At 43.5% G+C, this 134,674-nt stretch overlaps 14 protein-coding genes and 1 long non-coding RNA gene across 22 annotated transcripts in view; 9 read left to right on the plus strand and 6 right to left on the minus strand.

Annotated features, from left to right (window-relative positions):
- atp1b1b (ATPase Na+/K+ transporting subunit beta 1b) overlaps positions 1 to 1,029 on the minus strand; it is an 8,534-nt gene extending 7,505 nt beyond the window's left edge. The window contains exon 1 of the mRNA XM_069675314.1: positions 824 to 1,029. Coding sequence (XP_069531415.1) covers positions 824 to 914 — 91 coding nt within the window. The 5' untranslated portion in view covers positions 915 to 1,029. The remainder of the gene's footprint in view (positions 1 to 823) is intronic.
- A 20,675-nt stretch (positions 1,030 to 21,704) lies between these two features.
- On the plus strand, positions 21,705 to 24,198 carry LOC138603734 (DDRGK domain-containing protein 1-like). The gene is made up of 8 exons (XM_069675631.1): positions 21,705 to 22,043; positions 22,497 to 22,646; positions 22,771 to 22,850; positions 22,995 to 23,096; positions 23,186 to 23,308; positions 23,386 to 23,424; positions 23,509 to 23,614; positions 23,701 to 24,198. Exons 1-8 carry the CDS (start codon positions 21,956 to 21,958, stop codon positions 23,859 to 23,861), a joined length of 849 nt encoding a protein of 282 aa, XP_069531732.1. The 5' UTR covers positions 21,705 to 21,955; the 3' UTR covers positions 23,862 to 24,198.
- LOC138603774 (probable cysteine--tRNA ligase, mitochondrial) lies at positions 24,093 to 27,123 on the minus strand. Its single transcript, XM_069675684.1, has 13 exons — positions 26,903 to 27,123; positions 26,762 to 26,812; positions 26,572 to 26,689; positions 26,359 to 26,430; positions 26,029 to 26,134; positions 25,872 to 25,952; positions 25,652 to 25,781; positions 25,427 to 25,560; positions 25,269 to 25,336; positions 24,970 to 25,212; positions 24,765 to 24,863; positions 24,457 to 24,672; positions 24,093 to 24,374 (listed from the first exon to the last, which is right to left on the minus strand). The coding sequence occupies exons 1-13, from the start codon at positions 27,121 to 27,123 to the stop codon at positions 24,288 to 24,290; spliced, it is 1,626 nt and encodes a 541-aa protein (XP_069531785.1). The 3' UTR covers positions 24,093 to 24,287.
- A 993-nt stretch (positions 27,124 to 28,116) lies between these two features.
- On the plus strand, positions 28,117 to 31,451 carry LOC138603475 (DDRGK domain-containing protein 1-like). 4 transcript variants are annotated; one of them, XM_069675271.1, is made up of 11 exons: positions 28,117 to 28,180; positions 28,277 to 28,364; positions 28,456 to 28,520; positions 29,022 to 29,297; positions 29,720 to 29,869; positions 29,994 to 30,097; positions 30,242 to 30,343; positions 30,433 to 30,555; positions 30,633 to 30,671; positions 30,756 to 30,861; positions 30,940 to 31,451. In XM_069675271.1, the coding sequence occupies exons 4-11, from the start codon at positions 29,210 to 29,212 to the stop codon at positions 31,098 to 31,100; spliced, it is 873 nt and encodes a 290-aa protein (XP_069531372.1). In that variant the 5' UTR covers positions 28,117 to 28,180; positions 28,277 to 28,364; positions 28,456 to 28,520; positions 29,022 to 29,209; the 3' UTR covers positions 31,101 to 31,451. The 4 variants fall into 4 exon arrangements, with proteins under 4 accessions (XP_069531372.1, XP_069531373.1, XP_069531374.1 ...); XM_069675272.1 differs by having other exon boundaries at positions 28,456 to 28,515; XM_069675273.1 differs by lacking the exons at positions 28,117 to 28,180; positions 28,277 to 28,364; positions 28,456 to 28,520 and adding an exon at positions 28,528 to 28,546.
- Positions 31,452 to 31,557: 106 nt separating this feature from the next.
- On the minus strand, positions 31,558 to 33,724 carry LOC138603776 (probable cysteine--tRNA ligase, mitochondrial). Its single transcript, XM_069675685.1, has 11 exons — positions 33,589 to 33,724; positions 33,432 to 33,512; positions 33,212 to 33,341; positions 32,987 to 33,120; positions 32,829 to 32,896; positions 32,666 to 32,732; positions 32,438 to 32,576; positions 32,244 to 32,367; positions 32,039 to 32,137; positions 31,737 to 31,952; positions 31,558 to 31,654 (listed from the first exon to the last, which is right to left on the minus strand). Exons 1-11 carry the CDS (start codon positions 33,722 to 33,724, stop codon positions 31,568 to 31,570), a joined length of 1,281 nt encoding a protein of 426 aa, XP_069531786.1. The 3' UTR covers positions 31,558 to 31,567.
- Positions 33,725 to 35,665: 1,941 nt separating this feature from the next.
- On the plus strand, positions 35,666 to 38,999 carry LOC138603717 (DDRGK domain-containing protein 1-like). 4 transcript variants are annotated; one of them, XM_069675612.1, is made up of 11 exons: positions 35,666 to 35,729; positions 35,826 to 35,913; positions 36,005 to 36,095; positions 36,571 to 36,846; positions 37,266 to 37,415; positions 37,540 to 37,643; positions 37,791 to 37,892; positions 37,978 to 38,100; positions 38,178 to 38,216; positions 38,301 to 38,406; positions 38,485 to 38,999. In XM_069675612.1, exons 4-11 carry the CDS (start codon positions 36,759 to 36,761, stop codon positions 38,643 to 38,645), a joined length of 873 nt encoding a protein of 290 aa, XP_069531713.1. In that variant the 5' UTR covers positions 35,666 to 35,729; positions 35,826 to 35,913; positions 36,005 to 36,095; positions 36,571 to 36,758; the 3' UTR covers positions 38,646 to 38,999. The 4 variants fall into 4 exon arrangements, with proteins under 4 accessions (XP_069531713.1, XP_069531715.1, XP_069531714.1 ...); XM_069675614.1 differs by having other exon boundaries at positions 36,005 to 36,069; XM_069675613.1 differs by having other exon boundaries at positions 36,005 to 36,064.
- LOC138603777 (probable cysteine--tRNA ligase, mitochondrial) lies at positions 38,916 to 41,949 on the minus strand. The gene is made up of 13 exons (XM_069675686.1): positions 41,729 to 41,949; positions 41,586 to 41,636; positions 41,389 to 41,506; positions 41,176 to 41,247; positions 40,846 to 40,951; positions 40,689 to 40,769; positions 40,469 to 40,598; positions 40,244 to 40,377; positions 40,086 to 40,153; positions 39,787 to 40,029; positions 39,582 to 39,680; positions 39,280 to 39,495; positions 38,916 to 39,197 (listed from the first exon to the last, which is right to left on the minus strand). Exons 1-13 carry the CDS (start codon positions 41,947 to 41,949, stop codon positions 39,111 to 39,113), a joined length of 1,626 nt encoding a protein of 541 aa, XP_069531787.1. The 3' UTR covers positions 38,916 to 39,110.
- A 989-nt stretch (positions 41,950 to 42,938) lies between these two features.
- On the plus strand, positions 42,939 to 43,345 carry LOC138603666 (uncharacterized). The gene is made up of 3 exons (XR_011309247.1): positions 42,939 to 43,002; positions 43,099 to 43,186; positions 43,279 to 43,345. It is a non-coding gene; the product is annotated as an uncharacterized lncRNA (long non-coding RNA).
- A 6-nt stretch (positions 43,346 to 43,351) lies between these two features.
- Positions 43,352 to 46,277, plus strand: LOC138603665 (DDRGK domain-containing protein 1-like). Of its 2 annotated transcripts, none has more exons than XM_069675542.1 (9): positions 43,352 to 43,369; positions 43,845 to 44,120; positions 44,543 to 44,692; positions 44,817 to 44,920; positions 45,068 to 45,169; positions 45,255 to 45,377; positions 45,455 to 45,493; positions 45,578 to 45,683; positions 45,762 to 46,277. In XM_069675542.1, the coding sequence occupies exons 2-9, from the start codon at positions 44,033 to 44,035 to the stop codon at positions 45,920 to 45,922; spliced, it is 873 nt and encodes a 290-aa protein (XP_069531643.1). In that variant the 5' UTR covers positions 43,352 to 43,369; positions 43,845 to 44,032; the 3' UTR covers positions 45,923 to 46,277. The 2 variants fall into 2 exon arrangements, with proteins under 2 accessions (XP_069531643.1, XP_069531642.1); XM_069675541.1 differs by lacking the exon at positions 43,352 to 43,369 and adding an exon at positions 43,400 to 43,733.
- LOC138603664 (probable cysteine--tRNA ligase, mitochondrial) lies at positions 46,177 to 49,688 on the minus strand. The gene is made up of 15 exons (XM_069675540.1): positions 49,294 to 49,688; positions 49,153 to 49,203; positions 48,963 to 49,080; positions 48,750 to 48,821; positions 48,420 to 48,525; positions 48,263 to 48,343; positions 48,043 to 48,172; positions 47,818 to 47,951; positions 47,660 to 47,727; positions 47,497 to 47,563; positions 47,269 to 47,407; positions 47,067 to 47,190; positions 46,862 to 46,960; positions 46,554 to 46,769; positions 46,177 to 46,471 (listed from the first exon to the last, which is right to left on the minus strand). Exons 1-15 carry the CDS (start codon positions 49,512 to 49,514, stop codon positions 46,388 to 46,390), a joined length of 1,710 nt encoding a protein of 569 aa, XP_069531641.1. The 5' UTR covers positions 49,515 to 49,688; the 3' UTR covers positions 46,177 to 46,387.
- A 503-nt stretch (positions 49,689 to 50,191) lies between these two features.
- Positions 50,192 to 56,549, plus strand: atg3 (autophagy related 3). The gene is made up of 12 exons (XM_069675204.1): positions 50,192 to 50,371; positions 50,623 to 50,664; positions 50,769 to 50,818; positions 51,591 to 51,661; positions 51,886 to 51,993; positions 52,104 to 52,156; positions 52,253 to 52,340; positions 52,432 to 52,466; positions 52,543 to 52,695; positions 52,883 to 53,010; positions 53,307 to 53,375; positions 54,518 to 56,549. Exons 1-12 carry the CDS (start codon positions 50,300 to 50,302, stop codon positions 54,597 to 54,599), a joined length of 951 nt encoding a protein of 316 aa, XP_069531305.1. The 5' UTR covers positions 50,192 to 50,299; the 3' UTR covers positions 54,600 to 56,549.
- A 518-nt stretch (positions 56,550 to 57,067) lies between these two features.
- Positions 57,068 to 63,608, plus strand: slc19a2 (solute carrier family 19 member 2). The gene is made up of 6 exons (XM_069675244.1): positions 57,068 to 57,190; positions 58,484 to 59,050; positions 59,129 to 59,375; positions 59,581 to 59,773; positions 60,365 to 60,506; positions 60,592 to 63,608. Exons 1-6 carry the CDS (start codon positions 57,068 to 57,070, stop codon positions 60,754 to 60,756), a joined length of 1,437 nt encoding a protein of 478 aa, XP_069531345.1. The 3' UTR covers positions 60,757 to 63,608.
- A 2,535-nt stretch (positions 63,609 to 66,143) lies between these two features.
- Positions 66,144 to 68,723, minus strand: arl6ip6 (ADP-ribosylation factor-like 6 interacting protein 6). The gene is made up of 4 exons (XM_069675633.1): positions 68,317 to 68,723; positions 67,838 to 67,891; positions 67,553 to 67,685; positions 66,144 to 66,498 (listed from the first exon to the last, which is right to left on the minus strand). The coding sequence occupies exons 1-4, from the start codon at positions 68,555 to 68,557 to the stop codon at positions 66,405 to 66,407; spliced, it is 522 nt and encodes a 173-aa protein (XP_069531734.1). The 5' UTR covers positions 68,558 to 68,723; the 3' UTR covers positions 66,144 to 66,404.
- Positions 68,724 to 69,380: 657 nt separating this feature from the next.
- On the plus strand, positions 69,381 to 87,218 carry arhgap1 (Rho GTPase activating protein 1). The gene is made up of 13 exons (XM_069675290.1): positions 69,381 to 69,467; positions 75,053 to 75,265; positions 76,203 to 76,301; positions 76,407 to 76,494; positions 76,718 to 76,849; positions 77,318 to 77,404; positions 78,743 to 78,841; positions 79,130 to 79,237; positions 79,352 to 79,428; positions 79,530 to 79,607; positions 80,194 to 80,322; positions 80,434 to 80,537; positions 80,631 to 87,218. The coding sequence occupies exons 2-13, from the start codon at positions 75,142 to 75,144 to the stop codon at positions 80,796 to 80,798; spliced, it is 1,293 nt and encodes a 430-aa protein (XP_069531391.1). The 5' UTR covers positions 69,381 to 69,467; positions 75,053 to 75,141; the 3' UTR covers positions 80,799 to 87,218.
- Positions 87,219 to 101,425: 14,207 nt separating this feature from the next.
- On the plus strand, positions 101,426 to 119,768 carry anos1a (anosmin 1a). The gene is made up of 15 exons (XM_069675687.1): positions 101,426 to 101,462; positions 103,056 to 103,405; positions 105,939 to 105,986; positions 113,077 to 113,142; positions 113,259 to 113,481; positions 114,273 to 114,457; positions 114,564 to 114,693; positions 114,773 to 114,978; positions 115,289 to 115,415; positions 116,795 to 116,902; positions 116,989 to 117,077; positions 117,166 to 117,337; positions 117,590 to 117,816; positions 119,477 to 119,618; positions 119,708 to 119,768. The coding sequence occupies exons 1-15, from the start codon at positions 101,426 to 101,428 to the stop codon at positions 119,758 to 119,760; spliced, it is 2,163 nt and encodes a 720-aa protein (XP_069531788.1). The 3' UTR covers positions 119,761 to 119,768.
- The last annotated feature ends 14,906 nt before the right edge of the window (positions 119,769 to 134,674 follow it).

A 134,674-nucleotide genomic window follows, 5' to 3' on the forward strand; every position in this document is an offset into this window, starting at 1 on the left:
CGCATGGCAAACTTCCCAATGCATCAGCATTTTCAGATGACCTCAGAAGGACAAATATGAGCCCACAGCTCCACACACACACACCTCAGCTGGGACTCCTGCAGCAGACATCATGTCAGTGAAACATTATTTTTACCCAGGTGTCAGAGTCTAGACTGAACTGAAGAGGAGCTGTGAGTGAGTGTGTGTGTGTGTGACATTGAGAGGAGGAGGCACAAGGACATGCGCAGTGCACGCAGCTGCCGGGGAAACAGGAGAAGAAAGGTCGAGCAAGTTAATCAGTTGTATTGTTCGTTAGATTACAGTGACATCTGATCACAGGAACCCGACACGGATCGATAGTCCTCGCGCTCCGTTTCCGAGCAGGCCCTATCACCTTGACTCACCTTGGACCATGATGCATTTTTAACCCTTTGACTGCCCATTTGCAACACTGCCAAAATATAAGTTGACGTCCTAACAACAAACAGACAGTCCAATCATTGGCAGGCTTCACACCGCATGCACCGCAGCTCCAGCGCGCTCTGAATGTACAATAAGAACCACAGAACGCACACACATGCTGACCTCTTTCAACCGGCATGCAACATTTAAAGACCATTCTAATTTGCGGAGCTGTGCGTTTAAAGTGTTACATAAAAAGTGGACACATAAATCAAGTGGAACTTTGAGCGTTTTTTCTGGCGCTATAATGTTGCCATTTGTCCCTGAATGCAGCAAATCAAACAGGTGGTAAGAAACACGAGGCGACCGGCGCGCGCTCCCTACAACCAAGAGCGCGCGCCTACCATTCCTCCACAAACCCCCGGGCGACCATACTCACACCAACTGCCTCCGGTACGGCCAAGGAACTCTCCTTTCTCCGAGTTCCACACAAACTGCTTCCATCCTCCATCGTCTTTATTTGAAGGCATGTTTATTTATTATTTATTTCCCGGTACAGGTGTTCCTTTTAATTCAGCGGACTCCCTCTCTCCGTGTGGTAACCAAGTCCCGGACCCGTCGCAGAGAGACCCAGGTCCGTGCGCTGGAAGGGCTCCCCAATATAAACCGTTGCTCCTTCTTCGGCTCCGCCCGAAACTCTCAGCAAGTTACCTAGCAGGAGGGCGGAGCAGTGCCGGCCAATCAGGTAGGGGAGATGCTGTGCGTATCTCTGACGTCCAGAAGACGGACAGAAAACCTATAGAGGCAGACATTAAGCTCCATACATACTTTGGCTGAGCTTTGCAGATATGTCTGTGCAGGTAGAAAGTTATTAATTATGTTCAGGAATCCAAACTTCTGTCAGAATCATCCATCACCACAAAAGTACATTACAATGTGTCATACAGATTTTTCATTGTACACACACCTTCATACATTGGGGACACTGGGGAAAATTGCAACATGATGTATTCCTCTCAGTTATCACTATATGGTGGCCATTTCCCCCTGAAGTCACGCTAAATTTGGTCAGAACAAACGCTTTTATTAAAATGAAAATGTTTTATCATAAACACAAATGGAATGTGAAAAGTTGTTATCATTTCACCACTTGTCAACTGATTAGAAACTTAAAAGAGAAGAGAGTGAAAATCCAGTGGGACATTGGGCTATATTCCAAGTTAAAATTCAATATTTGATAACTCCACTGGTTTAACAGAAAGTTACCACAGCTAACGTTAGCATTCAACCAACTCCTATTCACCTAGCAAACAATTTTGTTGTCATATTTTTTATTAACTATCTTAATATTAACTTTTTTATTAACTTTTAACAACCTACTAGGTACCAACAGCTAGTCCCTACAGCTAATGTTAGCATTTAACCAATCCCTAGTTACTGTAGCTCACATTACCGTGAGCTAGCTAACATTTCTGTAAAGTTGGGATTTCTGCCTGTTGTGTCATATAAGACTGTCAAACTTTAATGCTAGCTAGGAAATAGTTGAAAGCTAGCATTAGCCGTTGTCTTACACTAGCTATAGGGTTAAGTGAGTTGGTTTATTTTTTGAATATTGCCTAGCTAGATTTCTATTAGCCTTTCACCTTCTGTTATATCTACACTGTCAAACTTTAACGGTGGCTAGGATGTGGTTGGATGCTAACATTAGCTGTTGTGTAACGCTTGCTACTGTATAAGTAAGTTTGCTGTTTTGGTTTTGGGTGCAAAGTAGAATCCCATCCCGACCCTTTAACCCTTCCACCCCCCAAAAGCAACCCCATTCCCACAATCCATCATTCATTTGTCATGAATAGTGAGTGCAGCTAAGTATAATGACACCAGCCTGAGATATTCCAGGACATGCATCCATCTCATGGGTTTGTAAAGTGTCACAGACTGCTGAGGGACAATTAGCCAGACAGCATGTTACTGTGAAGCTGGAGGCTATTCACGTCCCCTTAGACAGGAAAAAGAGAGTTTAAAATGTATAAAAACATACTATACATACGGTTTAAGAAGCTATACATACGCTAAATGTAGCATGTATCTTTTTGTTGTTGGTGGTGATTAAAGGTAGCTATTTTAAGCTGTTAGCCTCTTTACTATTGCACTCAGAAGTGTTAAAAGACAATTGGGCACGGTGTTGACCACACAAAGTGATAACCTAATTTTCTGTAACAATATTTAAATTTTGTAGACTTCATGCCAGAATGTAGATGATGAACCTTTGAAGCATGAAGATAAAGTTAGCTTTAGTGTGGAACTTACTTGTTTCAGAGTAAGGTATAGTTTGGAATATGCACTCGAACGTAATGTCCTCTTGCCTCGATGCCACTGTTGCTGTGATTCATGACTTTAATTACTGAGAAAAAACAAAGTAACATTCAGGTAAACAGCCTTCTACGGTGATCGATCACATCTTTTTTGGATTGCTAGAGTAGAAGAGAGCGCCAGTAAATCATATACAAGCTCCTTTTCAGCTCTATCCATGTGCAGCTAAAGACTTGTAATTCAGCATGACACTTCAGTTTAAGTCACTGCCTGCTAACAGTATCAACAAGGCCCAGATTACAGTGCACCAACCTGCAATTTCTGAATAAAGTCTGCGGCACTAAAACACTCATTATGGCACAAACAACCATCATATCATCCCAGCTTCACTGGCAAAATAGAGCTGAAGCCGGTGTGGAGTCGGTGCCCTGTTTAACATGGTGGGTGTCCTGTGTTGTTGTGTGCAGTGGACCCCTCCTCACAGCGACCCCCCTCACACCGCAGGGGATAATAAGCTCTAGTTACACAGCTTTGCCAAGTATACACATAGTTGAAACTCGTATATATATCCTTCCCTCTACATCCTTTAATTCCTCGCTCAAGCGCCAAGGGCATTTCTGCTGCTGGTGCATTCAGGGTCCAGAATTTAAAATATTCTATTACCTATTAACTTGTATTTTTAAACCTGAGTCCCATTTTTCACATATTTTAATGACTAATAGTTGCAAAAAGTTTTGGAATTTCTCAAGGAGATTGTACAGGCTGTAATGGCTGCAACATTTCCCTTGATTGATTAAAGTGCGTCCACTAAAAGTTCTTGTTGTTTCTACTGACAGGCTCAGATTGTTATTCTAAGTGTCTGACAACATTACAGGAAGGATCCCTACAGAGGTAGACATTTTTGTTAATGACAAGGTTCCTTTTTCTAACCAGAAATAGCTGTTACGTCGCTCTCCTAAAAACCACCAGACTCCATTGACAAAAACAGTAATTTTACCTTGCAGAACAAAGTAGTAGCTGAAATAATGTTGCCTCGATTAGTTACTTGCTTTTGTTATCGTGTGACTTTCAAAAGGTAAGTTTGTATCCAACACAATATTTGTACCACAAACAAACAAACAGAACAAGGCAGCGGTTGACCAGCGACTCCTGTTTTCTGTGAGGTAAAATCCCAGTTTTTGTAAATGGAGTTTGGTGGATTTGAAGAGAGCGATGTAACAGCTGTTTCTGGTTTCAAATAAGCATCTTACTATGTAGGGATCCTTTCTGTAATGTTGTCAGACTCTTAATATAACAATCTGAGCCTGTCAGTGAGAAAAATAAGATTTTAATAAATATACTTTGATTGGGCACATTTGACCCCACGTATTACATTGCTGCGATTACAGACGTTTTAAACCTACTAATCATTCCAACATGTAACCGTATGACCTAGGTTAAAAAAACACATTAATCCCCCTTTAAATACGTCATCTGGATTAAGTTTGAAAACACAGAGAGAGACTAGAACCAACCGGCCCCTCACTCACGCCGTACACACCTACACACACGATACAGACGTGTGTGCATCCTACAACTTTCACATTCTTGTACCGGCTATGTGAGCTGTGTGTAATGTGTGTGTTCATGCATGCATGTGTGAAATCGCTCAGCAATGTGCTGCCATGAGGGTTTCTTGAGCTGTGTACGCGTGTTTGAATGTAAACACGAGTGTAGGCGCGGTTGGGTACACACATGGGGGTTTTGACCTTTAAATATCACCTCAAGGACGAGAGGGGTCAAATCACTGGTGTTGTCCGGCTCTTTGTAGAGTAACTCAAAATGAAGTCCATTCTTTTGACATGTTTTGACGCCACTTTAACCCCTGAACCCAAACTGTGACCACACATAAATCCATTTGTCAGTAAAGAAACCATGCAAAACCCTCCTTGGACTCAAAAGGCTCTTCAGTTATACTCAATGGATCTGCTTCAAAGTATATATGACATGTGGTTACATGGGCAACACAAGTTGCTCCAGTATCGACAGTTTCTTTGCCTCAATGAAACCAACCAAAGCACACGAACTGGAAGGGGATACGGTCAGTAGTAAGAACCATCCTGCTCAGAGTACAACATCTGTCGCTGAGGAGGAGAACACAGAGAGGGAGCTGTAGCAGGTCAGCAGGGCCACTGCAGATGAGGAAACACCTGCCCAGACTTTAAATAGACTCTCAAGCATCCCAGTGGAACTCCCTCAATGTGGCTGAACTTCCAGAACACCTCGCGTTAAAGTCACACTGAGTCAGCACTTTCCAAAATAACTTTAAACACCTTAAAGGCCTGAGTTTGATTCAAAGGGAATTCTCGTTGGATCATCTAGGGCATTGTTAAGACTGCAAACTCATATCGGTTCTTTGGAACATCCAGATTGTTTGGAGAAAGTTTGGACAGCAAAAAAACTAAAGGAAATCAGATTGGATGCAAGGTACATTTGGAGGTCGATTGAGGTGTAATTCCAATGAGATTTCTACGCGTATGTCTCAAGAGGCTTCTGCTTCTTAAGCTGGATTTCTTCCAGCCACTTGAAACAAGACAGAAAAGAATGACATCAAATCCAGAAAGATGTCACATCAAGTGGTTGCAGTGCATTGCATACCAGCCTCCAATTGTTCTGCGGGCGAGTTGATGCATAACCAGCTCTTGTGCTTTGGCCAAGTTGTTATCACAGCAACCTGTGCAGATAGGTGTGGACTTAGAAATGTGTATCTTATAAACAAATCTAATTCATCTGCAGTCTGAAGAGAGCCCAATACAATTGTGGGGGCTGCGTCTAACGTCTTTCCAAAACCACGTTCCAAAACAGACCGTCCAGTCCATCGAGTATGCCAACATTATCTAGGAATTAATCAGGTGTTTGGAGGTGAGAAAGTAGGCCTTCTTTATACAAAAACTGCCTTAACTTTTCACATGAACCATCTAGTGCAACAACGAGAAGAGATGGTCCCAGATGTGCACCATTTTAAACTGTTCCTCTCTACAAAGGCAGGCCTTTCCTTTGAGAGTGACCATTCAGATGCTGAAGGAAGAATCTCCAACAAGGCCGCAAATGCAAGTAATGTTGGCATTGTACTGAACCATGGTGGCGAAGAGGAAGCTAACCTTATAGGATCTACCTTCCAACCCTTGCCCCCCGGTCATGACCCTTGGGTATGCCTGAAAATATGGGTTGTAAGGACGTTCCTCTAGCTAAGCCTTAGAGGATAAAGAGTTAAGACATCCAGAACTGCTGTTCCTTTGCATTATAAAGGAACCAGTTAAAGTGGTTTCGGCATCTGATAGTGAGGCCCCCTGGGCGCCTCCCTTTGGAGGTTTTCCCGGCATTTCCAACTGTTAGGAAGCCCAGAATAGCTGCAGGGGGTAAAGAGGATATCTCCTCTGGCCAAGGAATACCTCAGGTTCCTTCTGGAGAAGTTGGAAAATGTTTCTGGGAGAGGATGGTCTGGAATAACTTGCTTTGCTTGCCGACACACTGGCCTGGCTGGCCCTGGATAAGCAGACGAAAATGGATGGTTGGATTGGAGTGCAAAAGTTTGGTCTAATAACTTATAAGGTGCAGTTTTCAAGAAACAAGAAACTGCAAATAAGTTGAGAATTTTGTCTTAATCTGCTCAGAGATTTTGAGTCCATTCTGTGACAGTTTCTAGCAGTCATAGTCGTAGTTTTGAATCCCACCTACCTGCAGCTCTAACAATTGCTGAGAACCCTGCTGCTACCGTATACTTGTCCTAATCCCAGATTGGTCATAATTTGCACGACTACAATGCTCATTTCCTGTGTTTATACGATTGAGCTAATGTGCAGGTAACCATCGGGCTGGGATCACAGAGGCAGGCTTTTGTGGACCAGCCAGTGAGATAAGCCTGCCATTTTTCTAATGATACAGCCTGCTGTCTGACAGCGACCACGCCTAGACAAGTGCTGCCTTTTGTCAGCGTATTTACACAATAAACATGTGTACTGTGTAAAGGTGTGTGGGGGAGGGTGGACTCAAGGTGAAAGTGAGTTTGCCTTTTGTGGCCTGCACAGGTGGCATGCTCCTGTTTAAACATACAAGTTTCTATATCTGATAGATCCAGCTGACATTGTCACCTACTCTGCCCTTTATTTGTATTCTTAATGGAGGTGGGTGGGACGAAACTGGGGTGCAAATGTTCCTGCAAAACATCAAACCTATGGAGAACAAACCAGTCTGACCTTAATGGCAAACTCTTCTGGGAAGTAACCAGACAATGGCTGTAAGAATTGACTTGATTAGATAGATATCTTTGTTTCTCCAACTAGCATATTTCCCGAAACATCAGGGTGATCCTTTTAAAGATACAGAGTCAGTTAGCTCTACTTACGCTGCAGTCCAGTGTACATTGGACAGTCCCATTTCCCGAGTTGGGAAGTTCTTCTTCCATCTTAGGTGTGTTTGTGAGCTTAAAGTTGTGATGTGGACACTACAAGCAATAGACGCTGATACTGTTTCCAGTATCTTTGTCCAAGACTTGTTGCAGCCAATGTTGCCAGATCTTGCAGCAGAACAAAGTCAACCAGGTCTATGGAAACATGCCCAAAAAGGAGCAACTAAAAGGTTTTTATCAGGCATTTCCAATTAATTAGACAGTTGAAATTAAGATAAACAGAAGGGGTCAAGCCCAAATAAGCAGCTACATTTAAGAAACTAACAATATTTGATAGCATCTTTACAGAAAGAAAGCCTTATTCAGGTCCCTTTATGTGGAAAGCATGTACTGGTTACAACCTTGTACCGTATTAAAAATTATATTTGAGCAAAAAATATCTCTCAAAGTCTCTCAAAGTAAGGAAAACATTAACCATCCTCCAATAAGACTTCAACTCAGCCTGTCACGTACAACATTTATTCCCAGACTTTCCAAGTTGTTCCAACTTGACGCTGCGCCCACCTGAAGTTTCCCAGTTGAGGAAAAGCATGCTACCATGCACGCTAACATGCTCACCATGACAGTACTAACCTGCTGATCTAAAGGAGATGCATTTGAGTTTGTATACCAACTTTGCTTAGAGTGTAAGCATTCTAGCATTTCTTATTAACACTGCCAGTTGGGGCCCAAATGGGTTGCACCTTGTTGGATCAGGATACCCAACTGGGGCCAATTTAGTCCTCAGTTTCAGGAGTATGAAGGCCCCACATGGGTTAGCCTTGATGGGTTAATGAAAGGCCATCGATGGGCTCCATACAGCGCTCATATGGGTAGAGAGTACCCTCATTGGACCCTCCATTATCCATGTTTGCTATCGTAATGGTATGACCATTTCTAGGCCCCAACACCAGCCCACTTAAAAGCCCCCTCCTGACCCCACGGCCAGTTGAAGCCCACCTGCAGAAATGTTACCATAAACCAAGTTATTGGACGAAATAAAATCAGATGGCTTCACCAAATTAGCTTTAAGTAGCAGTGGTAGAAAATGGGTAAAGATGGTGCTCGTGTGATCTCAAGCAAAGCATCTAGAGTAAACAAAATCATTGGCTTGGTTTGACTTCCAAATCCATAACAAAACACAGAACGCTTGTGGCTGCTTGAGTCGACAGTAGGTAAGGACTTCTGCAGCGCTGATAAGCAGACCAAACCCATCGTGCTTTACGTTGGCCTTTGGCACATGCACAACATGAATGACACAGTCCTAATTAAGAGTAGCGGATTATAACAATGTGGCTTCTTCTCAACTCTAAGCCACGTTTTCCCACATTATATTTTCTACACTGGCTTGAGTCCTTTGTCGTCACGGTTACATTTATTGAACATACAGTGCATTCTTTTCTGCATTTACTCCCCAAATATTCAGCCTGATGTGTTCTCCACCTCTCACCTCCACTGGAATGTAAAATAAGTAGGCTTAAACACGATTCGTGCTCCTCACAGGAGGTTGTAAAAATCAACCCGTGGCTGTGTCTGCAGGGTCACAGAGGTTAATTACTTATTAATTCACGAGCTACAGCTTAGAGATTATAACAGTCTATGTCTTCGAGTGTATTTCTTACAAATTAAGTTATAAAAACTAACAGCTAGAGAGTTATAATTCAGAGCACTGACAGGATCACGTTTCAGGCCCACGGACGAAGCCTCTGACCTTGACCACAGCGTGCACTCTGAAGGTGTACTATGCTGCTGTTTGTAGGTGAAACAGTGACAGGAATGCCATAGTAGGTTTTTTGTTGCAGGACATTGCTGCGTGGCATTTCAGCAGGAGTGCAGAGCAGAGCGACGGAGGGAGATTAACCGGCCGTGGTTTGTTTTCAGCCAACATGAACTAAAAAAAGAATGTTTGTGACAGTAAGACTTACTCCCATCTCTGTTCCTTGGTGTGCTTTAATCTCCTGCTTTAGTGGATACATTCTTATAATATCACAGTTTAGGGCAAAATAAAAATGGGCACTAGCTACTTGGGCTGGGGCACAGGATGTACGAGTAGTCGATGCAGCACTGTATCACGTTTCTCCACTGCGTCTCTAAAGGGACATCCATTTAATTTTCCTGCATGCATTTCCTTCCAGAGAGCAGTTTATCATGTTTTTCTCCTCTGTAAGTGCAGCCTAGAGGGCCCTTTATTTAGTTTTCCTTTTGTTTTCTCCACTTAAATTGCACCCTGGAGGCTCTTTCATTAGCTGTCTGTACTGGAAGTGCATCCGACAGGGCCTTTCGTCGTGTTTTCACCTTAAAGGAACCATGTAGGGCACTATATTACCATCTTTCCACTTGAAGGGCACCATAGAGGGTACTTTAGCATGTTTCCTCCTTTGGATGGACACCCTACAAGGCCCTTCATTCCAGTTTCTCCAGCTCGGAAGGTATCTTGTTTTCTCCACTGGAAAGTTACCATGCAGGATCCTACATTTTGATTTTCCCCATTGGAAAAGCATCCTGCAGGGGACTTTCTCCTGTGAGGGCTCGAAGGACGTTCATTCTGTTGTCTCCACTTGAAGGACACCCAAGAGGGCATCCAGATTTCCTGACTTTAAGAAGACCCTGGTGGACACTTTCCCAAGTTTTCTCTGCAGCAAGTGCACCATGCAGAATCCTTTCATTCTGTTTTCTTGACTTGAAGGGCACTATCATGTTTCTCCTCATGTACTTGCACCCTTTATGTACATTTTATCTGCAAAAAAGACCTTTCAGTTCATTTTCTCCAACGGAAGGGAACCCTTCAGGGCACTGAATCGTGGTTTTGCCTCTGTGAGGGGAGCCTCAACTAGAGGGCCGTTAATTTTATTGTCTTCACTTTAGGGGCGTCCTACAGGGGCCTTTCATAAATTTTCCGCATTCTCGGACACTGAAGCTACTGGTAGGACACCCTCAAGGGCACTCCTCTAGAAGGGCACCTTTGAGGGCATTTTATCGTATTTTCTCTGCTGGAAGGGCGTCCTACATGGCCCTACATTCTTTTTTTTCTCCACTGAAAGGCACCCTGTTGGGAACGTATCACGTTTTCTCCACTGGAAGTACAATATGCAATATTCTTCACTGGAAGAGCACTTTATCATGGTTTTGCCACTGTGAGGGCACCATAGAGGACCGGTCATTGTCCTTTCTCCACTGGTAGGGCACCTAAGAGGGCATTTTAATCAGATTTCTCCACTGGTAGGACACCTTTGAGGGCAATTTATTAAATTTTCTCTGCTGAAAGAGCATCCTACATGGCTCCTTATTCGGTCTTCTCCATTGGAAGGACACCCTTTAGGGTCGTTCATTACATTTTATCCATGGTAAGGGCACTCGGTAAGGGACAGAAGCAGGCACTTTATTGGGTTTTTTTCCACTGGAAGGGCAACCTGCAATGACCTTCATTTATACTGCTAGAAGGGCAACATGGAGGGCGCTATTTCTTGTCCAAAATAGGGTCCATCCAAGAGGGCAGTTTTTCTGTTTTTGCACTTATTATGTCACATACTTGAACAGACCCATTCCCAAATAGTCCCCATCAAATCATCTGTTGCACCCTTTGACCTCTAACAGGAAGTAATTGTGGTTTCTGTGTGTGTGTTTGGAGGGGCTTTGTGGCCTGTGTGTGCGTTCATGGACAACATGAGGGGGTGGGTTGTAAAGGTAAAAGAAAACCTACATTTGTTTCTGTGTGAGTTCAGACTGAGGGCGCACATGAGGAGTGAAACAGTAGTAATGTTTCCACTGCTGGTTTGAGATAAACGCAGGAACATGTCTTTAACTTTGTCTTATATATAATGTCTGAAGTCCTTTTGTCAGTCACACTCCAAGGCCGCGCCATACTGCCCCCGGGGGTCAATAATTGACAGAGATCATTATGGAAAGTTTAAATGTCCTCTCTCTCTCAAAGGCTCAGGTTAATGTGTAAGAGGTGTGAAAAGAATCTGTGGTGGAAGTTAACTTGTTAAACCCGACTTCCTGCCGCTGGAGCCTCACAAGTCGAACTCAAATGGAACAAGCAGGTGAACAAAGAAAGACAACAGATGATTTCAGGGAGATAATTAGTGATAAATGAGGTTAAAGTCCAGATTTGTAGCTTCCTGTACGTTTTACAGCCCAGATGACTGATGGCTAAAGTGTTTATGAGCTTTGAGTCAATTTGGAAAAGACCATTGACTCACTACTGATCGGACATGAACATAACAGGAGAAGGTAGACAACAGAAGCCTCAACCACAGTCATTTGGTGCAGTTTTGACCCATTAACAAAGCTTTATAAAAGGTCAGGGGTCACCATAATGGCCGCCTCAAAGGGGAACTGCTGTTTTTTGAAACTTGGGTGCAATTTTTAAACTCATTTTATGACCAAAAGGTACAAAGAATTGTGGAATTGCTCCTGTAGATCACTTCAGCCATCAGCCGTGAAACAGGCTGTAATGTCTGCAACGTAATCCTTCACTACGTCCTTTAAAAGTTCCACTGACAGGCTCAGATTGTTATTCTAAGTGTGTGACAACATTACAGAAAGGATCCCTACAGAGATAGACCTTTTTGTTACAGAGGAAGATGATTTTTTTAACCACAAACAAGACGTTACATCGCTCTCTGCAAACACACCAGACTCCATTGATAAAAACAGTGATTTTACCTTCAAGAACACAGCAGCTGCTGGTGTATGATTGCCTGGATTAGTTTGGGTTTTTTTGCATTGTTGTGTGTTAAACAAATATTTTGTTGTATCTGAATAAGTATTTTAAACACAATTAAAGTCACACAAACCACCTTACAGGCAGCTGTAGACCAGCAACACTTGTGTTGTGCAAATTAAAATTACTGCTTTTGTAAATGGAGTCTGGTGGATTTGAAGCAAGCGATGTGACGGCTGTTTCTGGTGTTTGAGAACATTACAGAAAGGATCCCTACAGAGATAGACCTTTTTGTTACAGAGGAAGATGATTTTTTTAACCACAAACAGACGTTACATCGCTCTCTGCAAACACACCAGACTCCATTCACAAAAACAGCAATTATACCTCACAGAACACAGGAGCTGCTGCTCTACCGTTGCATGTACTGGTTAGTTTTTCTGTTTTGTTGTGTGACTTTTGTATTTGAAATTGTTACTTCAGACCCAACACAACATATGTCTAACACACTATAAACTTACTGATCGAGCAGCATCTCCCAGGTTCTGCAAGGTTAAATGACTGGTTTTGTCAATGGAGTCTGGTGTGTTTGAGGAGAGTGAAAGAACAGCCGTTTCTGGTTAAAGAAATAAGCTTTTTGTTACTGAGGAAGATGATTTTTTAAAAAACAAAAACAGATGTTATATCGCGCTCTTCAAAGCCACCAGACTCCATTGACAAAAACAGCAAATTAAGCTTGAAAAATACAGTAGTTGCTGTTTTACACTGACTGCTAACATGTGTTATATGCATATTCAAAGCCAATGTATCTTAGCACTAGTTCCAAACGGCATCTTGCTGCTCCACATACTCACTATTTCCTTCCAGAAAATGCAGTTATGCTTCCTTTTTGAGTGGCTCTGAACCTACAGTGGCCAGCGGTTTGGGGAAATTACAGCACATTTATTAGAGCAGATTTATGTCCTCAGTTGGGGCTAACGTGGTTGAGGCCTCAGCCAGGGCAGGGAAGAGAGGGGAGAGCTAACAGGTTTGTTACTTTTTGTCTTTCCATTGAGTTTGTAACGCAGAATAACTGCAGACTAATCCTTTAAGCTAACTCTAAACTAAACATGACTGTACTTAAGACGCCAAACACGAGCTATTTCAAAGTGTGCAAACTCTGAGTTACTGATTTTCCTGCATTTGTGTCGCTCTATTTCTCTGTCAGGTGAATGTTTTCCTCTGCAGGGCTCGGTTACCCAGTCCCCTGAAGGCAGGACATGATGTCACGACGGAGCGAAGGTGGGAACTAGATAGGCCTGCTTACATTTCATCATCTCCTACACTGGGATCAATATGCATATTTGGATTTAAATAGAGAGGATATGATTCAAATTGAAGAGTATGTGTGTAAATGAGTCCGCCCTGTAGGTAGCATTTAAAATAAGTCTTATAAAACATATTGTAAGTGAAGTTTTGGACATTTTCTGCATCAACCTGTTGCTGTGTAAGTAACACCCTCCCTATTAAACTTTCATTGTTTTTCCCCCTTGTTCTGATCCGTCACCTCGCTCCAAACCTGTTCCACGCTGATCCCTCGTCCTGATTGTCCACTCTGCTGATGCCGTGGTGAAATATATGCTCTTGCGACACTTTGCACTAGTTACAAATTAATCCACATCTCACTCATATTTAGCTGCTGCTCAGCCCAGGACAAAGTTTAGCGCTCATTCCTTCCAATAATTCATGTGATGGTTAATATTTGAGCCACATAGATAACCTGATCTGCAGAATTAGACTACGGCTCTTTGAACCGGGAGCAATTTACTGCTACATGGACTCACTAAAGATGTTATGAAATCTCAGCTCAGATATGTTCCATATGAATCTCTTCCTTTAAGAGAACATTCAGCTTTTTTTTTTGTCCTCTTGTTTGCACTCTTAACCAGAGTCAGATGGTGGTTTTGGCAGCAGTGAGAGTGTGAGCTATTTGTTGGCCAACATCTTACAAATCTTGTCCTTGTTGTGTCGCTGCCAGATTTGAGCTCTGTCCACACTCCTTATCCTTCCAATTCTTTCTCTCTGAGCTCTAAAAGTTCTTGTTTTTTTCCACTGACAGGCTCAGACTGTAAGACTCGTAGTGTCTGACAACATTACAGAAAGGATCCCTACAGAGATAGACCTTTTTGTTTATGAGTAAAATCCTTTTTTAAGGCAAGAAACAGACGTTACATTGTTCTCTTCAAACACACCAGACTCCATTTATAAATACACTCATTTTACCTTGCAGAACACTGGAGTTTCTGGTCTGCCTCAGCCTCGATCGGTTAGTATGTTAATGTGGTTGTGTGACATTTGTGTTAGGAACGGTTGGTTCAGATCCAACACAATATTTCTCTAACAGACGATAACACAAACTAACTAATCGATCAAGGCAGAGGTAGACCAGCAATCCCTGTGTTCTGCTAGGTAAAATGAGTGTTTTTTTAAATGGAGTCTGGTGGCTTTGAAGAGAGCTAAGTAACGTTTGTTTCTTGCTTTGAAGACCTTTTTATTACAGAGGAAGATTATTTTTTTAATCCTCGATCTCTTCAAAGACACCAGACTCCATTCAAAAAAGCTGTAATTTTAACTTGCAAAACATGCTGGTCTCCCAATGCCTATTTTGTTTGTGTTACTGTGTCTAAGACACATTTTGTGTTGGATCCCTATTAACAATGTAAAACACTGAAGTCACCAATCAAGGCAGCAGTAGACTACTACTGTGTTCTGCCAGGTTAAATTACTGCTTTTGTAAATGGAGTCTGGTGGCCTGAAAGAGAGCGATGTAATGTCTGTTTCTGGTTTAATAAGAGCAACAGAGTAAGATATAATTCTTGTAGGGTAATTCAGTTTGTTAACAAGAGGTTAATACAGAATATAGAAACACACTCTAACTAACAGCTTGAGGAAGGTTCAGAGTTAAACCAGCAACTCTGGTGTTCTGAGAGGTAAAATTACCATTTTTGTCAATGGAGTTTGGTGGTTTCAAAGAGAGCGATGTAACATCTGTTTCTGGTTTTAAAAACATAATCTTCCTCTGTAACAAAAAGCTTGTATTTTTAACCAGAAACAGACGTTACATCGCTCTTTTCAAATACACCAGACTCCATTCACAAAAACAGCAATTTAACCTTGAAAAAAACAGGAGTCGCTGGATTACGCTGCGTCGATTGCTCATATTATTTGTGTTGTTGTTGTGTGTCACTTAAATCTATATTGTCCTCTTGTCAGCTAAGACATGTACAGAGACTAACCACACTGATGACTAACAGGTTTAGGGTTAAACCAGCAACTCCTGTGTTCTGAGAGGTAAAATTTGCGTTTTTGTCAATGGAGTTTGGTTGAGAGTGATGTAACGTCTGTTTCAGGTTATAAAATCATCTTCCTCTGTAACAAAAAGGTCTCTCTCTGTAGGGATCCTTTCCGCTAATTTGATGCAACAGTTTGGACCTTGACCACTTCAATGTGATGACTCAAAGAAGTCCTAACCTTGCCTTCATGACATTGACTTAAGTGTTTCTCTTCCGTCTCTCACAGGTAACTCACAGTGATCCCCGTCCTCCTCATATTAACGTCTGCTGAAAGGTACAGTCGAGTATTTGTACGAACATTCGAGACAAAGGAAACACTGTGAGTCTCGCTGAAGCCATGATGTCCTTGAAGCACAAGGTGAAAGTAACTCAACACACCCTCGGCGTCTCAGTCGATCTGACCCGCACTCATTAAATTCACACAACCATTGACAGACTGTGTGTCGGAGTGATAAAGAGAATTATGCAGTAAATCATAGAGCAGTTAATCTGAATCCTCCAGCACTCATTTACATACCAGCCTGGACTCAGTACTGTTTATTACAATTAGAAACATGTTGAAATGTTTTTATTATAAGGCAGCACAAAGGAAGTCATCATGGCATCAACTTATATATCTTTTAGGACCTTTAAAGTTTGATTCCTGCTGAAAAAAACGGCTTTGTAGGTGCAGGAACCAGGAAGTAGATCTTCCAAAGCACAGGGACGTCCAGGCTCAGGCTCAGGTGTGCTAATGAGCTAGAGGACTCCACTTTGAGTACCAATAGGCTGATACTTGACACCTTTCTTGGCAGTCTTTCACACCTGGTCACTTTACCCGAGAATGGGCAGGTCCAAGAAGAAGAAGTAATAGTCACATCATCCACCTAAGCTTCCTGTCGTATCTCTGTATCTGTTTAACCAACAGCAGAGTCTGAGATGCATCACAGTTGTAGTGGACGTCATCAGCTTCTGTTGTGACGACAACAAACCCGTCTTTACGGATCAGCGGTCAGCTCGCACAGTGTCAACAGAGTCTGTCTTCAGAGGACGACAATCCGCCTCTGGCCTGCCCTTTACCTGTCTGTCCTTCACCTGTCTGCCCTTCACCTGCCTGCTGTGTAAAATGGCAGCATGTGGTTGGGTCAGTCATCAGGTATACGTGTAATTAAAGGTCTGGTGATGCATGATTTAAATACAGCATACACTCTGCATTTGGTTTGGTAGTTTCTGTGTTTATTTCCTGCTGATATTGAACAAAAAAAATGAATTCTCTTAAAAAACTAGGACGTATAAAGTATCTAAAACAGGGGTGGCCAACCCTTCCTGCATGTTTTAGGTTTCTCCGAACTCTTACACACCTGATTTGAATGATCTGATCGTTATCAACCAACTGAAGCGTCTCAGAGGATTGATTACGAGCAAAACATTCGAGTCAGGTGTGTTAGAGTGCGGAGAAACCTCAAACATGCAGGAAGGCAGCTCTCCAGGAGCAGGGTTGGAGACCCCTGATCTAAAAGAACTCAAATATCCTTAAAAACTCTCTGAAAATACCAAAATGTCTTTGAAGGTCCTTAAAATGACTAGAATATCTTTAAAAAACTCCCTAAACTGACTTAAATATCTTTTAAAGTCCTTAAAAAAGGACTTAAATATCCGTAAAGTTCTTGAAAGGACTAAAATAACGATACTAGTCTCTAAACGGACTCAAATATCTGTAAAATATCTCTGAAAGGACTTCAATATCTGCAATTCCCTAAAAGGACTAAAATATTTAAAGTCTCTAAAATGACTAAAATATTCTTAGGGACTCTAAAAATACCAAAATATCAGTTTAAGTCCCCAAACTCACTAATATATCTGCAAAATAGCTATAAAAAAACCTCACTAAACTCGCAAAAATATCCCTAAAAGTCTTTAAAAGGACTAAAATATTTGTAAAATATTCCTTTAGGAACTAAAATATCAGTCTAATACCCCTTCCCACCAAAATTAGCACGCTGACGCAGGTTCCTCAGACCCGGGAAAACCTGCATATAGATGCCGATTGTCTCTTTTCCTATTGCCAGTGAAGTATCCTCCTGTCTCTTTTCTGCTGTGTCACCGTCTGACGTCACAAACGCACCGGAGACAGGGTTAGTAACCAGTGAAGATGTTACGGTGGTTAGGTCTTTATTGTATCTATGACTCATTCAGTCTGTGTATCAATATCGGCACCGACAAATTTGGAATTATTTGTTCGAACGCTGCTCGGACGGAGACGGGCTGAATTTGTAGCTGAGTTGACAAGGAGTCGCAGAAGTTACCGACGGAGCATAGCATCGCGCCGGAAAGGGGACGGAGATTAGCATGTCGGGTTTTGTGTTCCCAACAATGCCAATCGGAGCCGAGGCGATAATTACCCAGGTCTGAATGCCGATTATAACCTTTCCCATTAAGCAAAAAAGACAGGTGTTAGCGGGTTTTTTGACCAGTGGGAAAGAGGCTTGAGTCTAAATAATGACTCAAATATTTGTAAAAAGTCTGTTAAAGGACGATAATATCTGTAAACATCCTTTGACTACAATATTTCTTAAAAAAAGTCTCTTCTTTGACTCTTCTTTTCTGTGTTAAAGTAGGTGTGTGACAGAAAACCTGCAGCCCTGCAACACCATGTTTTCTGTAGATTACGAGGCGTTCAGGAAACACTCGTATTGTCTGCCTCTCTGCGGTCTGGTCCGCATGACGCCCGAGGACCACTCGGCCTCAGAGAAGATAGAGCTGGAGGCTCACTGAAGCACGACGGAGAAATATTACGAGTTCGGTTTAAAGGCTTCACCACAAACATCCAGTCACAGCAGATGACTCGGAGCATGCTGGGAACGCTTTCTGCCCTCTCTCTGCACACAGAGTTAGCTTAATGTGAGGAGGTTTGTATTGTATTAAAGCATGAATACATCAGCCTCTGGTCGGCCATGTTTAATGGTCTGTACTGACGCTGCAGGGAACACATGCCTTCTCTATTATTAGTCGTGCAGTGATGCAACCTTCTCTCTCTGGATACAGATTCTGATGCTCAGGCTGTGTCCAACACTCTGACGTTCGCTGTGTCTCAATTCAGCGGCTGCATCCTTCGAAGGATGACTCACTCGTAGCCTGCGTAGACGCTAAAGCCGAGCTGAAATGAGACGCTCTGGTCTCAAACGATTTCCTGTTTGCGTCACGAGCTGTTCCCGTGCTTACCCTTGCATCACACAACGCAGCTAGGAACAGGTAGCTAGCTGGCTAACTAGCTAACATAGCTAACGTGTGCTAGCTGGTTTGAATTGGCGCGCAATCTCGGGATACGTTGGGCTGCACCCGGCGGATCCTTTGCTGTGATGCAATCTGCCTTCAGATCCCGCCTTCGAAGGCGGCAGCCCGTGCATTGAGACACAGCTATTGTTTAAAATCTGCATACGTCACTGTATTGAAAAGATGTTGGTCATGGTATTCTCTGGCGTGTTAAGTTAAATAGCATCCCATGGCAGCGCTAAAGCCGTGCTTGATTTCATTCTGTTTGCTCCACAGGGACTTAAAATGAGTTTCTTATACGAATATGTTTCACATCTGTTCATACTTACAGCCGTTATATCTTCCTCCTAAAGCAGGAGCTCGAAATGCAATATGCATGACAAAGAATTTCTACACAGGAGATTTAACCCTGCCGTCTGAGTGAGTCAGCATTTCTGCTCTCCAGTTGAAGTTAATGGGCTTTCTGATTCTTTGGTTTCACTGAGACGCCTGAAATAAAGTGTGTGGCAGACACAAGCCTGAGGGACTTTAAGGTTTTAATCTACAGCATGAAATATATCAGAAAATACCCCACGACACACAGAGAGATTCAGAGCACCTTTTTCACTAGAAACGTCCTTCATGGGGACACATCTTACTTCACACTGTGAGGACGTTTCTGCAGGACACTCCTCACAGCAGGCAGGACGCATACTTTACACAAGAGTCTGCAGATCGACTCGAGGAGTAAGAATGTGCGATACAAAGATTCTCTGACTCTGCAGGTGAGTTTGGACTTTGCTCCGTCCCGCCTGCAGAGGAGTCACCTTGTCCCTGCAGAACATTGCAGCTCTTCCTGTCTTCCTCTTCCTGTCTCCCTGCTCAGCCCCCTCCTCCTCCTCCTCCTCTTACTACTACTACTTCCTCTTCTGCATCTGCACGACTCCATCCTCGCTGCTACACCTGCACAGCCTGAGCTCATCCTGTCTCCGCTCCGTTCACGTGGGACTGAAGCTACACTGACCTCTGGAGGTTTGACATCAGTCATGTTCTCAAATGTACGATGCAGCTTTTCTCTGCAAGAGGAGCTGCATTAAACTCCGCCCCCTTGTAGATCACCTGAGCTGTGAACCAGGAAATGAGGACTGCGGCAAGTGGAGTGTCCTCTGAGTGCTCACCTTCAACTTTAGACTGTGCATACATTCTTTGCATGCTTTAAGAATGCATGTGAAAGGAAGAGTGTAGTGAAAATCTGTTTTTAGGCTTTTGGTAACAGAGACATATTTACACCTCACAGGAAGAAGCTGCAGAGCAGATGTCTGTGAAAAGAGTTCAATTAATCCTCATTAAACTGACACTTTTCAGGACGTGCTGCGCTGTCATTGGAGTGCAGATCCTGCAGCCACACACACACACACACACACACTCTGGTCTTTCACCAGCATGAGCAGTGTTATGAGTAGCAACAAAACATTTCCATGCACAACATGGAACATGCACACATGCACACCAGCAGGGGGGTAAAAGGCAGTGAACCAGACTATGTGATTGCAGCGGCGGCTCCAAGAAGGAGGCTGTGTCCTCCAGATGTCACCGATGACGGAAAAGTACCGTCACACCCGGCGGAGCCTCACATCCTTCAGAGAGAGAGAGAGGGGATTAAATGATTAGCTCGTCCTCACTTTCACTTGTTCTTACGTTCTTGCTGCTGTTCTCTGACTGAGAGAACTGCTGACTGCGACATTCCTGCAGCTCCTGCTGCTGCTGCACGAGAGCAGAATGAGTTCACGGCACTTTTTTTTTTTTTTTTATGATTCCACATTTAGACCTGATGTGTCACGATGAAATCATTTCACTCTGGCACCACATCAAGCTTCTTTTTTAAGCGTTATTCTCTTCAAACGCTGCAGGACTTTTCATCACCTCTCACTCGAGCTTCAATTTATTCATTTATGTGTGTAAATAAAGTTCTGTCATTGACCTTGGTTAGACCCGAGTTTTTGTTTGGGATCACTTTGTACTTTTTCTTACCTTTTCGGTTTGTCGGATGTTGGAAGCATAAACACGAAGGACAAAAAGCACTAGATGTGTTTATTTCCATGCTGTGCAAAAACATTTCAAACGCATGATTGCACCTGCTTGTGACAGAAATATTTCCTCTAAATGTATCACAAAAGAAAAACTTAAAGCTCCTGTGAGTAGCTTTCACGTCGTATGTGTTATAGCGCCCCCTGTGGACAAAGCATCTCCTGTTCAGTCGTGTTCTCTGATGAAAAACAGACGTATCACTCACTGTGAATCTTAATGTTTCTGCAGCGTGAGCTCGTCTGACACCGACAACATTAGAAATAAATATATAGAAATAATCAAACGTATTACTGATGGTCTGTTTGTGTTTAAAGAGGCGTCAGGATTAATTTCAGTCTGTTTCATAACCAGATAAAAACTCCTCACAGCAGCTTTATGTCAGATTCTAAATGCAGAACGTGTAAGATGCTAAAACTGGAGCTACTTTAACATTTTACATAACCACATTTGACATTATTAGATAATGTAGCTCAGACCATCTGGAGACAGGGAGGAGAGGCAGATTCACTGAGGCCCTGCAGGTTAATATAAACATATAAAAGTACTTTTAGATTTAGAGTAGTAATCACTGAGAGAGAGATGGTGGTACTTCCAGGTGTGATTTACTACAGAGAGCACAGGGCTGTAAAAGTGACCTTCCTTCTGGCTTGATGGATGCTGTGTGTGAGAGGGAGAGAGTCACATACACGTGCACACTAGTGTGTCAGCAGTTAAGCTTCTGCCTGCAGAGGAGGCGTGTCCGCCACCTAGTGAGCGTACAACTGCACTGCATGCTACCTGCAAGCAAGACAAACTGCTTTGCTTGCTGAATCTAATCTTAGATCTGCAAAATAGGGCGGTATTTTTGGTCATTGTAGCATTTTTTATTATAAAAAAACCCACTGCGGATGTAATATGGAGTTATGGGGTGCCGTTAAAACAATAAATATGTAAAAGAATAACAAATATATATATGGAAATATAAAGAAATATTAAATGTATTTCCCAATTTGATATTTTGACCTTTACCTTTAAACTAACTTAACTATTCTTTTTCTTATATTTCCACATATTTTATATTAGCCATTTATATTAGCTATTCTGTGAGGGCAGAATAGGAAATATAAGTAAACAGATCGAGAAAAGATTTTACCTGTTCATATTCTCGGCCAGCAGGTGGCGGTAGTGCTTCTTTAAACTGGATGCCAACCGTTTAAATGCAGAAATAAAACAGTCTCTGGGGTGAAAAGAAAAAGAGGATGATGACTGAAAATTGTGTGAAGGATTTATTGAGAATTTTACCCCCAATTATCATCATTAAGATTGTTTAATGTCCTGATTCTGTACCCTTCAGAACAGTGGTCGGCGATACGAACACCACGGACGGCCAATAAAAACAAAGAAGAAGAAGACTACATGCATGCAACCAGTAGTAGTAGTAGTAGAAGAAGAAAAAGACCGTCCTCCACACTGCTGTAATGAGTTGACACTGACGTGTACAACAGTTATATTTAGTGAAAGTATATTCTCAGGACAGCCATGGACGTCGCGCTGTATCTGATCGCAGCTGCGATCCTCATTGTCCTCATTGTGTTTGCGGTGAAGTTGCGGGGGAAAACACAGGAAGGTACGTAAGTTAGTCTAGAAACTGGTGAGCTAATGCTAGGCTAACTGTCAGCACAGTGTTTCTCAAGCTTTTCTCTGCTGTTCAGGTTGTTCTATTAAAGTTGGCACAGTATCATATTTGTAAAACATTTAAGCAGCGTCCTAAGTATGCATGCATTTTAAATGTAATTACTACTGTAATGTTGAATTCGGATAATGTTAGCTTACAGCTGTCACTCCGTCATAACTACGGAAGACGTAGTGGGTCTTGTGAACCTATATTATTATGACCTAATCGTAGGTCTAATTATTATAATATCTAATTATAATATCTTTGATGAAACTCATTATTGCATACGTTTAAATTTAGTCAAAAACATAAAGTGTTTAAATAATATATATTATTGTATCAGTGAGCCCTAATGTTAAGGCATTCACAGTAGTGAAATGTGTTATGTTCGCTGTCTGTGCTCAGCTGATGAGGAGCAACAGAGGGATGTAGCCCGGGCGGCGGGGCCTCCTCCGCGGGCAGCGGAGGAGAGAGGAGCCGGGATGCCTCGCAGGAGGAGGAACCTCGCTGCAGTGATGGCTAACAGACGACCACAGAGAGTAGCTGTAGAACCAGGTAAACACCGTCTGTCATAACACACTTAGAATTCATACTAGAGTATAATAAGAAGTTCACAGTTGCAGGTCTTGTGATCTACTTTATAATGTGTGATGTTAAAGTGAGCTGCTGTTGGTTTCAGAGGAGGAGACGCTGAAAAAAGTTGGAGCCAAGAAGCAGAAGAAGCAGGAGGAGAAACAGGCGAGGAAAGCTCAGCGAGAGGTGAGAGGTCGACCTGAGCGCTGAGTCTACGCTGACATCGAGAGTCTTTAAATGTCTTGTAAAGCCCAAAGATTTTCTGGTAAATGTGATATGAAGAGAGAAAATAAGGAATTCACATATGAGGGTCTTTGTCTGTATTTTCAGGCAGAGATGGAGGAGAGGGAGGAGAGGAAGAGGATGCAGGAGCTCCGAGAGCAGGAGAGGCACCAGGAGGACGAGAGAGAACGACTGCTGGAACAGAAACAGGTCTCACACACACACACACACCTCCCATCGTGTGTATCCTCCTCGTGTTTCACAGGAGATGCTGAGACTCTGTGTTTGTGCTCATTCAGGAGGAGGAGGAGCGCCGGGCTAAAGAGGAGCAGGAGAGACGGGACGAGGAGGAGTACTTGAAACTCAAAGCTTCATTCGTCATCGAGGAGCAGGGAGAGGAGGAGCAGCTCTCTGAGGACCAGGTCGGCTCTCTGCTCAGCTCAAGTTGAAACTGTAATCTGTTCTAAATCTAAGACGTGTTTGCGTTCTTTCTTCTCAGAGTCGTAACCTCCTGCAGGAGTTCATCCAGCACATTGAGGTGAGAGCTGCTTTAACACGCTCCATCCTGCTCTGAAGCATCTGAATATAAAGTGTGAAACAGGCTCTCCTTTCTGTCCTGCAGAGCTCCAAGGTGGTTCTCCTCGAGGACTTGGCGTCTCATTTCGGGATGAGGACGCAGGACGCCATCAGCAGGCTGCAGGACCTGTTGGCGGACGGATCCCTCACAGGTCAGTGTGACGCTCCTGCCTCTTCATCTAATCGTCATGCTGAAGTAGAAACCCTCCACACATGCCCTGTTATGCGTCTCTTGCAGGCGTGATCGACGACAGAGGGAAGTTCATCTCCATCATCCCCGAAGAGCTCGACTCGGTGGCTCGTTTCATCAAACAGAGAGGACGAGTGTCCATCGCGGAGCTCGCTCAGGCCAGCAACTCTCTGATCAACCTGCAGCCGGAGAGCCGCAGCAACGCCTGATGGACACATCTTGATAGACACTTGGCTGCTGCAGGACGCCAGAAAGACTCTAATTTACTGGTGGTTGTTGCCGTGACGTCAGGCTTCAAAAGTTGAAGTTAACACAGTTACTTCTGTGTATGACATTAAATTAAGAAGCACAACAAATAAACACAGTTGAGATTCTCGTCTTTGTCGTCTTTTCCGAGATATATTTATCTTGCAAAAGACGTAAATGTACAAATATAACAGAAGAAATAAACTTTATTTAGACTTCTAATGTATGAAATGTTTTAATTTTAGAATGTCCCTTTCACCTTTATAAATAAAGAACATCAGGCGTTTATCCCAGCTTCTAAATCAGGAAGGTTTGGTCTCTTTGTTTCAGAAAGTCTTTCAGATCATTTAAGTGCACGAGGCAAAAATAAAGTGTCCGTCTCAGAGGCATCAGCTGGACGTCTCCTGGTCCTCATCCTGGACTCTCTGACTCTGCTTCCCCTGAGTGATCTCCCACGTCGATGCAGCTCCTCTGTCCTGCAAACAGAAGCTAAAATCACTCCTTGTGAACAGTTTAATTAACATCAGAGTAAATGCAACCTCTGCCTTTGAAGCGTACCTTTATCAGCACACCCAAAGGTGCCAGGTCGTTCCTGAGGGTGTCGCAGGCTTTGATGAGGGGGAGTCTCTCCGGGTAAAGTCCTGGTTTTTTGTCGGAGCCGGCGGTCGGAGCGTCCTGACGAGCGAGCGCGAACGCTCTGACCTCGCTCCTGAAACGAGTCAGCTGCTCCACGACGCCCTCCAGACTCCCACAGCCGCTCACGGCGTCGGCCTCCTGCATGTGGCGGGAGAACAGCAGAGGTGAGGAAGCGTTTACTGAATCAGTTTAAAGGAAACATAAAGTGTTTATTATCTCTGAGTCGTGACCTTGCTGTGCTGCAGGTCGATCCCAAACACGTCCAGGAGATCTCTGATGTAGCTGATCATCGCTGCGAACACTGCCGGGCTCCGAACGACACCGTCACTCTGAGCAGAGAAAGAGAGATCATGGAAGTTTCGTTCCATGGCTTCTTCCCGAGTCTAGCTGGGAAGTATCGGCATCCCAGATCGCTCCTTGTACTCTGATGCGTACCTTAGAAACAGGCTGGAGTTGGCAGTTTCCGTGATACACCAGGTTCATCACAGCACCGACGGCTCTCGGGGTGTCGAAGTCGTCCGCCAGAGCTTTCAGCACGCTGGATTTAGTCTCAGCCAACCTGATCAAACACAAGTCATCCCCATCAATGCTTAAAAAAATGAATGAATCATGATGAGAGTGTACGACTGCAGGAAATCCTGACCCAAGACAAAAAGCAGGAAGACGATTTGTTATAAACTTTAATGCGCAATTTGGGAGATTTATTCTTCCTCAATTATTCATGATGACGTTACCTTGATGGTGATGTAGTTCTTTAAAGATTTAGACATTTTCTCTGCGCTGCCTTTCAGGTGTAAGTGTCCTGAAAACATCAATCAGGGATGATACGATCAGAAGGGAAATAGACGGAGCTACAATGATTGATCTGTAGTTGCTGGGATTTGGTGTCTACCTGAGTGGAGGAAGTAGTTTGCCCACTGATCACACTGGTGATAGGCTTCGCTCTGAGCCACCTCGTTCTCGTGGTGAGGGAAGGCCAGGTCGATCCCTCCGGAGTGGATGTCCAGCCGACTCCCGAACACGGAGCTGCAAACACCAAAACAAAAATCCTGCTTCCTCAAAAAAAGGCACGAGGATAGACGAGCTTATCTGCAGACAGGTTGCTGTAAATCCAAACCTGGCGATGGTCGAGCACTCGATGTGCCAGCCCGGTCGCCCTCGGCCCCACGGAGACTCCCAGAACGGCTCCTGAGGTTTGGACGGCTTCCAAAGAGCAAAATCCCTCAAGTCTCGTTTGTTTGTGTCGCCTGGAGGAGCATCGGTCAGTAAAGATATCTTATTGATGCAGACCTTTGATCTAGTATAAGACGATATCTAACCCTGGCGGAAGCACTCACCTGGTTCTCCCTGAGAATCCACAGCTCCTGCAAACTTGCCGTAACGATCCCCAATAGACTTGATATCAAAATACACATCACCTGCAAATAAACACAAATGTTAACACAGTAGAGGTGTCATGTGTCTTAAATAACATTTAAGACTCTGAATAATCACCTTCCTTTGTGGTGTACGCGTGTCCATTGTTGATGATCTGCTCGATAAAGGCGACGATGTGATGCACATTCTCAGTGACTCTGAGATACACTGCGGGAGGAGTCACCTCAAACACAACAGCAGAGTACAAATGCATGTTTAAAGATACACACACACTTTATAACACAAACACTGAGACCCCAGTCTGTGCATCAAAATATGTGACTACAGATATTTGAGTTACAGAAATAAACCTGCTTTTATAACAGAATAAATTTGAGGACATGAAAGGGAACAAGATGTCCTACACTTTGAAGGACTTAAAGGTATTTAATAAAAATAAATACACACCTTTAATGAGAGCATATCCCTCTTGAATTCATCCTCATACATCGAGGATATGACGGCTGAGGAAACATTTTCCTATAAAACAAGGCAAAGACATTTTCTGAATAATTTCGCTTCATAAAATAAGTTTTTATCAGCTTTTTATAGGATTTTATAATCTTTAAAACCAGGAGTCAATATAAGGAAATGCTGATTTTAACACCTTTGTGATCTTACCTCCCAGCTCCTTTTAATAATTTTGTCATCAATATCAGTGATGACCATCGCATGGATGACTGCGATTCCAAACAACCTGGACAGAATCCTCTGCACGAGATCAAACCTGACATAAGAGCTGTAACATAACATGAATACACATTTAGCTTGGACACAGTTTTAAGCTTGATGGTGAAATAAAAGCATTTACCATGCATGACCCAGGTGGGCGTGGTCATATACTGTAGGTCCACAGCTGTACCTGAGACACAACACATGCAAAATATAAAGTGAGGTTATTATGCAAGTATACATGTAGTGTGTGTATTAGCATCATAACAATATTCCATACCAGGTAGCTACTCCCTCTCTTGCCAGAATAAGAGGCTCTTTCTGTTTAGTCAGGCTGTTATAAGTCTTCAATCCGGTGTCAAACCCGGTGGGTCTGATCCATCTCTTCCCTGAAACACTGCCACAGGATCCATGCGATCTGCATTTGACAGCATTGACTGACAGAGCCGCACGGAGGACCTTTGATTTCCACAACACCGACCTCACTGAGTAACTCCACATAGTGAAACCTTACTGTGTGCGAAGCGGCATTAGCACTGCTTTACCTGCAGCTAAATCACATAAATATGAATTCCTCATGTTAAGCTGCCCTTACATGTATGTAATGTGATTATTAGCTCTGGGAAACATGGTTTTTGATGTTTGATTGGAGAGTGGTCACATACTGCTAGTACTGTTATTTATGCTGGTAATACATGTATATATATATATAAAGTAGGCTAATGTTTATTTTGTTTAGTATTATGGTTACTGCGTAAGGAATGTTATAGCAATACAACCTATTGCTATAACATTCCTTACGCCATCAGTTATGACACACATATATGTGTAAATGAAGGAAAAGGCATCACATTGATTTCTGACCTGTTGCAGGTCTTTGCTTCTTCCCTGTGTTCACTTCTCTGTTCTTGTTGTTTAATTTCACAGTTTATTGCAGTGTTTCACTTCCATTGAAGACACCAGGGTTGCATCATTTACTCTCTGTGTCCCCTTTTGTAACATTATCAGCAACTGAAACGCATTATTTAGCTTATGCCGATGTATACTTAAAGCTATAGTTTGCACTGATACTCAGGTATTGTACGGGCATCCCTCCCACCAACATATTTTGTTGTAATCTGAAACCTTTTCTTCTCTCGGGTATACACATGACATTTTAGTAATTTAGCAAATATTTATGAAACCCTAACATATATGTGAAGTAAGTTAGTAAGTTTTGGACCACTGCTTGTTCTCATAAAGAGCAGAAAAATACACACCCTGGTTTGAAATAACAAGTCCTCATGTTTGTGATTTCTTCTTCCCTTAGGGCCTCTGGGGAAGAAGTGAAGGTGAAGCCATATTTGCCTCCAGATAAACAGTTTCTCCTGACACGTAATGGTGAGAAGATTTAATTTAATGTTTCTGTGCTATCATTGTTCTTTACTGAATCACGTCTGCTCCACTGAGCCACTCTTTCACACCGACAGGTTGTTTATGTTGTATAAAAAAAGCTGTTTCTGCAGCTGTTTTAGGCGTCACAGGTGCTGTACGAGAAATCTCACTGGACAATAGTAAGGTTAGCTTCATTCTTTATTCTCATAAAATACAGTTTGAAGTGGGATCGTGTTTAAAAGCTGTCGTTACAAATGTCTTTTAATTTTGATTCCCGCAGGACAAGAACATGAACGCCACATCTGCAGCGCGTTGCGACGATGACGACGACGATGAAGATGAAGATGGAGAAGCAGCAGATATGGAAGGTATTCACATCGTCCTCACATCCGACCGGGAAAAGACGTCATTCTGTTTCTTTCACTGTAACTCATGTTGTCTTTAATGTCGTCTCTGCAGAGTACGAGGAGAGCGGCCTGCTGGAAACCTCCTTCTTGGAGCCGCCGCTGCAATCACATAGTCTGGTTCACTGCCTTTTACCCCCCTGCTGGTGTGCATGTGTGCATGTTCCATGTTGTGCATGGAAATGTTTTGTTGCTACTCATAACACTGCTCATGCTGGTGAAAGACCAGAGTGTGTGTGTGTGTGTGGCTGCAGGATCTGCACTCCAATGACAGCGCAGCGCGTCCTGAAAAGTGTCAGTTTAATGAGGATTAATTGAACTCTTTTCACAGACATCTGCTCTGCAGCTTCTTCCTGTGAGGTGTAAATATGTCTGTTTCCAAAAGCATGATTAGATTTAACAGATCGAGAAAAGATTTTACCTGTTCATATTCCCGGCCAGCAGGTGGCGGTAGTGCTTCTTTAAACTGGATGCCAACCATTTAAATGCAGAAATAAAACAGTCTCTGGGGTAAAAAGCCAAGGATCATGACTAAAAATTGTGTGAAGGATTTAATTGAGAATTTTACCCCCCAATTATCATCATTAAGATTGTTTAATGTCCTGATTCTGTACCCTCTAGAACAGTGGTCGGCGATACGAACTCCTACGACGGCCAATAAAAACAAAGAAGAAGAAGACTACATGCATGCAACCAGTAGTGGTAGAAGAAGAAGAAGAAGAAGAAGACAGTCCTCCACACTGCTGTAATGAGTTGACACTGACGTGTACAACAGTTATATTTAGTGAAAGTATATTCTCAGGACAGCCATGGACGTCGCGCTGTATCTGATCGCTGCTGCGATCCTCATTGTCCTCATTGTGTTTGCGGTGAAGTTGCGGGGGAAAACACAGGAAGGTACGTAAGTTAGTCTAGAAACTGGTGAGCTAATGCTAGGCTAACTGTCAGCACAGTGTTTCTCAAGCTTTTCTCTGCTGTTCAGTTTGTTCTATTAAAGTTGGCACAGTGTCATATTTTTTAAAACGTTTAAGCAGCGTCTTAAGTATGCATGCATTTTAAATGTAATTACTACTGTAATGTTGAATTCAGATAATGTTAGCTTACAGCTGTCACTCCGTCATAACTACGGAAGACGTAGTGGGTCTTGTGAACCGATATTATTATGACCTAATCGTGCGGCAAAAATGATTTTAAATGTAATTTCTATTCTTCATATTCAAATGTCCTTTATTCCATATCCCCATATTGTTGTGTCAGCCAGCCCTAATGTTAAGGCATTCACAGTAGTGAAATGTGTTATGTTCGCTGCCTGTGCTCAGCTGATGAGGAGCAACAGAGGGATGTAGCCCGGGCGGCGGGGCCTCCTCCGCGGGCAGCGGAGGAGAGAGGAGCCGGGATGCCTCGCAGGAGGAGGAACCTCGCTGCAGTGATGGCTAACAGACGACCACAGAGAGAAGCTGTAGAACCAGGTAAACACCGTCTGTCATAACACACTTAGAATTCATACTAGAGTATAATAAGAAGTTCACAGTTGCAGGTCTTGTGATCTACTTTATAATGTGGGATGTTAAAGTGAGCTGCTGTTGGTTTCAGAGGAGGAGAATGAGGAGGAAGAGGAGGTGGAGACGCTGAAAAAAGTTGGAGCTAAGAAGCAGAAGAAGCTGGAGGAGAAACAGGCGAAGAAAGCTCAGCGAGAGGTGAGAGGTCGACCTGAGCGCAGAGCCTACGCTGACATCGAGAGTCTTTAAATGTCTTGTAAAGCCCAAAGATTTTCTGGTAAATGTGATATGAAGAGAGAAAATAAGGAATTCACATATGAGGGTCTTTGTCTGTATTTTCAGGCAGAGATGGAGGAGAGGGAGGAGAGGAAGAGGATGCAGGAGCTCCGAGAGCAGGAGAGGCACCAGGAGGACGAGAGAGAACGACTGCTGGAACAGAAACAGGTCTCACACACACACACACACCTCCCATCGTGTGTTTCCTCCTCGTGTTTCACAGGAGATGCTGAGACTCTGTGTTTGTGCTCATTCAGGAGGAGGAGGAGCGCCGGGCTAAAGAGGAGCAGGAGAGACGGGACGAGGAGGAGTACTTGAAACTCAAAGCTTCATTCGTCATAGAGGAGCAGGGAGAGGAGGAGCAGCTCTCCGAGGACCAGGTCGGCTCTCTGCTCAGCTCAAGTTGAAACTGTAATCTTTTCCAAATCTAAGACGTGTTTGCGTTCTTTCTTCTCAGAGTCGTAACCTCCTGCAGGAGTTCATCCAGCACATTGAGGTGAGAGCTGCTTTAACACGCTCCATCCTGCTCTGAAGCATCTGAATATAAAGTGTGAAACAGGCTCTCCTTTCTGTCCTGCAGAGCTCCAAGGTGGTTCTCCTCGAGGACTTGGCGTCTCATTTCGGGATGAGGACGCAGGACGCCATCAGCAGGCTGCAGGACCTGTTGGCTGACGGATCCCTCACAGGTCAGTGTGACGCTCCTGCCTCTTCGTCATTCTGAAGTAGAAACCCTCCACACATGCCCTGTTATGCGTCTCTTGCAGGCGTGATCGACGACAGAGGGAAGTTCATCTCCATCACCCCCGAAGAGCTCGACTCGGTGGCTCGTTTCATCAAACAGAGAGGACGAGTGTCCATCGCGGAGCTCGCTCAGGCCAGCAACTCTCTGATCAACCTGCAGCCGGAGAGCCGCAGCAACGCCTGATGGACACATCTTGATAGACACTTGGCTGCTGCAGGACGCCAGAAAGACTCTAATTTACTGGTGGTTGTTGCCGTGACGTCTCGGCTCAGTGGCCTTCAGCAGACGTCAGGCTTCAAAAGTTGAAGTTAACACAGTTACTTCTGTGTATGACATTAAATTAAGAAGCACAACAAATAAACACCTGGAAAAATACAGTTGAGATTCACGTCTTTGTCGTCTTTTCAGAGATATATTTATCTTGCAAAAGACGTAAATGTACAAATATAACACAGAAGAAATAAACTTTATTTAGACTTCTAATGTATGAAATGTTTTAATTTTAGAATGTCCCTTTCACCTTTCTAAATAAAGAACATCAGGCGTTTATCCCAGCTTCTAAATCAGGAAGGTTTGGTCTCTTTGTTTCAGAAAGTCTTTCAGATCATTTAAGTGCACGAGGCAAAAACAAAGTGTCCGTCTCAGAGGCATCAGCTGGACGTCTCCTGGTCCTCATCCTGGACTCTCTGACTCTGCTTCCCCTGAGTGATCTCCCACGTCGATGCAGCTCCTCTGTCCTGCAAACAGAAGCTAAAATCAGTCCCTGTGCACTGTTTAATTTACATCATAGTAAATGCAACCTCTGCCTTCGAAGCGTACCTTTATCAGCACACCCAAAGGTGCCAGGTCGTTCCTGAGGGTGTCGCAGGCTTTGATGAGGGGGAGCCTCTCCGGGTAAAGTCCTGGTTTTTTGTCGGAGCCGGCGGTCGGAGCGTCCTGACGAGCGAGCGCGAACGCTCTGACCTCGCTCCTGAAACGAGTCAGCTGCTCCACGACGCCCTCCAGACTCCCACAGCCGCTCACGGCGTCGGCCTCCTGCATGTGGCGGGAGAACAGCAGAGGTGAGGAAGCGTTTACTGAATCAGTTTAAAGGAAACATAAAGTGTTTATTATCTCCTGACCTTGCTGTGCTGCAGGTCGATCCCAAACACGTCCAGGAGATCTCTGATGTAGCTGATCATCGCTGCGAACACTGCCGGGCTCCGAACGACACCGTCACTCTGAGCAGAGAAAGAGAGATCATGGAAGTTTCGTTCCATGGCTTCTTCCCGAGTCTAGCTGGGAAGTATCAGCATCCCAGATCGCTCCTTATACTCTGATGCGTACCTTAGAAACAGGCTGGAGTTGGCAGTTTCCGTGATACACCAGGTTCATCACAGCACTGACGGCTCTCGGGGTGTCGAAGTCGTCCGCCAGAGCTTTCAGCACGCTGGATTTAGTCTCAGCCAACCTGATCAAACACAAGTTATCCCCATCAATGCTTAAAAACATCATGATGAGAGTGTGGAGGAAGTTGGTACCTCTCCCAGAGCACAGCTTCCTGCACAGGTGAGCACTGCAGCTGACCCTTCATGTAGGCCTGAGCGTCGTGGATGAAGGTGCTGATGGTTCCCAGAGACGTGCGGGCCTCCGACATGCTGCTGTCGCTGTAGTCGATCGCTGCAGAGACACCACAGAGAATCATCTTTGAAGCTATTTTCCTTCATATTAAAAACATTCTGATGCAAACAGAGACACTCCTCTCCCACCTGATCTGTATTTGGCCAAGAGACAAAACATCCGGAACTCGCTGGCCGAGTACGACTGCAGGAAATCCTGACCCAAGACAAAAAGCAGGAAGACGATTTGTTATAAACTTTAAAGCACAATTTGGGAGATTTATTCTTACTCTATTATTCATGATGACGTTACCTTGATGGTGATGTAGTTCTTTAAAGATTTAGACATTTTCTCTGCGCTGCCTTTCAGGTGTAAGTGTCCTGAAAACATCAATCAGGGATGATACGATCAGAAGGGAAATAGACGGAGCTACAATGATTGATCAGTAGTTGCTGGGATTTGGTGTCTACCTGAGTGGAGGAAGTAGTTTGCCCACTGATCACACTGGTGATAGGCTTCGCTCTGAGCCACCTCGTTCTCGTGGTGAGGGAAGGCCAGGTCGATCCCTCCGGAGTGGATGTCCAGCCGACTCCCGAACACGGAGCTGCAAACACCAAAACAAAAATCCTGCTTCCTCAAAAAAAGGCACGAGGATAGACGAGCTTATCTGCAGACAGGTTGCTGTAAATCCAAACCTGGCGATGGTCGAGCACTCGATGTGCCAGCCCGGTCGCCCTCGGCCCCACGGAGACTCCCAGAACGGCTCCTGAGGTTTGGACGGCTTCCAAAGAGCAAAATCCCTCAAGTCTCGTTTGTTTGTGTCGCCTGGAGGAGCATCGGTCAGTAAAGATATCTTATTGATGCAGACCTTTGATCTAGTATAAGACGATATCTAACCCTGGCGGAAGCACTCACCTGGTTCTCCCTGAGAATCCACAGCTCCTGCAAACTTGCCGTAACGATCCCCAATAGACTTGATATCAAAATACACATCACCTGCAAATAAACACAAATGTTAACACAGTAGAGGTGTCATGTGTCTTAAATAACATTTAAGACTCTGAATAATCACCTTCCTTTGTGGTGTACGCGTGTCCATTGTTGATGATCTGCTCGATAAAGGCGACGATGTGATGCACATTCTCAGTGACTCTGAGATACACTGCGGGAGGAGTCACCTCAAACACAACAGCAGAGTACAAATGCATGTTTAAAGATACACACACACTTTATAACACAAACACTGAGACCCCAGTCTGTGCATCAAAATATGTGACTACAGATATTTGAGTTACAGAAATAAACCTGCTTTTATAACAGAATAAATTTGAGGACATGAAAGGGAACAAGATGTCCTACACTTTGAAGGACTTAAAGGTATTTAATAAAAATAAATACACACCTTTAACGAGAGCATATCCCTCTTGAATTCATCCTCATACATCGAGGATATGACGGCTGAGGAAACATTTTCCTATCAAACAAGGCAAAGACATTTTCTGAATAATTTCGCTTCATAAAATAAGTTTTTATCAGCTTTTTATAGGATTTTATAATCTTTAAAACCAGGAGTCAATATAAGGAAATGCTGATTTTAACACCTTTGTGATCTTACCTCCCAGCTTCTTTTAATAATTTTGTCATCAATATCAGTGATGACCATCGCATGGATGACTGTGATTCCAAACAACCTGGACAGAATCCTCTGCACGAGATCAAACCTGACATAAGAGCTGTAACACAACATGAATACACATTTAGCTTGGACACATTTAACCGTTTGAAGCTTGATGATGAAATAAAAGCATTTACCATGCATGGCCCAGGTGGGCGTGGTCATATACTGTAGGTCCACAGCTGTACCTGAGACACAACACATGCAAAATATAAAGTGAGGGTATTATGCAGGTATAAATGTAGAGTATGTATTAGCATCATAAAAATATATTCCATACCAGGTAGCTACTCCCTCTCTTGCCAGAATAAGAGGCTCTTTCTGTTTAGTCAGGCTGTTATAAGTCTTCAGTCCGGTGTCAAACCCGGTGGGTCTGATCCATCTCTTCCCTGAAACACTGCCACAGGATCCATGCGATCTGCATTTGACAGCGTTGACTGACAGAGCCGCACGGAGGACCTTTGATTTCCACAACACCGACCTCACTGAGTAACTCCACATAGTGAAACCTTACTGTGTGCGAAGCGGCATTAGCGCTGCTTTACCTGCAGCTAAATCACATAAATATGAATTCCTCATGTTAAGCTGCCCTTACATGTATGTAATGTGATTATTAGCTCTGGGAAACATGGTTTTTGATGTTTGATTGGAGAGTGGTCACATACTGCTAGTACTGTTATTTATGCTGGTAATACATGTATATATATATATAAAGTAGGCTAATGTTTATTTTGTTTAGTATTATGGTGACTGCTGGTTGTATTGCTATAACATTCCTTACGCCATCAGTTATGACACACATATATGTGTAAATGAAGGAAAAGGCATCACATTGATTTCTGACCTGTTGCAGGTCTTTGCTTCTTCCCTGTGTTCACTTCTCTGTTCTTGTTGTTTAATTTCACAGTTTATTGCAGTGTTTCACTTCCATTGAAGACACCAGGGTTGCATCATTTACTCTCTGTGTCCCCTTTTGTAACATTATCAGCAACTGAAACGCATTATTTAGCTTATGCCGATGTATACTTAAAGCTATAGTTTGCATTGATACTCAGGTATTGTACGGGCATCCCTCCCACCAACATATTTTGTTGTAATCTGAAACCTTTTCTTCTCTCGGGTATACACATGACATTTTAGTAATTTAGCAAATATTTATGAAACCCTAACATATATGTGAAGTAAGTTAGTAAGTTTTGGACCACTGCTTGTTCTCATAAAGAGCAGAAAAATACACACCCTGGTTTGAAATAACAAGTCCTCATGTTTGTGATTTCTTCTTCCCTTAGGGCCTCTGGGGAAGAAGTGAAGGTGAAGCCATATTTGCCTCCAGATAAACAGTTTCTCCTGACACGTAATGGTGAGAAGATTTAATTTAATGTTTCTGTGCTATCATTGTTCTTTACTGAATCACGTCTGCTCCACTGAGCCACTCTTTCACACCGACAGGTTGTTTATGTTGTATAAAAAAAGCTGTTTCTGCAGCTGTTTTAGGCGTCACAGGTGCTGTACGAGAAATCTCACTGGACAATAGTAAGGTTAGCTTCATTCTTTATTCTCATAAAATACAGTTTGAAGTGGGATCGTGTTTAAAAGCTGTCGTTACAAATGTCTTTTAATTTTGATTCCCGCAGGACAAGAACATGAACGCCACATCTGCAGCGCGTTGCGACGATGACGACGACGATGAAGATGAAGATGGAGAAGCAGCAGATATGGAAGGTATTCACATCGTTCTCACATCCGACCGGGAAAAGACGTCATTCTGTTTCTTTCACTGTAACTCATGTTGTCTTTAATGTCGTCTCTGCAGAGTACGAGGAGAGCGGCCTGCTGGAAACCTCCTTCTTGGAGCCGCCGCTGCAATCACATAGTCTGGTTCACTGCCTTTTACCCCCCTGCTGGTGTGCATGTGTGCATGTTCCATGTTGTGCATGGAAATGTTTTGTTGCTACTCATAACACTGCTCATGCTGGTGAAAGACCAGAGTGTGTGTGTGTGTGTGGCTGCAGGATCTGCACTCCCATGACAGCGCAGCGCGTCCTGAAAAGTGTCAGTTTAATGAGGATTAATTGAACTCTTTTCACAGACATCTGCTCTGCAGCTTCTTCCTGTGAGGTGTAAATATGTCTGTTTCCAAAAGCATGATTAGATTTAACAGATCGAGAAAAGATTTTACCTGTTCATATTCCCGGCCAGCAGGTGGCGGTAGTGCTTCTTTAAACTGGATGCCAACCGTTTAAATGCAGAAATAAAACAGTCTCTGGGGTAAAAAGCCAAGGATCATGACTGAAAATTGTGTGAAGGATTTAATTGAGAATTTTACCCCCCAATTATCATCATTAAGATTGTTTAATGTCCTGGTTCTGTACCCTCTAGAACAGTGGTCGGCGATACGAACTCCTACGACGGCCAATAAAAACAAAGAAGAAGAAGACTACATGCATGCAACCAGTAGTGGTAGAAGAAGAAGAAGAAGAAGAAGACAGTCCTCCACACTGCTGTAATGAGTTGACACTGACGTGTACAACAGTTATATTTAGTGAAAGTATATTCTCAGGACAGCCATGGACGTCGCGCTGTATCTGATCGCTGCTGCGATCCTCATTGTCCTCATTGTGTTTGCGGTGAAGTTGCGGGGGAAAACACAGGAAGGTACGTAAGTTAGTCTAGAAACTGGTGAGCTAATGCTAGGCTAACTGTCAGCACAGTGTTTCTCAAGCTTTTCTCTGCTGTTCAGGTTCTATTAAAGTTGGCACAGTGTCATATTTTTTAAAACGTTTAAGCAGCGTCTTAAGTATGCATGCATTTTAAATGTAATTACTACTGTAATGTTGAATTCAGATAATGTTAGCTTACAGCTGTCACTCCGTCATAACTACGGAAGACGTAGTGGGTCTTGTGAACCGATATTATTATGACCTAATCGTGCGGCAAAAATGATTTTAAATGTAATTTATATTCTTCACATTCAAATGTCCTTTATTCCATATCCCCATATTGTTGTGTCAGCCAGCCCTAATGTTAAGGCATTCACAGTAGTGAAATGTGTTATGTTCGCTGCCTGTGCTCAGCTGATGAGGAGCAACAGAGGGATGTAGCCCGGGCGGCGGGGCCTCCTCCGCGGGCAGCGGAGGAGAGAGGAGCCGGGATGCCTCGCAGGAGGAGGAACCTCGCTGCAGTGATGGCTAACAGACGACCACAGAGAGAAGCTGTAGAACCAGGTAAACACCGTCTGTCATAACACACTTAGAATTCATACTAGAGTATAATAAGAAGTTCACAGTTGCAGGTCTTGTGATCTACTTTATAATGTGGGATGTTAAAGTGAGCTGCTGTTGGTTTCAGAGGAGGAGAATGAGGAGGAAGAGGAGGTGGAGACGCTGAAAAAAGTTGGAGCTAAGAAGCAGAAGAAGCTGGAGGAGAAACAGGCGAAGAAAGCTCAGCGAGAGGTGAGAGGTCGACCTGAGCACAGAGCCTACGCTGACATAGAGAGTCTTTAAATGTCTTGTAAAGCCCAAAGATTTTCTGGTAAATGTGAAATGAAGACAGAAAATAAGGAAATATTCATATATGAGGGTCTTTTTATGTAATTTCAGGCAGAGATGGAGGAGAGGGAGGAGAGGAAGAGGATGCAGGAGCTCCGAGAGCAGGAGAGGCACCAGGAGGACGAGAGAGAACGACTGCTGGAACAGAAACAGGTCTCACACACACACACCTCCCATCGTGTGTTTCCTCCTCGTGTTTCACAGGAGATGCTGAGACTCTGTGTTTGTGCTCATTCAGGAGGAGGAGGAGCGCCGGGCTAAAGAGGAGCAGGAGAGACGGGACGAGGAGGAGTACTTGAAACTCAAAGCTTCATTCGTCATAGAGGAGCAGGGAGAGGAGGAGCAGCTCTCCGAGGACCAGGTCGGCTCTCTGCTCAGCTCAAGTTGAAACTGTAATCTGTTCTAAATCTAAGACGTGTTTGCGTTCTTTCTTCTCAGAGTCGTAACCTCCTGCAGGAGTTCATCCAGCACATCGAGGTGAGAGCTGCTTTAACACGCTCCATCCTGCTGTGAAGCATCTGAATATAAAGTGTGAAACAGGCTCTCCTTTCTGTCCTGCAGAGCTCCAAGGTGGTTCTCCTCGAGGACTTGGCGTCTCATTTCGGGATGAGGACGCAGGACGCCATCAGCAGGCTGCAGGACCTGTTGGCGGAAGGATCCCTCACAGGTCAGTGTGACGCTCCTGCCTCTTCGTCATTCTGAAGTAGAAACCCTCCACACATGCCCTGTTATGCGTCTCTTGCAGGCGTGATCGACGACAGAGGGAAGTTCATCTCCATCACCCCCGAAGAGCTCGACTCGGTGGCTCGTTTCATCAAACAGAGAGGACGAGTGTCCATCGCGGAGCTCGCTCAGGCCAGCAACTCTCTGATCAACCTGCAGCCGGAGAGCCGCAGCAACGCCTGATGGACACATCTTGATAGACACTTGGCTGCTGCAGGACGCCAGAAAGACTCTAATTTACTGGTGGTTGTTGCCGTGACGTCTCGGCTCAGTGGCCTTCAGCAGACGTCAGGCTTCAAAAGTTGAAGTTAACACAGTTACTTCTGTGTATGACATTAAATTAAGAAGCACAACAAATAAACACCTGGAAAAATACAGTTGAGATTCACGTCTTTGTCGTCTTTTCCGAGATATATTTATCTTGCAAAAGACGTAAATGTACAAATATAACAGAAGAAATAAACTTTATTTAGACTTCTAATGTATGAAATGTTTTAATTTTAGAATGTCCCTTTCACCTTTATAAATAAAGAACATCAGGCGTTTATCCCAGCTTCTAAATCAGGAAGGTTTGGTCTCTTTGTTTCAGAAAGTCTTTCAGATCATTTAAGTGCACGAGGCAAAAATAAAGTGTCCGTCTCAGAGGCATCAGCTGGACGTCTCCTGGTCCTCATCCTGGACTCTCTGACTCTGCTTCCCCTGAGTGATCTCCCACGTCGATGCAGCTCCTCTGTCCTGCAAACAGAAGCTAAAATCAGTCCCTGTGCACTGTTTAATTAACATCAGAGTAAATGCAACCTCTGCCTTTGAAGCGTACCTTTATCAGCACACCCAAAGGTGCCAGGTCGTTCCTGAGGGTGTCGCAGGCTTTGATGAGGGGGAGCCTCTCCGGGTAAAGTCCTGGTTTTTTGTCGGAGCCGGCGGTCGGAGCGTCCTGACGAGCGAGCGCGAACGCTCTGACCTCGCTCCTGAAACGAGTCAGCTGCTCCACGACGCCCTCCAGACTCCCACAGCCGCTCACGGCGTCGGCCTCCTGCATGTGGCGGGAGAACAGCAGAGGTGAGGAAGCGTTTACTGAATCAGTTTAAAGGAAACATAAAGTGTTTATTATCTCCTGACCTTGCTGTGCTGCAGGTCGATCCCAAACACGTCCAGGAGATCTCTGATGTAGCTGATCATCGCTGCGAACACTGCCGGGCTCCGAACGACACCGTCACTCTGAGCAGAGAAAGAGAGATCATGGAAGTTTCGTTCCATGGCTTCTTCCCGAGTCTAGCTGGGAAGTATCGGCATCCCAGATCGCTCCTTGTACTCTGATGCGTACCTTAGAAACAGGCTGGAGTTGGCAGTTTCCGTGATACACCAGGTTCATCACAGCACCGACGGCTCTTGGGGTGTCGAAGTCGTCCGCCAGAGCTTTCAGCACGCTGGATTTAGTCTCAGCCAACCTGATCAAACACAAGTCATCCCCATCAATGCTTAAAAAAATGAATGAATCATGATGAGAGTGTACGACTGCAGGAAATCCTGACCCAAGACAAAAAGCAGGAAGACGATTTGTTATAAACTTTAATGCGCAATTTGGGAGATTTATTCTTCCTCAATTATTCATGATGACGTTACCTTGATGGTGATGTAGTTCTTTAAAGATTTAGACATTTTCTCTGCGCTGCCTTTCAGGTGTAAGTGTCCTGAAAACATCAATCAGGGATGATACGATCAGAAGGGAAATAGACGGAGCTACAATGATTGATCAGTAGTTGCTGGGATTTGGTGTCTACCTGAGTGGAGGAAGTAGTTTGCCCACTGATCACACTGGTGATAGGCTTCGCTCTGAGCCACCTCGTTCTCGTGGTGAGGGAAGGCCAGGTCGATCCCTCCGGAGTGGATGTCCAGCCGACTCCCGAACACGGAGCTGCAAACACCAAAACAAAAATCCTGCTTCCTCAAAAAAAGGCACGAGGATAGACGAGCTTATCTGCAGACAGGTTGCTGTAAATCCAAACCTGGCGATGGTCGAGCACTCGATGTGCCAGCCCGGTCGCCCTCGGCCCCACGGAGACTCCCAGAACGGCTCCTGAGGTTTGGACGGCTTCCAAAGAGCAAAATCCCTCAAGTCTCGTTTGTTTGTGTCGCCTGGAGGAGCATCGGTCAGTAAAGATATCTTATTGATGCAGACCTTTGATCTAGTATAAGACGATGTCTAACCCTGGCGGAAGCACTCACCTGGTTCTCCCTGAGAATCCACAGCTCCTGCAAACTTGCCGTAACGATCCCCAATAGACTTGATATCAAAATAGACATCACCTGCAAATAAACACAAATGTTAACACAGTAGAGGTGTCATGTGTCTTAAATAACATTTAAGACTCTGAATAATCACCTTCCTTTGTGGTGTACGCGTGTCCATTGTTGATGATCTGCTCGATAAAGGCGACGATGTGATGCACATTCTCAGTGACTCTGAGATACACTGCGGGAGGAGTCACCTCAAACACAACAGCAGAGTACAAATGCATGTTTAAAGATACACACACACTTTATAACACAAACACTGAGACCCCAGTCTGTGCATCAAAATATGTGACTACAGATATTTGAGTTACAGAAATAAACCTGCTTTTATAACAGAATAAATTTGAGGACATGAAAGGGAACAAGATGTCCTACACTTTGAAGGACTTAAAGGTATTTAATAAAAATAAATACACACCTTTAACGAGAGCATATCCCTCTTGAATTCATCCTCATACATCGAGGATATGACGGCTGAGGAAACATTTTCCTATAAAACAAGGCAAAGACATTTTCTGAATAATTTCGCTTCATAAAATAAGTTTTTATCAGCTTTTTATAGGATTTTATAATCTTTAAAACCAGGAGTCAATATAAGGAAATGCTGATTTTAACACCTTTGTGATCTTACCTCCCAGCTTCTTTTAATAATTTTGTCATCAATATCAGTGATGACCATCGCATGGATGACTGTGATTCCAAACAACCTGGACAGAATCCTCTGCACGAGATCAAACCTGACATAAGAGCTGTAACACAACATGAATACACATTTAGCTTGGACACATTTAACCGTTTGAAGCTTGATGATGAAATAAAAGCATTTACCATGCATGACCCAGGTGGGCGTGGTCATATACTGTAGGTCCACAGCTGTACCTGAGACACAACACATGCAAAATATAAAGTGAGGGTATTATGCAGGTATAAATGTAGAGTATGTATTAGCATCATAACAATATATTCCATACCAGGTAGCTACTCCCTCTCTTGCCAGAATAAGAGGCTCTTTCTGTTTAGTCAGGCTGTTATAAGTCTTCAGTCCGGTGTCAAACCCGGTGGGTCTGATCCATCTCTTCCCTGAAACACTGCCACAGGATCCATGCGATCTGCATTTGACAGCGTTGACTGACAGAGCCGCACGGAGGACCTTTGATTTCCACAACACCGACCTCACTGAGTAACTCCACATAGTGAAACCTTACTGTGTGCGAAGCGGCATTAGCACTGCTTTACCTGCAGCTAAATCACATAAATATGAATTCCTCATGTTAAGCTCCCCTTACATGTATGTAATGTGATTATTAGCTCTGGGAAACATGGTTTTTGATGTTTGATTGGAGAGTGGTCACATACTGCTAGTACTGTTATTTATGCTGGTAATACATATACATATATATATATATATATATATATATGAAGTAGGCTAATGTTTATTTTGTTTAGTATTATGGTTACTGCTGGTTGTATTGCTATAACATTCCTTACGCCATCAGTTATGACACACATATATGTGTAAATGAAGGAAAAGGCATCACATTGATTTCTGACCTGTTGCAGGTCTTTGCTTCTTCCCTGTGTTCACTTCTCTGTTCTTGTTGTTTAATTTCACAGTTTATTGCAGTGTTTCACTTCCATTGAAGACACCAGGGTTGCATCATTTACTCTCTGTGTCCCCTTTTGTAACATTATCAGCAACTGAAACGCATTATTTAGCTTATGCCGATGTATACTTAAAGCTATAGTTTGCATTGATACTCAGGTATTGTACGGGCATCCCTCCCACCAACATATTTTGTTGTAATCTGAAACCTTTTCTTCTCTCGGGTATACACATGACATTTTAGTAATTTAGCAAATATTTATGAAACCCTAACATATATGTGAAGTAAGTTAGTAAGTTTTGGACCACTGCTTGTTCTCATAAAGAGCAGAAAAATACACACCCTGGTTTGAAATAACAAGTCCTCATGTTTGTGATTTCTTCTTCCCTTAGGGCCTCTGGGGAAGAAGTGAAGGTGAAGCCATATTTGCCTCCAGATAAACAGTTTCTCCTGACACGTAATGGTGAGAAGATTTAATTTAATGTTTCTGTGCTATCATTGTTCTTTACTGAATCACGTCTGCTCCACTGAGCCACTCTTTCACACCGACAGGTTGTTTATGTTGTATAAAAAAAGCTGTTTCTGCAGATGTTTTAGGCGTCACAGATGCTGTACGAGAAATCTCACTGGACAATAGTAAGGTTAGCTTCATTCTTTATTCTCATAAAATACAGTTTGAAGTGGGATCGTGTTTAAAAGCTGTCGTTACAAATGTCTTTTAATTTTGATTCCCGCAGGACAAGAACATGAACGCCACATCTGCAGCGCGTTGCGACGATGACGACGACGATGAAGATGAAGATGGAGAAGCAGCAGATATGGAAGGTATTCACATCGTTCTCACATCCGACCGGGAAAAGACGTCATTCTGTTTCTTTCACTGTAACTCATGTTGTCTTTTATTGTCGTCTCTGCAGAGTACGAGGAGAGCGGCCTACTGGAAACCTCCTTCTTGGAGCCGCCGCTGCAATCACATAGTCTGGTTCACTGCCTTTTACCCCCCTGCTGGTGTGCATGTGTGCATGTTCCATGTTGTGCATGGAAATGTTTTGTTGCTACTCATAACACTGCTCATGCTGGTGAAAGACCAGAGTGTGTGTGTGTGTGTGGCTGCAGGATCTGCACTCCAATGACAGCGCAGCGCGTCCTGAAAAGTGTCAGTTTAATGAGGATTAATTGAACTCTTTTCACAGACATCTGCTCTGCAGCTTCTTCCTGTGAGGTGTAAATATGTCTGTTTCCAAAAGCATGATTAGATTTAACAGATCGAGAAAAGATTTTACCTGTTCATATTCCCGGCCAGCAGGTGGCGGTAGTGCTTCTTTAAACTGGATGCCAACCGTTTAAATGCAGAAATAAAACAGTCTCTGGGGTAAAAAGCCAAGGATCATGACTGAAAATTGTGTGAAGGATTTAATTGAGAATTTTACCCCCCAATTATCATCATTAAGATTGTTTAATGTCCTGATTCTGTACCCTCTAGAACAGTGGTCGGCGATACGAACTCCTACGACGGCCAATAAAAACAAAGAAGAAGAAGACTACATGCATGCAACCAGTAGTGGTAGAAGAAGAAGAAGAAGAAGAAGACAGTCCTCCACACTGCTGTAATGAGTTGACACTGACGTGTACAACAGTTATATTTAGTGAAAGTATATTCTCAGGACAGTCATGGACGTCGCGCTGTATCTGATCGCAGCTGCGATCCTCATTGTCCTCATTGTGTTTGCGGTGAAGTTGCGGGGGAAAACACAGGAAGGTACGTAAGTTAGTCTAGAAACTGGTGAGCTAATGCTAGGCTAACTGTCAGCATAGTGTTTCTCAAGCTTTTCTCTGCTGTTCAGGTTGTTCTATTAAAGTTGGCACAGTGTCATATTTTTTAAAACGTTTAAGCAGCGTCTTAAGTATGCATGCATTTTAAATGTAATTACTACTGTAATGTTGAATTCAGATAATGTTAGCTTACAGCTGTCACTCCGTCATAACTACGGAAGACGTAGTGGGTCTTGTGAACCGATATTATTATGACCTAATCGTGCGGCAAAAATGATTTTAAATGTAATTTCTATTCTTCATATTCAAATGTCCTTTATTCCATATCCCCATATTGTTGTGTCAGCCAGCCCTAATGTTAAGGCATTCACAGTAGTGAAATGTGTTATGTTCGCTGCCTGTGCTCAGCTGATGAGGAGCAACAGAGGGATGTAGCCCGGGCGGCGGGGCCTCCTCCGCGGGCAGCGGAGGAGAGAGGAGCCGGGATGCCTCGCAGGAGGAGGAACCTCGCTGCAGTGATGGCTAACAGACGACCACAGAGAGAAGCTGTAGAACCAGGTAAACACCGTCTGTCATAACACACTTAGAATTCATACTAGAGTATAATAAGAAGTTCACAGTTGCAGGTCTTGTGATCTACTTTATAATGTGGGATGTTAAAGTGAGCTGCTGTTGGTTTCAGAGGAGGAGAATGAGGAGGAAGAGGAGGTGGAGACGCTGAAAAAAGTTGGAGCTAAGAAGCAGAAGAAGCTGGAGGAGAAACAGGCGAAGAAAGCTCAGCGAGAGGTGAGAGGTCGACCTGAGCGCAGAGCCTACGCTGACATAGAGAGTCTTTAAATGTCTTGTAAAGCCCAAAGATTTTCTGGTAAATGTGAAATGAAGACAGAAAATAAGGAAATATTCATATATGAGGGTCTTTTTATGTAATTTCAGGCAGAGATGGAGGAGAGGGAGGAGAGGAAGAGGATGCAGGAGCTCCGAGAGCAGGAGAGGCACCAGGAGGACGAGAGAGAACGACTGCTGGAACAGAAACAGGTCTCACACACACACACCTCCCATCGTGTGTTTCCTCCTCGTGTTTCACAGGAGATGCTGAGACTCTGTGTTTGTGCTCATTCAGGAGGAGGAGGAGCGCCGGGCTAAAGAGGAGCAGGAGAGACGGGACGAGGAGGAGTACTTGAAACTCAAAGCTTCATTCGTCATAGAGGAGCAGGGAGAGGAGGAGCAGCTCTCCGAGGACCAGGTCGGCTCTCTGCTCAGCTCAAGTTGAAACTGTAATCTGTTCTAAATCTAAGACGTGTTTGCGTTCTTTCTTCTCAGAGTCGTAACCTCCTGCAGGAGTTCATCCAGCACATCGAGGTGAGAGCTGCTTTAACACGCTCCATCCTGCTGTGAAGCATCTGAATATAAAGTGTGAAACAGGCTCTCCTTTCTGTCCTGCAGAGCTCCAAGGTGGTTCTCCTCGAGGACTTGGCGTCTCATTTCGGGATGAGGACGCAGGACGCCATCAGCAGGCTGCAGGACCTGTTGGCGGACGGATCCCTCACAGGTCAGTGTGACGCTCCTGCCTCTTCGTCATTCTGAAGTAGAAACCCTCCACACATGCCCTGTTATGCGTCTCTTGCAGGCGTGATCGACGACAGAGGGAAGTTCATCTCCATCACCCCCGAAGAGCTCGACTCGGTGGCTCGTTTCATCAAACAGAGAGGACGAGTGTCCATCGCGGAGCTCGCTCAGGCCAGCAACTCTCTGATCAACCTGCAGCCGGAGAGCCGCAGCAACGCCTGATGGACACATCTTGATAGACACTTGGCTGCTGCAGGACGCCAGAAAGACTCTAATTTACTGGTGGTTGTTGCCGTGACGTCTCGGCTCAGTGGCCTTCAGCAGACGTCAGGCTTCAAAAGTTGAAGTTAACACAGTTACTTCTGTGTATGACATTAAATTAAGAAGCACAACAAATAAACACCTGGAAAAATACAGTTGAGATTCACGTCTTTGTCGTCTTTTCAGAGATATATTTATCTTGCAAAAGACCGAAATGTACAAATATAACAGAAGAAATAAACTTTATTTAGACTTCTAATGTATGAAATGTTTTAATTTTAGAATGTCCCTTTCACCTTTATAAATAAAGAACATCAGGCGTTTATCCCAGCTTCTAAATCAGGAAGGTTTGGTCTCTTTGTTTCAGAAAGTCTTTCAGATCATTTAAGTGCACGAGGCAAAAATAAAGTGTCCGTCTCAGAGGCATCAGCTGGACGTCTCCTGGTCTTCATCCTGGACTCTCTGACTCTGCTTCCCAGTGATCTCCCACGTCGATGCAGCTCCTCTGTCCTGCAAACAGAAGCTAAAATCAGTCCCTGTGCACTGTTTAATTTACATCAGAGTAAATGCAACCTCTGCCTTTGAAGCGTACCTTTATCAGCACACCCAAAGGTGCCAGGTCGTTCCTGAGGGTGTCGCAGGCTTTGATGAGGGGGAGCCTCTCCGGGTAAAGTCCTGGTTTTTTGTCGGAGCCGGCGGTCGGAGCGTCCTGACGAGCGAGCGCGAATGCTCTGACCTCGCTCCTGAAACGAGTCAGCTGCTCCACGACGCCCTCCAGACTCCCACAGCCGCTCACGGCGTCGGCCTCCTGCATGTGGCGGGAGAACAGCAGAGGTGAGGAAGCGTTTACTGAATCAGTTTAAAGGAAACATAAAGTGTTTATTATCTCTGAGTCGTGACCTTGCTGTGCTGCAGGTCGATCCCAAACACGTCCAGGAGATCTCTGATGTAGCTGATCATCGCTGCGAACACTGCCGGGCTCCGAACGACACCGTCACTCTGAGCAGAGAAAGAGAGATCATGGAAGTTTCGTTCCATGGCTTCTTCCCGAATCTAGCTGGGAAGTATCGGCATCCCAGATCGCTCCTTGTACTCTGATGCGTACCTTAGAAACAGGCTGGAGTTGGCAGTTTCCGTGATACACCAGGTTCATCACAGCACCGACGGCTCTCGGGGTGTCGAAGTCGTCCGCCAGAGCTTTCAGCACGCTGGATTTAGTCTCAGCCAACCTGATCAAACACAAGTCATCCCCATCAATGCTTAAAAAAATGAATGAATCATGATGAGAGTGTGGAGGAAGTTGGTACCTCTCCCAGAGCACAGCTTCCTGCACAGGTGAGCACTGCAGCTGACCCTTCATGTAGGCCTGAGCGTCGTGGATGAAGGTGCTGATGGTTCCCAGAGACGTGCGGGCCTCCGACATGCTGCTGTCGCTGTAGTCGATCGCTGCAGAGACACCACAGAGAATCATCTTTGAACCTATTTTCCTTCATATTAAAAACCTTCTGATGCAAACAGAGACACTCCTCTCCCACCTGATCTGTATTTGGCCAAGAGACAAAACATCCGGAACTCGCTGGCCGAGTACGACTGCAGGAAATCCTGACCCAAGACAAAAAGCAGGAAGACGATTTGTTATAAACTTTAATGCGCAATTTGGGAGATTTATTCTTCCTCAATTATTCATGATGACGTTACCTTGATGGTGATGTAGTTCTTTAAAGATTTAGACATTTTCTCTGCGCTGCCTTTCAGGTGTAAGTGTCCTGAAAACATCAATCAGGGATGATACGATCAGAAGGGAAATAGACGGAGCTACAATGATTGATCAGTAGTTGCTGGGATTTGGTGTCTACCTGAGTGGAGGAAGTAGTTTGCCCACTGATCACACTGGTGATAGGCTTCGCTCTGAGCCACCTCGTTCTCGTGGTGAGGGAAGGCCAGGTCGATCCCTCCGGAGTGGATGTCCAGCCGACTCCCGAACACGGAGCTGCAAACACCAAAACAAAAATCCTGCTTCCTCAAAAAAAGGCACGAGGATAGACGAGCTTATCTGCAGACAGGTTGCTGTAAATCCAAACCTGGCGATGGTCGAGCACTCGATGTGCCAGCCCGGTCGCCCTCGGCCCCACGGAGACTCCCAGAACGGCTCCTGAGGTTTGGACGGCTTCCAAAGAGCAAAATCCCTCAAGTCTCGTTTGTTTGTGTCGCCTGGAGGAGCATCGGTCAGTAAAGATATCTTATTGATGCAGACCTTTGATCTAGTATAAGACGATGTCTAACCCTGGCGGAAGCACTCACCTGGTTCTCCCTGAGAATCCACAGCTCCTGCAAACTTGCCGTAACGATCCCCAATAGACTTGATATCAAAATAGACATCACCTGCAAATAAACACAAATGTTAACACAGTAGAGGTGTCATGTGTCTTAAATAACATTTAAGACTCTGAATAATCACCTTCCTTTGTGGTGTACGCGTGTCCATTGTTGATGATCTGCTCGATAAAGGCGACGATGTGATGCACATTCTCAGTGACTCTGAGATACACTGCGGGAGGAGTCACCTCAAACACAACAGCAGAGTACAAATGCATGTTTAAAGATACACACACACTTTATAACACAAACACTGAGACCCCAGTCTGTGCATCAAAATATGTGACTACAGATATTTGAGTTACAGAAATAAACCTGCTTTTATAACAGAATAAATTCGAGGACATGACAGGTAACAAGATGTCCTACACTTTGAAGGACTTAAAGGTATTTAATAAAAATAAATACACACCTTTAATGAGAGCATATCCCTCTTGAATTCATCCTCATACATCGAGGATATGACGGCTGAGGAAACATTTTCCTATAAAACAAGGCAAAGACATTTTCTGAATAAATACGCTTCATAAAATAAGTTTTTATCAGCTTTTTATAGGATTTTATAATCTTTAAAACCAGGAGTCAATATAAGGAAATGCTGATTTTAACACCTTTGTGATCTTACCTCCCAGCTTCTTTTAATAATTTTGTCATCAATATCAGTGATGACCATCGCATGGATGACTGTGATTCCAAACAACCTGGACAGAATCCTCTGCACGAGATCAAACCTGACATAAGAGCTGTAACATAACATGAATACACATTTAGCTTGGACACAGTTTTAAGCTTGATGGTGAAATAAAAGCATTTACCATGCATGACCCAGGTGGGCGTGGTCATATACTGTAGGTCCACAGCTGTACCTGAGACACAACACATGCAAAATATAAAGTTAGGTTATTATGCAGGTATACATGTAGAGTGTGTATTAGCATCATAACAATATTCCATACCAGGTAGCTACTCCCTCTCTTGCCAGAATAAGAGGCTCTTTCTGTTTAGTCAGGCTGTTATAAGTCTTCAGTCCGGTGTCAAACCCGGTGGGTCTGATCCATCTCTTCCCTGAAACACTGCCACAGGATCCATGCGATCTGCATTTGACAGCGTTGACTGACAGAGCCGCACGGAGGACCTTTGATTTCCACAACACCGACCTCACTGAGTAACTCCACATAGTGAAACCTTACTGTGTGCGAAGCGGCATTAGCGCTGCTAGCTTAGCCTAGCAAGCTAGCTACTTGACTCGCACATTAACGGTGCGACCAGTTTTAAATGTTAGCAAACGTTGTTACAGTGCCCTGTGATAATAATCATGTGTTTCATCCTCTTCTTCTACTACTACCTTGTCTTCTTCTTCTTCTTCATGTTAATGATTAATGGCGGTTGGAAAACAATGTTATAATACATCAGCGCCCCCAACTGATATGGAGTGTGTATCGTGGACAATACCTTCACTAATTCTAATAATAAATTGTAGAAAGAAAATAAGATAAAAATAAATAAAGAGTTCAACATTATATTCTCTATATTAAATATGTTCACCTTGGATATTGGTTGAAAATGGTCTAACTCTTCTTCTTCTTCTTATTCTATTGGTGGTTGGCTAAATAGCTTAGATGATCTTCGTCGTCCCCCACTGGACTTAAAGCAAGAAATAGAGTAGGAAGAAAAGGAAAATAAAAAGATAAGAACTCTCGATCCTTTTAACTACATTATTTTAATTTTAAAACCTAATAATATCAAATTATTAACCGTTTTTTATCAACCAACTACTGATTTCACGGGAATTCACGTTACCTCCTCACTACTCGCGAGAGGCAGATACCGGAAGTATTCAGACGTATCATGTGATTTGCTATTGCTGGTACTCTGCTGGAGTAGCTATGTCAAAATAATTATAATATTTGACAGCACGGTTAAAGAAGAAGCTCACGTTTCATCGTATAGGAACTTTACAAGATGCAGAACGTGATAAACACAGTGAAGGGCACGGCGCTCGGCGTGGCGGAGTTTCTCACTCCAGTGCTGAAGGTAAACTTACATGGGCTAGCTTGTTGATAGGTGGTGGCTATCAGCTATGAGATTGCATAAACACATAAACAGATGATCAATGCTTTCCAATTTCGTACAGTAAACTGCTGGACGGTTTTCATTTTTATGAGTGTTATCTAAAACACTAACGAAGTACAAGATAATGCGTTTCCAAATGTTTTATACAGCTGCAGGTTTATGCTACAACTTAAAATCCCTCTAAGATTCTGTTTTGTTGTTTTCAATCACAGGAATCGAAATTCAAAGAGACTGGAGTCATCACACCTGAAGAGGTGGGTCCTTTTAAACATTTGCTTAATGTCTTGTATTAGCATACTTTTTTTAGTCATGTAGATGCTACTTCTGTTAAAGTTAAACCTCTCTTTCTGTCTTTTAGTTTGTAGCAGCTGGAGATCACTTGGTCCATCATTGTCCCACATGGAAATGGTGAGTGTTTACCTGCAGCTAAATCACATAAATATGAATTCCTCATGTTAAGCTGCCTTTACATGTATGTAATGTGATTATTAGCTCTGGGAAACATGGTTTTTGATGTTTGATTGGAGAGTGGTCACATACTGCTAGTACTGTTATTTATGCTGGTAATACATATACATATATATATATGAAGTAGGCTAATGTTTATTTTGTTTAGTATTATGGTTACTGCTGGTTGTATTGCTATAACATTCCTTACGCCATCAGTTATGACACACATATATGTGTAAATGAAGGAAAAGGCATCACATTGATTTCTGACCTGTTGCAGGTCTTTGCTTCTTCCCTGTGTTCACTTCTCTGTTCTTGTTGTTTAATTTCACAGTTTATTGCAGTGTTTCACTTCCATCGAAGAAACGAGAGTTGCATCATTTACCCTCCGTGTCTCTTTTGAAACATTATCAGCAACTGAAACGCATTATTTAGCTTAGGTCGATGTATACTTAAAGCTATAGTTTGCATTGATACTCAGGTATTGTACGGGCATCTTTCCCACTGACAAATTCAGTTGTAATCTGAAACCTTTTCTTCTCTCGGGTATAAATGAAATAAAACACATTTTTAGTAATTTAGCAATAGTTTATGAAACCTTACATTTATGTGAAGTAAGTTAGTAAGTGTTTACATTTTGGACCACTGCTTGTTCTCATAAAGAGCAGAAAAATACACACCCTGGTTTGAAATAACAAGTCCTCATGTTTGTGATTTCTTCTTCCCTTAGGGCCTCTGGGGAAGAAGTGAAGGTGAAGCCATATTTACCTCCAGATAAACAGTTTCTCCTGACACGTAATGGTGAGAAGATTTAATTTAATGTTTCTGTGCTATCATTGTTCTTTACTGAATCACGTCTGCTCCACTGAGCCACTTTCACACCGAAAGGTTGTTTATGTTGTATAAAAAAACTTTCTCTAGTTCCCAGTGTACAGTTTATAACAGTGAAGCACTTTGCAGCTGTTTCTACACCTTGTTTTTCACTTCCTCTAATCACCTCTGTGTGTGTTTTTCCTGTCTTACAGTTCCCTGTTACAAGCGCTGTAAACAGATGGAGTATTCAGACGAGCTGGAGGCCATCATAGAGGAGGACGACGGGGACGGAGGCTGGGTGGACACGTACCACAACTCAGGTTGGACACCCCACCCCTCTCCAAAGACTGCACGTACCCTAAAGCATGGCTGCATCCAGTTCAGTGGTTTATTTAAAATGTGTTTAGATAAGTTTGATGTGTTTCTGCAGCTGTTTTAGGCGTCACAGATGCTGTACGAGAAATCTCACTGGACAATAGTAAGGTTAGCTTCATTCTTTATTCTAATAAAATACAGTTTGAAGTGGGATCGTGTTTAAAAGCTGTCGTCACAAATGTCTTTAAATTTTGATTCCTGCAGGACAAGAACATGAACGCCACATCTGCAGCGCGTTGCGACGATGACGACGACGATGAAGATGAAGATGGAGAAGCAGCAGATATGGAAGGTATTCACATCGTCCTCACATCCGACCGGGAAAAGACGTCATTCTGTTTCTTTCACTGTAACTCATGTTGTCTTTAATGTCGTCTCTGCAGAGTATGAGGAGAGCGGCCTGCTGGAAACAGACGAGGTAGACGGAGCAAATTTATTGTGTAAACTTGTATTTTCAATCCGACTACGACCTCACGCTTGTGTCCTCTGCGCAGGCGACGCTGGACACCAGTAAAATGGTGGAATCTAAAGCCAAAGCAGATCCGGGGTGTGAAGACGCCATCCTGCAGACGAGAACGTACGACCTGTACATCACGTACGATAAATACTACCAGACCCCTCGACTCTGGCTGTTCGGATATGATGAAGTACGTACAAAAAGGCTGTTTTCTCCATCATTTACAGCAGCAATTCCAACACTTTACATACCTGTTAGTCTTTAGACCCCAAAATATGTAAGTAAAAAATAAGGGACCGGGTTTAAAAGTATTTAAAATCCCCTTAAAGCTGCAGTGACATGACTCTGACTCATCCAGCTGCTGTGATGTCTCCCAGGACAGGCAACCGCTGACTGTAGAACAGATGTACGAGGACATCAGTCAGGACCACGTGAAGAAGACGGTCACCATCGAGAACCACCCCCACCTGCCTCCACCGGCCATGTGCTCCGTCCACCCCTGCAGGTGAGAGACAAACGAACAGGGATACATCCTGTGTGGGAGCAATTTAAGCGTCATTACTGCGGGTTTTGTGTTGATATCAAGTGTTTCTTGTTATTTTGTCTTTATATAATATTGAAATATCATCACCTTTTTGGTCCTGAGACGAGACAAACACTTGCACGTGCAGTATTCAGTTTCTTTCCATTTCTGTTAGCTGTTAGAAAATCTGCCAGCTAGCTTTTTTAATACCACACAATTTCAGTCTTTTCAAAGATATTTTTAAAACCATTTAGCTGATTTAAAATTGTATTTTCTAGACACGCTGAAGTGATGAAGAAGATCATCGAGACTGTGGCAGAAGGCGGAGGAGAGCTGGGAGTGCACATGTATCCTTTCATGCTTCTTTGGCAGTATGCAACAACTTTGGGTTCATGCCGTTATTTACATTTTTCCTTCTGATATTCTAGCAAAACATTACCGTATTGATCTGAATATAAGACGACCCTGATTATGGGTTGGATGACAGCTCTGGTAACGGGCAGACCTTCGTTCTGTTTCTCAGTAACACACTCTCCTGTCAGACTCTCGTTGAGGACCACGGTACGACTTTCTCTGTTAGCATTTGTTAGTTAAGACTGTTAGCATTTTTAAAAGTGTCGTTCTGGCCTCGCAGTTTTCAGACATTACACTCTGTGACACTGTATTTCTCGGTTGTTTAATGCATTGATAATCATTATCTTAAAATTAGCATCATCACTCCGCCTCAGTTGTCGGTTAACTTGGCCGAATGTTGAGCCATTTGTTCGGGACGATCACCGTGTCTCTCCATCTGTCATCCCCACCTGGCTCTGTAGCTGTGAGTGACGGCTGGCCTCAGTCATGAGGGGTACACTCGCTTTACAGAGAAGTGGCGCCATCTACTGGTGGGAAGGTATATCGGCATTTAAAAGTCTGGACCCCGAATATAAGACGATCCCACTTTTTCCAGATGCTTTTTAAGGAATTACAAACAAAACCCCGTGTTATATTCAGACCAATACGGTATTTGTAAAACAAATCAGCAGGACTGATTGCTGACGGTATGGGATAAGCTAAATTTCGCTAAATGTATCAGATACTTTATTAAGTATCACACTGCCGTTCGGATTTTTCAGACCGATTTTAAAGGAGAACAATGAGCATGAACATCGTAAATATTTGACCTGGATACAAAGATGCTGCACCCTTAATCAAATACTGTTATCAAAGAGTTAACATTGTTATTAAGTGTTTAAATTTACTTTCCAGGTTTATATTTCAACGACTTTTTAACAAGGTAGCATAAAGATGCTCTGATGCTTCACTGCCACTCTGCTACAGCTGGCTAACGTAGCAAACAGATACGATGCGCATGTTTGACTGGCGTTTACTGTCTTTCCAGTGTGTATTTAACACACTAATTAAGGCCAAAGGAATTTCCTGTAGTGCTGCATTGTTTTATGGATCTGTTTGTGTTCATCATCCTGTTCTCCTTAACCGATCCTTTCAGGTATCTTCTAATTTTCCTCAAGTTTGTCCAGGCCGTCATTCCCACAATAGAGTACGACTACACGCGACACTTCACCATGTAGCTCCATGCGTCTGCATCATCTGTACATGGAGAGGATCAGCTCTGCTGCCTGTGTGTTGAGATTATATCTGCTCTGATTACAACCGGTTTGTGTTACTCTGAGACTCTTTGCGTGGGTGCAGGACACGAGGAATGTTGACTGTCTGTTAAAGGAGCAGTCGGACGTTTTGGGAGACAGTCTTGTTCTGCAGGAGTCGATCTTATTTTTGTGTGGTATCATTTGTATGTCACCTGTGGGAAATATTACAAAACACATTTGTTATTAGCTTGCAAGCTAACAACAACAGTTTAAGTTGGTCAGAAGAAACTGGCTAGCCGTTTCCCCCTACTTCAAGTCTTTGCGCTAAGCTAGGCTAACCACATCCTGGGCTAATCTTTGTACGAGACACACAGAAATTAAACTGACATCTCTTCTGACTCTGGGTAATCCTGCAGACAAGGCTTCCTCCCAAATGTTGGACTGTTCCTCTGATTTTTCTCTACAGGTTTTAATGTTGTAACCACAATATTGTTGAGCTCTTAAAAAGTTCAAGATATCACAAAAACTCGCTCCATTCCACCCTGCTTCAAAAGTCTGAGTCCATTTCAGGTGATAAGTTGCATTCAGTATTCTGTAGGCCACCAGGGGGCAGCAAACCAAGCTGTAAACAGACTGATATCTTATTATCTCATAAAGTTGTTACACGCTAACACGCTAGCAGACAGTTACCTGTTAACACATCCAGGAAACAGAAACAAAAGCTTCTTTATTATGTTTGCATCCAATGAATGTACATCTAATATCTTTTAGTTTAGTCTCACTACCAACTAATGAGTAAAATATCTGCCTCTTTAGCTGCTAACTCCACTACAGTCACTACAGTAGAGCTGCAACAATCAGTCGATCAATTGAGTAGTCATGAGACAGAAAATTAGTTATCAATACTTCTGATATTTGATTCATAGTTTCTTTTCTTACAGCAGAAATGTCCAACATTTGCTGCTTTCAGCTTCTTAACTGACGATTTGCTGCTTCTGTTTTGCTTTATGACGGTAAGTAAAAGTTACGGACCGTTTTTTGGATATAGGAAGAATATTAAGGACATAAATAAAAAAGCACTAGCGTACAGTTGATCTGCGTTTTCTGACCGAACAAACAGCTACTTCAGGAACCAAAACGGAAAAGTTTTAGGCTGTAAAATCCAAACAACGCCCTGCTCCTGTTGTATTTCACTGTCTTTAGTTGTGTGTTTAGCACATCCATCTCTCATACAATGCTCCAGTAATAATCCGGAGGAAATATTCAATTATGTGCATTTGGATTTGGACAGAAATCATAGGAAAATGTTTGTTTTTCTTGCTAACATCTCTCTCTAAAAAGCCTCACAGCTGCTATAAGCTTCTTTGCTCCCATGCGTAACAGTAGTGATTATTATTGCTTCCGTTCTGATGCACTTTGCTGAACCTCATCATTGTCAATCAGCTCCTCATGCCAGTTTGTCTTAATACTTTAATCTCTGAATGTGATGACCGGGCCCATTCGTTCACCCACGCCTCTCGTTTACATGGTTTTCTCTCCTCTGCAGCTTCTGTCCTAACCTTGAGACATTTATTTCTTGCTTCTACAGGCGTGTTGTATCTCTGTTGTGTCTACGAGCTCTGTGAAGGTCGGCTGTGAGCTTGATTGTGCAGCAAAACAAACCCTCTGTGTTCTTCAATAAACCCTTCAATGAATTTCTGGTTGGTGTAGTTTGGATTGTAAAAACTGTATTTTACTCCTGGCAGCGACATGTTTCTGACACACAACTAAACAAAGTACCTGCTTCAGTAATACTCGCTTTACTTTCTGTGTTGTTTGGAAAAATATTCAATCTTCTGCCTGTTCTGATGTAACTTGCTCAGTGGTAACAACTGGACATTTTAAAGTAATTTACATTTATCAATAAAGAGTTCCCAAATATTGAAAATACAATACTTTGTGTCTTTATTTATTGGGGACTGTCTTAAAAATATTTGTGTTTTATTTTATATTAATGTTTATTTACTTATTTACATCTGATTAATTAATCTGATTATTAATTAATACAATTTATTCCTTCATATTTGTTAAAGCATGTTAATCAGTATCAGTAAGCCAGTGCAGGATGTAAACATGACTGAGTTAGCAAGAATGCTAATTTACATCTTTAGTTCCTTCTGTCAAGTATAAAAACAGAATTGCCGCATATAATTAATGGCAGACTTAGACTTTTTTGGTAAAATTTTTAATGTACCTTTTTTAAAAACAATTAATTTTTAATTTCTGAGTAAACTTAACAAGCTAAAATAGTTCCTCTTTCCCTTTGCTGCTGCTCCGCTATCATACCAGCTGGTGGCGGTATTGTACCTACACCAGTTATTAGGGCAACATAGCCCCCACCACAGAAGAATAAGTATCAGTACTATGCTGACAGTCAACGGTGTGTGGAGGTCACGCTGTGGGAGCCCAACATGTCTGTCTTTTACCCGACCCTCCTGCTCTGCGTGTACGGCTTCTTCTCCAACATGCGGCCGTCGGAGCCGTTCCTCACCGCCTTCCTCATGGGACCGGACAAGAACCTGACGGAGACCCAGGTGAGCTAGCATGTTGTGCTAAAGGCTAATAAACAGTTAGCGCTGACAATTAATACCTTGCGTCGCATTTTAACTTTTAACGTGATACACGGATGGACGGAATTACTATTTTGTTTTAACTTTTTTTTTTAAATATGCCATTTTCTGAGCGAAATTAATACCATTTAGTGCGTCATATTTTTAACTTCTTACATAACTTTTTCACCTTTTGTAGTGGTGAATGTATTGAAGTGAAGAAAAGAAGCAATCATTTAAAATCAAAACATAAACGTAAGTAAAATCTGACATCTCGTCATCATATATTGACAGCTATGACGCCACAGAAAAGAAGGTAAACTTCAGTCACAGTTTAGGAGAGATCACTCTCATGTCACTGCTTACACATTTAAATAAATCCAATAAACTCCGTCAGGTGCATCTTATTCCTCTTCTTTCCCTCATTGGGGTTTTCCAGCATGCTTAGGCAGCCTGTATGGCTCTGTATTGCGTTTATTCAATCTAAGGGGCACCCCGAAACGCCCTTCATCATTAACTACATATATTCTGAGTCTGGGCTTGCATGTATGTACACTGTAATATCCCCGCTTTGGGGGAGGCACACAGCCGCATGGTGGTAATTCTAGTTTCTTGTTACATCACCTCCAGCATTTACCGGTTGTGTCAGAGCTGCTGTGTGTTCACAACCGTTCCTCATGCAGAACGTTTCCTCATCAATGTCTCCATTTCCTCATCAATCAAAACGATCTCAGCATGCATGTGTTACACTTCCTTTAGCGTTGATGATGCTCACAGGTGCAGGTAATGTGATGTGACAATTTAAATGGAATGCATACTTGAACAAACGGCATGCCCAAATCCATATTAAGCTTCATATTTTGCCCTTCTAGAAAACACTGATGTGTTGAGATTGTCTAAGTCACTTTGTTTTCTCAGCCTCGCACCGTCAGACCTCGACGGAATAATCCGGAAAACTGGTCAAATCCTTTGGAATTTTTTGTTAATCCCGAAATAATTACCTCCACCTTCCTAAGCTTCCTAAATAAATCGTGAATGACGTTACTGCTGCAGATTACTCTCCTCTTGTGTCCTTCATTTGCACGGCAACAGAAGTCTGAGAGGAGAAACTGGTTTAGATTTCCGTTACTGTGAGTCACAGCAGTTTCAGGAAATGCAAGCAGTGTTTGAGGAAATTGAGAAAAAAAAACAAAGGACAACAGAATGAAAAAGTCCTGAAATATAATAAATGAACTGTTATTGAAATGCTTTAACCGTAAGTCTTTGTGTAACCTGCAGGTTGTGAATGAAATCTTCCCAATATGGACGTACTCCTACCTGGTGCTGCTGTTCCCCATCTTCCTGGCCACAGACTACCTCTGCTATAAGCCTGTTCTGGTGCTGCAGGCCACCAGCTTAGTAGTGACGTATGTGATGCTGCTGAAGACGCAGGGCATGCTGGCCATGCAGCTGCTGGAGTTCTTCTTCGGCCTCGCCACGGCCTCCGAGGTGGCCTACTACTCCTACATCTACAGCGTGGTGGAGCCGGCCCACTACCAGAGAGTGACGGGTTACTGCCGCAGCATCACTCTGTTCGGATCGGCGGCCGGATCTCTGACCGGGCAGCTGCTGCTCTCTGTGGGCAAAGTCCAGCTGCTGCATCTCGTCGTCATCACTCTGGCGTCGGCCGCCGTGGCCTTCGTCGCTCCCTGGTTTCTGCCCATGCCCAAGAGGAGCTTGTTCTTCCACAAGAGTCCGAAAGCGGTGGTGAAGGAGGAGAGGGAGCGGAGCAGCAGCACAGCCCTGATGGAGAAGGCTGAAGACGCAGAGAGCAAAGTGCCTCTGAACATCCAGGACGTCTCCGCGGTGAGTCACCAGCTGCTTTAAAGAGGTCACAGCAGTCACTCTGCCATGTCTGACCTCGTTTGCGTCCTCTCCCTGCAGATACCCAAGTCGTCTGAGACAGGAAGTCAGAAGAGGGGGCTTTTGGTCGTGCTGCGGATGCTGTTTGACGACTTCCTGCAGTGCTACAAGTGTCGCCCCCTGCTGGCCTGGTCGCTGTGGTGGGCTCTGGCCACATGCGGCTACTTCCAGGTCATCAACTACGCTCAGCCGCTGTGGGAGAAAGTTCGACCCTCTCATGACTATGAGATCTACAACGGCTACGTGGAGACTCTGTCCACACTGCTAGGTGAGCGAACCAAACGTTTTTTGCATGTAGACGATTTGATGATGGTGTATGAAAGGCGGATGCTGATCTTTTAACCGAGGCCCTGTCGAAAAATGTGGTAAATATTTAGTCAAACTGTAAAACAGATAGCGTTCCCCTCCCTGCAGGCTTCAGACCGGTTCTGCAGGCTTCACAAACCTCTAACCCTTCCTCTGCTCGTCCTCAGGGGCTCTGGCGGCTCTGCTGGTGGGCTACCTGCCGGTGTGCTGGTCTCTGTGGGGGGAGCTGGTTCTGTGCGTCCTCTCCCTGCTGATGGCCGTGTGCGTGTTCGTCATGGACATGCTGAACAACATCTGGCTGTGTTACGGCTTCTACGTCCTCTTCAGAGCCACGTACATGCTGCTCATCACTGTGGCTACGTGAGTACAAAGTCACTTTTACAATTGTATTTTTTTTTGCCACAAACATGACAAAAAGGCGTCTTAAACATTCTTCTATTAAAGGATTGACGTTAAATTTCCCTCACGTCTTTCTGCAGATTTACATGATTGGATTTAGTCTTAAAAAGTCTTTGATCTGCGTCCGCGGCAACAACAGCAGCCTGCAGGATCAAGCTCTTAAGACAAATTTACAGTTCGGAAAGTACACTCTTTGTTTGCTAGCATTTGTATTCCAGAGACAGTTTCATTGTTGGCAGGCGGCTTTAAGGAGAAAGGAGAAGACAGAATAACTGGTGTAACTCTGCTCCAGATTGCAGCAGCCTTTCGCCGTAATGTCTCAACAGGGAGGGGCGGGTCTGACTGTTAGTAACCCCACAGTGTGAAAAGAATTAGAAGAGTCCAACAAAAACCAAACCGGAGATTAAACAAACCTTTATTTATTTGTTCTTTCCTTCTGCATCAATCCTGGTTGAAGCAGCAGGTTGACTGTTGCATAAATAAAAAAGAGACACTGTGCTGTAGATCTTCCTCACGTGTTTGACGGTGTGTTCCCGACCTCTGACCCCTCAGGTTTCAGATCGCAGCCAGCCTCAACATGCAGCGCTACGCCTTAGTGTTCGGAGTGAACACCTTCATCGCCCTGCTGCTGCAGTCTCTGCTCACTGTGGTCGTGGTCGACTCGGCCGGGCTCGGCCTCGACGTCTTCACGCAGGTGAGGAAGAACAACATGCGTCTTAACATGCGTCTTAACATGCACGTTAAAGATGTGAGTAACTGATTCTTTTTCCTTCTCTCAGTTCTTCATCTACGGCGGATACTTCACCCTCATCTCGGTGGTCTTCCTCCTCGCTGGGTTCTGCAAACTGGCCTCTAGGAGGCGCTCCGAGGAGGAGGTTCTGACGGGCAGCCCGGCAGAAACAGGGTCAGACTCTCCTCCAGTCAGCGATGCTAGCTCCTGCTGATAGCACTTAAGCATAGATATAGTGATTATACAGCATGGTGAGCTGTAGCCACAAAGTTTCTTTATTGCATAAAGTAGAAAGTAGAGGCTAAAACTATTATATAGTTTTGTAAAGACTCACTGTCTCAGTATTTTGTCAGTTGTATCACATTTCGATCTTCAACTTCTCCAACTTCCTTCCTCGTGGCTCAGCCTACACGAGTCTCATATTTAAGCAGACATATAAACATTACTGTCTTAGTGTTTCCGGTCACGTCGTTGTCGTTTAAAACCTAATCAATCGACAGTAAATAAGCACTTAAATCAGCCGGGGAGCAAAAGTTAGCGGCAGCTCAGCTTGCAGCCTCAAAGCCCAGCCAAAGAGCATTAGAGAAATCTGATCTCATCTGCTCCGTTTGATTTGGAGAAGAGGAGACCCCTGCAGACAATCCGGGTCACATTAAAGACCTTGTGAACCTTAAAACACTGAAGGAAACATAACCCTAAAACAAGCAGGGCTCATAGAAACAAGCTGGCAGCCCATCGTCTGCCAAAGACAATCAAAGAAACACTGACTTTAACGTGATGCTGCTTTATTCAGTGTTTGAACTGGTTTAATCACCTGGTCGGTTTGTTTTGTGGAGGATGAGTCCTCTGTGGATAATTCGGCTCTTAGTTAAAGTGAATATTGAACACTGACGAGTCATTTTCAGACTCGGTTTGTAAAGTTTACAGCCTGACATGCTGTTGCTCCTCGATCGCCTCAGCTCTGAAAACAAAAGTGCAGAAATGGAGTCAACAGATGAAAGGTTTTGTCCTTTATATATATTTATATATATATATGATATAATTATGCTGATGTGCAGAATAAAAGTTCTGTTCTTTTGCCTTAGAACACTACATATCTTTATGAGCAGCACTTTTCCTGTGCCAAAAGGATCTTTATTTTTGTATTATTTCCTCCTGTAATTGTATACACTGTGTGATGTACTATCTTTGGCACTAATAAGGAGTATCATCATGTATTTTGTAATTAACACAATGTTGTTAAAGCTTGAAATGTTACATCGTTCACCTGTAGCACCTGCTCGATATCGTCGTATCTAACCAGATGTTCATCACTCCTAAATAATCCGTTACTTGATGTTTAGAAAGTGCCTCAAAAGTTCAAAATGCTGCTTCGTTTTTTAAAGAATAAGTAAGTTCATGATGTTTTTAGGGATTTAAAGAGTAGGTTCTTGTTGTCAACAAATCCAAAGAAAAGACTGAAACCTTCAGTGTGTTTGTGCGTCTCTCGATACGTTCAGACGTCACGTCTTAAGCTCTCAGCTCCAACCTTCTGCCTCCGACTGAAAGATCTTTGAAAAATAGCTCACAAATATCAAAGCTATATTCCTTCATCATTCATTTTTTAACACAGCCAGTCGCTGTATTTTGTCCAGCTACTATGTGGACTTTTATCCAAGCAAATCGCCTCACGTATTCCCCTCAGTGTTGCTAATGTTCGGACGTATTGTTGGGATGTTCACAGCTTTTTCTGTGGCCTTTAAAAGTCTGCGCACTGATGGACTTGAATAATTTTTCCAGATAAATCTAAAGAAAGTGCTTGCCTCTCTTAAACTCTGAGTGCTAACAACTGTAGAGCTATTCTGGCGTGAACTTTTTCGTTGCGGGTCGCCGTTTCCGGTTCCCGCCGGATGTCGTCTTCAGCAAAAATACTGAGCAGCGCGTGCACCTCCTCGTCGGAACATCTATCTTTGGCTTTCGCTGATTCCATCTTCAAAAAACACGTTGGTGGACAAATTCTCGAGCAGCAGCAGGATAATATTAGTGAGCTTGCAGCTCCAGTCTTTTAAACATGGCGGGGTGAAATAGACACCGCGAGTACTCGACCAATCAGAAGCGATCAGCACTGTTCATGGCAATTTGGAAAGTCCTACCCCCTGAGCAGGGCCGTTTCAGGGGGTAAATTAATTACCCCGCAGCTAAATTTAGACCCTAGTTCCTGGGGAAAGTTACTGCTGTCGAAAAGCACGGTTCATTTACTTATGGAGTCCGCTAACTTCAACAAACGAACACCAGGAACCACGTCAAAGCACAAAACGTTTATCGAGTGAAAACTCGACTTGGCGTACGTGCGTGAACGGGAGGGAGTAGTACTTTTGTTTGGGACTATTTCCAGCGGCGGATTAATCCACATTTAACGCTTTAGTGGGAATTTGGGAGGACAGTAGGCGGCTAAGACTAAATCAGCTACTTTTATCACCAAGATAAAGGTTGGTTGTGAGCTCTAAGGAGATGCACTTTGAAACACACAGTACTTGATATTAAATAGACTCATTAATGCCTCTGCACATGGATTTGTTGACAATAAGACGAATATGTGATACCACAAGGCTTAGCTTTAATGTGTGAAAGTGATGATGACCAAATCATTGTTCAACATCAACCAAACCAAACGTGGAAGAAAAAGAAAATACAGCAGAAAAACAAACTGTCTTCCAATGAATGAGACTGTAAGATGTGTGCGTGATAAAGTGTGGATCACTTCCAGTAACCTGTGTGTGTTTTATGTTTCGAAAGGCCAAATGTTTGTACTCACCGTACGCACAAACGTGGTTGTCATGTCTGAGCCTTAAGCATTTATCCATGTGTCACCAACAGTGTTGGATTCAGCTCGTATAAACTGTAATTCTTTATTTGTTTAATCCTGTTAAAGTGGGCGGAGGTGAAATGTAATGTATGATATATGTGCTTCCGTTAAATTCTTCACCTTTTTTTTAGACCTTCATGGAATCCTGTGTGTGTGTGTAACCTTCCAGAGCTGTAACAATGTGACGCTGTGATCTGACTGAGTAAATGTTGTTTTACTTTTGCATTTGTCTTTGCATTTTTTTATCGCACGACACATTGATGTGAGCTGTGTCCGCATCTTCCGGACAAAGTCAGACGTTTCCAGTGGGTGTTGGCCTCTGCAGGGTCGTCCCTCGTCACCGATTCTCAAGGACAGGATCTCGAGGTGCAGCAGGGGGGAGGAGAATGTCTTTTTGCAGATGATGTGGTTCTGATGGCTTCATCAAACTGGGACCTGCAGCAGGCTTTGAGCAGTTTGCAGCGGAGTGTGAAGCAGTTGTGATGAGGGTCACTCCCTCCAAGTCTGAGGCCATGGTTCTATGCCGAAGTGTCTCAGGATCTTGTTCACAGTGAGGGGAAAATGCATCGAGAGATTGACAGACGGGTTGGTGCAGCTTCAGCAGTGATGCGGGCGCTGCACTGGTCCGTCATGGTAGACCCAGAGCTTGGGATCCCTCAGGAGGAGCTGGAAAACGTTGCTGGGGAGAGGGACGTCTGGGTCACCTTGCTGAGCCTCCTGACATCCTTAACACCCTGGTAATGTTGGCAAAACTGAGATTTAATTTGACATTTGATTTATGTATTTATTTAGTCCATTGTATAGGATTTAGTGCCATCTAGTGATGAGGATACAGATTGCAGCCAGGAGATATCTGCTCCCCTCATCGTTCCAAGTAGGGGAATCTAACATGGCTACAAATCTCACGAACGAACGAAGCCCTTTCTAGAGCCAGAAGTTTGTCTACAGAACTACAGAAAACCCAGGTGGTGCTTTCACTGTCCAGGAAAAACGTGATGTTAACAAGTAGTCAAGAAACAGACTGTGGGCGCCACGTTTTGTAGTTGTACCCTGACGACAGCCGAACACCACCTCTGAGACAAATACAGCCCGGCATGTTACCGGGCTGCTGTCCAGTCCTGCAGCTCCTGAATCACCCACGATTAACCTCCCTGCGTCGGACTAATGAGATAGAAGTTATTATATTAAGTTTAACTTAAGCATTAGTTTTATAGTTTATACAGATGCAACATTTAGCTGTACTTGACATTAGAAAGAGTTTTGATGCAGTTTTAATCCTGCTGAAACTTATTGAGCTCGTTACATAGAGAAGGCTTCTTTTGCTTCATCTGTTTCTTCTTTTTTCAATCAAATATTCTCATTTCTCTTAAAAGGCTTTCTTGTAATTGAATACATTTCATCCTTAGTCTTTCATTTATAGTTTTTAAGTTTAAGTATCGTCTAAGTTGTTTTAAAAGTGACATATACAGATGCACAGACATCGCAACCGCTGATTAAAACCAGAATAATGTTATCGAACTGTTAGAACCGGTTCCAGAATTCTACTATTATATATTGTTGTAGTTAAATACACATGCAGTACATAATGCATTAAAACAATCCCATCTGTTCTAGTTAAAAATCCTGTTATTTCAAAATAAAAGCCCTAAAAGTTATCACTTTGAATGTTTCCCTTTGATGGCAGAGATCTCTAAACGTGCATCAGACTGCAAATTAAACCTTCATCGTCACTTTGACCAGAACTGAAGAGTCTACAGAAGACAGTAATGCATCTTAATGTAGCCGTGCAAACAGTAAGACTGTAAACAGAGCTTGTGTTGTTTATCTTGTATTTAAATAAAAAAAAACATCACCTATAATTTATTCTTCCGTGTATGTAGGTGGTTGTAACAGGATAATACATGTAAATTCTGTTTATTATCCATGTTTGTCCGATAACACGTCCGCAGCTGCAGCTTCATTCTGAACAGGAAGCCTTCAGCTGTGTGCTCTCACTCAGTTTGGCAGCACTAACAGCACAATATAACATCAATTTAGCTGTAAAGATCATGACTTTGTTACCTTTTACCACCTACGTTAACTCCCTTACACTCACTCTTTTACCTTCACATGGGGCGGCGGTTTAGCATTGGTAAAGGTGATTCCGTATCTATATTAATTTAACCTGAGAACTTTATTTATCCATATTTAGAGACTGAATATTAAGTGAATATTTTATTGTTTTTCAGATCATTTCATACTTCCCGTGTGTGTGTGTGTGTTTCGTTCCCCCTTTATTGAACTTTATTTTGAAGGAATAAACCTTCTTTAAAGTACCTGAAGTTTCCTGGCTGATAATGCGTTCTGACTCGATGCCCACAATGATAGTGTACCTCTAAATTAAAACCTCATGGCTTAAATACATCAGAGTTTTACTACATAATAAGCCAGTTTAGTTTTTTGTTTGTAGTGTAGAAGTTTGGATACCAAAAAAGATTTTAAAAAAGAAGACGTGTAAATTGTTCTAATTGTTGGTGGAAAAGATGGTTCAAAATCAACTGTTTTGTATCTCAAAATACAGACCAAACCTCCATTATAAAGTCTCTTTGAAAAGATAAATAATTGGGAACTTATCAGATGTCTTTACACTGTTAGACACACTCTGTCAATCAATCTGTCAATCAAAACAACAAAAGATGTCGTTAAGAAGCATGGGATCATGGGAGTTGTTGTCTTAAATAATTCTGATTCACTCAAGCAGAAATAATTCTCACTGACAAAGTTTTATTTACTTTTGTCGTGTTCATTTGTTTCTTTCTAATGAAATAGCTGCAGGTGATGTTAGCACAAACAGTTAGCCACCTCCTTCCTCGCGCTTTGCGTATAATCTGTTTTTCCCCCCTGAAGGCAGGAGAGCAAATAAAACCTTTAATAAAATACCAGACTTCTCCGGTTCTTTCAGAAACATTTAGGAAAATCTAACTACACAAGAAAATATATGAAACATGTCTAGTGGTGGTGTTTCTGCAGTGTGTGTGTCAGGTGAGGCTCCAGACGACGGTCAGCATCGCCATGATGCCATTAAGGGCCGCAACAGCGTAACCCAGGTGGAAACCACGAGCTGATACATCTCTGTAAGACAACACATGAAGACACGGTTTAAAATTATCTTACAGTTTCTTAATGTAGCTTTCAATTTGGGGTTGTTACGACATGTAACACAGCATAACTATTACAAAAGTTCCTCCTCTACTCTGCTACTCGGGAACACAACGCTGCACGAGCCTGATTTGTCAGCAGAGCTGTCAATCATTAGGCCACACCCCCCTTTTATAGCATCAAATAACTAATTAAACATAAACTTCTCACTTGGACATAAATCAGCGTGATAAGAAAACAATAAGAGATAAGAGTGTGTGTTATTTCAGTTGTGCAGACCTGTCCGAGTTACTGCGCGTTACTTAATATGGTAATTAGTGCTGATCTCCCGATAGATTAAGAAGAGATGTGTTAAAGCATCTACTGAGGCCCAGAAAACTCAGAGGCCAGACCTTAAGGGAAAGTGCACAACAGGTTCAGGGTGACCCCTGGCATCATCGGTCGTAAATCCCACTGTATGTTAGAAGAAGAGGCCTTCGAGTTATCTGTTATTGTGGACTGTGTGGCTCCATGCCCAAAGTTCGGCTCCCTACACTTATTCTCGTCTCTCTGCCTTTCGAGGCTGCACGTGTTATTTGTCCGTAGGTAAGATTGCTTGTTCAGTACTTCAAAGATTAGACTGTTAACTCCAGTAAATGACCTTTTAGGGGAGATAGTACGTAGACACCATATCGTCCGAAATGGTTAAATACTGAGCTCAAGGGCAGGGTCTGTTAGAATTGACTTGGCATTACACTGATGCTCTGAGCGTATTGTATTGTCACTTCTTCTTCATCTCTTGGTTCACCAAGCTTCAGAATCTCCATCACACTAACTATAATGACGGAAACCATGTTTGAGAAAAATGTATTTGCCGTGTATTTTGATTTTATAGTTTGACTCATGTCCCATCTGTTAACATGGAGGAGGCGGGCTTTATGACCTATACCGCAGCCAGGCAGCAGGGGGCGACAGAGAGGGGTTGGCTTCACTTTAAGGAGCTGTCATGTCATCCAACTATGGATTAGACCTTCTCTCCTGATGTTACCTGATGTTTGCCGTTGTCAGCAGTGTTGGGAACTCCCTGCCAGGCTGGTGTGAGTCCAGGTAGGTGAGGGTGCACGACAAGACACAGCAGATGCATCCTGCAAATAGTGACAGCACCAGGATGCTCCAGAAGCCTGCACACAGAATTCATTGCACACCAGATTATTGTCTAAAATTGACCTCCTGTATTGAGACGTAGAAGGGCAGGACTTAAGCTCAGGAGACCAAACTGCACATAAAAAAAGATTAGAAAGATACACTGATATTGATAGATATTGTTGCTTACCTAACATCCTCTGTTCAGTCCCATCCTCTCCTCTCACTCTCTCTACACGCAGCTCTGAAACCGTCACAAAGGAAAGCAGCATCAAGTGTTTTTACAGAGACAACTAAAAAGGGAATTGCTTTTTCAGTGCACCCTTTTCATGCTTCTTCATTTAAAGGGCTCCATTCACCCTTTCTTTCTCTACTAGATGGGCATCCTTGACATAATTTTATCATGTTTTCGCCACCTGAGGGCACCCTTTAGTGTACTTTATCTAAGTTAGGAGCCCCTTTACTGCCTTTTTGAACACTGCAGGGCATCATCTTATGTGTTTGTGAAACTTACTGTATATTATTTTTCCTTGAACTGAAGACACCAAATGAAGTTGCATCAAAGCACGAACATGTACGATATATTTTTAGACTTAAAAAACTGAAGTTTGGTAACTTCAGAGTAAAAACCACAAGTCTCCACAGTATAGTGCGTGTGCGCGAGCTTACCTCTGAGTATCGGGTAGATGAGGGCGCAGAATAAGCCCACAGCAGCCACGGCTACAGCGGAGCCCAGCACTGACAGCACGGTGAAGGACCACTGTTTAGGGCTGCTCCGGGTGCTGACCGGCCGTCCAGGCGCTAAACTCCCACCGGGTCCGGGTCTCACAGGATAAGAGTCTGTATGTTGGAAATCCTCGGACGAATATGAGCGACTGAAACTTCCTCTGTCCGTCGCATTCCTCGGCATCCTGATGGACTTTAAAGTATTACTTTTTGTCTACGTAACATGGGACAACTTGTGTTGTTGCAGACTTACTTAAAAGTCATGTTTTTAACTTCATAGTTAAAACGAGTCGTTTCAAAGTTGTATCAGGGTCTGGAGCAGCCTACTTTCCTCCTTTGCGGTTTTCCAGTCGCACTTCCGCACACAAAATTGTCCCTCGGGCTCTTCCGTCCTTTGGAGTTTTACTATTTTCTACCGTTTTCTATCCACTAAAATTCTGCGAGTGTTAAACATTTACTTCAATTTACTACTTCAACAAAACCACCTTTACTCGTCAGGATTTTTGTTTTGTTGGGTGTATGCAAAATAAATATTACCAGTCCACATATCGATATATGTTTACCATCGAACGGCCTTTAAAAAAAATGATATCCGGTTATTTCAATGATTTGATAACGTTATATTTTATTTAGATTCTTATATTAGCTCTATTTTCCTCAGTGTTGTATAGCTTTCATTTAAAATATATTTCATCGTTGTTTGTTTACCTCTTTATCTTGTGAAATACTTTGAGATTTTTATTTTGAAAGGTGTTATTTATGTTTAATACAGATTATTATTTTGTATTAATTTATTAATGAATTATAAAAATTATCACCACCAAACACCATGTTGTGAGGTTGGAGCCGGAGAGAGACTACCCATCTTCACACACTGCAACTGTAATCTCACCTTAAGCCCACTAGAGGGCGTACATATTTTAAAAATGCTTTTATTTTGACAGACTAAAATAAAACAGAAACGCATTCGCTTACTTTGAAAATAATAAACCGGAAGAGGTGTTGACGCTGATTGTCGCTGCTGTCAACTGCAAGACTACGGTGACTACAGACGCCACAAAGCCCCTCGGTTGATATTAAAGCAACTAATCACGGTAATTAAACATTTCTGTGTAACTTTGGTGTTGTCAAATGAAACTAAATGATCAAATCGGAAGCACAATTATTGTTTGAAGCTGTCGTGGTCTTGTAGTTTTAGTCGTTACAATATCACGGGGCTAATTTGTTGTGGTTACATTGATTTGTTAAACTACAGTTTAGCTAACTTTACTCTTTCTCTCAGCGAATCGTTTCTACACATCATAGGAACCGTTGGGGAAAAAATGTCATGTATAATTATGCTGACGTATTGCTAAATGTACCATAACATCTTGCTAATGCAGTCTGCTAATGTGTTGTAGCTTTGTAACAATTGTCAGCTAAGGTTGCTAAGTTAGCCCTGTTAGCTAGGCTATTCTAAAGAAACAGCTAAGATAACTTCAATGTTTCTCTGTAGCTGAGTTTGTGGTTAAAATGAAAAACAAGTGAGTTACCTGGCTGCTGCTCACTTGTTGCTGTTATCAGCGGACATATCAATAGCTACATTGTTAGCTCCTTCATCCTGTTTGGAGAGAGCGGTGCGCCAAACTCCTGCCAATTTAATGTGTCATTGCTTTCTTGCCTTTTGCACGTTATCTCAAACACAATTTTATGGAATTGAACCTTATCAGGAAGGCCGACTTGAATGTCTGCATAGATTATATCTAGGGCTGCGTAATTATCTGAAATATAATCGAAATGGCACTATCCTTTCATTGAAATTAAAAATTGTGATTCAAAAAGAGACAGCGCTGTTGGCCAGAAACCAACTTTAATTATATGTTAGTGTGACATGTGATTGTTTGACCTTTATGGATCCAGGCATCCATCAATGAGCTTTAATGTGTGTGTTCAGTGTAATTGACGCCATGTTTTCCACCAGAGCCATTAAAGTTGCAATACAATGCTTCCAATAGAATTGTGATCAGAAGGATCTCACAGCAGGAAGGCAGTGGTGACCTTAAGGTTAGAGCAGCAGGCTTGTGACTGGATGATGACGCTGGGTAAGAGATCAGAGTATAGTGGTACTGAGCAGCTTCCAGATGTGATGGTAAAAAAGTACTTTTAAAAGTACCCTGGTTATATGAAGGATTAAAAATTAAATCCCCTTCCAACACATCATACAGAACCATTTCTGCTGTGTTGTTCATTTATACTACCATACAAATTGACGAGGCCTTACAGGGTTGCACCAGCCTGCAAACTTCCTCTACACATCAAAAAGGAAAGAGATATCGTTAAAATCGTGCATGACATGCAGTCTTGTAATCGGTGCCTCTCATCTGCGACATCAAACATAATGCACAACATTTTTGTGTTGATTCAGTTAAGTAATTTGTCCATTTTTGACCCCCCTATACGTTTTAAAGGCTGTTTATAAGCCCTTCAATTGGTGGTCTAAAATGACAGTAATGAGTTTGTATAATCTCCATTAAATGTTTGCTTTTAAATGCACAGTCATGAGAAGCGAGCAGGACCGATTTAAGTGAAACAAGGAGTGTGGTTGTGTTGCAAAGAGCAGCAAGATCGAAGAACTATGTAAGAGTTGTAATCGCTAATCCACTTACTCTGTTTGGACTCGCTGATGATGCAGACCATGGCGGAGAAAAAGCGGATGCTATAAGAGTGTTGTGGGTTTTGAGCCATGAAAGGTCGTGGAGAATCCAGGATTTAAGCTTAATATGGTCAAAGTGCTTTAGTTCCACCTCGCATTAGTCAGTGTGTTGTGCCTGCTTTGTATTAAGCTGCAGGTGTTCAGGAGTTACAACAGGTCTTAGATGGAGCATACTGACATTGTGTTAATGTTGTCTGGAGGCATGATGTTAAAAACAACTGTCCTTCTGTTTGTCCGTCTGTCACCTTCTTGCTAACGTGAGATCTCAGGAACGCCTCAAAGGAAAATCCGAACATCTCTCTTGACATTTTCGACCGGGACTCAAAAATGAATTTACGTAATGCGACACAATGTCACGGACATTTCTGATGAACTGATTTTTTATCCAAAAGGTCAAAGGTAAACATCTGTGACATCGTAATGTCCTGGAAAAACCCTCCTCTGTCCATGTCCCAGTCTTGTGATACCTCAGGAACACCTGGAGGGAAATTCTTCAAATTTTGCATAACCGTCCTCTTGGACTCAAAGAACTGACTCAATTTTGGTGGTCAAAGGTTAAAGGTCACTGTGGACGTGACATCTCATAAACGCCTGTAGGGAATTTGACTAAATCTGGGTTTTTGTCCATCGGAGAGAATAACGCCATGTGCAGTCGACAAGTGGACAATCTCTTCTCGCTCTGCCATCCCTTCTGTTCCTGTTTGCTCTGCTGTGGTGAGAGAGACGCTCTCCCATGTCCCTCCTTTTAAATGAATGCGTTGCAACCTCTCCTGTTTAATTAAGGCGTTCTTATTCTGTTTGATTTGAGGGTTATGCATTCTCTCTGCCACGGCTACGCTGTCATCCTGTCAGGAGGCACTGATGTAAACTGCAACCTCGCTTTTGTGCAGAGGCCATGATCTAGCTCTAGAACAAAGGCCGATAAACAGCTGTTTAATCTTTCTGCTATTTTAGTGGCATTTACGAGAAAGAAACAGAACATTTAGCTGCATCCTGAAGCAGCAGCACCATATATAGAGAGTGGCATGATGAAAGATAACAGCAGTGCATTGCTCCTGCTTGTCTATCTCTCTCTGGAGAATGATGCTGGTGGTTTTCGTCTGCAGTGTGGTATTCCTTCCCCCTTTTTTTTTTTTTTTTCCTGGGAACCAGTTCCCTGCACCCCGAGGGATGATTTGACTAAGCTGCTTTTCCTCTGCAGCTCTGCAGAGATGTGATAGAGAGGAGGGATGAAGGGGGCAGGGTGCTGCTGCTGCTGCTGCTGCTGCCGCCGGATCCTTCTGTAAACTGTTACTTGTGCAGCTGTGTGTGTTTGTGCAGGGTTATACTGCAACATGATCTACAAACAGTGTCACCTGCAGACAGGTTTTGCTGCCCTGCTGGGACGTGGGTGTTAAAGTGGAGATATTGGAATTGTTGGATGAAAGCTAACTGAATCATCTTGTGTGTATCTCTGACATTTTATAGACTGAAAGATTAATCCATTAACTCCCCAAATAATAAGCAGATTAATCAATAGCAAAAATAGTTGGTGCTTAGATTTCTAAAACTGTCCCCTCAAACAAAGCTGTTACTAAATGATGTCGGCCTCTGTGGCGAGGGCTGGGGGAGGTAAGTGTCTGTGACCTCCCACTTTAGGTGTCGATGCCGGCGATGAAACAAACAGCTGCTGTCTTTAAAACTGGTTTTGTCAGACGAAGTGAGATAATGATATAGCGAGTCTGTCTCATAAAACTGGCTCTGGTGTGGTTATTGTTTGCTCGCTGAAAGGAGCGCAAAGAAAGACGAGATTTTGCCTTTTTTTGGCTTTTTAAATGTTGGCAAATAAAAGGCTTGGTGTAGTTTTAGTTTCTATCAACGCCGACCTGCTGATTCGAGTCGCTGCCCTCAGGCCACTTTGGTGTTCCTCCCAGCGTCGCCTCTTTGTCCCTGTTTACTCCTGAAACTAACGTCCACCAGGCTCGCAGCTCTGTCCCACATTAAGTCAGCTTTTGTCAAAGATTTAACTTCGTCTCGATCTTTTTTTTGTTCCACCCTCAGCTTACCTCAAACATCCTCTTACTGCTTGTTATTCTGTTGTTGGTCTACTGAACGTTGGTTTTGCCCTCTCTCTCTATCCTGTACCTGTGTGGAGGTAGCTTCTAACCCATCTGCCTCGACTTTAAAGCATTTGACGTCAACTTTTGTTGATTTTAAATGTGCTTTTTAGAGATAGACCGATATTTTTTCGGGGCCGATACCGATTATTAGTAGTCAAGGAGGCCGATAACCGATATTTGGAGCCGATATTCATTTGCAGTAAAAGTGAAAATATTGGCGTCAAAATTTTGAATAATACAAACTCCAACACTTAACTTTGTTTAAATGCCTTTAAGCATATGTTTATTAAACAAACAAACAAAAAGTGCAGGGAATATAAATAATAATAAATAATAATACTAAATAACTAACTTCCTGAAGTTTTATTAAGTAAATAAAACAAAGTTAAATAAAATTAGCAAAGAAATGAACTTTTTCTCCTCTCCGCCGTGTGTGTGAGCGCTCTGCATGCACAGCTTTCACTGCTGATTGGCTGTTACCCGTGCCATGGCTCTGCGTGTAACCAATCAGCGCTGTGGGTGGGACAATGCTGGAGACAGAGTAGTGACCGCAGACAGAGAGGCGCGGCTGCATCAGAGCCAAAATAACCCAGTTTGAAATTGATCTGTTATCGGCCGATATGCGTCAAAAGGCCGAATATCGGCGCTGATAATCGGCCCGGGCGCTAATCGGTCTATCCCTAGTGCTTTTTTAAAGTAAAGTGACTCGACGTGCGGAGAAAAGTTGGCTTCTGGTGTCATCTTCCTCCTGTTGTTTACTGACTCCCGGTCGATGACCTTTGACCTTGTCCCGGGGGATGCTGTGAGCGGTTTTTGGTCAGGTGTTTGCAGAGAGCTGATGTGCGAAGACGGGATATCACACGACAAATTTCCCACACCAAGGTCACATGATGGAGACCAGGAGATGCTGAGATGCTGCTCTTTTTAGAGCTTTCTGCAGATTCATTCATAATATTTTCTTAGAAATAGAAACATTTTCGCTGAACTGATTCGTAAGCACGTTGCATTCAGGAACTCACAAAGAGATAAAAGGGGAACCAGTTACAGCCAACATCATCTAAATCCTACCCAGAATCCTCCCTGATGGCTTCTCGGTAACTGAAAAACCATCCGACTGTGTTGTTTTCTGTGTGTGTGTGTGTTTGGTTGGTCAGCATTAGTAGGCTGACCGTTTCTGTTGGTTAGAAGCAATATTTATTTAAAGCAACATGCTGTCAGCTAGCATAACATCACACAGCAGAGAGAGAGCATAGGCGCTCTCTCTGTGTGTGTGTGTGTGCGTGTGTGAGGGTAAATAAGTGGGGGTTGGGAGATAGAAGAGGAAGTGTGAGCGTAGAAAACGAAGAGAGAGTTAATGTGTGAGAAGAGGAAGAGACATGCAGTCATTAACTTGAAGCTTTATGCGTTCAGCTCACTGAGTTGTACAATGTGTTGCGGAGCCGCCGCGGGGGGTGTGTGTGAGTGTAAACTACAGTCGGATCAGCTGCAGAGGAGAGACGCAGCACACGCGGCTGTAGCATCATCCCTCATTAGGATGGTTGTACCGAGCATGCACAGTCGGAAACACAGACACAAATAGTGGACGGAGTACTGCACAAATGTTGCACTGCACATCTGGAGGCTCATCTGTAGCTTTGTCTGACTTTATCTGACAAATTCGAACATGCTTTATGTTACAAATTCTGCAGCCGACATGTTGCTGTGGGAAGTTTTCACCTGCACGTCTCTCACATTTATTTCTCCTGTGTTATTCTAGTGTTGTTCCCAGCCTCCAGCCCTCCAGAGGATCCCCAGTGTGCTGTTTAGTATGAAAATAATACATATGTACAGGTGTAAATGTATGTTGTTAAAATGAAGCTAACTTAAAGTGTCGCTCTCTCTCTTTTAGGACTCGAAGCCGCGCGCGTGTGTCTGAGACATCGCTCTGCAGCGTGCGTGTTCAGTGGGTGCGCGTAGCACCGTTCCGCAGCGTGCGTGATGTCTTCGGAGCTGCTGGTGGATCTGGGCGAGGACTCGGCGACGGCCCAGATAGGACAGCTGAAGCTGGCCACGATAGAGGACCAGCAGTGGCCCGCAGACGAGTCGACTCTCAGCAAGTCAGGTGAGAGAGATTTAACGGTACACGGAAATCACATGATTGTATGTAGACTTATGAGGCCCCTTTACCCCTATACCTTATTTTACTGACATAATACACGACTGAGAAATCATTTTAAAGGGGAACTACACTATTTTTTAACCCGTGCCATATTGGATCTGCTCCAGTAGATTGTTGCTGCCAACTTAATCCTTGGTATCACATGCATAAGCAGAGGAAGATGATTTTTTTTAACCACAAACAGACGTTACATCGCTCTCTGCAAACACACCAAACTCCATTCATAAAAACAGGAATTTTACCTTCCAGAAACCGTTGCTGGTCTGCTGCTGCCTGTATCATTTATGTGTGTTATTGTGTTGTGTTTGATCTACATAACCCTTAATAGTAGAATAATGTCACACATGAATGCAAATAAACTATCAGATTGAGGCAGCAGTAGAGCAGCAGCTCATGTGCTCTGTGAGCTTAAATCACTGTTTTTGTGAATGGAGTCTGGTGTGTTTGCAGAGAGCGATGTAACGTGTGTTTCTGGTTTAAAAAAATCATCTTCCTCTGTAACAAAAAGGTCTATCTCTGTAGGGATCCTTTCTGTGATGTTGTCACACACTTAGAATAATAATCTGAGCCTGTCAGTGGACGCACTTTGATATTTGGCAGGATTAAGTTGCAGCCAATTTGTCATCTAAACCACAAAAGTTAAATCGGGTTTAAAATAACAGAATTACCCTTTCAACCACAAATCAGGTCTCAACCCATAAAGCTCCCTTTCAGTGACATTTAGAGGAACAAGCGAACCTGCTGACTTGATTCAGACTAATGTGTACAAACACAAAGACGGATGTACGGGAACAAACTTTGCTCATAGCAAAATGTTCCTGTTCTGTGTATGTTTCAGCATGTAATTGTGTTGTGTCTGGTGCGTGTGTGCGTGTTTCAGAGACAGACCTCTCCCAGCGCTTCGATGCCAGCTCCCCCCACCTGCCCTGGGACCACCCCTTCTATGACATCGCCAGGCATCAGATCATTGAAGTGGCAGGTCGGTCCTTTAATCACAAACCTCTCGTGTCTTTTATCTTTTAGGTATTCAGGCTGAAATTTGTAGAATCTGAGATGAAATTTGTGTCTGTCTGTGTGTCTGCAGGTGATGATAACTTTGGCAGGAAGGTGATCGTGTTTAACGCCTGCAGGATGCCTCCACAGCACCAACTGGACCACCACAAACTGCTCATGTAAGGCCTGCTTCATGACAGCTCCTTAAAAGTGAAGCCTCTCTATCGCCCCCTGCTGAGCGGCTGCAGTACAGCTCATAAAGCCCGCCTCCTCCATATTAACAGATGGGACATGAGTCAAACTATAAAAATCAAAATACATTTAATTTTAATTAGTTATTTGATGCTATAAAAGGGGGTGTGGCCTCATGATTGACAGCTCTGTTGACCAATTGTTTTGCAGGTATCTTAAAGGAACTCTGGACCAGTACGTCGAGAGCGACTACACTCTGATTTACTTCCATCACGGGCTGACCAGCGAAAACAAGCCGTCCCTCGGCTGGCTACGAGAAGCTTACAGAGAGTTCGACAGAAAGTAAGATCAAAAAAACGTCACTGAGCATGTGCAGACACAGGGGTACACGCGCTACAGGTGGGAGGTTTATCAGGTGTGCACACATCAGCCTGGTTAGTATTCGTCCTCTTCTATCAGAGCTGATTAATCCTGTGCGTCAGAGCGTCCGTTCACACTGCTTGTGTTCAGTTCTTCATTAGCATAACAAAACAACTGCTGTGTATTTTAAGATGTTATGTAACCTTTCACAACGTCAAATACAGAAGAGCGACTGATTGATTTGTGTCTCTTTTGTTGGAGGAAAAGCCCACACGTACAGGACGTCCAATGCACAAATTTAGATGTGCTTGTGATGTTTTAGCCCACAGAAATATCTGCTGTCATTCTGCATTTTTGCTAAAAGAATAAGCTGAAAAGAAAACATGTAGAGCCACATGATATCTTTCACTTTCCATCGGTACTGAAGCTGTTGTTTTCATGTGTTTCCAGGTATAAGAAGAACATCAAGGCTCTGTATATCGTCCACCCCACCATGTTCATCAAGACTCTGCTGATCCTCTTCAAACCGATCATCAGGTTGTTCTTTTATCATCAACTACTGAGCTTTGTTTTCTGCGTCAAGCTGAAAGTTATTCCTTGTTTGTGCAAGAGACGGCCTTCTTATTTCTCTGCATGATCTTCAGGAAACACTGACTGTAGCAGTTTAGATGTGATGATATTTCTAGTTATGTTACCTTGAACGTGCTTTATTTATACTCTAAAATAGCTGTATGGACCCTGCTGTTAAGTGTTTCCAAGGTAGAGTTCAGTTTTGCGAATACATGTGTCACTTTGACACGATATTTGACATCTGTTTGTGTTTGTGTCAAATTAACTTTAGTTTTATTGTGAGCAACATTTCTCCTACTTCCAAACAAAACATTGTCTTTTATTTGCGACTAAATGTCGACTGGTTAAGAAACCAAAAGATGTTTTTCACAGCTGGAATAATGCAGATAAAACAAGTTCTTGTTGAAACAACAGAATGTTTAACTCAGGAAGAGTTCACAGATCAATATTTAGTGGAATAACCTGGTTTTTAATCTCAGCTTTCATGCATCTCTGCATGCTCTTCTCCAGTCCGTCTCAGTGCTGTTGGTTCATCTTCCTCTTGATCACATTCAGGAGGTTTCAATGGGTCAGATCTGGATTGGGGCGGCCATGACATGTAGAGAGAGATGCTGATTTAAGGAACGGAATTTATTTCCGCTACTGTACATGAGGAATCACTATGACTCTAGTGACATCTAGTGGCGGCACTAGAGAACTGCAACAACGCTGGAAAATGGTTTCAGGTTAATTTCTGACGGGGTAACTGATGCAGGATTCATACGTAGAAGGGTTACAGTGGTATGAGATTATCACATTATTATTATCATAAGTTAAAATGAGCATTAAAGGAGTTTTTTTGGGGTTGAACAAGATAGTTATTTTAATCCCACAAAAAGTTCCATCCTCACACAGAGAAATTAAATACAATTGATTCAAATGTAAATGATTACTGTCAATTTCCAGACAATGATATACAGTGTGCCTCTGTGACCTCAGCATGTAACAGATGTTGCATTTCTCACATTTAAATTTTCATCCAAAACATTTTTCATCCCCGTGAAACCTGAGAGCAGCGAGCAAGACAAAACAAGACAAGACATTGTTTTGACATTTCAAATTTTGCCAAATTTTGTACTAAAAATTTTGTCTCTATTAAAATCAGCAGAGGAAAAAGAGGAAAATCAAGTTAGCGATCTGGGTTATTATTATAACTCCAGTTAAACTAGTGAAATGGCAAAAACTGCTTGCAGATTCTAAATACAGCAAATTACAACATGATAGAGTCATATGATTTCAAGCTAATTTCTCTCTCTCTCTTTGCAGTTTTAAGTTCGGCAGGAAGATCAACTACGTGAGCTACCTGAGCGAGCTGGAGGACGTGGTGAAGTGCGAGCAGCTGCTCATTCCTGCCCGCGTCAAAGAGTAAGATGGCAGACTCCTTTGTTTCCTTTGTTTATAACCAGGTGCAGTGAAGCAAAGAATTTGTCACTTTTACAGCCTCATTCCCTGCTTTTTCTTTGTCGCAGCCTTTTAAAAAATGAAGTTAGAGCGCCCTCTGCAGGACAAGTCAAGGCTTATATCATCCTATAACTTATCAGCCCGGATATATAGTTACATTTCCTCTCTCTTAGGCCAATTGAGCGCACACATTTAGCTTGTATTATCCACAAGTCATTGATGATTATTAAACTAACATTGTGTTTGTTTCAGGTACGACAACAAGCTGAGAGCGTCCCTGAAACCGACCGCTCAGCCGCCCATGTCTCCTCCTCGCAGCCCTCCTCTCCCCAACCAGGTGTTCGGGGTGCCGCTCACTTTGTAAGTATCTAACTCTCTGCTGCTCTGTGTGTTGTTCTCTCACAGATTAAACTCTCACTAGTGCTTCTAGAAACTCTGAGGCTGAGGTTGTTAAATGTGCTGTGTGTGTTTCAGACTCAGACAGAGGAGTGCAGATGATGACTGTGTACCTGTGGTGATGAGAGACACGATTGGCTTCCTCTCAGAGCAAGGTAACTCTTTTCTAACGGTTCTAAAGAAACACAAACATAATGCGCTGACGAGCTCTGACTGTCATTCCGGCTTGTTGTTCTTTGTTGTGTGTGTTTGTCAGGTTTGGACATCGAGGGGATCTTCAGACGGTCGGCCAACGTGACTCTGGTGAAGGAGGTGCAGCTCAAATACAACTCAGGTACTGCAGCATCAACAGGCCTGTTTCACCTCGTCTGAGCAACAAGGACGAGCTCTGACCCTGCATCACCATACTGATCATGTAGCATCTTAGCTCTTTAAAATGTGACAGCTCCTGCAGCTCACAGTGAACTCTTGATTGAAAGCTTGTTAGAACCGACATCACATCGCTCATAGTTTTACTTTTTGGACGGGCAGCAGCTTGTTCTTCCCCTCCGCCTCATCACTCGACATGCCAGCTCATCACATGACACGCCAGCTCCCCCAAAAGTGAAGCCCAAACCTCTCCATCGCCCCCTGGGGGAGGGGCTGTTAGTTAAGGGAGCGCTTGATTTGATATGCAGCAGAGTTTTGTATGGGCGGAGCATTTTAAACGTCAGCATCACCGCTAGTCGTGTTAATTTAATCGTGGGGACTAAATCATGATGGGGACCAATATTCGATTAATCGAGCTTTCGATAGTACGTGTCTCGGTTTTATGACAAATAAGTAAGCTAGCATTAAATGAGGATTTGTACTTTATGAAGTCAAAATAAAAAAAGACTTTTTGGATGATGTTTGTTTTCTAATTGCGTGTGTGTTTGCAGGTACGCCAGTGGACTTCAGAGAGATTGAAGACGTCCACTTGGCTGCTGTGATTCTGAAGACGTTCCTGAGAGAGCTACCTGAACCTCTGCTCACCTACCAGCTCTACAACGACATCGTCAACTTCGCCTGTACGTTCAAACCCTCACCACTACTCTTGTTTTTAACTCCTGGAGTGCTTCATGATTCTCCTCCATGACCTCTCATTCCTGACGGTGTGTGTGTGTGTTTGATGTCTCCAGCTGTCCCCGATGACAACCAGGCGACGGTTATGAAGACACTGGTGGAGTCGCTGCCAGAGGAGAACTACACGTCACTGCGGTATCTCATCACCTTCCTGGCACAGGTAAAGCTCACACACACACCTCCACATCCTTTATATGAGTGTGTGTGTGTGTCTGTCACCAATAATCCTCTACCTGTGTGTGTGTGTGTTCAGGTATCAGCCAACAGTGAAGTGAACAAAATGACCAACAGCAACCTGGCCGTGGTGTTTGGTCCTAACCTGCTCTGGGGGCGGGACAACGCCATGTCACTCAGCGCCATCGGGCCAATCAACAACTTCACCAGAGCCCTGCTGGACCAACAGCATCTGGTCTTTAACTAAGCCCCGCCCCCCTTCAAGTCAGAAGCGCCCTACACCCTCCTTCGCTCTTACTCCACAGCTTCAGTCTTTAGCTAACCGTGCTCCCGACCAATCAGAAGCTTCATCAGGGTACTACAACTCCATCACACCCGACAAGCCCTTCAGAAGTTACCTGCATGTGTTTCTACCTGTATTTAAGTGTGTGTCAGGCTGCACACAGTCTGTTGTTTATCTCCAGCGGAGGTAAAGAGCAGTTAGACGTCCCCAGTCTTTCTCTGCGTGTCTGTGACGTGCTGTTGTCTGTCTGTTTTCTGTTTTAGTGCCAAAAAACAAACAAAAACGGCCTCCAGCTCAGAGAGAGAACGGCAGATAACGAAGCAGCACAGTTAGAATAAAGCTACAATTATGATCCCAAACTAACGAGATGGAGAGGATGGAGAGCGCGCGTCTCCATGAGCGTCTCAGGTTAACTTACAGGCGGTGGACTTGGTACCAAACGTTGACAATCTTTAGAGAAATGCTGTAATTAAAGTAGTAGAAGAAGAGCTGTGTGGTTCCAAACGCAGCTGTGCATGTTGATGAAACATGAGACTTTAAGGGAAAATACTGTAAAATAACCTCGTATGATTCTTAACGGCTCCCTCCGAGGTGTTATTAGCATTATATCTGTGATTTTTGTCGTTGTAGCCCTTCAGAGTAGCAGTTTTTTATGGTACGGGATAAACAGCTTTTACGACTCCATGCAGTGAAGTTTAATTTTCAGCAGTACACAGTCAGTTCTTCATTAGCGCCCAGGTGTCAGGTTAGTTTTGTCGTCTTTATGCAATCAAACAAAGAAGCAAAACTGCGATCGAAAAGTGTTTAATGCAAGTAGAACTTTTTCATATCAATCATACTCAAAGTTTTGGCTGCAAGTTCCTGGTTCAAACCCCGGTTCAGACGTGGTGGGCCTTTCTGTGTGGAGTTTGTTCTCCCCGTGCATGCGCGGGTGCTTCCTCCCACAGTCCAAAGACATGCTCGTTCATAGATTAATTGGTGACTCTAAATTGCCCGTAGGTGTGAGCGTGAAAGGTTGTCTGTCTCTGGCTGTGTCCTAATTCGTGGGCTGCATCCTTCAAAGGATGTATTCAGGTGCATTCTTCCCGGCACAACGTCTCCTAAGATTTATTGCATGCCAGATCAAACGAGATAGCGGACTTTTGCACGGCGAGGAATACACTTTAAATGTAAAAGTTTCTGATTTCAACTCAATCAAATAGCTCCGATACAAATGTTAAAGGGCCAGTTCGCCGATTTTCAACCTCAGTCCTATCGTGCTATCATGGGGAGCTAATGCCATTATGTGACTTTTGAGGACGCTATCAGCTTCTCCAACCTCCGCCACCATCGCCTCCGATGTCATGTCTCGTTCAGAATCGTCAGGTTTGAAATGTAGACTGCAGACCTGAAGATTTTTTAGACGATCCACCGGTATATTCTCGTCGTGTTTCAGATTCTGTCCCGCTCTGAGCCGTCGCCTGCAGGTAGTATTTCACTCCAGCGTCTCTCGCTTGGCCGTCCCTTTCAGAGGGAGGGGCGCAATGCATGCTGGGTGTTGTAGGAATGCAGAATGGGGGAAACCACAAGCTGTTTGTACAACTTTCTCCGCAGCTATGGCGCCAATTTCAAATATTATTGCTTCTATCCATTACAGAGAACACCAGCTTTGACTGAATTATCTTTAAAAGAACAGGTTAAGCTACCTCACGTTAGCTGTGATAGCTAGTTAGCCGGCTAGCTACCTGTTGCTAGGAGACAGGAGCTGCATTTGGTGAGGCAACTTTAAGGGCAGTTCGGCCTTCGACTCTGAATTGCTCGCAGGTGTGAATGTGAGCGTGAAAGGTTATCAGGTGTAACCCCGCCTCTCGCCCAATGACAGCTGATAGGCTCCAGCTCCCCCGCGGCCCTGAAACGGGATAAGCGGTATAGACGATGGATGGATGTTAATCCAAAGAAAACGGCCAATAGAGACGTGTCTTACATCTTTTAGCTTATAAGCCCCGCCCACAAAATTCTGCTCAACTACAAGCAACCGTGTTGGACATTTTAATCACAAATTTATTTTACTTGCAATAAAATGTTTTAATGAATCTCAGTTTTGAAACTGTTTGATTGCATCATAAAGTCGGAAAAGTCGCCTCCTCCAGGGCGTTCGAGCTCAGCAGCTCCGCTTCATTTTTCTTGATTCATTCAGTACAAAAGTAATGAAGTTAGTTTTTCTATGTAAGCACAGGTAGAATATTGTTTAATGTTTTTCACACAGAATCCTAATTCATTATGTCGTCTTTAGGATGCAGCTCGATGACTTGAAGGTGGTTCAGTTCAGTCCGGTCTGCGCCGAGCTGTTGCCTGGTTGATTGCCTTTTATTCTTTTGACGCGTTTATTTTTTAATGTTTGTACATAATTTTTCCACCTAAATCAGCCTGAACTGCTTGTTAGCTTTTCTGAGAAAACACACAAAACAACACTAGACCTTTCTGACACTGTCATGACGTGAGCTCAATTTATCCTTACTTGTATTCTGGATGGAGTTTGTCCAAGTCGTTTGACGGCGTATGTGTCCAGTCTGTCCCGTCCACGTGGTGCAAGACCCTCTGATCTGTCCGGGAAGGTTAATCATGAACAAGCTGTGCTGGTTTTAAAGAGTCAGGCTCATTTTAATCTGCCAAAATAAATGTTGTTGTCTGCCTTTTATTGACAGAATCAAATAGACTTTATTCTCTGGGTTTAGGGAGTCATTCAACACCAAATGTCGCAATGTTTTCTAAAAGGATAGTGCCAGCAGAGGATCACTGAACGAAAGGGTAGCGCTATCTCAAATCAAACATGGCCGCTGTGCACTTACTGGAACATTAAACCGCTTCTTCTTGGTCGATTACAGCCGGGCAGATTATTATCGCCAACATTAAAATACATAAAATAGAACATACTGTTACTTTTACATACTTATGTGTGCGCCCTGTTGGATATTGCGCCGCAATCCACGCCAATGACGTCTGCTGCTTCTGCTAGGTAGCCAAGATGGCAGCCAAGACGGCGTATTCAGTGAGACTAAGTGTGTTTGTGTCTCTGCACACTTGAGTGTAAATGCTTAAAGGTATAATAAGTAGGATTTTGTCAACAACACATTCAAACTGGGCTCCTCCTCCTGGGCTCTTCGTCACCAGAAGCTCGCTCTCACTCTCTCCTTAGCTTTGCGCTAGCATGCTAACTGCCGGTTAGCTCGTCCTAACCGGTTTGAGGCACCTACCTGTCCAACAGAAAGAAGGCCTTCTTACTTATTATACCTTTTAAGGCAAACAGTCCCACTAGGACAGGAAAATAGAAGCACTATGCTAGCCAAAACTGTGTTACTTTTTGTGGCTAGTTCGAATCACTTTAGCCACTTCTTCCGTTAGCCGTGGTTGAATTCAGTGGTACAGTAATCGGATACAGGACGGCTGGGCAGCACTACATTTTCAAACATGTCCGACTGTTCTTTTCATTCATTGATCCGTCTTTCTGTCAAGCTTTCACCTCGTTAATTCCCAGGCCAAATAGTATTTCTGTGGTGATCTTTGCGCTGCATCTTCAAGCTTTATTTTGCTCAGCCTTAATTTAAACCACTTTCTCTCATCTCCTGCCATCTGTGTGTAAATTCAGGTCATCCAAAGCATTTAGTTTGGTGTACAATAAGTAGAGCGGGAATAAAGTCACAGCGACTTTTCTGGCCCGGATCAGTCGAGTCTTTTTCCTGCAGTGGATAAATTGTCTTTTATTTTGTTGATGGCCAAAACACTATCAGTAGGTGAATATTAGTGTTGTCAAGTTCTAATTCTTCGTGACTGAAAAAGACCAAAAGATTTAAAAGAGTTTTAGTTCGACTGAAGCTGAAAGCAAAAAAAAAAACGTCAGATGTTTGTCTGTTGTAACTCTCAGTCATGCTAATGCCCCGTCATTGGCATGCTATTGGTGTATATATGAGTGTGTGTAGGTGTGTGTTTGTGTGTAATCTCAGCTGGTTCCAGCACATTTAAATAGACAGAATGTGTCTAAATGCTGGGGTTTAAAAAAATAGGGCTCCTGTCAGTTGAGATGTGTGCGTTCATGTGCGAGTGTGTGATTGTGCGAGAGAGTGTGTGTGTATAGATATTATTGCTGTAGAAAACGTGTCATTATTATTTGTAAAAGTGAAATATATTTGAAAATAAATGTCTTTAGGTTGCCAAAGTTGTAAAACCATTCCCTCGAAAACACATTCAAAACCTCATTTGAAAAACAACGAAAATAAGCTGACTTCTTCGAGATGCTGAATTTTTCTTTTGACAACAACAGCAGTATATATAAATGTGTGATTGTGTGTGTGTGTGTCTGTGTGTGTGTGTGTGTGCATGCTCGTGCCTTATTTGTTTCCCCCAAGTGATCATGTGATTAGCCATCAAAGTGCCAGTGTGCCCTTTCTGCCATAGATTAAATAACTCAAGGTGCGTTCAACACAGCTTTGGCGTTTGTATGTAGCTTCAAACAGCATGTTAAAGGGACTTCTGGCCTCTGTTTTAACAGAGGTTGGGGACGAAATCACTTAAAGGTAGAACAAGTTTTGGAATTGCTCCAGTTGATGTTTCTGCTGTAATGGCTGCAACGTAATCCTCGATGGATCAAAGTGCGCCCACTAAAAGTTCCTATTGTTTCCACTGACAGGCTCAGATTGTTATTCTAAGTGTGCGACAACATTACAGAAAGGATCCCTACAGAGATAGACCTTTTTGTTACAGAGGAAGATGATTTTTTTAACCACAAACAGACGTTACATCGCTCTCTGCAAACACACCAGACTCCATTCATAAAAACAGTAATTTAACCTCACAGAACAAAGCAGCTGCTGGTCTCCGATTTCCTGGATTAGTTTGTTTTTTTTGCATCGTTGTGTTAGACAAATATTTTGTTGCATCTGAATCAAGGATTTTAAACACAACTAAGGTCACACAAACTAACTAACAGGCAGCGGTAGACCAGCAGCACCTGTGTTGTGCAAACTACAATTACTGCTTTTGTAAATACAGTCTGGTGAATTTGAAGCTAGCGATGTAACAGCTGTTCCTGGAGTCGGACAACATTACAGAAAGGATCCCTACAGAGATAGACCGTTTTGTTAAAGAGTGAGATAATTTTTTTAACCACAAACAGACGTTACATTGCTCTCTTCAAAGCCCACCAGACTCCATCGACAAAAACAGTAAATTTAACTTGCAGGATTTAGGAGTTGCTGGTTCCCCGCCGCCTCGATTGGTTCGTTTGTTTGTGTTTTTGTGTGACTTCAGTGGTTTTAATGGTTAGCTAGTACCCAACATATTGTTTGTGAAACACAAAATAATAAACACAGAAATGTACTAGTTGAGGCAGCAGTAGACCAGCAACTCCCATGTTCAGGAGGTAAAATTAGTGTTTTTTTCAATGGAGTCTGGTGTGTTTGCAGAGAGTGATGTTTGTGGTCAAAAAAATCATCTTCCTCTGTAACAAAAAGGTCTATCTCTGTAGGGATCCTTTCTGTGAGGTTGTCACACACTTAGAATAACAATCTGAGCCTGTCAGTGGAAACAACAAGAACTTTAAGTGGACATTGCAATCATTACAGCCTGTTTCACTGCTGCAGGATGAACACATCTACTGGAGACATTCCAAATATGTTTCTACCTTTAAGTCATTTCGACCCAAACTATTTCAAAACACAACCCAGGTTTGGAAATACCAGAATTCCCCTTTAAAGGCAAAAACAGGAAAAAACATAAGGGCAAACGGAGCTCCCGTCCAAACTTGGCTTGTTGAACGCAGCTCAGCTGTAAAGGACGATCGCAGGTTTGAGAAATATAACCTCACCCACCACTGAAGAGGATAAACGCTTCATTAAAATATGAGTTTTGATATTTGAATCTGAACCCCAGCAGCGTCCCAGCCCTCAGCACTTCACTCACTTAAACTCCTCGGCACTTTAAGATTTCTGTTTGGTTTTTATTTACGTCACATGCTCAGATTTTTTACAACATCCAGTCAACCAAATACACATTTACCATCCTTGTTTTTAAAAATGTGCACATCCAAATTCTCTCCGCTTTATAATCAGCTGTTTTTTTTAAAGTACATTTCCTGTTTATTCCTCTCACTCTGCTGATCGATTACAGCCCCGTCTAATCTATGGATCTCTGTACTGTAGCTGTGCTCATGTTGACATCATCATTCCTCTGTGGGAGAAATGATTCGTCTCCATGCTGATTTATTGATACTTAGTGATCTTATTTTCTTAACTCTGTTATTTTTCATCCTTTACTTTTGATATGTTGTGGTCTTATATATGTATGATATAATGGTAATATAAATATACTGTAATATCAAGTGTGCGAATAATAAACAAATGGTGAATTAAAGGTTTCCTCTTTTTTCACAGATTTTTATCCACATAAAATTCGCAGCTGTCTTTGTAAGGTCTGTGACTTACTGGAGACACACTGCTTCTTACCTTGTTACCTGAACTTCTAAAGCAACACGACCTGTTTATGAATATTCATGTCACCCCTGCGGACCTGAGCGCACCTGCTGCACTCACAGTGAGAAGCTGCTTAATCAGACACACGGCTCCACTTTAATCTGAATGAAAGGATTTTTAACATCTAACGTAATTAAAAAAAATATTTGTTTAACCTTCTGCATTTCTGCGAATTACGGAAGCCCTAAGCGGACATTCATCCATACATTTTGTTTCCTCCGTTTTCCCGTCAGAACGAGTCCGGTTGTTTTACTGACACGAGAAAAATGTGAGGATGTGAGCGACTCTGATAAGGGACATTGTTGCAGACCAAGTGCACCCCATCATGGAAACAGTAGTCCCTAATAGCAGTGGCCTCTTTCAGCAGGATGATGCGTCCTGCCGCACTGCAAACATGGTTCAGGAATGGTTCGAGGAAGTTCAAGGTGTTGACTCGGCCTCCAGATTTCCCAGATCTCAATCCAATGGAGCAGCTGTGGGATGCGCTGGACAAACAAGTCCGATCCATGGAGGCCCCACCTCGCAACTTACAGGATCTGCTGCTCACGTCTTGGTGCCAGATACCTCAGCACACCTTCAGAGGTCTGGTGGAGTCCATGCCTCGACGGGTCAGGGCTGTTTTGGACCTACACAATATTAGGCAGGTGGTCATAATGTTATGGCTGATCGGTGTAAGTATATAACTAAGCCATTTAAGTCTAATCAGCAGGTGTGCAGAGCCTTTAGATGTCGTTTTTAATGCACACCAGATGGATAAATGTCTGATCCTTGATCCCTCAAGTAGTAAACATTATTATCTCGACATCTTCTGGGAAATTTGCTGGAATAAAGTTCCTTGTTTACCTTTTTGCAACCTTTTACTCAACCACAAGAAGCACAACATGTTGCAACCCGCGGACGCTGGAAGTGATACTTTCCACTGTTTGCTCACAGTCACGCTGAGCAGTGTATAAATCAGGTCTCTGAGAACACGCAGCACCAGTGGGGCTTTCTGATCCTAAAGGAAACACAAGCAGGTAATCATTCAACACGACTCAAAATGTTTATATGGAGGAATGTGTGGGAATACTGGGATGTAAAAGTAGGACTTAAAAGAGGATGCATTTGATTTGGATGTATTTTTGCTTTACAGGGGAGTTCCAGTATTTTAAACTAATAGGGGTCAAAAAGTTTTGAAATTGCTTTAGTAAGTGAGCTTTAAGGTTAGACCTTTTTTGGTAAAGAGGAAGAGGATTTTATTAACCAGAAACAGATGTTACGTCGCTCTCATTAAAGCCACCAGACTCCATTGACAAAAACAGGAATTTTACCTTACAGAACACAGGAGCTGCTGGTCTAACAGCCTCGACTGATTCGTTTGTTTTTGTTGTTGTGTGGCTTTGCTGTTTGTAATTGATGGATGTAACGCAATATTTGTGTAATATACAACAATAATAATAATAAAAAAACTTATCAAGGTAGCGGCGTACCTGTAACTGTTTGCAAGCTTAAATCACTGTATTTGTGAATGGAGTCTGGTGGCTTTGAAGAGAGGGATGTATTGGCTGTTTCAGGTTTCAAGAAAAGCATCAGATTGTTCTTCTAAGTGTCTGACAACATTACAGAAAGGATCCCGACAGAGATAGACCTTTTTGTTACAGAGGAAGATGATTTTACATCGCCCTCTGCAAACACACCAGACTCCATTGACAAAAACAGAAAATTAACCTTGCAGAACACCAGTGTTGCTCGTCAACCGCTGCTTAAGTCAGTTTGCTGTTCTTTTTGTTTTATTGCGTCACACAAATATCGTGTTGGATCCAAACTAATAATTTAAAACACCAAAGTCACACAACAACACAGACTAACTTAATGATCGAGGCAGCACGACACAAGCTACTCCTGTGTTCTGTGAGCTTAAATCACTGTTTTTATGAATGGAGTCTGGTGTATTTGCAGAGCGCGATGTAAGGTCTGTTTGTGGTTAAAAAAAATCATCTTCCTCTGTAACAAAAAGGTCTATCTCTGTAGGGATCATTTCTGTAATGTTGTCAGACACTTAGAATAACAATCTGAGCCTGTCAGTGGAAACAACAAGAACTTTTAGTGGATGCACTTTGATCCATCAAGGATTATGTTGCAGACATTACAGCCTGTTTCATGGCTCAGTCTGCAGAAATCTCCTTGAACAATTTGAAATGTTTTCTGTGCCGACATTTAGACCAAACATTTACATTAAAATAGGGCCAAGCTTTAAAAATACTTGAATTCCCCTTTAAAGGAACATTTTAAAAGTGACCAAGGACTGAAAGAAAACCTAACAAGAAAGATACTTGATACTTTTTCCCCTCATCAGCCCTGAAAGCTTTGATCTACATCTTAGTGTAGAGAGGGGATAATACTGTTGCATCATAATTCATAAGCACTTTGATATTATACAAACAGCTCCTGAATTGAATGACATGTTTCTTACATTAACAGTCTTAAAGGTGATCAACTCTCCAGGAAAGAGTCCAAAATGAAGACCTTCCAGCTCGCTGTCGTCCTCCTCATCGTCTGCATCAGCTGTGGTGAGTCTGATCGATTTACTTTGCAAGAGCATTTTAGGTTCTGTTCCATGTGGAACAAAATACATGAACGTTTGTGAATACGTTAGAGGTTTAAATGATTAACAGTCAGTTTGTTTTCCAGCAGAGGCTCTGAGGTGCAACCGCTGCGTTCCAAGTAATATGGGTGGAAGGTGCACTAACTCAGTTGAAGAGTGCGAACCTCCATTTGACGTCTGTATCTATGTTGTCATATCATATCCCAGTAAGTGGCTCCATATTACTTAAAGGGGAAGCCCAGAATTATAAAATATGGGTACTATATTTTGTGGGAAAAATAGTTAGAAAAAGTTTTTAAGTTGCTTCATCCTGCAGCAGGGGAACAGGCTGTAATGTCTGCAACGAAATCCTCGATGGATCAAAGTGCGTCCAGTAAAAGTTCTTGTTGTTTCCACTGACAGGCTCAGATTGTTATTCTAAGTGTGTGACAACATTACAGAAAGGATCCCTACAGAGATAGAGCTTTTTGTTACAGAGGAAGATGATTTTTTTTAACCACAAACAGACGTTACATTGCTCCCTGCAAACACACCAGACTCCATTCATAAAAACAGTGATTTTACCTCACAGGACACAGGAGGTTTACATCTGCCTTGATTGGTTTGTATTATTGTGTGACTTTGGTGTTTTGAGTGATAAATTCAGGTCCAACTAAATATTTGTGAAACACATAATAACACAAACATTCTAACCGATAGAGGCAGCAGTAGAACGATGCACAGTGCCTGTATTTTGCAGACAAAATTACTGTTTTTGACAATGGAGTCTGGTGCATTGAAGAAATGGATGTTCAACAAATAGGTCCATCTCTGTCCGGTAAAAACAAGAACTTTTAGTGGATGCACATTGATCCATCAAGTATTATGTTGCAGCCAACATAAACCAGAAACAGACGTTACATCGCTCTCTGCAAACACACCAGACTCCATTCACAAAAACAGTGATTTAACCTTGAGGATTAGTTGCTGTGTCAATTAGTTTGTCTATATTGTTGAGTGCCTTTGCTTTTTCAAATGGTTATTAGATCTAAAATAATATTCATGTAACACAAAACAAAACAAAAAACACAGAAGATCAAGGCAGCAGTGGACCAACAACTCCCTTTTTCTGTGGGGTAAAATTACTGATTTTGTCAATGGAGCCTGGTGAATTTAAAAGAGCGATAAAACATCAGTTTTTGGTTGGAAAAAAACCTCTTCACTGCTGCCGGCTGAAGATATCTACATGAGCAATTCAAATACTTTTTACCTTTAGTTTCGGGTCATTTTTGAAACATTGACATCTCGTGTGTGCAGTGTTTTCATGTTTCCTTTCTTTTCTCTGCAGCGTATTCGTATTTCAAGAGATGCGGCAAGAAATCAAACGCCATAATTATGCAGTCGAGTCCTCACCTCCGAGTCACTATTTGTGACACTGACCGCTGCAACTGAGATCATAACGACTGCAGCAATAAAGCCATTATTTAAATCGACTTTCTTGTTCAGTGTTTTATTTTGAAAAAACAGCTTCATATGTTCTGCGTGACATTCTGCCTTTAAATGCTTTGATAGTTAAAAGTTCTCTGTGTGATGTTATTTCAGAGTTAGACATTAACTCTTAGTCAAATAAAGCCGGTTCCCTTTTCGCCCCGGCCTAAGACTACGGAAGCCCAGAGAGACAAGTGGGAAGAAACTGGTAGGACTTATTAAAACAGGTATTTTATTTTATATTTTTTAAGTAAAAAAAATATTGTTTTTCCTTTTATTACCGGCACAGTTCGAATCGAGAATAATAATGTTTCTCAGAAGTCTGCTTACAGTGGTTTTTATTAAACCAATGAATTACTCTACTTTTTAAAATTGTATCCTGCAAAATAAATAAACAAATGCCTAAATAAGCTACGGAAAAGGCATGTCAGACAGAGATTTGTAGAGATTCATCCAAACAAAAAGTTACACCAACAAAACCGCACAGTTCAAGTCCTTTAAACAAACAGGTACTTCTGCAAAGTGAAACGTCTCTGTCAGGTGAGCAGCCAGTCAAAGATCCAGTCGTAAATTCCTCTTTCGCAACAGCCGGGGAGTCCGCGATGTCGCAGTCAGGCCTGACTAATCGCACACAGAGGGCACGCTCTTTGTGGCTGTATTAAAACAAAGAGCGGAGGGAGCTGCACATTTCAGACCGAGCATCTGAGCACGAGGACACAACCTGACACCCGAACTTTACAGGTAGATCAGGTGTTTTTCTTTGTTGTTTACAGATTTGTTAATGTGTTTATTCTTTGTAAAAGCTCTTTAAATAGGTATTTTAATCATTCACATGTATGATCTGTTATGTTTTAATACTTATCAGATATATTTCCCACTTTTTAACCGATATAAAGCAGAACACGTTGCATTTTTTCATCACTGAAACGAGCGGTTACTTGTTTCCTAACAGTTGAAATATCTGTTTCCTGTTTCAGACTGTGTCTTCTTTCACATTTCTTATTTTAAACCCTTTGTTGACTGAAATAAATGGCAATAATTAACTTTATAAATGTCACAGACGGGGATTGATTGTGATTAAAGCTTTGCCTGTGTTAGCTCTGTGTAATAGACACCAGTAGAGAGAAAATAACGGACACACAAAGCTGTTGTTTCTGTCGTTTAATAATCACAAAGTAAAATCTTTGATTCTAGACTGAAAATGAAAGCTGCACTGTGCGCAACGCTTCTCCTGCTGAGTCTGTATCACGGTAGGTGTCTTTTTATTCTTTTCATGAATGCAAGAGTTTTTTATTGATCCGAGAGCTGAACAAAAGCAGCAAAAATACACACAAAATCAAACAGCACAAGGACATTACCTCAGGTTTATAAGAAGAAAGACGAACACGGACATTACCTCAGGTTTATGAGCAGAAAGACGAACACGGACATTACCTCAGGTTTATGAGAAGAAAGACGAACACAAAGATAAATAAACTGAACAAACTGGGCCTGGAAATATTTAAAGTTAAATCCCAGAATATATTGTCTTGTATATTATTTCATTAATATGTAAAGGTCTCTTATTCATCTCACAAAGAGTTACGTAATTAACAGGGAGAATAATAAAAACAGTTCTGGATATAATTATACTACAAACTTTAGTTAATTAGTACACAAAAGCCCCTGAAGCATTTTAGCAGCAACATGTTAATCCGCTGGTATACACAGGTGTAAAAAGTCTACTCTCAATTAGAGGATATTTAACTAGAGGATATTTTAAGACCGAGAGAAGTGGACGTATTAAGCCTGCATTCTGTGTAACGGCCAGCAGGGGGCGACCACCACTATGAGAAAAGGGTCCTCGTTCTCTCTCTCTTTATTCCCTCAGTAAACATGTTCCTAACGAGTTTATGGTCTCAATCTGTAGTTTCAAGTCTTCTTCAACACAGCATGACGTTCATTTAGTCCCTGATGCTCCCATTTAGAGTCACACAGACCAGGAAGAGGGGAGGGTTTAGGGCGGGGCTACCTGTGATTGACAAGCTGACTAAGTTGACACTCTAAGGAGTCGGCTGGTTGTTTTTTTAGTAAGAACATTGTTGCGAATGTCTTTATTTTTGCTAGCCTAAATTAGCATCCCAACTGGTCATGAATGGACCTCGCTAACCAAGCTAGCTTTGTTATTGTTTTGTTTGAAGTCTGTTTGTTGCTAGCCAAAATTAGCTTCCCAATCATGTCACTGTTACCTTTCAGTACAGATGCTCCTTGCTAACCTAGCTAAGGCTAAAATTAGCCTATAACTTAGCTCCTCCCTCTTCTTCAAATATGGTCACTTCTGGTCCCAATAAGTGATATCTATGATTATTACTGTACTGTTTTCTTCCTGCATTAACCAGATTCACTTCTTTTGTTTGCTTCAGTGTTTGAGCTTGTTTTTGCGAATGCTCCAATATATATTTTATTGTAACTTACTTTTGAAGTGTTTGGGTTGTTGTTCACAGGTGAGGCTCTGAAGTGTAATTACTGTTTCTCAAAGGGGGGCAACGACCTCTGCACCCCGACCGGCACACAGACCTGCTCCGGGGTGGCCAACGCCTGCGCTGCCGTCATCTTCGGAGCCCCGCTCTGTGAGTCCTGCCACCACTTTCTCTGTTCTTATTACATCACTCTCTTAATTAATATCTTAGGTAATTTATAACTTGTGAACTAAAGCTGATAAAACGCAGAATAACCGGTTAAATAAGGTCAGTAAGGGGCCGCAGCTCATTTCAGCACCAGGGGCCTAAAGCAGAATATGAATCTGTTTCTTCATTGGTTCGTTTGGCGGTTAGTGCTCTGAGAGTTTAAGGGGTTAACTTTCAGTAAAAACACAGTCTGTTATTTTTTAAGTCGTGAAATAGTCACTAAAATATAACATATAGAATCGTGAACATGGACATGTTTCATGCATTCATAAAGACAGGTGATGTAGAGAAATAAAGACAGGAAGTTGATGGACAATTTCCTGTTTGAAATACGGAAACTGAAATAAGTTACGTACAAAGACGTGACTTCACTTCCTGCTTTTTTAGATCCCTTTGACGTTCCATATTTCTTTGTTCTAAACCAACCCGAGCTCCACTTTTTATTCTTAAGGCACCAAAACGACCTGGTTATGTTGGAAAATATCACGATTTACGCTCAAATGATGCACTTGATCGGGTTAGAGCAGCGGCATTTTGTGTAAAAGAGAAAGAAATCATGTGGTCGTTCTGACGGACACGAAAAGACACAAAATAAGCGTCCAATTTAAATATATTAAAAGTTCTGCTGATTGAAAAACTTAAACAAGTGTCCATTTACCTGCCTTAATGTATTCTAATATGTATATTTCCATGTTTAATATATATATTATTACTTTTAAGTGCTTTGAGAAGGACTGGGTGAATACTCGATTCTGATTGGCTGCAGGGTCTAAATTAATTCCTGAAAATGGACACCTTTATATTTCTGGTTAGACTAAAAATACTTCAACTTTAGACGATATGAACTCTATGAAGTCACCTCAGACTGCTGGAGTCTCATGTTTGCCCGAATAAAGACTTGGAAATTGTGAATTTACCCTTTAATTAACATGTAAACCTCTGTAGACTGTAATGAAATGACTCTAGGTAACTACAGGTGTTCCAGTTACCTCCAAATAATGAGAATTAACCAATCAGAAGATTTAAAATGTTCTCCCATCAGCTTCTGGAATCTTTCACACAGTTTAAATACAAAATCTAAATAAATAAAAGCTAAAATCAAATAATTTTTTGGCTCTTATTTTGAAAATCTCTCTTAAATAAGAAATAAAGTAGATGCCTTTCAACTCCATGCTGCATTTCTGGTTTGACCCACAGAAAATCGAATGAATCAAAGCTGAAATAAATTTCTTTTTTGGCTTTTATTTTGAAAATATTAAATAAGAAATAAAGTAGACACCCTTTTCGACTCCACAACGTGAAATACTCAGAACCTCTAGCCTCTGTGTATATAAGTCCTGATCTGTTCTTTGTAAAGTTTAATATTCTGTCTTTTCTTTCATCCTTCCAGACAGCTCCTTCCGTTCCTGCATGAACATGGCGGTGTGTCAGGGCTACATCAAAACGCCCGGCGTGTTCGCCTCCTGCTGCAGCACCGACCTCTGCAACTGAGCCTGCTCGCTCCATCCTCAGACCGCAGGGTCACTGCTGTCCGAACATTTCGCTGTAACATGCCGCCGTGCAGATAAGAGCCTGTTTGACTGCTTTAAAAGGGGAGGCGGGGATGTTTGTGTGCAGCTTTAATCATTTGTTTAAGGTCAAATGTAAATGAGAGGGGAGCAGTGCTGCTGACAGACACAAGAGGGCAGTAGAGCGCTGTGCAGGGCAGTGAGCCGTGTTTTTAAAAGCTTTATTAAAAGACAAATAAAGATGCTAAGTGACATTCTGATATCAGAGTTTTGATGTCTTTCTTCTTCATGTGATGAATCTAAACGAAGAGCGTTGGAGTTAATCATTTATTAAAGGCGGATCGTCTCACCTGAGCGTCAATAATGGATCATCTATCGAGCAGAACGATGCAGATGTGATTCATGTTTCAGTCCCAGGCAGCAGAAATAGAGATGGATGTGTTCCCGGCCTGCGTGCTGAATGAGCTGATGGCTCCGCTCGTCACCTGCGAGCATCATTCAGCATCCGAAGCCTGTGGTGCATTAATCAGTCAGCGGGGAACAATGGATACAGCCACAGAGAGATGACTTCAGGCAGATCTCTGCAAAGTGATGTCAATTAGTTTGAGTCAGAACATGAAAGAAGCTTCTTTTACAGCAGTAACAATCTTTAATGCTTGTGCATGAGCCTGTTGCAGCTTTGCACACCTTCACCCCGCACAGTCCTGCTGTTGCACGTGCAGAAATATGCGTCACAAGTTTTTCTTTCAGGGGGGAAAGAAATGAAAGGAATAAATACCAAAAATGATGTGAAAAAATAATTTAATTAACATTTAATTTATTAATTTTTCAACATAAATGTGACATTTAAAGCGAAACGACTAAATTAGGAATAAATCTGCGGACAGAAAACATTTGATGTCACTTTTTAAACGACTACAATCGTTGCCGTTTGATATAAATAAATGATTCTTTCGAGGACAAGTCATCAAAAATATGATTATATGTGCATGAGTAGGGGGTACATTTCTGCCAAAGCGTTGCCAGTTGTGCTTAGTTTTTAGACAGTTTTTGCTGCACAAACTCTTTCAGCAGAGCAGAAGAAGAAGAAGAAGTGGAACAAAATCGATCTCTCTCCAGCAGTGAGCGTTGCTGCTCGGACCTCTAATGATTCCATTTAAGTTTCCATTGACAAACATTCCTGCCCAAAGGTTGAGCGTGAAGAACCTTTCTTTCCAAGTCCAGACACAAATCCAGGGTCAGACTGAGATCTGGACTCTTATCGATCATCAGGGTTGCCGCCTTTTTTATATCAATAACAGTAAAATACAGCCAGTTTAAGGCAATAAAGTGCAACGGCTGCAAAAAAAATGGTCCCAAAGTTAAATGAAAAAACGTCACTCGAGTAGCATCGAGCTAAGTTTTACAGGACAGGAGAAAGTTGAGCAATTCTGCAGAGCAACAGGCATGCTTGACTGTTATTGGAGGGCAGAACGAAAGGGGGCGGGACATCGGAAGGAGTTCATCCTCTTGCTTTAAGCTACTAAAGGTTTAATATATAAATCTGTTTTTCATGCTTCAGTTGACACTGCAGGCAACAAATGTTTTATATTATTTTTTCTGTCAGTAACCTAAACTTTGCACATGCAATGACGCAACTTTGCAGACATGTTGGTTAAAAGCAATTTCTCCTCTCATGCATGTGGCTTTGTAACACTCTCTCACTTCTATAAACAGATTCCTACGGTGGCTGAGAAGGACAAATACCGCAACAACCAAAGAGACTTTCATTAGGAGAAACAAGCGGCGTATTAAGATGCAAATTCAGAAACACGTACATAAGTCCGAACAAATACAAACACGCGCCGCAGAAAGCCAAAAGAAATACATCGAACGTGCTGCGAACACAGACACGATGCAAACTCAGAAAACACAAAAGAAAAACGCTGCATCATCACAACCGAAGTGCTCCAGGCCTGTAGGGGGCGCCAGCGCACATTCTGCATCCAATGAAGACAGAATTTGTAGGCTACGGACAAGTTGTTCTGTTTGTACCCTGCAGCCTGGACTACAAACAAGCTAAAGGGGTCCTGATTCGAGTCCCGGTTCAGACGTAGTGGGCCTTCCTGTGTGGAGGCTCCATGTTCTCCCCGTGCATGCGTGGGTTCCCTCCGGGTACTTCCTCCCACAGTCCAAAGACATGCTGGTTAGGTTCATTGGTGACTCTAAGTTGACCCGTAGGTGTGAATGTGAGAGTGAACGGTTGTCTCTGTAACTGTGTCCCAATTCAGGAGCTGCATCCTTCGGAGGTCGTATTTCACAGCCGACTGCGTCACAGCAACGCGCCGAAGCCTGTCGCATTTGAAGGCTCCTTCGGGATAGGAGGTAGAGATAATGGATGGATGGTTGTAATCCGAGAAGGATCGTCCACAAAAGTTTCAGCGGGCTTTGGTTGCGTGCAGGACAGTCCGCGTAGAGGTAGAGAAAGCCATCAGCTGTTGTCTTTAGCCTTTAATTTATCCCTCTAAAAATACAGCTAAATATAAGTGCGGATCCTTAGACGTCATCTGTCTACCTCCGTTCTCATGTCTTAAGTAGGCTGTCAGACCATCATCAACAATCAGTCCATAGAGACGGGCGTCTTCTCAGATATCCTTGATAATTACATTGGGCGTTAAGGCCCTTAACCGATAGCTGATGGGTTCAGAGATTTGTCTTGAGATGCCTCAAAGATGTCGTACATGCTGCTTGGTGAACGTTTGTGTAAGACCTGAAACAAATGTTTTTCAAGCACCTTGAACTCTCTCACCTCTAGTTTCAGTCGTGTCCTTCCAGCAATCGTCGCTCAGCCGTGAAGCTTTGACTTTAACAGATCATCCTGTGATTGTCCAGAACACAAACTCACTTCAGTTGGTGAGAAATCCCCGAGTGTGTCTCCCTCCTCCGCTCCACACTCTGTAAAAACAACAGGGAAAGCTGCCAGCCTCCTCCTTTACGAGGTGCACCCCATGAAGCGGGGTTTCCTCCTGTAACAAGTGCCTGCGAGCGGAGTGGAAATACCATCCAGCTGCCCGCGAGGAGCCTGAAGGACCCCACAACGAAAAAACCTGGGATTCCACCAGCTCACACGCAGAGGGGAAGACACGCTTACACACACGCACACGGAGCGTCGACCGAGGCAGGAAAGAAACACGTGATGGGAAATCTTACAGAGCTGGGACCAGGCCTGTGTCATTTAACAGCTCCGTGCATCATTTCTGTCAGTGATGATAACGCTGCACTCCATCCTTCATGTTAATTGCAGATCTGGGAACAAGCCTAACGTTCACACAGGTAATAAACATAACAGATGATCTAAATCACTTCATCTAAAGTTAAAACTTGAAGCAGAAATGTCACAGATATTTCCTTATCTATCAGCCACCGTTGTTTTCTCTTCCTGTCTGATCGTCTGACAGCTCGTTTTTCTTCACATGCCACTAAGTGTTAAAGATGTCATCGTACGATCTCAGTGGGAGTGATGGGAGAGACTGTCAGGATGCAGCGCACACAACATCACAACAAGTTAATCAAACATTGTGCAAAACTATGAGCATGATAAGCATGATCTCTCTCTGCAGAACATTTATGCAGCTTTTGGGCGAGAGGCGTGGCAACACCTGGACAGGTCACACGTCAATCACAGAGCTGACTCACAGAAGCTGTGCCTCAATTCAGGGGCTGCATCCTTCGGAGGAGGCGGCCTACGGAGGATGAGTCTTCCGTAGCCCGCGTAGCCGCTGAGGCCGAACTGAAATGAGACGGTCTGCGTCATCTTGTCTTTACTGAACTTATTAATGTTTTTCTTACCAATAGACAATGATTTTAAGGTGACGTATGGGACCACTGTGAAAAGGAAAACCATACCATGAACTGGGAAAAGGCCAGAGCAAGTATCAGGGGCCATGGAGACCCGGAAACGGGCCCACAGTTGTCCCACACCTTGGCAGCTGTTCTCAGGAAGCGGTCGGGCAGCAGCGGAAATCTGCGTGAACAACAGCTGATAAGACACGTCACAGCGACATCATGTGACTCTTCTGAGGAAAAAAACACACCTTGAAATCTATTGAAAACATTAATAATGATTTCCTGTTTGCGTCACCAGCTGTTCCCGCTCTTAACCTTGCGCCGCTCCTGTTGCAACATGTAGCTAGCGGGCTAACTCGCTATCATAACTAACGGCATGTAACTTAATCTAATATTTTAAAGATCATTTCTAACATTTGTATCGGAGCTATTGGAGTTGAAACCAAACCAATCCTCGGCCGCTCGAGAGTCCGTCATCTCGTATGAATTGGAGCGCAATGAATCTCGAGATACGTTGGGCGGGAAAAGTAGGACGCATCTGAAGGAACCTTTGAAACGGGTGTAACCGCTGTGACGCAATCGGCCAACAAATACGTCACACTCACACCTACGGGCGATTAAAGGTGCTTTTCGTACCAGGAACTTCTCTTCGAGGAGGCCCACTGTTGTCTGTGTTTCCACAGCGGCCTCAAGAAGATTATAAATCAGGCCAATGACGTTTGGAGAAGCGGTAAAAGTAAGCGCACTACACGGCCGGTAGCCTGTTAGCATGGAGGAGCTACAGCTTGTGCTGTGTTTGATTGTGCTTTATTGCATTGATAACAGTTGATTGATAACGATGGTAACAGTGAGCCTGCCCTGAAAGTTCCTTGACCTTTGGAAAGTACTACCGCCCGAGTAGTACGTTCCTGCTGTGGAAACGCACCTTTAGAGTCACCAATGAACCTAACGAGCGGGAGGACGCCGGAGTACCCGCAGGGAACCCACGCATGCACGCGCAGAACTCCACACAGAAAGGCCCACTACGTCTGAACCGGGATTCAAACCGAGAACCTTCCAGCTGTGAGGCGACAGCGCTAACCACCGATCTATAGTTTGTTCATGTAAGCTGTTTCTCCTGACTGAACTGTGTTTGACATTTAGGAACAGGAAGGCCGATATTCGCCCGAGCAAACTGGCTCACTCGCCTGCACGCACGATGAGACCATCCCTCGTCATCGTGTGTTGTTTTTATTTGTGAAGCTGTGAGTCAAACCCTCAGCGGGGCGCTCGCAGGGATTCTCTGCTTCCTGTTGTGGGTGGACCACCAGAGCATCCACTCACTTCATTAGCGCCGTATTTCAGGAATACCCCCGGTGCATGGAAAACAAAGAGGAAGCACTTTGGAGATTTAGAGTTGGGTCTAAATCAGGAACATTTTCAGCTTCTGGGATCACATTGTAGAGGTGTGACGAGCCTGAATCAGAAGGTTAAATCTCTCAGCTGTGAATGTCTCATTAGGTGAAGACTCCAGAGTTTGTAGAAGGGGAAAAAAATCAGCGTCTCGTAACCCTGCAGGATGCTCCAGCAGTGCGAGCGGGGCCCCTTGTGCCAGGCATGAGAGAACCGACAACCCGAGGAGGATCTCTTCAGAGTTTCCTACACGTCATGTTTGCTCCTGTCCCCGGGCGGGGAAAGCAGCGGTGCCCCCGCCTGATTACGAGCGATATGTTTGTGGTTACTTTAATAGAGGAGTCCATAAAAATGTTGTTGTTTTGCAGCTACCAGTGAAGATTACAGCCCGGGATTCCCTGGAAAACAAATCCCACGTGTCCCGACGAGGAAACGCTCTCATGGAAACAAAGTTCCACCTGCGGGTTTCAAATCACAGAAAGCACAAATGTTTCCTCTTTGTTTAAAGACCGGCGAGAGGTGTGAGAAGGTTTCCCTTTCTCTACAACATCTGGAAAAGAAAACTTCTGCAAAGAAAGCTCCTGAACTATAAGTAGTGCTAATATTTTAGCAGCCACATACATCTGTCATTTGTTTTTATCCTATAATGCGACCCACATTCCTAAGTGAGCCGCCCTACGGATGTCAGTCGACATGTGCTTCTTCCTGCACGCGCCGGACAAACACGTGGATGACACGCTTTGTTAATCGGTCACATCTGATTAGACAAACGATCGTGTTTTGGGGTTAAATTGGGGACGCTAATTATGTTATTGAAGCTCTGTAGCTCCGGCGATTTTCCCTTAAAACACCTCCAACCAGCTCCCACCCGACTGTGACTGTGTGTGAGAGTCAGGGTCCTGATCCGGGCGCTCCCACTACGTAGTACTCGATCTTTGCAGCCAACCAGGCACATGTTGTCCAGTGAACAGCGACTGCATGGGCTATAACCCACATGAAAAGTTTCCCTTTGCCTTTGTATGGAAGCCCAAAGCGGACATGCATCCATACATTTTATCTACTCAATTTTCCTGTGATAAAGAGTCATGTCTGGTTGTTTTCGTGATAAAATCCACTTATTTATCTCATTATCTCGAGATAAAAAAGCTTGTTTTCCCCTGATTAAGTTAATTCCAGTTGTTTTGTCAAGATTTCAACATATTTATCTCAATATCTCGAGAGGTTTTCACATGGTAACAAATAATTTCCGTTTTTTTTAAGATTTGGACTTATGCTGTGTTCCAGACAACTGGGAACTAATGAACTTCCCAGTTGAAATTTCTGACTTTTGATGAAGTCGGGATACATGAATCTGCTCTGAGTTCACAAGTAGGAGCAATAATTCTTGTCGGAGGTCAGAAAAATCCTGCGCTTAGACTTCACAGTTTGGAAGTCCGAAATTTCTACTGGGAACATTTTTTCATCTCATTATCTTGAGATAACAGTGCTGGTTTTCCCGTGATAACAAGTCATTTCAGGTTATTTTCTCAAGATCCCGACTTTATCTCAACAACAAACGATAAAAAAGCTGGTTTCCCCGTGATAGCAGTGTAATTGATCTCGTTATCTCAAGATAACAGCACAAGTTTTCTCGTGATACTGTGTTAATTTTCTATCGGTTTACAAAACAGTACAACAAGCTGCTCACTGTGATGCTACAGTGCATGTCATGCTGCTATCGCCCACTCTGATGAAGTCAGTCACGCCTGTTTCTATGTTTGTTTTGTGCTTTATGAGTTATGATCATCTGACCTTACGGTGCTGCAGCGCTGTTATCTCAAGCTAACGAGGTAAATAAGTCGAGATCTCGAGAAAACGACAGAGTAAATAAAAAGTTTGGAAGCATTTCCGCTCAGGGCTTCCGTACCTTTGTAAGGTGACTCTCAAACACGTTTTCTTTTATCATGATACGAGAAAGACAGTATGGTTTTGGGCATCGATCCTGATCTCACTGAATTAAGATGATTTTTTCCGTGAAATGTTTGATGTGATAAAAGGATTTTATTTGTTAAAGATCAAAGTTATGGTCTTAAAAATCTGTGTGTTACGTCTTTTAAAGAAAGAAGAATTTATTTTGTTCATAAATCAGGCGTAGAAGAAGAGAAAACTCTAAAAAAGTGAAAGTTTTCCTAATGAGATTCTGCATGTGATCAGACCTGCACCTAGTTATTTCTCTGCTCTTTATTTTCTTTCTAATATCTAGTTTTGAGTCTTTGGCACAGACTGTGGTCCTTCAGCTCCGCAGCCTCTCAGCATCCTGACCCTGACTGTGTCCGCCTCTCTTAGCTCCTCCCTTGGCTTTATAACTCCGCTTAAACTGGACCTCCATCAGATTCCTCCCTCCTGCATCCTCTTTGTGTCTCAGCCCCAGAAGAAGAAGAAGATGGTGCCCACGCGCAGCGGAGTGTTTCCCAGCCTGTCCCTGTGGATTATTTTCCTGCTCAGCTCCGGGGTCTGCGGCCGGAAGCAGCACGATGAGGCTGATGATGAAGAGTCCTGGTCGGAGAGCGTGTCCAGGGCGAGGTGTGCGTCCCGGTGCCTCAGCCTGCACAGCGTGGCGGCGCTCTCCGTCTCCACACCGCTGCAGGTAAGGGCTCCAACTGCTGCGCGTAAAGTAGCGTTTAAGCTCCGTTTTTAGCGTAAAGTTTATGCTGCTTTGACGTTATTTTAGTGCGTAAATGGCACGTTTTCGGGCAAAATGAGAAGTTCATGAATGCGGTTTGGTTTGCAAAGACTTAAAGGATCAAACCAGAGACTTTTCTTTTTCTTTAAGGGTTAAAAAGTTGCACTTTGTTGCTTTTTTTTGGCAGCATTTATTGACTCATTCTTTTCTTTTTAAACTTTAAAGTTTGAGCTGGATCTGTCCGAAAGTAAAGTGTGCTTTATTTTGAAAATCACAACCACAGGTATATGGTTACATAACTTCCTGAATGCGGTTTTCTGATTACTTTAAATTAATTGAAAAGGGAATATATGATGTTCGTCTCACTGTACTTCTTCTGGCCGTACGGGAGCCTCCTGCTGCCACGCCAGGAAGAGAAAACATCAGGTCAAGAAAAGTTTATTGTCAAGATGTTTTAATCATTAACTCTTTATCTCGTTATCACAAGCTGATACATTTTATTACATGATACGTTTGTATGGTGTCAGAACTTGAAGAAACTTTTCACGTTACATGTTGCTAATCTTTTTCCTGTTTCATGGCGTGGCTGCATCAAGTTCCCGTACTTCCAGAACTACAACAATGGTGGAGAAATACTTCATATATTACTTTTTTTTAAACTTTATTTTGTAGTTACAGGTTACTTTCCATGATCCCCTTACTAAATCCTTTGTAGAATCAACATATTGTGGGATAATTGCATAAACTTGGGTGCAGTTGTAGCAAAAGAGCTGCTGAATTTATTCAATCAATCTCTTTACGGAGAATCATTACTATCATGGTGTTATGTAGGGTCGAATATAGATAAAAATCCTTTGATTTTACTCTCTTTAAGGTCACACAGAGAGTTATTTTGGGATTATTTGGGCGTACATGTCGAGGAGAGACACGCCTCCAAGCATCCCAAGCTTTAACAGGTTAACAACACTTCGTGTGATTGGAATATATTGACTTTCAGTGCTGGAATGAACCTGTCAAATATCCACCAAATGTCATTTTACTTGAGAAGTTTGCACCAATCCTCTGACTCCCAAATCCACTCTTAAATCTTAACACACAATGTTCTATATAAAGTATAAACTCTTCCTGTCTGAGCCAGAGCCGAGCATAAGCCTCGTTATCCTCATTATATTGTTCATACAGATCCCTCCTCTGTCAGGAGCTGTCTCTACACACACAGAAACCCACAGAGGAAGCAGTGAGTCCCCTCTTTGCTCCAGGCCTCACACTGATGTGGACAGGATCTCTGCTCTCCCAGTTAGAGCGATGAAACTGCGCACTGTGACGCTCCAGTCCCTGAAAAAAGCAGAAATCAGAGTGAATCATGAATGCCTCTGCGGTCCTGTCTGATATTCTTTTATTTGCACCAAACTCTTCCTGCAGCTCGTGTCTGATCTCTCAGCTGTGGTCTCGTGCGCGGAGGAGAAGCGAGTCGATGGTGGTTTGTGTGCAGCGCTGATGTCAGATAATCGGCTGCTGATGTGTGAAACACACTCGCACTGACCTCATGCATGTGGGACGTGCGGGAGGAGGGGGTCGTCTCCCCACGCTCTGACTGATGGGGTCAGAGTCGACGTCCAGTCGTCTCTAACTTTCCTGTCACGGATAATCCGTCCACAGGAACAACTCGCCTCTGCTGCTGCTGTATTTTTATTGCTTTGGACTACATTGTGTCAAAAGTACGGTGGCTGACGAGGGCCTGCAAATTCAGAAACACATCCACAAATCTAAAACACAACAGCAGAAACATCCTGCAGTTTCCGCCTCTCTTAAGCCCCGCCCACCTCCTCACCTGTCTCCACTTCCCTAATCAGCCTTTCTCCCTAATTCCTGCACCACTTCCTCTCTGCGTTGTTTGCACTTGTTTCATAGCTGTCTTTTATGCGTCGTTCCATCCAGCTGCCAGAAATACTCACAAGCGAACCAAAAGGATTAATCCGCCGCTGAAAATAGTCCCTAACAAATCCACTCCCTCCTTCTGTTTGAGTGATGTTTGCTTTAAACACACAGAGCAGCTGTTAAAGGGAATTACTGAGCCCTTTTAAAAAATGAAATGATATTTGTGAAGCTAAATGGAGGTGAAAGACGGCGTGTTTTTGAACAGGCCAAAAGAGCCGAACAAATCCAGGAGATCAGAAAACAGGAGCGCTGATTAGATCCCCGCCGGCCTCTCGAGTCGTAATAAAAAGTACATTTGTTGCACGAGCGTCTCCTGCTACCGGACCAGTGATCCTGGATGCACACTCATTATTTCTCTGCAAACAGCCTCGGGCTCGCAGCGGGAGGCCATGAAGGACATCGAGTCTGCAAACTGGAGAGGAGAAACAGTAATTTGTCTTCATGCAGGGGAATAACAGCCGTGTGTCTGAGCTGTGACAGAACTGTGAGCTATAATTAGGGAATTAAAATGTACTCTTTAGTTAGACTTATTAATTCATGTCTTTTTTTCTCTCTTCAGAATAATGGATCCCTGGGCTGGTGTCATAATCACAAACAGTGCGCTAAAGTAAGTAACCATTTATTCTATTACTTTGTAAATTACAGCACCTCTTTCTGCCTGTCTTTCTTTTACCTCCCTTTGTTGATGAGAGTGTCCTTTTAAGAACAATGACCAAAACACACACACAGCTCCTACACATTTGAGTCCTATTTGTGCATATTTTCAGGTCTAAATGACGGATACAGGTACAAAAAGTGTTTGAATGTCTCCAGTAGATTCCTTCAGCCTGCAGCAGTGAAACAGGCTGTAATGGCTGCTACGTAATCAGATAGAAAGTGTGTCCACTAAGCGTTCCACTGACAGGCTCAGATTGTTATTCTAAGTGTGTGACAACATTACAGAAAGGATCCCTACAGATGATTTTTTTTAACCACAATCGCTCTCTGCATACACACCAGACTCCATTCACAAAACCGTAAATTTTACCTCACAGAACACAGGAGCTGCTGGTCTACTGCTGGTCAGTTTTTTTTGTGTTAATGTTTGTTGCACAAATATTGTGGCGGATCTAAACCTACCTTTTAAAACACCAGAGTCACACAATCACAGAAACTAACTCACCAGTCAAGGCAGAATTGGATTATTAATTCCCATGTTATGGAGGTAAAATCGCTGTTTTTGTAAATGGAGTCTGGTGTGTTTGAAGAGAGTGATGTAACGTCTGCTTCTGGTTAAATAATCAGCTTCCTCTTTAACAAAAAGGTCTATCTCTGTAGGGATCAACCAGAAACAAGCGTGACATCGCTCTCTTCAAACACACCAGACTCCATTCACAAAAACAGTGATTTTACCTTTCAGAACACAGGAGATTCTGAGCTACTCCTGCCTTGATTGCTTCCTTTTTCTGTGTTATTGTGTGTAGCAAAAACATTGTGTTAAATCTGAACAAACCATTTTCAACACCAAAGTCACACAATAACACAAACAAGCTCACAAATTGAGGAAGCTGTACGTGCAACTCTAAGGTTTTTGAAGGTAAATCACTGTTTTTATGAATGGAGTCTGGTGTGTTTGCAGAGAGCGATGAAACGTCTGTTTGGGGTTAAAAAAATCATCTTCCTCTGTAACAAAAAGGTCTATCTATTCCTCATTTAGGCCCCAAAACATGGTCCAGGTTTATGCTGCACTGTACGTATTTTAGTGAGTTTCTAAAAAGATGAAGTCATGTGGGACGCGAGTGTTTGCTTGTGTAATAAATCACTCCATCTTCATGTTTCAGGCACACGTGCACCTTTTTTATGTGTGCGTGGTTGTGCAGCCATAAATCACTCCACATGCAAACCACTGACAGCATGCTCTGTTTGTGTGTGTGTGTGTGTGTGTAAACATGTATTGATTCATGCTCGTGTACTGTAGTGGTTATTACCCATTCCTCAGCTCCACCATTCATCATCACGCTCGCTCTTTATTCTCTGGCGTGCAATACATCATGGCGGTTTCCCAGCTGATGCATCAGGAAAAGAGGCAGGGAGAAATAAATTGAATACTTTCTGATATTTAGTCCAAATAATGAAACCTTCCACATCCACTCTGCGACGTCTGAGCCCCGCTTAGATATCTAACAGCTCCCGAGAGGAGCATTGTCTTCTCGTCTAGGAATAAAGATATTAACGCGCCGCAGCAGCCTCTCACTTTGGTAACCATGCGATGCTACTGATGGGTAATTGTGATGACATGTTAGCGCGTTCGACATCTCCCCAGCTGCATTATTAAGAGCTTGTAAAGTGAGACGTTCAGGCCCTTTAGTGAGTGATGACAGGGAGGAGATGTTTTCATGGCAGCATGAAATGAAGAGCTGCTTCATCCTCTAATTTGGGGGACGTGCTCTTTTGATTTTAGCATGCGAGTAACATTAGTAACATCTTATAGTGATGTTTGTACAGTCTTCTTATCGTGCAACTCGTGTCTTTATTTATTGTACAAACTCTCCTTACATTGACAATCATGCACAGTCAGTATGCATGTGCAGGTAGTCAAAATACCTGCAGATGCAGCATCATTATGTCAAGTATTACCACATTTATTTAATGCACAAACCCTAATCCTACTGATCGGAGGATGCCCACCCAGTAAACCCCACATAACAAGCACCTAATTTAGCTATAATGCAGGTTAGCGCAGCTAGAAGGTTCCTGGTTCGAACCCCGGTTCCCTCCCGTGAGACAGACAGGGATGCAGCGGACACACATGGCATTTTGCTTTGGTTTTTCTCCCAGGAGACGATTACCTGGGGGCCTGAAAGTTGCATGTAGAGAGGGAATTATGGGTACTGTAGTTTCTTGTCCACATGTAAAAGCAGCAGACTAAAGTCCTGGTCCCACGCTTGTTTCTGATTCTGCTGCTATTGAAAAGAAAACGCTACACTTGGACACATTTAAATCCGTGCTCATTTCCTGTGTGAGACTACTTTTACTTTGAAAATTACGCTCCTGTTTGTTGCTGTTTAATTGTAGAATAAGCGGCACCAACAGTTCGATGTCAGCTCCTCTAAAGAGTATAAACTGTGTGCGTTCGCTCCGCAGCAGCTCGTCCTCGGAGCGCCTCATCAGCGTGCAGCGGCGCAGCTCTAAATGGAGATGTGGTGAAACCTGTCAGAGCTGCTCAGCGGTGACAGATTCTCTCTGAGGTATTGCTGCTGAGCTCGCAGCTCTTTCATGTCCTCTGCAGCGTCTTGATCAAAGAACAGTTTTTATTAGCGGAAGCTGCAGCCTCGACTACGTCAGACGTGCGGTCGGTTTTGCTCATGAGCATTGTTTGCTCGGAGGTTCGTTAGTGGACATCGCAGCTGATCAATGAGGGTCGAATTGGCATGATTGGCTGCATCATGGAGAAACATGAACTACTTTAAAAATCTTTGATCTGTTTCAATTTCAAGCAGTGGTTAGAATTATTCTTAAAGGGCCAGTTCCCTTAAATTACTTCTATCCACTCGCTTAAACCAGAGACTGGTCATGAGCCATCTTCATCTTGACCTTGCACGAGAGGGTGGAGCTGGAGAGGAGCGAGCAGATGCTAAGCTTTTAGCTAATGCTAGTGCTAGCTGATAACTTCCAGTTTTAGGTGACCTTAATATTATTTGAGATACTAATTTTGGCTAGCAATACAGCGATAAAGGATATTTAAAGTGTCTTTACTACGATTGAACTTTGAAGACATTTTCATGTTGCTCTGGTAGCAACTTGTCAATCACCTGTAGTCCCGCCCTAAACCCTCCCCTGCTTTCTGGTCTGTGTGACTCTAAATGGGAGCATCAGTGACTAAATGAACATCATGCTGTGTTGAAGAAGACCGTCTCTGGTCTCTACCCACAATGATTTAAGTTTGATACCCAGTCCAACCTTCAAGTCCTTAGAACAGCCACGCTTGTTTTCAGTTGGTGTTAACGTTCAGTTTCTGTGTTTGGTCGTGCGGCAGGAGGCTAAAGTGTAAATATACTCCAACAAAACTGTCGAGTAGTTTCATAGCGTCTGCGTCCCTCTCCCCTACGCCTTCCTGATGTCAGACTTTTCTTCTGCCAATTTCTGTCTGGAAAACTAAACACCCAAAACCATTTCTCACAAACACAGACTTAAAAAACAAGGCAGCAGTAGAGCAGCAGCTCCTGTGTGGTTAAATTGGTGTTTTTGTGAATGGAGTCTGGTGTGTTTGCAGAGAGCGATAACGTCAAAAGAAAATCATCTTCCTCTGTAACAAAAAGGTCTATCTCTGTAGGGATCCTTTCTGTAGTGTTGTCAGACACTTAGAATAACAATCTGAGCCTGTCAGTGGAAACAACAAGAACTTTTAGTGCACATATTGAGGATTATGTTGCAGCCATTCCAGCCTGTTTCACTGCTGCAGGATGAACGGTGGAACAAGGTTTAAAAGTAGCAGAACTGCCCTTTAAGCTTTCTGGTTTTGGTTTGTTGGCATGAATGTGAAACTGTGGGTGGTTTCCGAACTTCAATTTACTAGATTAGAAGAAATGATGTCGTCGGAGACAAAGACTCTCCTCAGTTTTTAGAAATGTTCCCAAAGCTTCATTTTACACGAGAAACTTTCACTTATCAAATTATCGATACATTCCTGTCCAGCTCTTAATCTCCTGATGAGAAGCTCGTTGAAGCTTGTTTCTGAGAGACGGCCCATCTCTTTGGCTCCTGACCATTCGGCCCTCAGTCGTCCTCGCGGACCCGGGTGGTACTGAGTGCTTGTTAATCCTTCTGTCACTATCTCCTCCAGGCAGACGGCCATTCGCGAGTGCCAGAGTTGATTAGCAACTCACTCCCACTCGGTCCAGCTCAATCGAGCTCTTAAAGTAGAGCTTAAGATGGCACTACTGTAGCACCGTGTGTGCAGCGTGACTCTGGTGTCTCAGCTCACAACCTAGACAATTGGCATTGAGCGTCTTGCAGTAGCACTTGGCAGTCATTAGTGGACTTCAGTTCTCCCTGCAGCCTTGTTGTGATGCTTGACAGAGAGCCAGACATCCTCCTCCTCGTATAAAAAGTACTTGTGAAATAATTTGCTTGCAGTTCGCTCCTTGGGAGAAGCCGTGGTCTTGTCTGTGGATGTTTAAAGGTCTGGAACGCTTTCAAAGAGCGTACGAGCTGTTGAAACAGGAAGCCGGAGACAAACACGGGGCCTGTTTGCTCTCAGAGGGGTTCGTCTGGGCAACGATTCAAACAGCGTCGAGCACCGAATGAACAGCATTTTGCACGGTCAGCAGAGAAGTTGTTCGCTCCATTATCTCCGCTTGGTCATGGAGGAGTGGCGCTGCCAAACACACACTCACACACACACACAGCAGGAGAGTAAACACAAGTCACGTTCTGCAACCTGAACAAACAGCTTGGATCCCAAACCAATTCCACTTTGGTGCTAAATTCTGCAGCCGAGACAAAAATATCTGTGGGGACCAAGGTGCTTTCTCAAATCTCCTCCAACCACATCACAAAGTCGCCCTCAGTCAGTTTTATTTGCGGCATGGAGGGATGAAATGCTTGATTTAAGCTTGAAATGGAGCGGAAAACTAACCAACGCCGAGGTGAGGCTGGGATTGGCATGAGGGCTGGAGCGTCAGTCTGGATTAGCGGACGTGTTCTCCCGCTGAGACCCGGAGAGGGGAGATGGGAGATGGCAGGCCTGGCACAGGGCTATCAGACATGCCTCGAGGAGTCTGCGTTACATAGGAGGGAGAGCTGGACTCTGTGTGCACTATGACGTCCGGTGGTGTGTGCAACTTTTCTTCCACAGTTAACTCTTGCCCTGTGGTGCTGCACATCACTGGCTCCGATTCAATTACATTTTGAGACAATTTGACAGTAACCATTAAAACCCAAGATTATAATTATGTAAAATATGATGCATATGGTTGAAATATGCTTTATAACACTTAGTTTTGTGACTTTATAGCCTTATTTGCTCTGGTGTCACCATTAGCTTTTGGCTAACGCTAGCTAATGCTATCAAACTTTAGACATATAGCGCTGCAGAACAAATATTAACTAACTTAAAGAATATTTCCAGTATGGTTAAACCTGGACCCTCTTTTAAGGCACAATTTGTTCATCCTGCAGCAGTGAATCAGGCTATAATGGCTGCAACATAATCCTCGATATGTCCACTAAAAGTTCTTGTTTTTCCACTGACAGGCTCAGATTGTTATTCTACGTGTGTGACAACATTACAGAAAGGATCTCTACAGAGATAGACCTTTTTGTTACAGAGGAAGATGTTTTTTTAACCACAAACAGATGTTACATCGCTCTCTGCAAACACACCAGACTCCATTCATAAAAACAGTGATTTAACCTTCAAAAACCTTGGAGTTGCACGTTTACAGCTTCCTCAATTTATGAGCTGATGTCTGTTATTGTGTGACTTCGGTGTTTAAAACCGTTTGTTCAGATCCAACACAATGTTTTTGCTACACACAATAACACGGCAAAAGGAACCAATCAAGGCACGAGTAGCTCAGAAACTCCTGTGTTCTGGAGGTAAAATCACTGTTTTTATCAATGGAGTCTGGTGGCTTTGAAGAGAGTCATGTCTGTTTCTGGTTGATCCCTACAGAGAAAGACCTTTTTGTTACAGAGGAAGATGATTTTTTTTAACCACAAACAGACGTTACATCGCTCTCTGCAAACGCACCAGACTCCATTCACAAAAACAGTGATTTTACTTTGAAGAACACAGGAGCTGCTGGTCTACTGCTGCCTTAACTAGTTTGTTTATTCGTGTTAATATGTGACTTTGGTGTTTTAAATAGTTTATTTTGCATCTAACACAACACAATAACCCCCCGAAAAACAACAGAATGAGTCGGCAGTCAACCAGCGACTTCTCTTTCCTTTGACCTAATATTGTTTTTTTATCAATGGAGTCTGGTGTGTTTGCCGAGAGCGATGTAACATCTGTTTGTGGTTAAAAAAAATCATCTTCCTCTGTAACAAAAAGGTCTATCTCTGTAGGGATCCTTTCTGTAATGTTGTCACACACTTCTGAGCTCCCAGAACTTTTAGTGGACTTAATCAAGAATTATGTTGCAGCCATTACAGCCTGTTTCACTGCTGCTGGAGACATTCAGACACTTTTTGTACCTTCGTTAGTTGTCCCCTTAAATGCATTTCATGTGTTGTTTAGCAGCATGTTTTTATCTTTAAATAAGAACAATTAACTCATCTTATAGCCTAAATTAAGTACAGCATGCATACACAGCTTTTCTCCTCTCCGTAAGACGTCGAATACGAAGTTTTCAGGGCCTCTGTAACTTTCAGACATCCCTCTGCGTCCTTGTGAAGCTGCTGTACGTCGCTCTCCTCCCCACTGTTTCTCACTACAGCATGAAATTACAATCAGTGTGCAGCGGCTCCCCTGAGTCTCAGCTGCTTACTGGTGCAGGATTCAGCTTCATGGTGCAGAGGAAGAGGCTGTTAATCTGTGACATGCTGCAGAAACAGCCTGAGAAGGACAACGTTTATTCACCTTTTACTGTATGATTAAATGTCCGGTCTTTTATTGCTTCTACAGGAAACAAGATGGTGAAATGTTAATTTTGTGGTATTTTCTGCAGAATTTGTTGATTGATTTGAACTCGGTGCTTTCACTTCTGCAGTGCCTGGAGCCCTGCAAAGACTCCTGGGAGATGAAGAGGAAAAGCAACTGCAGAGAGATGTGTGAGGTACTGAGACACAAACACTGTTTGCTTTCTGTGCACGAGCATCTGAAGTTTTTGCACGATTTAGACGATTTATGCAAGGGCTCTTTTTCACAATTTTCTCCCTCCAACTTCTCCAGCGAGTGTTTCCCAAGAAGCACTGGGAGTGTGTGACCAGCTGTGAGTTCCTGCAGTCGGTGCTGGCGGTGAAGCAGGGCGTCTGTCCTCCTCCCGAGAGAGCGAGCGGCTTCGCGGCGGCCTGCGTGGAGAGCTGCGACCACGACCGAGACTGCTCCACGCTGAAGAAGTGCTGCTCCAACGGCTGCGGGCACACCTGCCAGACCCCCAAAGACCTGTACAAAGGTGAGCCGAGCATGTCACTGATGTAGTGAGGGGAGAGATTTTATTATAGCTGCACTGAGATGTTTTTATTATAAATTATTACAAGCGTTACTCAGTGTGACCGACTTAAACTGTCACAAACTTCCTGTCAACCTGAGCCGACGTCAGTGGCCTCCCTCGGGCCTGTGCTCGGATAAATCAGATAATTCCAGGTGGAAAATCTCTCGCTAACAAACAGAGTGAGCGTGAGGCAGCTGGAGTTTGTCCTACTTAGGCCTCCATTGTCGAAAGATGGATCAAAGCGAGCGGAGGAGACACAGATCCTGAGAGCCCGCAGCAGGATGTTCACACCTCAGTGATGGAAACACAGACGACGGCGGAGGAAGAACTCATTTTAACTTCTCACGCAGGTCACAGAGAGGCAGAGCGAACCCCTGCAGGGGGACGCCGAGCGACCTGACGGAGGACTTTATGTCCTCTGTGGAGGGAGACAGACGATGTGGGCTCAGAGTTACAGCAGAGGGAGGTCGAACACAAGAGTTAGAGATATATCAGTGAAATGATTATGAAAGATGATGTTACGGTGGCCCTGAAAGCTCAAAACTCTGGAAAAAGCAGCTGTCAGTCAAAGCTGGTGTTCTCTATAATCGATAGAAGCAATAATATTTGAAATTGGCACCATAGCTGTGGAGAAAGTTGTACAAACAGCTTGTGGTTTCGCCCATTCTACATTCCTACAACACCCAGCATGCATTGCTCAGCGAGAGACACTGTACATACCTGCTTCAGTAACAGGGCCGTCTCTCTCTCAGGTGCTCCTCTGAAGCCGAGGAAGGAGCTGGGCTTCGCGGAGCTCTCGTCCGGCCGGCTGGAGGTTCGCTGGTCGTCCCGCTTCAACATCTCCGCCGAGCCCGTTGTCTACGTCCTGCAGAGGAGGTGGAACTTTGGCATCCAGCCCAGCGAGGACAGCGCCACCCCCTGGCAGCTGGTCGCACAGGTTAATGACATCGCTAATTTAAAGTTGTTCTATCATGACTGCAGAAACAAAGAATATGTAAATGAAAGTTCTTATTTTTGGATTGAATCTTTCCTGACCGTCTCAGACCACGGAGCAGGGAGCGATGCTCTCCGACACCCGGCCCGGTCGCTGGTACCAGTTCAGAGTGGCGGCCGTCAACACGCACGGAACCAGAGGTTTCACCACCCCGAGCAGACACATCCACTCCAGCAGAGGTCAGACACTCTCTGATTATTCTGCAAGCGAGAATTATTACTGTAAACACAAGTGGTTAAATATTATCGTCCTTCCCAGACCCTTCCAACCCCCCCGCCCCCTCCGAGCTCAGAGTGTCCAACATGAGCTTCGGGCCGGGTCGGGCGGTGTCGGCCCGGCTGCAGTGGAGCGTGCCGTCCGACCTGGACGTCCCCGTGAGTCACTACAAGGTGAGCTGGAGCTGGACTGCCGCCGGAGCGCCGCCTGCTTCATCGCTGACCAAGAGGAGGAAGACGGTGAGAGAGGTGAGGACGGACGGACACGACAGCGCTCGGAGGTCCTTCACTGTTCAATCCCTCTCTTTCTTCTGACAGTAAAAGTCGTAGCATCTTAGGTTGATGTAATTCTTCTTGATGCATGTTGTGGACATACAGTAGCGTGTTCAGCCTCTCTGACATGAAGGCGAGAGGGCAGGTAGGAAGTGAGCGTTCGCCTCACTGGCTGCTGTCTTCAAGGCTCATGGAAAAGCTGCAGGAAAGATAAGAATACACGAGGACAGCAGTGAAGATTCAGTTTTTACACTTATGACTGACTCATGTGTGTGTGTGTGTGCAGAGCCAGGTGGAGCTGGACAGCATGCGGTCCAACAGGAGCTACAGCGTGGAGGTCCAGGCTGTTTCATACTGGGGTCAAACTCAGCTCAAAGGCCCCCGAGCCGTCCTGCACTTCAGCACGCAGCGCGGTGAGCGTTTACACTCTGACTGAATGTTTCCTCCTGCTTCTCTGTGATCTCTGAATGTTCTCTGACACTTTAATGTTGCTCTTTTTAAAATCAGAACCTTTGGGGTTTAAATATCTAAAAGTGTTTCTCTCCTGCTGGGATGTTAACTCTTTGATCCTCCGTGTCTCCGAGCTGCACTCCTCCCAGACGAAACTTTCAACGCTCGCAAACTTATCAGCGCGTCGGAGCAGAAATCCTTTTAGCTTTAATCCAAAATGTCAGAGTGCTTGTGTCAAAGTGGCAGGCTGACATCAGGGGAGAACAAAGACGAACAATTACACACAAAGACGAGAGCACTCGACTTTAAAAGTTTTCTGCTACTTATTTTGTCGATGTTAAATTAAGCAACAACACAACAACATGTCCTGGGTACACCTTCAAAATAAAGCTCTCAAGTTGGCTCGAATAATCCTGTTAGCCTTTATAATGAGCTTGAAGGCTAGAAGGTTCCTGGTTCAAGTCCCGGCTCAGACGTAGTGGGCCTTTCTGTGTGCATGTTCTCCCCGTGCGTGCGTGGGTTCCCTCCGGGTACTCCGGCTTCCTCCCACAGTCCAAAGACTGTTAGCTTCATGGCGACTCTATAATTGCCTGTGAGTGTGAGCGTGACAGGTTGTCTGTCTCTCTGTGCCAGCCCTGTGATTGACAGGTGACCTGTCCAGGTGTAACCCCGCCTCTCGCCCAATGACAGCTGGAATAAGCTCGAGCCCCCCTGCTGGGTTGGTCTGAAGTGTCTGAAATGCCTTGAATGAACTGCCTTCAGGTCTCCTGGGCAAACCCTAATAGTTTTAATGACCCCTGACCTTTCTTAAAGGAGCAGTTCTCCCCTGTAAAAAGCAGCTGTCAGTCAAAGCTGGTGTTCTCTGTAATCAATAGAAGCAATAATATTTGAAATTGGCGCCATAGTTGTGGAGAAAGAGCTTGTGGTTTCGCCCATTCTACATTCCTACAACACCCAGCATGCATTGCGCCCCTCCCTCTGAAAGGAACGGCCCAGCGAGGGCTGGTTGAACAGAACTGTTCATTCGACCAGAACAGTAGTTTTAGATGTTTTCTAGTCTAGCTTATTACAAACTTCATACACCAATATTTACAGTGAATATTACGTCACTTTATTTTGTAAAAAAGGGGGATGTTTGCTTTTCAAAATAAAGTTCCAGCGCTGACCCAAGAGGAGGGGCATTTCCTCGTGATTTAGCAAATAGGCCGGAGCCTGGACAGGAAGTTATGACACTTTAGCTCTACTTTCTTTCGCTAAATTTGAATATATATGACCCTTACTTGGTCCATTTTATACTTTAATATTAGCTGACTGTAACTGTAGCATTCTGTCTGTTTTAAAGCTTCCAGTTCTGCTCCAAGAAACCCGACAGGAGACATCCTGGACGTGGGGACGCCGTTTTATCAGGACGGACAGCTCCACGTTCATGTGTACTGGCAGAGCAGCGCAGGTGTGTGGTTTCAAACAGACTCCTCCTTAAAGTAGATCCATCTCTGCTGCTGGAACAGGAGAGTCATGTTGTTGTTTCATGTGCAGATCCTTCAGTGGAAACGTACAGAGTCCAGTGGGGAGCGGAGCACTGCGCACACAACCAGAGCAGACCCATGGAGAAGACAACCACACGGGTAAGCCGTTTCTTTTGCCCGAGAGCCAGAGCGGTGAAAGGATTGCACGCATGTTTATTGATCACATCTGTGTCTCTGTGTGATCCAGGAGAGCTTCGTGAGCCTGCAGGGCCTCCTCTTCTCCTGTAAGTACAAAGTCCTCCTGCAGCCGCTCAGTAAGAAGACTCGTCCTCTGGCGGAGAGCACCGTCTTCTTCACGCCGTCCTGCGCCGCCATCCAGGCCAAGAGCCCCAAACCCATCACCTGTTCCGGAGACAAAGGTGAGACAGCTCACACCTCGGGGTTCAGCTTCCTGTCAAAGTGATGGATTGCTTTATTCATGCATCTCTGCACAGCTGCACACTTTCCAGACACGAGGCAAATGTTGCCATAAAACATTTTTGCTTAAGTTGCTCCTAAAAAATCATGTAAACAAAGATGGTTACTTACTATTAAACGTTATCTTGACAGGTGCATGTATTAAACTATATCAGATCAGCATCATGACGTGTTCGCCTGTGTCTCCTCCACAGTCCCCCCTCAGAAGGTCCTGCTGAAGCCGGCCAACCTGACAGCAGCCTTCGAGGTCAGAGCAGGGAACATGACGGCCATCTTTAGCTGGGATCTGGCCCCGCCCCCTTCCTCCCAGCAGCTGACAGGTTACCAGGTGACGTGGTTGGAGGTCGTCCCCACCAACAACCGACACAACAGCTACAAGCTGCCTCACAGCCTCATCTCTCAGTCTCAGATCCTTCCACCGGTCAGTGATGTCAGGAACTATAGTAACTGTGTCGACTCATTTTAACTAACCGGTTACCTTAAACCTTTGAAAACACGTCAACAGAAAACAAAGACCGTAAAATTTGGTGTATAAGACCAACTTTTAATACCTTTTTTAAAATCTATTTATAGAAACATTTATAGTTTGTTTCCAATAGCTTCCATGTCATGTGACCCAGTGTCCTCAAATCAACGTCAGATGTTAACACTCAATAAGACACCTCATTGCATTATTTTATACAAATGGAGCTGTTGTGAGTTTTGTTGTGGATAGATAAGTAAATGGCTTTTCTTCTTCTTCTTCTTTTGTTCCTCTTCTTCTTCTTCTTCTACTACTACTAGTACTATTTCTTCTTCTTCTTCTTCTTCTTCTATTACGACTTCTTGTTCTTGTTCTTGTTTTTCTTCTACTACTACTATTACTATTACTACTACTACTTCTTCCTCTTCTTCTCTTGACCCTCTTCTTCCTACCACCACTTCTTCTTCTTTTGTTCCTCCTCTTTTTCTTCTACTGCTAGTACTACTTCTTCTTCTTTTTTTACTACTACGACTTCTACCACAACAACTACTACTACTACTATTACCATAACTACTGCTACTACTACTACTACTTCTTGTTCTCTTGTCCCTCTTCTTCCTATACCATGTCTTCTTCTTGTTTCTCTGCTTCTTCTTTTACTACTACTAGTACTATTTCTTCTTCTTCTACTACTTGTTTTTATTTTTCTTCTTCTGCTACGACTACTTCTTCTTCTTCTTCTTTTCTTGTCCCTCTTCTTCTTATACCACGTCTTCTTCTTCTTCATTTGTTCCTCCGCTTCTTCTACTACTACTACTATTACTACTACTACTACTAGTACTATTTCTTCTTCTTCTTCTTCTTCTACTATGACTTCTTTTTCTTCTTCTTCTGCTACTTCTTCTTCTCTTGTCCCTCTTCTTCCTATACCAGAGATGTGTTCAGTATGCCGTACTACATACTATATACTACATACTTTGTACTACATACTACGTATTATATACTGCATACTGCGTTTGGCGCTAGTATGTAGTATGGAGGAGCTTTTCACAGTCATTTTGCAGTTCCTGGCGGAAGTAAACAATAACCTCCGCTTCTTTAGCTATAGCGCCCCTTTCCAGTGCTAGTATTATTTCTTCTTCTTCTACTACTAGCCTACTTCTTTTTCTTTTTTCTTCTTCTCCTACTTTGTTGTCTTATGTTGTGATCCAACTTGCCGTGAGCTGGAATGACCTAAAGATTTTTGCATGTTAGCTGGGAATGACGTAATGATGCTTCACCAGAAAATTGACCCCAATCAGCCTCATGGTGGGGTCATAATTAATCTTTAATCTTACTTTGAAAGTCCGGCACACCCTCTCTGTGAGTCAGACGGACCTTTAAACACACATCCAACTCAACATGGAAGAACTGACGTGGTTATGTTAATTATAACAGTTTGTTTGCTTTGTTTTCAATCGTTCCTTTTTCCGTTTCTTCCCTGCTTATCCGGCAGGTTTGTGTTTGCATGCAGACGAATCTCAGGGTCCACTGAGCTGACAAACAAAAATTGCAGCTTCCCAATTTCACACCTGGAGCACATGTTAAAAGCGTCTTCCTCCTCTCTCCTCTCTCTCAGGACGCGAACGTTCTGGTGGTGTCAGACCTGCACCCTGACAGCCTGTACCGGCTGGAGGTCCAGGCCATCACTGCAGAGGGAGAAGGCCCTGCAACATCTAGAACCTTCCAGACTCCAGGACACCAGAGCACCCTGAGGCACAGTAAGACACGAGGAGAGCAGCTGCAGTTTTTACTGTGATAAGACGTCTCACACTGACCTTAACCTTCCACTTTGTCTCACCTCATTCAGGACCTCGGCTGAGGAAGCTCTACAACAACCAGCCAATCATTGAGCGGCACTGAGACCAGACAGCCAATCAGCATGCATGAACCAAGACTCCCAGACTCAGGACCATCAACGATCCACAGATCGGAGATCACTGACGCAGCCGGCTTCAGGATGACCTCGATGTAACAACTAGCATTTATTTAAACCTCTCCGTGCAATAAGAGACAGTGGACTGAGCTGTTGTTATTAAGCTGTATGCTTCACAGTGAGCCAGCAGGTCAGATGCAGCCAATCATCAGCCATGTTTTCACTGAAACACAAGCAATAAGTTACTCTGATTTAAAGAAGTTTTTCTTCCCTTTGACTTCCAGCTGATCAATCTCAGCTCCTGTGTGTGACATGTGGGTGTGCATCATTACAGCATGTAGATACAGTTGTGTTACCTTCAGGGCTGGGTATTATTAGGATGAAAAGTACAGCCAATGCATTGCAAGTTTAATACCAAAAACGGACAAATTCAGTCATGTTAAATGTCGTGTCTAAAGGTATTGCCAGCGTTGATTTATACGGAAGCCCTAAAGGGACAAGCATCCTGGATAAGGAGTTAATTTCAGACGATATTGACTTATTTATCTCCTTATCTGGAGATAACTACGCCGGAGCCCGTTTCTACGTGTGTTCTCTGGGGACACGAGTTATGATCCTCTGACGTTACGGTGCTGCAGCGCTGTTATCTCGCGTTAAATTAGTCGAGATCTCAAGAAAACAACTGGAAAGAACTCGTTATCATGGGAAAGAGGAGTCAATAAAATGTACAGAGGCATGTCTGCTTAGGGCTTCCGTAGATTTACAACCAAAGCCTGCTGAAACGTGATTGGTTTGACCAATAAGAGAAGACAAACGTTTCGTCCCACGCCTAAATTATTTTAAAATATAATTATAGCAATGATGTTAATTTGGTTGTGCCACATTTTGCAGCCACAATTTACTTTCTACCATAGACTGTATATAAGAAGCAGACGTAGCCGTTGTGGCGTCACCCGTCTACCGTTTAAAGCTTCAGGTTTGCAATCGCCATGTTGGTTCTTTGGAACCAGAAGTGACCATAATTGGACGGAAGGGTGGAGCTGAGGAGCGAGGGTTTGCACACGCTAAGTTTTAAGCTAGCCTGGTTAGCTAGTAGCATCTGTAATTCAGACTAACTGTGACATTAATTAGGATGCTAATTTTGGCTTGCAAAAAAGTGTTTTTAAGTTCATCCGAATGCTGAACTTGACATGTTTTTAAGGTTGTCGTCGTAGCGGCGTGTCAATCACAGGTAGCCCCGCCCCAAACCCTCCCCTGCTTTCTGGTCTGTGCGACTCTAGATGCTGTGTTGAACTGTGCTGACTCATTAGGAACATGTTTACTGAGGGAATAAATCAGGAGAGAAGTAAAGTAGTGGAGTCGCCCCCTGCTGGACATTAGACAGACTGCAGGATTAAGGCACTTCTGCATTGGCTTCACTTTTGAATCCTTCTTTGCTCTCGACTCAGAGTGTTTCCATGTGATACCCAGCCCTACCTTCCTGCTGCACCGTTACAAAGCCCCTCGATGGAACTGCATGCAAACACCCAAACGTTTAACGTGTCGTTCGGTGGTACCTGCACTATATTTGTAAATGTCATGTAGCTCCCTGTACTCTGTAAATTCTGTATAAAATGTCTGTATTTATTAGTTGTTCTATTTGTAAGTCTGTATGTGTGCTCAGCCTTTTGTAAACCTCTAGAGACCCTGTACAAAGATGTTTTATAACTAAAGATAAATTCCATGTCAGCGTGCGCACAGCTCCATTTTTCATTCCTTTTTATTTGATCTTTTTTTCTCTCTTCTTCTTCATCAGCATTTTTTCCTCATCCAGCACTGACCTTTGTCTGCTGAGAGAGTTTTTTAATGACGGCTGTATTCCTGCGGGGAGACGCAAAGCCGCGAGAAAACAAAGATGTGCTCTCTCATTCTACCTCCATTACTCTGGCGCGGGCGCACAAACAAAAGGTTTGAAGCAGCCCCGGGGGATACAGTGTGTTTAATAAGGATGTGTGTCCTTCTACGCACACACTCACTGCTGAGGAACTCTCAAGGCCAAGCAATAGTTGCATCATGCCTTATTCCTCATTTGCACACAGATATATACACTCACTCCCCTGCATGATCAGTGATATTACTTCACTTATAATTATCTCGATCTAAGCGCACATGTATTTCCTGCTTTGCTACAGAGGACAGACCTTGGTACGGAGCAGAAGGAGGTTTCGTTAACTTTAATTGGTTCGTATTTTTCAACATTATTTTGACACTTTTGTTTGCGTGATCTTTCCTTTGCATGCAGGATTGCAGAATCTGAGCACCCCAGGTGTGCAGACTGTTGGACACGCTCTCGTTGGCTGTGCACGTCCTGCTCGTACGTGAGCTGCAGTCTGCACATGAGCAGTAACGGCAGTGTAGAGGCAGAGGGGATGTGACAGGGTCAACACAGCAGCAGGGACAAAAGTTCTGCAGACAAGCTGATAGACCAAATCCACAATGATCCACATCTGTACGATGTGTTGTTGCCACTGCACAGAGACAGACATGCCTGTCAAACAGCTGCAGACAGATAAGTTGCTGCTTTAGAAGTCGACGTGGAAACCTGCAAAACTAAATGGAAACAAGTCCGGGGCCGCTACGTCCGTGCACGGAGGAACATGTTGGAGAGACGGAGCGGGGACGGTGCAGACAGTCGGTGTGTCCGAAACCACAAACTATCATACTAATCATACTAACCGTGATGTAAAATTGAGTATGTCATGTGTTCCCATCTCATAGTATGCAATTTTGTGTATGCAAGAAATGCCCGGATGTATACTAGATCGGCCCGGATGTTTGAGTATGAGACGGGAGCTCACTCGTTGTACTCAACCGCCCCAAAATGCATTGCGGCTATTCAGCTTCTACTATGGCGGCGATGGACCGGAGATCAGACCGGACATACGTAAACGATTAAGTCACGTGATACGGAGAAGACGGCTCTGAGTATGATGCCAACGGTTCGGACACAGCTGGTGTGTTCTGTCGAGCGTCTGTTGTTTACATCCCGCACATACAGTAGCTGCAGACGGCCAGAGCTCTCTGGTGCGCCCTCTAGAGGTATCCTCCAGTAACACGCGTAGTGCAGAGACAAGTACGTGAACAATTACGTTCATGACGCGGACGGTTGTGCACGAGAACACAAGGTTAGAAAGCGAGAATATCTCCGGACTAATGGCTATGTAATTTATTATTATAGTAGAAAGTTGTTCACTTCTTAGGACAACTTGCATTCAAACGTGCAGGCGCCACCGCAGTAATGGCGGCTTGTCAACTCGTGAATAGTTGATACCTCCAAAAATCTAAATCATCAGCCTCTCACTGACAGGAAGTGTACTCGGACGGGGTTTGGTCTTGTAAGGATGTATCTCTCTTCTTGTTTTTTCCTTCTCCTAACACAAATATTTTGGATTATGAGTGCCATGCAAGGCTTTATATTTCAACGCCCTAAAGACATCTGTGTTTTAGTCTTCCTTCCAAGTTATGTTTCCTGTGTCGTCTCTGCTCCATCAGCTCCACACATCAGAGTCAGAGCAGCTGTGTCCCTAATGCTCTGTGTATGCTAATGCAGCTCAGGTGATGGAGCATCATCCCAACACACGACAGAGGAGGCCGGAGGTTCTGCTGTGCGCGGCTGCGCGCAGACGCACCGAGCGGGGAGTCCATGAAGAATAGCTTCAGCCTGGAGGGTGAAAAACATCTTTACAGAGGATTTATGAGCTTTTCAAGGTGTTTCCCCCCACAGGCCTGAAATATGTTTACCGCAGAGGAGGAGGCTGCAGGAAGAACAGATCTTTACTGTAAGCTCACTCTGAGGAGAGATTAGAGGTCAACGCAAAGTATAACTAATGTGTTGTTCTTTAGGGAGCGATTCACTGATTTAACTCATGAAAATAAGTTCTCTTGTTATGTTGTTTTATAGGTTAAACTGGGCTAATGAAGGAGTCCATGACTATGCCTATTATAAATGAACATTAAGCCTACAAACACACATTCTTCTTTTTAACTGTCGAATGCGACTATCCCCAAACTTGCAGCAGCTCAGTCTTAAAGTTATAATCTCGAAGGTCTCGGTTTCGTTCTCTTTAGCGGCACCTTGTGGTGATAAACGGTAATTGCGGGAGCACACTTCCCAGATATCCGGACAGTGTTGCATGTGTGACGTCCACGGTTGGCTCCGGTTGTAACTCTTGATTTTCCTGGCTGACGGTCGCTTTCCTTTTCAGACTGTTTGCTTCATCTGAGCGTCGAGTTTGTTTCTTTTTCTTTGGATTTTTACTTATTGTTGAAGTTGTATCTGTAGTCATCCATCTTTTCTTTGTTTGTTCAGCCATAGTAGATTACTGTTTACTCGCAACACTTGCAGAGAGCGGAAAAGCAGCCGCTTAGCTCCGCCTACCCTCTCTGGCAGACCAACAACTGCTGGGGGATGGAAAACGCGTCACTAACTGGGCGCTGCCACAGACACAGACATTCCCTGCTAAAGTGGGCATACGGCAACGCAATGCTAAAAAGGAATCCCTCCACGTACACGTTCAATTTGTTGATCAACTAAATGAGTGCAAATTATAAAAAGAAAAAGTTACTGCCCATAATTTAGGAATCACTGTTCTAATACTTTAAATGAAACTCTGCAACAAAGTCCTCTTTTGTTCTGCACGCTGCAAATAAGGTCAAAATAAAGACAGAGAAATAATAATCATCTTCTCTCTGATGGTCTGTTTGCTTCTGTTTCAATACCTGATAAAAACTCCTCACAGCACATTGAAGCTAAGAACATATGTAAAAAACTTTATGTAAACTTATTTGAGAGATAAAATATGTAAAATGTCTGCACAGACTTTCCCAAGAAACTTTAAAGAAGTCAAGCTTCACTTTGAGTTTCACATGGGACTGAAAAAGTCTCCCGACATCCACCTTTCCTCCTGTAGTACTTACTCCGGCCACAAGGGGCAGCAACCTTAATATACGTAAAACTGACATTGGTCCTTTTATTTACAGGTTGGAAAAATGATGCAGAGACAGGAATGTTTTCTGCAACTGCCTCAATGAGAAACTATTTTCATGGAACTGTTTGATCTTTTGTTTTAAATCTGATTTATAGGTGACAATCTGTCTCAAAACTACTCCTCACTCTAACCGTGTCCCTCGTGTCTCTCCAAACCCACCAGATATGAGTTAACAAACAGCACCAGTCATTCCTGTGGTCGCCTCGCATTGTTTTCAGGGTCACCAACTCACAAAATGTGCGTTTAATTTTCTGCTCTGTGCACCAGAGAGGCTTTTTAAATATTACTCAACATCTCATGCGTGGTGTGAGTGTTCAGACGCGCCCCCCCCCTCCCTGAACACTCAGAAGTTGGCCCACGTTGAGATGGGAAAACAGAATTGGATTTTTGATGTGTTTAACTTCAAAGGCGGTGCATTTTCTGCCTGAAATAGACCGTGTGAAATGCGCATTTCACAGGGACCGGAGTGAGACGCGGCCCGCTGAGCCGGGGTCGGGACGGTGCGGAGAGGGAAGGGTTTTATTTATGTTTGTTAGAAATGCATTCTTCTATTTATGAGTCTAAAACATTAATTTAGTTATTTGTGATGTTGTGGGAAATATCCTCAGTGACGCTCCAGCTCTTGTTGCGCCTCATATATCATGATTTTATTGATTATATGAAAAACAAGCAACGCCCTCGCGCTAGCGTCCCGTGTCCGTCTGTACTTGTTTAGTATTAGATAGACAGGACCTTTAAATGCAATATCTAATATGTATGTAATTTGATGGAACATGTCTTCCTGTTTACCTGTTTGTCTCTCTGCACACCACATACAAAACTGCTGAAAGGACATTAAACACCTAGTTTGGGTTTACAGCATGAAGTCTAGGACAGGGAAGAGAGACAGGAAATATGGGGAGAAGACAGAGTGGATGACATGCACCAAAGGGCCGTGAGTTCACTCTGCAGCTGATACGATGAGGTCTCTGTACACGGGGCGCCTGCTCCACCAACCGAGCTAAACTGGCACCCCATGTTGAGTTTATTAAAGGGATGGTTGTATTGAAATATTTAGCAGTAAAATTATTTTCTTTTTGGTGTCAAAAAAATGTAGCCGTCTCCAGTCGTTTAATCACGTTTAACTCTGGTGATAAAGATCAGAAAGTCACCAAATTTAGACTGCATGTTCCAAGACAGGTATTATTTACATCGCCACTAAGATTTTATGAATATATCCATATTTGAAATATACCCTTAAACGTGCATTAATTATTGACGTCAATTTACGGTGGCTGAGAGGTGTCAAACAAACTCCAGAGTCCATATCCGAAACGCTTTGCGATATTTGAAAAACACAAAGCAAAGCTGTAACAAATATAACAGGCCAAACATTAAATGGCAGAGTAGCCTACATAAATATAAAATATATATAGACATTGAACAACGTCGCGCACTTATAACAAATACATAACAATAATAATTGATAATAATTATCCAGCAAACAAAGTTTCACTTACTTCTCTGACATTTTTGCTCACTTCCATCGTGGCTTTTGCACGTGTTTTTTGAATTTGCAAAGCATTTCAGATGTGGAGTTTGTTCGACACCTCTTGGCCACCGTAGAGTTTGATTAGGAGAGCAAAGATTCAATATAAAAGTTTGTACGTTTTAAAGGTGACCAATCTTTAAAAGACGTCACTTATTTGCACCAAAGAATATGGATCAACTCCAGTGATGCAAAATGTTAATTTCCATCACTTTGATTTAATAGAGTCAACAGAACAATCGTGTTATTCATCAAACTGTATTTTGTAGTTACGTACAGTCGCCACAAGATGGCAGGAGATCAATAAACCTGCATCAGTGTCATCACCAGATACCTCTTTATATACAGAATATCCTTGTACTGCCATTTGTTGCACAGATGTTTCAATGCCAATGATGTAACAAAGACGGGAAAATTCAATAATCCATACATTATATTTAAATTATTATAAGTGACGTTGTATGTGCCATAATTCTACTTCCTGTGTGTTTAATGCAGAGTGAGAGAATCCGATGTTCTCAATATAATCAATACAAAGACTTCCAGAGCTTTTGTGAAACACACCGACAGCCGTGATGAACCGAGCTGTCAGCGCTGAAAAGAGTGAGATCAGAAATGACTCATCCTCCTGCAGGGAACACACCGCCGTTATAATAAGGCCCGCGCTGATGTTTAATAGAAAGCAGAGGCTTTGGCAGCGCAGAGGCTGAGCTCAAGGTAACGCGCTGTGAATGATGGTGACCTCTGTCAGTCTGCTCACATCAACACACCTCTCCTCTCTCTATTTGCATCCTCCAGGTGACACAGAGGAGGGCAGCGGGAGGGGGGGGCTGGCTTTTGTTCGACCGTTGTGAGTCCTTGGTCAGCAGAGTGAGCAACCTCGGCTCCATTGATCTGTAACCTCCTGTAATCACAGGCCAGTGTTGGCGTAGCCTCTTCATTACAGGACGGATATCGATTCAGCTGCATAACTGGGACAGAAGCTCCAGAGGTACAAGGTGGAGAAGAAGTATAGATATCAAATGATTTTATATGGAAGTAACGTCCCTGAAAAACAGGGAGGAATAAGTATCATGAATCATTTACAAATCGACACATGGAGAGACTATAAATATATTCTATGCAGGTTTAACTCAGTTAATAACTGTAGGAAACATACACCGAGCCATGTGTGCAGTGTGGCAGGGAGCATCATCCTGCTAAGGGAGGGAACACTGTCTCCATGAAGGGGTGGACTCAGTCTGCAATGTTCAGGTAGGTGGTAGGTGTCAAAGTCCACATGAACGGCAGGACCCAACGTAGCCCAAAGCGTCACACTGCCTCCACCGGCTCGCCTTCTTCCCATCCTGGTGCCGTGTCTTCCCCGGGTAAGAGACGTACATGCACCCGGCCATCCACATGATGTAAAAGATGATTTACAGAGAAGGCCGCCTTCTTCCAGCTCTGATGCTCATGTGTCCATTGTAGGCGCTATAAGCCAGGGGTCAGCATGGGCACTCTGACCGGTCTGCAGCTACACAGCCCCATACACAACATACGGTGATGCTCTGTGTGTTCTGACACCTTTCTATCAGAACTAGCATTAATGTTTTTCTTCCTCTGACCTCTTTGGTCGGTACCGACCCCTGCAGACGGGAACACCCCACAAGAGCTGCAGGTTTGGAGATGCTCTGACCCATCTAGACATCACAATTTGTCCCTTGTTGAAGTCGCTCACATCCTCACGCTCGCCCATTTTTCCTGCTTTGACACAACGAGATAATCAATGTTATTCACTTGACCTGTCGGTGGTCAAAAGGCCTGAAAGTTTGGAAGAGATTGTTATGGCTGATCGGTGCATTTTATAGTTACCTGTGCAAAGTATAATGCGTAAAACTAAACTCTAACTAACTGAAACTGTTACCTATACTCTCTCTTGAGACTCCTGACGTGTTAGCATGTTGTTGCAGCAAAGTTGCACTGTATAATAAAACAATGTACCTGAAAAAAAAGGGAAAAATAATCCCAGATGCGACAATTTCGCCCGAGACAGAAGCAATCGATCTCAGGCTAACAAATCAAGACCACTTTGCAGATCACAGATCAACTCTTCAGCATTTTTAAGCCTGTTTAACAGTTAAATAACATTTAGTGGTTTTAATGTACTTTATAACGTGTGACAGTCTTTGGGTGTTTAATCTTTCAGCTCGTCAAAATATCCGTTTTAAAGTCGTTGTTGGCTCCAGCTCGCCGTCATCTCACACAGAGATCCAACGCAGTGCACAGAGGCTAACTTAAATAAATGGTGACACTCGATTCTTCATTTCCCATCCTCCTCACCACCTGCTTCCTCCACTCCGGCTAAAGCGTTCAGCAGATGGACTGTGAAAAAATGTGTGGGACTCATACACAGAGGAGCGCAGGCACATGCATGTGCAGATCTGAGTGCAGTAATCCAGATCCAAACGATCAGAGTGCTGTCTGGCACTTTTTCTTAATGCTGATTTGTGTTCTGCGTCTGATCCAACACGGCTTCAGGTCCTCGGGGAGTCTTTACCCAGAGAGAGAGAGAGAGCGGGAAGAGGCCTCACAGAGGAGACGCAGATCGATCCTTCTCAGGCTGATTTCAGGAGGCGGCGCTGCCCTTTGAAAACGCCCCAAAGTACGAGGAGCGCCGTGTGTTCTTGTTCGGGAAACACAACAAATCAGAGAGAAGAGGCAGATTTAAGCTGCAAAATACAATCTTTATTTATGCCCACACTCTTTGCTCTGTGTATCATAAGTCATCTTTGAAAAAGTCACATCATAATCAGGATTTCTCTGTAAAGTCTGGCAGATGTAATAAAGATTTTTTAGACGCCAATTTAAATGCTTTATGGACTTTAATTGGCTGTGATCTTTTTTTTGTGTGCAAATAAACAAAAAGTCATCAGGCCGTTAGACACCTGCTCGGCTTCGAGACACTTCCTCTAATTTCTAGGAACAGAAATGTGCAAAATCTTCTCTCGGTGCAGAACATCAGTTTCGTGCTCTTTAAAGGAACTATGTGACACGTATCAGTGTCTCTTATTTTGTGAGCGTTTCATTCATTTCCTGTTTTATTTTGTTAATCCCCTCTCCTCATTTTACTTCCTGCCTTTGTGCGTTTTCCACCTCTTTGATTTTTCTCACCTGTGCCTCGTTAGCCTCACCTCCAGAGTACTTAGCCCCGCCCCCTTCACCGTCTTCCTGCTGATAGTTTGCAGGCTGTAACCTGACTTGTTACCTGTGCACCAAACCTGTTAATGGCACGTAAAGACGGATTTATTCCACCAACAGCTGTCTATAGAAATGAGTCACATTTTTCCTCGCGGAAGCAAACGTGTTCCAAACTCCTTCAACAGCCAAAACAACAACAAATCAAGCAACGATAAATCTGCAGAGGGAGAAGCTGTCCATGGTGCACCCTGCGATTGCCCCGCTGCATGCTGGGAAATGTTGTGAGATAGCTGAATCATTGAGTGAGTATAATCAACACACATTAGCTGTCACACCTGCAGATTTATCCTCTTGATGATCGTACTTTATAAAGCTTTTGTCAGCATGTGATTTGTTTAGTGTGGCCGCGTTCTGCTAGTGCTTTAAAATTGTATTTAAAGGCAGCATACACTCGGACTGCTAACATGCTAAATAGGTGAAAAAGACTGTCCATGTTTTTAAAGATGATGAGGAATAAAACCCATTCATGCAGAAGAAGCATTAACCTGCCTGCTGTCACTCTGCACCTCCCCGTGTCTGCACACAGGCCTCGTGTTGCCTGTGAACGCATCACAACTGTCGGAGGGAAGAGACAGCCGCCCTCATTTCCAACACAGAGCGCTCTCCGCTCCGTTTAGCCGCTCTGTGTCTCAGATTTCATCAGCTCTCATTGTGACTAAAATAATTTCCATCAAATGTAAGCACCCAAACATGCCAGGACGCGTCATTGTGTCTCTTTGCTGCTGATTAAAAGCTCACTGGCTCGTCCAGACGCTGCTGATGGTCGATGATTAGGAGTTATTGATATTTCTGACGGCACACGGCACGCGCTCAGCGCTTCATGATGAGCTGCAGATATTATTGACAAAAGCTTCATTCACCTCCAGGCGTGCGTGTTTAGATTCGATGGTGCCCATTAAACAGCATCCACAGATTATTCTCCCTTGGGCTAATTGTTTATAGCATCCATGCTAACAATCAGAAGGTTTGTTGTGGTGTTTATTTGTGGATACATTTATGAATCCTCTTTGTTTCATCATATTTTCGTCTGCAAAGCAGCAAAATTAAAGATGTTATAGTGTAAATTAACACATGCTAACGGGCTAAATGGCACGAAGCCTGCAAAGCTAGCTCATGCAGTCTTTTGAAGCTGCAAGATCTCACTGCGCTCATACTTTCAGCCCCAGCATGCACCTGCAGGCTCCGGCTCGGGGGGGTTTAAGATGTTGTCTCATCACTCCTCAGATTTCTGCATGTGAAATAAATCTGTGAGGAGTGACGAGGGCGGAACATGTCAGCATCCCTTGCTCAACATCAACATGCTATCGTTCGATATCGTTAGCCTGTTAGCATGCTGAGTTTAGCGCTAGTTAATCAATCCATAAACACTATAGATACATGACAGATCCATAAACTTAATTGGATCTATCCGGATCAGGTCTCTTTTGAGGACATGTTCCTTCCTGTTAGCGCTCCATCTCTATCACTTGATAAGCAGCCATGGAAACAACAGCCTGGTGTGTGTGTGTGTGTGTGTGGATTTACGAGCAGACTCCAGGCTGTTTACTCAACATCCAGTGTTCACAGTTTACAGTGAAGGTGTTTGGGCTGACGCCTCATATCGTTACATTTTAATGCATCGCACATGTAGCATAAATCCACTTCACACCCCACGTCGGATCACCTGAAGCCACTGCTGTCGGAGGCGCTGAGAGCTTAAAGGCGGGGGAAAAACAAAAGTGTTGCTGGAGTCGTCATCGTGTTTACGTGCAACATGAATTACTCACACTTTACTTGCAGGCATCGATCACACCCTGCCTGCTCGAGTGAAAAGATGAAGTTATTTTTTCCACCATTAGGTGCTAATATGTTCTGATCTATCCTCGGGCTGTGTGCTGCTCAGTCCACATGTTTCTGAGTGCAGCTGAATCACGGCTGAAGGAATTCTTCTCCGAGCGTGAAGCATCCGTTTACACGTCCGTGCACACGAGTGAACGATGAGAACAACAGGAGCGTGTTTCTTTTCTCTGAGAGAGATTCAAGTTATTAACACAGAAAGGTGACACATTGTTAAGGTGTTGTTAAAATTTATTTTTACATCTGATAAAAGCTTTGAGGTGGGAGAGACCAGAAGAGCTAAAAGGATGAAAGCTTTGGTTAAATACTTAAAAAATCAGTGGAAGAGCCAAAAGCTGCAGTTCCTCTGGTGTCCACTTGAGGCTGTCTCCAGCAGTGAGTCAGTCCCCATAGAGCCCCATGTTAAACAGCAGTTTGGGTCTCTGTTGCTCATTTCTCTCTTCATGACAACTGTACGGGGAGAATCTTTATACAACTCACCTGTTTACATTATTTCAAGGCTTAAAGTGATGCAGCATTAGGGGCGTGGCCTCTTTGAGTGACAGCTGGGAGCTGCTAGCTGTCTGCTAGGTGTCCCCTCAGCTAATTCTGTCACTGAACGTAACCTCTGGGCCGTGCTTTTGCTGTTGGAGCCTTTTGGAGATTTGTTCATGTAAATATCAGACAAACTATCTTTGCGCTTTATTGGACTATCAGACCGTCCAACACGTCTGACACACTGTCAAACTATCCTATAACTTTATTTATATGTTATTTATTTGTGGCCTCCTTCTACAGCAGCGGTGCCCAACCCTGCTCCTGGAGAGCTGCCTTCCTACATCAGGTTTCTCCCCACTCTAACACACCTGATTTGAATGATCTGCTCGTTAGCAATCAACTGAAGCTTCTCAGTGTTTTAGCTAGCTAATGAGCTAGCTAAGGCTTAGACTGCGTAGCTAAGCGTTTGCGAGCCACCGCTCCTCTCCAGCTCTAACCTCTTGTCCAAATTTGGTCAATTCTGCCTCTAACAAACCAAGATGGCGTCGGCCATAAAGCTAAACAAGAGGGTCTAAAACACTAGTCCACAAACCCCGACAATTGGCGACATCATAATGACTAAGTCCACTTTCATACACAGCCATATAAAGGGCTGCTTCACTGAGAAGAGGCATCTGTGTCAGTGTTTCCACGTCCTGAAGTCCAACAAGTAACGTTTGGACCCTTTAAGAAGACTGAATATGAATATTTATTCTGCTGCTGCATCATTATCACCACTTGTATAAATAACAATCACTGAGAAGCTGCTCTGACGTCGCCGCTTGTCTCAGCACATCTGTTCTGCCGATCATAAATCTCACTTTGCCGCCTCGGTGCCAGCCGATGTCTCACCGTTTAAAACGGCCCCCGGCCGCACAGGAAGTGATGCGCGCGGGATTTCCACTTTCACATTAAAGCTCGGGGGTTAGGTCGTGTAAATTGAGTGCAGACGCTGAACGCTCCGCCGGTGTTGGCTGGAGAGCGGAGCCTCTAAATGAACGCTGCTAACCTCTGCACGTCCTCTGCAGAGCCAAATCAAATCAACATGTGGAGGCGGTCAGAACGCCAGAACTGAACATCCATCTAATTAGTGATCTCTGCAATCAATAAATACGCAGCAATTAGATGCAAATATAAAGCAAAACTCTAAATGTCTTTATTTCCTCTCAGAAGTAAAATAATTATTCAGTGTTTGTTTGCAGGACAGGATTCCTCTGTGCACGGCTGCAGACCCAGAGGGCCACGAGGTCTTATCAAGTCTGTTTTAGTTCGTCTCTGTTGTTTGTGTGTTGCTGCAGAGCCCGTATTGACTCGCGTGCACGTGCGACTGCATCTCCCCGCTGTCACATGCACGCTCTGCCCTAATTCTGCTGTCAGAGCGGGAACATGCAAGCTCGCCCCAAACCGCCGCCGGCTGCAGATGCCTTTCATGGCTGTGACCTGGAGTGTGTGTGTGTGAGAGAGAATCATGCGCCGGGTTATCACTCTGAAAATAGAGCTTCTCATGACTCACAATGTACAGTATAAATATATATATTGGTAGCACAGTCTGAGCTGGAACGCCGTCTCGGAGTGTTTGATTTTGCTGTGAGGGAATTCAAAGCCATCTGCTGCGCTTCAGTAAACAAGTCCGTGCATCACGTTTGATGCTTTTGCTCCAGTTCGAGTGAATCTCAGTCGTTATGAATAACTGCTGTGTTGTTAGCCCCTTTGTTCTTTGCCATAATGCTCCCAAAATTCCTCGTCACAGTCCGAGTAAACAGATTATAACCCGTCTTTAAACGTGGTTCTTTTTTATCCACACATATTTTAATAAAGATGTCAGCAGGGGTCATACGTTTTCTCACCCTGCAGGTGTTTGACGTTCAGCTCTGTGAATCTGAAAGGGCGGAAAGGACAGACCAAGTTTGTGGTGACATCATCATCAGGGCGGAGTTCACAGTCCGGACGGCGTCAGAAAAGAAGCTCTTCCTGAGTCCGTCTGTGTTCGTGTCAACGTGGCGTCCGGCGTCTGGGATCCTGTTCACCCCGGTCATGCTCTTCCTCGTGAAGATGCTTTGGAGGAGTGTTGTACCCATGGTATGCTCTGCAGGGCTCTTCGGCCACGCCCAGTGCTGCTCCCGTACGACTGGGAGATGATATCAGTCACTACACTCCAGAATAAAAAGTCCACACGACCTTCCGAGAGACTCCAACTTCCCTCAGCTGTCGGAGGTGATAGAAGCCACCTGTCTGTGGGTGGTCCATGAAAGGTCTTCAGAGATGTGCACCCCCAGGTACTTAAAGCTGCACGCCCTCTCTATGTGTCCTCAGTGGAGTGCAGGAGGAGACAGCAGAGGGATTAAAGCTCCTTGGGTTTGCTCCGGAGCAGGTTGAGCAAATTGAAGCCCACTCAGTAACATACCTCGTTTAGTGTTTGGACATTTCCCCTAAACTCCACCTGTAGCTTCAAACAGCACATGGCTTAACAACATGAAGCTGCACACATGTTAAAGACAGAAGTTCATAATATCACTAGGGCGCTCCTCCTGACCTCTGCTGCTCTAAAAGCCCTTTGGGATTAACACAACAACAGTGCTCCCTGCTGGTCACTCTGCAGCACCCTTACACTTACCCCACACAGTCTGCTTCTTACCTTCAATGAAACTACAAAATAAATCCAGGAAGCAGGAGTTTATTAAAGGGAAAATGTTTTCCCGGAAGACTTCATTACGGAGCGACAAAATAGATCTGTGATGAGGCAGGACAGGAAGTTTA

The sequence above is a fragment of the Semicossyphus pulcher genome, unplaced genomic scaffold (assembly GCF_022749685.1).
Source record: "Semicossyphus pulcher isolate SPU_LCO1_2020_fin unplaced genomic scaffold, fSemPul1.0.p SCAF_24, whole genome shotgun sequence".
Lineage (NCBI taxonomy): Eukaryota > Metazoa > Chordata > Actinopteri > Labriformes > Labridae > Semicossyphus > Semicossyphus pulcher.

Coding starts and splice junctions, on each gene's coding strand:
- LOC138603664 (XM_069675540.1), bottom strand. CDS start 49,514: ATGTGGAGTTACTCAGTGAGGTCGGTGTTGTGGAAATCAAAGGTCCTC. Junction 47,952..48,042: donor GAGTGCTCGACCATCGCCAG/GTTTGGATTTAC, acceptor TGGTGTTTGCAG/CTCCGTGTTCGGGAGTCGGC. Junction 47,728..47,817: donor AAACTACTTCCTCCACTCAG/GTAGACACCAAA, acceptor TGATGTTTTCAG/GACACTTACACCTGAAAGGC.
- LOC138603774 (XM_069675684.1), bottom strand. CDS start 27,123: ATGTGGAGTTACTCAGTGAGGTCGGTGTTGTGGAAATCAAAGGTCCTC. Junction 25,337..25,426: donor AAACTACTTCCTCCACTCAG/GTAGACACCAAA, acceptor TGATGTTTTCAG/GACACTTACACCTGAAAGGC. Junction 24,375..24,456: donor CTTTGGGTGTGCTGATAAAG/GTACGCTTCAAA, acceptor TTCTGTTTGCAG/GACAGAGGAGCTGCATCGAC.
- LOC138603776 (XM_069675685.1), bottom strand. CDS start 33,724: ATGCATTTGTACTCTGCTGTTGTGTTTGAGGTGACTCCTCCCGCAGTG. Junction 32,733..32,828: donor AGAACTACATCACCATCAAG/GTAACGTCATCA, acceptor GTCTTGGGTCAG/GATTTCCTGCAGTCGTACTC. Junction 32,138..32,243: donor AACTCCAGCCTGTTTCTAAG/GTACGCATCAGA, acceptor TTCTCTGCTCAG/AGTGACGGTGTCGTTCGGAG.
- anos1a (XM_069675687.1), top strand. CDS start 101,426: ATGCGACCCACATTCCTAAGTGAGCCGCCCTACGGAT. Junction 114,979..115,288: donor GGAGGAAGACGGTGAGAGAG/GTGAGGACGGAC, acceptor GTGTGTGTGCAG/AGCCAGGTGGAGCTGGACAG. Junction 117,338..117,589: donor CACCTGTTCCGGAGACAAAG/GTGAGACAGCTC, acceptor TCTCCTCCACAG/TCCCCCCTCAGAAGGTCCTG.
- arl6ip6 (XM_069675633.1), bottom strand. CDS start 68,557: ATGCCGAGGAATGCGACGGACAGAGGAAGTTTCAGTCGCTCATATTCG. Junction 67,892..68,316: donor CATCTACCCGATACTCAGAG/GTAAGCTCGCGC, acceptor TGACGGTTTCAG/AGCTGCGTGTAGAGAGAGTG. Junction 66,499..67,552: donor CTGACAACGGCAAACATCAG/GTAACATCAGGA, acceptor GTTGTCTTACAG/AGATGTATCAGCTCGTGGTT.
- LOC138603734 (XM_069675631.1), top strand. CDS start 21,956: ATGGACGTCGCGCTGTATCTGATCGCAGCTGCGATCCTCATTGTCCTC. Junction 22,044..22,496: donor GCGGGGGAAAACACAGGAAG/GTACGTAAGTTA, acceptor GTCTGTGCTCAG/CTGATGAGGAGCAACAGAGG. Junction 23,097..23,185: donor GACTGCTGGAACAGAAACAG/GTCTCACACACA, acceptor GTGCTCATTCAG/GAGGAGGAGGAGCGCCGGGC.
- LOC138603665 (XM_069675542.1), top strand. CDS start 44,033: ATGGACGTCGCGCTGTATCTGATCGCAGCTGCGATCCTCATTGTCCTC. Junction 45,170..45,254: donor GACTGCTGGAACAGAAACAG/GTCTCACACACA, acceptor GTGCTCATTCAG/GAGGAGGAGGAGCGCCGGGC. Junction 45,684..45,761: donor GGCGGACGGATCCCTCACAG/GTCAGTGTGACG, acceptor CGTCTCTTGCAG/GCGTGATCGACGACAGAGGG.
- atg3 (XM_069675204.1), top strand. CDS start 50,300: ATGCAGAACGTGATAAACACAGTGAAGGGCACGGCGCTCGGCGTGGCG. Junction 52,341..52,431: donor AGAAGCAGCAGATATGGAAG/GTATTCACATCG, acceptor TCGTCTCTGCAG/AGTATGAGGAGAGCGGCCTG. Junction 53,011..53,306: donor TGCTCCGTCCACCCCTGCAG/GTGAGAGACAAA, acceptor TGTATTTTCTAG/ACACGCTGAAGTGATGAAGA.
- LOC138603475 (XM_069675271.1), top strand. CDS start 29,210: ATGGACGTCGCGCTGTATCTGATCGCTGCTGCGATCCTCATTGTCCTC. Junction 29,870..29,993: donor GAGAGAAGCTGTAGAACCAG/GTAAACACCGTC, acceptor TGTTGGTTTCAG/AGGAGGAGAATGAGGAGGAA. Junction 30,556..30,632: donor AGCAGCTCTCCGAGGACCAG/GTCGGCTCTCTG, acceptor CTTTCTTCTCAG/AGTCGTAACCTCCTGCAGGA.
- slc19a2 (XM_069675244.1), top strand. CDS start 57,068: ATGTCTGTCTTTTACCCGACCCTCCTGCTCTGCGTGTACGGCTTCTTC. Junction 57,191..58,483: donor AGAACCTGACGGAGACCCAG/GTGAGCTAGCAT, acceptor TGTAACCTGCAG/GTTGTGAATGAAATCTTCCC. Junction 59,376..59,580: donor GACTCTGTCCACACTGCTAG/GTGAGCGAACCA, acceptor GCTCGTCCTCAG/GGGCTCTGGCGGCTCTGCTG.
- arhgap1 (XM_069675290.1), top strand. CDS start 75,142: ATGTCTTCGGAGCTGCTGGTGGATCTGGGCGAGGACTCGGCGACGGCC. Junction 76,302..76,406: donor TCAGATCATTGAAGTGGCAG/GTCGGTCCTTTA, acceptor GTGTGTCTGCAG/GTGATGATAACTTTGGCAGG. Junction 80,323..80,433: donor CGACATCGTCAACTTCGCCT/GTACGTTCAAAC, acceptor TGATGTCTCCAG/CTGTCCCCGATGACAACCAG.
- LOC138603717 (XM_069675612.1), top strand. CDS start 36,759: ATGGACGTCGCGCTGTATCTGATCGCTGCTGCGATCCTCATTGTCCTC. Junction 36,847..37,265: donor GCGGGGGAAAACACAGGAAG/GTACGTAAGTTA, acceptor GCCTGTGCTCAG/CTGATGAGGAGCAACAGAGG. Junction 38,101..38,177: donor AGCAGCTCTCCGAGGACCAG/GTCGGCTCTCTG, acceptor CTTTCTTCTCAG/AGTCGTAACCTCCTGCAGGA.
- LOC138603777 (XM_069675686.1), bottom strand. CDS start 41,949: ATGTGGAGTTACTCAGTGAGGTCGGTGTTGTGGAAATCAAAGGTCCTC. Junction 40,952..41,175: donor GGGATATGCTCTCGTTAAAG/GTGTGTATTTAT, acceptor GTTGTGTTTGAG/GTGACTCCTCCCGCAGTGTA. Junction 40,030..40,085: donor AGAACTACATCACCATCAAG/GTAACGTCATCA, acceptor TGCGCATTAAAG/TTTATAACAAATCGTCTTCC.